Raw genomic sequence first — 144,179 nt, forward strand, 5'->3', positions numbered from 1 at the left:
TGCATGATGGAGGGCTATTTTTCAGCAGGAACAAGCAGGAACTTAGTTCATTAATTTTGACTAAATATCCTGGGCCAAAATGTATTTTCCATAAGATAAGTTTCATTTTACAGGCCCTTTTGAGTACCTTCTTTTCTATATATATATATATATATATATATATATATATAATACAGGTAAAAGATGAAAGGCACTCAGAGAGTTAATAATCCAAACGACTACAGCATGGTAGTATAGTCAACGTTTCGGAGCAACCTCCTTTATCAAGACCATGTAAAAAATGCAAGAACAGACATACAATAAATAACTTACTTACCACCCTCGTGACATGTGCAAACGATACCGGCTCCTGACTGAGTCTTGCTGACGTCATTAACGCGACTCCCAGGCAGCCGGGGACTCCCTGATGGGGAGTGGTTAACAGTGAATGACGTGAAGGTCCATCACCCGGGCAACTATAATAAACATATCAGCCGTGCGTCTAAGCGCATGGCAATGTGAAACAGAGAGAAGGAGAATCATATACAGAATAGCTAGCCACATATATAAATAGGTAGCGACTACTAAACATATGGGGAATGAGAATGTACATCTAGATCACACATAATGCAAAAAAGTAACAGAGAAACGGTGGAACAAACCAAACTGTCACAGCTTATAACATAGATGAGGCAGAAAAAGTGAAACAAATTCTCTGAATGGCCACATCGCTTAAGTAGTAACAACCTCAGAATGTAGGGGAAATAAACAGTGACATATGAACCAGGGACAAAATGAATCTAAAGAACAGCTCAATCAAGCCGAGATATCACAGTCTGTAAAGCTGTAACGATGACTGTTAGTGTGTCAAAAAGAGCCAACAATCTGTATAACGGCCGGTCCAAATACAACAAAACAAGGGTACAACAAAACACGAGAATGAAAGAGTTTCATTTAGGCCCCTAGGTTGTATAGTTTGCAATCGGTGGATCCAATAGGACTCTTTTTGCAATAAAGTACGATCACGATCACCTCCCCTCTGGTTGGGGGGCACCCAATCAATCATTTTATACCTGATGGTGGATAAATTGTGTTGAAATTCTTTGAAGTGTCGGGGCACCGGTTGGTCCACATGTTTGCCCTCTAGGGCAGCTCTAGTGCTGGATCTGTGGAGCGCCATGCGCTCTTTCATTTGACTAGATGTTTTCCCTATGAAGAATAATCCACAGGGACATCTAACGAAATAAATGACAAACCGACTAGAACAAGTCAGCGCATACTTAATCTTAAAAATTTTGCCAGATCTGGGATGAGCAAATGTTTCACCAGTTTCCAGGAAGCTGCAAGTCGTGCAGCCCGTACATTTGTAATACATATATATATTTTATTTTTTTTCATTGTTTTTCTAAAGCTCCACCCCCTGTAGCTCCACTCACAGTTCCTGAACCTATTTTTCCAAAAACATCGTCCTGGCTGCATGCATTAGCATAATAATGTTAATCGCAACATTGTGGGCACAAGTCGTGACACTTTGAAACTAGGGATGTGCAGGCTCGGATAGGTTCGAGTTTGCACGTGGAGTTCGGATTTTTCCCTCCAAAAAAACGGAACTCAGAACGAGGCAAAACGTCATCTTACATGGACGAACATCATCATTCCTGGTCTTTTGTCCAGGAATGATGATGTTCGTCCATGTAAGATGACGTTTTGCCTCGTTCTGAGTTCCGTTTTTTTGGAGGGAAAAATCCGAACTCCACGTGCAAACTCGAACCTATCCGAGCCTGCACATCCCTATTTGAAACAGGAGGCGTAGCATTAGTGAAATGCATCGTCACAGCCCCGTCTAGTTCCATGCAGAAGTGGACAGGACACGGAAGAGTTGTCTACGTCTCCCGGACATTCCGGAGAGTAGGCAAGTACTGTATTACTTGAAATGTACTGGCCAGTAGCCTGTATCAAAGTAAGGTACATATTATATTAGAGACAAATTATTTACATTTTTTTTCATAATATACAGTGTTATAAAATACTAGTAAAGAGACTCGGTGTGCTGCTCCGCTCCGCCCGGTTCCTGCCGGTGGCTGCATAGTTACCTGTTTGAGACAGGCCCCCCTCCTCTCTGGTTGGGCTAACGTTTGTGTATGCAGTTGCAGACAGCTGCGTTGTCTCAGTACTGTATAAGTACCGGCCGCTGTAGCATTAGCAATGCATATTTTCACACCTACACAAAAATTGCAGATGCTAGATCATTAGCTTACAACTTTGAGTCAGGCCTTGTATTAGTATAGCTTCTTAATCACTACAGAAAATACTAACGGTACATACTGCACAAAAGGACAAGTTTAACTACCGGCTCTTTTGCCATATAAACATTTGGTTCACAGTCGTAATAATCTCACATCTGTACAGGAAAACATGTCTGAATACAGAAATACAGTATCCCGAACAGTTTCTTTTAAGCCAAATTTCTTTATTGCCATTTTTCTTCTAAATATCACTACAAATATGTAATCATTAGGTTGGAAACTACATTTTTCTCACAGAAATGCATACAAAGAAAAACATATCAAAGAACAGCAAATAGGTGCGCTCCACCTGCAGATAAATCACAGGTTTGCTAGATTTGCATCACTATACATTTTAACTGCAGCGGGAGGGCAAAGAAAAACACATTTAAGGCCAGAAATGCCATGGAAACATATTCTCTGTGCTTTCTGCACACTTTTATTAGGGCAGTACAATGAGTGTGAAGTTTGAGGCGAGAGACCAGCTGGTGATGAGGTGGAGTTGTTCGCTGCAGGACAATCCACAGTTGGTGAAATAAAGGATTCTGCATTACAGAATACAGGTTTATATTACTAATTTACCGCACAAACTTTCTCTCATGTAATGCGGTTCAGAGTTTGAGAAACAAATAACAACTGGATGTTTACAAGCCAGATAATGATTAATCAAATCCTAAATTTTTCCTTATAGCATGGCTATCAGTTATCCCTGATTTCCAAGTTTCCATCACTGAATGCATTGCCAGTGCAGGGTATGTGGCTTACCAGGGTCCACTTACATTCCTCTTGTTCTTCCTGCCGACCGGGTTACATAAACCATTGAACTACTACCAAAACTACAGGGCTAGGGAAGTACTGCTATCCTTGTCTGCTATAGGTATAACTAACTGGGTCTATTTACTAAGCAGTGTTAGGAGACAGACTGAAAAGTGATAAGGTGCCAGCCAATCAGCTCCTAACTGCCATCTCACAGGCTGTGTTTGAAAAATGACAGTTGGGAGCTGATTGGCTGGCACCTTATCACTTTTCACTCTGTCTCCTAACACTGCTTAGTAAATAGACCACTAAGAGGTCTAATTATCAAGCAGTGAAAAGTGTGGAGAAGTGGACCAGTGGAGAAGTTGCCCATAGCAACCAATCAGCTTTCAAGTAGCATTTATTAAGTACAGTCTAGAAAATAATAGGTAGAAGCTGATTGGTTGCTATGGGCAACTTCACATTTTTCACTATTTGAGAAATAGACCCCTAAGGGCCGATTTTTATGCAGATTGTGCTGTTTTTGCCATTGAGCTCGCTTGTCAGCTGCACTGCATGCACGTATCGATTGTTTTGCAATTATGCCCTAACTGAAGATCCATTTGTGGTAGATACTTTTGTGAGTTCTAGCATCATAATGTTACACAGAATAGTTTTTTTTTTTTACCCCATATACAATACATGAATGATGCAAATTCATGTAAAATATTCTATGTCCCTCCTCGGGATCTACAAGCTCAGGGGGATGCGGTGGCATCTTCAGGGTCCTGCCCTTTAGCTGTGCAATGCTGCAAATCATGGCTTCACACAACGGTGGTGGTGTGGCTTGAAAACACTGCAAATCACGTTACCAATCCCCTCAACTAGGGACTGCAGGCCCTGGTTGCTTGGACATGCTGGTGCTTGCAGATCCACAAGAACCAGCATGCACTGACAGCCGTGGGTACAGTATGATGGTGCTTGTAATTCTTCAAGCTCCAGCATATATACAATTTGGGCATGAAAGGGCTTGCTGCAATCGATAGTTCACCATAAAATAATCACTTTATTGTATTTTTTGTTACCCTACACCCACAGCAACACTGATGTAACTAGATATTGCCCTACCTAAGGTTAGCCCTGTGCTGAACAGATAGCCTCATTTATCAACGAGTTTCTAACTCAAAACTAGTGATAAATATCACTTTTTATGATAAATGGTGCTCAGCCAATCAGCTCCCAACTGTCAACTGTTAGAAAAATGACAGTTGGGAGCTGATTGGCTGGAGCACCATTTATCATAAAAAGTGATATTTATCACTAGTTTTGAGTGATAAACTCATTGATAAATGAGGCTGCGATGGAGAAGAATATACTAGGGGTATCCCAACTATAGTGTCCCAGGCCTACAATAGTCTGAAGCCTAGTGCTGGTAGATGCTTTTGTGGGTCGCCCCATGCTATTTATCTGCTCAATTTTACTGCTGCCAACCTAGGTTATGAGCACTCTTACTAGTTAAACTGGGTACACACTTACCCAATGAAACGGCCAACCATCCATCGCACCGGCCAAGCAGCAGATTTGGTAAGCTGACCTGATATGTCTGCGAACTACGTTGTTCACAATTATATCGGGTTTACACACCCGCCAATCTGCTACCAATATATTGTTCGTTGTTCGATCTAACAATATATCTACTAGTGTGTACCCATCTTGTGAGATATATCTGCTATTGTTTATTTAGCTTTACAGTTTTTTGGATGGGGGGGGAATACAATTTTTTAAAATTTGCAATAAAAAACCCATGAGAAGTTGCTGTACTGCAATTATGGGCGATGTGCGCAACCGTACATCGCAAAAGCACTATGATGATAGTTGAAAACCCTTCATAAATAGATTTGTGTGCGTTCCACGTCAGTAATGTAAATTAAATAATTTTGTGTTTATTCTGATATTGAAAAAATTACAGAGGATGTGAGTTTCTGTCTATATGGGTGGTGGGAAAGTATTTCAAGAGTCAACATCCAAAAAGTTCACTGAGTGGAAAGGCTGATCCAAAACAGTGCGGGAAAATATCTACTGTACCACTGCAAAGTGACAAGGAGAGGAGGTGCTTCATCTATTCCCACATTATGTTTTGCTGGTATGTGCTGTCAGATCCCAGATGGGTCACCATGGTCTGTAATGGGAATATTACATTACTAATGAATGGAAATTTTTTGTAGTACAATGTGAAACTTCTGCCACAGACTTATATGAGTGAATTCACGATTTTTATTGGCATTATAATACTATAATATTTGTTTCAATGCTCATTTGCAAACATTTATTATAAGAGATAACATAATTCTACTGTATTTTCTGTGTTTCCTTAGCAGTATAAACGAACAAAAGGAAATCACTTCGCCTCTGACTCCCTCAATTCAAAACTTTATCGTGTCCAAATTAGGGATAAGCACAGGGACGTATTAAGAAAGGAGGGGGCCTGTGTGCATTTCCCATCCGGGGGCCCTCTCCTCTCTCCCCGGTGGCTGCCGGCGAACTGACAGCAGCAGTAGACTCCGGGCACTACTGCACATTTTCCCAGCAATTTCCCTACTGCGCATCAGTGGCGTAACTAGGGCAGGGCGAGCGGGGAATGTGCCCTGGGCTCTGTGGGACCGGCGGCGTGGGGGGGCGCCACCAGCCAAGGTGCTGGCCCGTCCTAGTTTGCCAGTGTATTGCCGACTGCAGTGAGTGCGGTCAGCACTACACATTTACACAGGACCGGCGTTAGGCTTCCCAGCGCCGGTCTTGTGCTGCACAGCTGAACCCTTTCCCTCCCCCTGAGCACTTACCCAATAGCGCCAGGAGGAGGGTGGCAGGCGGGCTCATCCTGTGCATTCTAACACACACAAGCCTCCAGCGCGGCGGCGATGTGTGTGTTAATCAGCAGCCAATGAGAGTCAGACAGACTCTCATTGGCTCTTGCTTCTGTACACACATCGCCGCCAGCGTTGGTAGCGATGTGTGTCTGAAACAGCAAATGAGAGACTCTCATTGACTGCTGCAGCGCCAACGGCAAGAGCCGGCACCCTTCCGGCTCCTGAAGTGGGTATTGATGTCATGACGTCTCTCCCATAATGTAGAGCGCACCAGCCCGGGAGGACTGACGTGCGGACGGCGGCGGGAGCAGGAGCGTGGATTCAGGTATTTTTCTTCTATTTATTGTTTCATTTTCAGGGTGTATTTGTCGGGGGGACCTATACTGGGGGCACTTATACTGCGAGCACTTATACTGGAGGCACTAATGGAGGGGACCTATACTGCGGGCACTTATACTGGGGGCACTAATGGAGGGGACCTATACTGCGGGCACTTATACTGGGAGCACTAATGGAGGGGACCTATACTGCGGGCACTTATACTGGGGGCACTAATGGAGGGGACCTATACTGGGGCACTTTTACTGGGGGCACTAATGGAGGGAACCTATACTGCTGGCACTAATGGAGGGGACCTATACTGGGGGCACTAATGGAGGGGACCTCTACTGGGGACACTAATGGGGGGAACCTCTACTGGGGCACTAATGGGGGGACCTCTACTGAAGGCACAAATGGGGGGAACTACTACGGGGGGCACCACTGGGGGAAACCACTACTGGGAATACTGAACAGGGGGGCTACTACTGGGGGGCACTGAACAGGGGGGCTACTACTGGGGGGAACTGCATAGGGGGGGACTGCTACTGGGAGCACTAATTAAGGGGCACTGCATAGGGGGACCACTACTGGGGCACTGCATAGGGGGGTCTACTACTGGGGGCACTATATAAGGGGCTTACTACTGGAGGCACAATGGACACCGCCCTGGGAGCACTGAATAGGGAAGACCACTACAGGGGGCACTGGATAGGGGGGACCACTACTGGGGGCCTGTATAAGGGGGACCACTACTGGGGGCACTGTATAAGGGGCCCTATTGGGGCACTGCCTAAGGTGGACCACTACATGGGGCACTGCATAAGGGGGATTAGTACTGGGGGCACTGTATAAGGGACACTACTGGGGGCCTGCATAAGGGGGACCACTACTGGGGGTACTGTACAAGGGGCACTACTGGGGGCCTGCATAAGAGGGACCACTACTGGGGACATTGCATACTGAGGGTACTGTACAAGGGGCACTGCTGGGGGCCTGCATAAGAGGGACCACTACTGGGGACATTGCATACTGGGGGTACTGTATAAGAGGCACTACTGGGGGCCTGCATAAGAGGGACCACTACTGGGAGCACTGCATAGGGGGGACTGTATAAGGGGCACTACTGGGGTTAAGGTGCATATGGAATGGAAAGGAATGTTCAGAGTGACGAGAAAGGGGTATGTGTGTCATGTTGACAAGCCCCATTTTAAAGTGACCATGCCCCTTTTGACCACACCCCTTTTTCACTGCACATAGGAGGGGCTCCATTTTTACATTTGCCCTGGGCTCCAAATACCCTAGTTACGCCATGGCTGCATATGCCCAAGATGCTGGGAAAATGGCCGCGGCGGCCATTTAATAGACGTTTTGTGTAGCACTGCTTCGCCCAACATGGGACTTCGGAGAGGTAAGCATAAAAAAGTATGGGTGCAGGGTGTGCTACCGCCAACGCGGGACTCCGGAGAGAGAAGTATTGAATACATGGGTGCAGGGTGTGCTGTGTGGGCCCCCTGGACCAAGTGGCCCGTGTGCACCAAATATCCTTGAACCATTATAGATACGCCCCTGGATAAGTGGTTCGGTTTTGGCTCGGATGTTCCGGCCAAGTTCGGATTGCAGAATGAGCCAAAACATCATCTTTCACTCGCGCCTGTGCCAAGTTGTCCATGAAAGATGACGTTTTGCCTTATTCTGAGATCTGAACTTGGCTGAAAAATTCAAGCCAAACTGAACCGCTGATCTCTAGTCCAGACAATGGCACTGGCTATGCCTTTAATGCGAAGCAGATTTTCCACACTCCCAAAGTGAAATTAATCTTTAGTGGAGCAACTTTACAGAATCAGAAGGAACTGCTCCTCTAAAGATTAGTAACTTTAGGGATAGATCATATCCAGAATATCTCCTCAAAAATGCACTAAAAGATGTAAATAATTTAGATCAATGAGAACTTATATCCACGGATTCTAAAACAACAGAGAAACAAAAAACCCCTTAGGATGAATCGTTGCTCTTTGTATCAAAATTTAACAACTGCTCTAGGGAGATAAAAAACATTATAAGAAAAAAATTATTCCATTCTTAGATGTAACCCATTATTACACTACTGTATAGCACCAGAACCAACTATTATTTACAAAAAGAATATCAACTTGAGAAATATTTTAGCACCAAGTCATATCAAACTTATAAGTCTGAGAGTACCCCTAAAAAATCTTGGTTACCATTAACCTCAAAAGGCTTTTTCAAATGTGGAAAACAACAATGCATCACTTGTAATCAAGTACAGAATGGCAAAAAGAGCATTAAGGTGCCTAATACAGATACAGAAATTGAAATAAAGCAATTCATAAATTGTGATACTAAATTCGTAGTTTATCTACTGTCATGTAGTTGTCCCTGTTTTTACGTAGGTAGAACCACACGCCCACTTAAAAAGAGGTTCTTGGAGCACAGATGAAACATCACCAATAAGGTGATGAATCACAGTGTACCCAGACACTTCTTAGAAGTACATCAACGTAATCCCTCAACTTTGAAAATCTTGGGTGTTGAACCTTTTCAAAGTACTAACAGAGGTGGGGACAGATATCTACACCTCTGTCAACAAAAACTTTACTGGATGTTCACACTCAATACCATTTTTCCAGATGGTTTAAACGAAACAGTCGAGCTTAATTCCATTAGGTAACATACAGGAGGGATGATATATAGTTGAATCTAGGGGCTGTCAGGCCCCACCATCCACTTTATCTCACCCCTTGTATGCTACTTTCACAGTCTATTATCCCTCATATTTCAATATCTTCCTTTAAACAAGGCCATTGGTTTTTAAGCATATATAAGCTTATTCCATCTCCATTGGCACCACATCTATATCCCTTGATTCTATTTGGCATAAATGAGCTTACTACTTTGTAGACCTTTCTAAGGATCATTATATTTAATTCCATATCCAAGACTCACTTAGTATTAGTTGGTATTATATCTGTATCCCTTGAATTTATGTGGTATATATAAATGAGTGTTATTACACTGTGGATTCCCTGAAGGATTATTGGATCTCTACCTCGACTTAGTGTCAGATATATAATATTAAGGGTTTTTTTTATAAATTTATGTCATGTCTATATATTAAGGACATACAAATTCCTACACAATTTTATGCTGACTAAATATTGAACATTAGAATGAAACATTGAAGAATAATAAAAAATATACTATAGTTCGCACAACAGGTTTTAATTTTAAGATGTTAAACCAGACTTGTAGAATCATTTTATTATATGTGCCTTACAGCCTCTCCGATTCATTTTAAAAAAAACATGTTTTAAACTTTTAACTTCATTTTAAAAACAATGGTAACTGAATAAATAAACTGATACCATGTTATCATACTGCCAGCCAGTGAGTGTGCACGGGGAACACACATCGACAAGCCGCAATAGGGTATTGCAGGTCATGGGGTATAAACAAAACACACGATCCAAAATATCCAGCAAGTTCCGAGAGGCGCCCACGTGATACTACACATCAGGTAATATTCTGATTGGTGGCAGCCTCTCACGTGACTTATTCGTCACTTGCTGTCATGAAAACCCAGACACTAGCATTAGTAGTTTTTCTTTGTGAATAAGTTTGAATAATTGGAGCGGCTCTAAGTATAGATGTCTTCGGAGATCAGATATATATGGGCACTTTTATATGGACATTGTTAAACACTAAATTTCCATGCACACGGTAGATGTATATATATTTATTGCTATGTAATAAGCACTAACCAATCCCCTTACAATTTAACCAGCTGTAGTTAATTGAGACTACTCAGGAGGGTATTTGACACAGAAAGAAAGGTGACAGGGTCACTAAGCCTCTGACGAAGCTGTGGATATAGAGAAACGCATTGGAAAGACCCAGTGCACAGATCCCAGACTTTTTGCACGAGAATTCACTGGCTTATTGGGACTTATTCCGAGCAAGCTCATCTTCCGGTCCTCACGACTTCCACCCCTTAACCAAGCACAGGACTATAGGAATACCCCAGTGGACTGCACTGAGCTGTACAGAAGAGTCGGACACACCGGGGAATACCACCTGTGAAAGGGCATTGAATGTGGCATTCGGACACAGTAAACAGCATTACACCTACCTGCAGGTTTGGACCACCCAATGCAATATTATTAATATTCCAGTGATGTGCAATCATTCATCTTCAGTACCAGGACTTGTGTACACAATACCTTTATACATATATTTTTTGAATACATTTTATTGATAACCATATTGGATTTTTTACCCATCTAGTATCGGGATTTTGGTTTATTGTATTTTTTCTTTTTTTATATAAATCTCTCCATTGAAAGTTTCTTCACCAAACAGTGAAGTTTGTGTTCTTATCATGTGAATAAATTTTTATTTTATTATATACATCTACCTTGTGCAAGAACCTATTTTATATCCATAACTAAATAGAGAAACAAAAAGATTGGGCGCTAATCAATGAATAGAATATTATAAATAATATCAGCAAATTCACCCAATGGGCTTGTGTCTGCCCACTACTAATATAGAGATACCACAAAACAATGGTGATGCGCTAATAAACAAATAAATAATATACTATGTAGTTCCTGAAGTGGCAGAAAAAATTCTCAGGACACCACCTATATAATATTAATAATCTTTATACAAATGGAATATGTCAGTACAGTACATATAATCACATTTACACTTATAAATAATCACATTTATCCGATATAGAAAGACTCAAATGCACTCCTGAGAATTTAAATATATAAAGTATACTGCTTCTAATAGAAATGAATCACTGGAACTTTGATGCCTGGAGCAGTCTCTTGTCAAATTAATGACATGTGGAAAATCCAATAATAAATATATAAAGCTCTTTCTGTATGATATAAGGGCCTGATTCAGAGGCACTCGCTATTTGCGAGCGCACGCTCAGAATCAGGGCGGGGAGGAAATTTTTATTTTTTTTCCTGTCCGCACGCAAAGCTGTGGGTGCCCACCCACAGTTAGTGCGAGCAGGCAGGAGATGGTCATGATTATCGCGACCATCGGGCTTGCGAGGAGACCCTGTGGTAGGGTCTCAGGTCTCGCAAGCCCGAGTGGACTTCCTGCTCTAATAGAGCAGGAAGTCCACTACTGACATCATGAGTGATGTCAGTAGGGCCACCCACAAATGGCAGGCGTTCCTTCGGGAACACCGCCGTTTGTTCAGCCACCCCCCATCCCTGCCTACAAAACGGGGCGAGCTGTCGATCAACATCGACAGCTGCCCCGTTGTGTTGCTAGCCCCGGAGTGAGTGATTTCTCACTCGCTACTGGGCTTGCGCACACCGCGCGTGCGCACTGGGACACCATCGACCCGCTTGCGAGCGCAATGCGCTTTTGAGTGGGTCTGAATCAGGCCCTAAGGTGCCAGCCTATCAACTCCCAATTGTCATTTTTCAAACACAGCCTGTGAGATGACAGTTGGAAGCTGATTGGCTGGCACCTTATCACTTTCTTATCACTTTTCACTCTGTCTCCTAACACTGCTTAGTAAATAGACCCCTAAGTCTATTAGGCTTCCACAGCACAAGATCCCAGTTTCAGTAGCGTGGCAGCAAAGTTACTGTAATGTATAATCACTGGCAGGTAAATCTCTGTCCGGGACGCCCTTATATACCTGCTTCTTCAATCAATTATTTAGCTTGCCAATCAACATATCATCCACACGTGTTGACCTAGGTGTGCTCAGATCAGCATTTCTCTTAATTGTCTTTTCGTGTCTAAATGCTGCAGACGAAAAAATCTCATAAAGTTATAAATATAAACATGCATGATTCATATACATAATATATATACTAGGGGTGTGCACCGGCCACTTTTCGTGTTTTGTGTTTTGGTTTTGGATCTGGATCTTTCTTCGTGTTTTGGATCTGGATTGGTTTTGCCAAAACCACCCTTCGGTGTTTTGGGTTCTGGGTTTTGTGTTTTGGATCTGTATTTTTTTTTAAAAAAGCATAAAAACAGCTAAAATCACAGAATGTGTTGATTTTTCTGCTCCTATGCTATTATTAACCTCAAAAACCTTAATTTCCACTCATTTCCAGTCTATTCTGAACACCTCACACCTCACAATAGTGTTTTTATGTCCAAAAGGTTGCACCGAGGTAGATGGATGACTATGCTAAGAGATACTAGTGGGCGGCACAAACACGTGGCCCATCTAGGAGTGACACTGCAGTGGCAGACAAGATGGCAGTTTGAAAAACTAGGCCCCAAACAGTACATAATTCAAAGAAAAAAAAGAGGTGCAAGATGGAATTGTCCTTGGGCCCTCCCACCCACCCTTATGTTGTATAAACAGGACATGCACACTTTAACAAACCAATCATTTCAGCGCCAGGGTCTGCCACACGACTGTGGCTGAAATTATTGGTTCGTTTGGGCCCCCACAAAACAAGCTGGCAATTAATCTGTCCCTGCACAAACTGGCTCTACGGAGGCAAGATGTCGTCCTCATCCTCATCCACCGATTCCTCACCCTCTTCAGTGTTGTGTACATCCTCATCCTCACAGAGTATTAACTCGTCCCCGCTGGAATCCACCACCACAGGTCCCTCTGTACGTTCTGGAGGCTGGTCTCCCTGGAAGAGTTGATAATTCATTTTTATGAACATCATCTTCTCCACATTTTGTGGAAGCAACCTCCTACGCCTTTCGCTGACAAGGTTCCCAGCTGCACTAAACACTCTTTCGGAGTACACACTGGAGGGGGGGGGCAACTCAGGTAAAATAGAGCCAGTTTGTACAGGGGCCTCCAAATTGCCTCTTTTTCCTGCCAGTACAGGTACGGACTGTCTGACATGCCTACTTGGATGCTGTCACCAATGTAATCCTCCACCATTCTGTCAATGGTGACAGTATCATATGCAGTGACAGTAGACATGTCAGAAATTGTTGCCAGGTCCTTCAGTCCGGACCAGATGTCCAAACTTGGTCCTGTCTTCCCTGCATCACCGCCAGCGGGTTGCTTAGGATACCTAAGTTTTTTCCTGGCAGCCCCAGTTGCGGGAGAAAATGAAGAAGGAGCTGTTGACGTGTCACGTTCCGCTTCAGCTGACAGTGTTTTCACCAGCAGGTCTTTGCACCTCTGCAGGCTTGTGTCGGCCGGAAAGAGAGACACCACATAGGCTTTAAACCTAGGATCGAGCACGGTGGCCAAAATGTAGTGGTCTGATCAACAGATTGACCATCCTGGAATCCTGGCAAAGCGAAAGAAGGGCTTCATCCACAAGTCCCACATGCTGAGCGGAATCGCTCTGTCTTAGCTCCTCCTTCTCTTTCTCCAGCTGCTTCTGCAAAAGCCTGATGAGGGGAATGACCTGACTCAAGCTGGCAGTGTCTGAACTGACTTCACGTGTGGCAAGTTCGAAAGGCTGAAGAACCTTGCACAATACGGAAATCATTCTCCACTGTGCTTGAGTCAGGTGCATACCCCCTCCTTTGCCTATGTCATAGGTGGATGTATAGGCTTGAATGGCCTTTTGCTGCTCCTCCATCCTCTGAAGCATATAGAGGGTTGAGTTCCACCGCGTCACAACCTCTTGCTTCAGATGATGGCGGGGCAGGTTCAAGAATGTTTGCTGGCGCTCCAGTCTTTGGCACGCAGTTGCTGAATGGCGAAAGTGGCCAGAAATTTTTCGGGCCACCCAAAGCGTCTCCTGCACGTCCTTGTCGCTTTTCAGAAAATTCTGCACCACCAAGTTTATTGTGTGAGCAAAACATGGGACGTGCTGGAATTTGCCCAGATGTAATGCCCGCACAATATTGGTGGCGTTGTCAGATATCACAAATCCCCAGGAGAGTCTAAGTGGGGTAAGCCACTGGGCGATGATTTCCCTCAGTTTCTCTAAGAGGTTGTCGGCGGTGTGCCTCTTACTGAAACCGGTGATACACAGCGTAGCCTGCCTTGGAACGAGCTGGCGTTTCTGAGATGCTGCTACTGGTGACGCTGCTGCTGTTGCTGCGTAAGGTGATACAACTACCCAGTGGGCTGTCACAGTCATATAGTCCTTAGTCTGCCCTGTTCCACTTGTCCACATGTCCGTGGTTAAGTGGACATTGGGTACAATGGCATTTTTCAGGACACTGAGGACACTTTTGTTGACGTTTCTGTACAGTCTCGGTATCGCCTGCCTAGTGAAGTGGAATCTAGACGGGATTTGGAACCAGGGACACACTACCTCCATCAATTGTCTAAATCCCACTGCACTAATGGCGGATACCGGACGCACGTCTAACACCAACATAGCAGTCAAGGCCTCAGTTATACGTTTTGCTTCAGGATGACTGCTGTCGTACTTAAAGGACTGTTGGAGGGTCAATTGTTTAGTAAAAATTGTGGTGTTCCTACTTCCTCTCTGGGATGATGAACGACTCCCAGCAGCAGCAACAGCAGCAGCGGCAGCAGGAGGCGTAGCAATGCAGGATCCTCCGGAGGAATCCCGGATAGGAGAGTCAGTCATGCCAGTGACATGGCCTGCAGGACTACTTCCGATCCTGACTAAGGAGGAAATTGACGAGGAGGGAGTTGACGGTGTGGTTTGCAGGCGCTTGGATACAACAGGACAACGGGATTTAGGTGTCTCTGGACTGCTTACGGTCTTAGCCAAAGTTTCTGAACTTGACAGTAACTTATTATGAACATGCTGCAGGTGCCGTATAAGGGAGGATGTTCCTAGGTGGTTAACATCCCTACCCCTACTTATTCCACGTTTACATATGGTACATATGGCAAGACAGTTGTTGTCCGGATTTGGATAGAAATATTGCCAGACCAAAGAGGTGGAATGTTTGGTCTTCTGCCCAGGCATGACCGTGATGGGCTTTTTCATCCCACGGACAACAACTGTCTCCCCCGGAGCCTGATTTAAACAAACCACATCACCATCAGAATCCTCCTCGCCAACTTCCTCCTCAGCACCAGCTACACCAGTATCCTCATCCTGTTGTACTTCAACAGTGACATCTTCAATTTGCATATCAGCAAGTGGACTGTGGGTGCTCCTTTCAGCACTTGCAGGGGGCGTGCAAATGGTGGAAAGAGCCACCTCTTCCTGTCCAGTGCTGGGAAGGTCAGGCATCGCAACCACCACCACACTTGGACTCTCCTTGGGGATTTGTGATATCTTCTTAGAAAGCACAGTTCTTCGCTGTGCTTTTGCCAGCTTAACTCTTTTGATTTTTTTAGTGGGAGGAGGGCTTCCATCGTCATGTGAAGCTGAACCACTAGTCATGAACATACTAGGGATTGACCTTAGCCGTTCCTTGCCACTCCGAGTCATAAATGGCATATTGGCAAGTTTACGTTTCTCTTCAGATGATTTAAATGTTTTTTTCAAGGTCATTTTCCTGAACTTTGTCATTTGGGATTGTATGTGCCCTCTACTATGACATTGGGCATCGGCCTTGGCAGACGACGTTGATGGCATGTTATCGTCTATGTCATGACTAGTGGCAGCAGCTTCAGCACTAGGAGGAAGTGGTTCTTGATCTTTCTCTATTTTATTTTTATCGGAGAAAGTTTGGTCCTCCATTTATGTTATATCGATTTGATATATACATGCGGCTAAACACAGAAAATATTTTTTTATTTTTGCTGGAGAGTAGTGCACGTTGTGGGTTACACCACCCTTTAAGAAATGAGCCAGCCGGCTCTTTACTTATGGGACACAGGCGCACGCTTGGCGCTGCTCCTTTGTTGATGCACGTGCGGCTACTGCGCACACTATTCACAAACACAGAAAAAATATATTTTTTTGGTTTTGACTGGAGTGTACTTTGGGGGTTACAGCACCCTTTAACGGTCAAGCCAGCCGGCCCTTTACTTATGACACAGGCGCACGCTTGGCACTACTTTGTTGATGCACGTGCGGCTACTGCGCACACAATTCACAAACACAGAAAAAATATTTTGTTTTGGTTTGGACTGGAGTGTACTTTGGGGGTTACAGCACCCTTTAACGGTCAAGCCAGCCGGCCCTTTACTTATGACACAGGCGCACGCTTGGCACTACTTTGTTGATGCACGTGCGGCTACTGCGCACACAATTCACAAACACAGAAAAAATATTTTGTTTTGGTTTGGACTGGAGTGTACTTTGGGGGTTACAGCACCCTTTAACGGTCAAGCCAGCCGGCCCTTTACTTATGACACAGGCGCACGCTTGGCACTACTTTGTTGATGCACGTGCGGCTACTGCGCACACAATTCACAAACACAGAAAATATATATTTTTTTGGTTTTGACTGGAGTGTACTTTGGGGGTTACAGCACCCTTTAACGGTGAAGCCAGCCGGCCCTTTACTTATGACACAGGCGCACGCTTGGCACTACTTTGTTGATGCACGTGCGGCTACTGCGCACACAATTCACAAACACAGAAAATATTTTTTTGGGGGGTTTGGACTGGAGTGTACTTTGGGGGTTACAGCACCCTTTAACGGTCAAGCCAGCCGGCTCTTTACTTATGACACAGGCGCTCGCTTGGCACTACTTTTTTGATGCACGTGCGGCTACTGCGCACACAATTCACAAACACAGAAAATATTTTTTTTTTTATGGTTTGGACTGGAGTGTACTTTGGGGGTTACAGCACCCTTTAACGGCCAAGCCAGCCGGCCCTTTTCTTATGACACAGGCGCACGCTTGGCACTACTCTGTTGATGCACGTGCAGCTACTGCGCACACAATTCACAAACACAGAAAATATATATTTTTTTGGTTTGGACTGGAGTGTACTTTGGGGGTTACAGCACCCTTTAACGGTCAAGCCAGCCGGCCCTTTACTTATGACACAGGCGCACGCTTGGCACTACTTTGTTGATGCACGTGCGGCTACTGCGCACACAATTCACAAACACACAAAAAATATTATTTTTTTAGCACTTGGGGGGAGCACCCCTGATGGACAGAGCACCCCGTGGACAACACTACAGCACCCCTTTAGGACTGGGACACTGCACAGGACTTTGGAGTGGACACAGCCCCTATGGAGAACTGACTGCACAACACAGTCCAGCCAGCCCCTATGGACTTTGAAGTAGTGGACACAGCCCCTATTAACAACAGCAGCACAGCACAACACAGCCAGCCCCTATGGACTTTGAAGTAGTGGACAACAGCAGCACAGCGCAGCACAGCACAGCACAACACTACTCTGCACTACACTACACTACACTACACAGCCCAGCCAGCCCTAACTCCCACCCTCCCTCTTCACTGTCCACAGCCGAGTGAGAAAATGGCGCCGACGCGGGTACCTTATATAGGTTCCAAAACCCGCGAGATTCGGAAGGCGGGATGATGACGTTTTGCCTCGATTTCAGATCCGAGTCAGGCGGGAAAAGTCGAGCCTGACTCGGATCTGCCTCGGATCGGGGGGGCTCGGGGTGGTTCGGATTTCAGAAATCCGAACCCGCTCACCCCTAATATATACTATTCAATAAAACATCATTGTTACATTTAAAAATTCTACCTAAAAATTAATGGTGTCTTGATTTAAACATTCAAAACAATTGGATATTTAAACATTCTGATAATCCCTATTTAATTAAAAATACAAAATAATCTCAGAATCCCATACTGTGATTCAGACAACAGTCTCTCCATATATAAGGCAGAGTATTTACCACTGCAACACCAGGGTATTACAATAATCAAACATAGTTTTCCATATACTATGTTACTTTGGTACTTGTGTACTTTACAGACTCATTGCAGAGATTACCTAAGTGTCCTACACTCATTATTTCTGTCAATCATTGTAGTGTCTAAATCCCCTTCACAGAGAGGACCCTGACGTCATCAACCAGTGTCCAGCATCATTCCCAGTGTCCCATTAAGGATTGGATCCTGTTGTAATATAGTAAACATTTTTCATTAGTGTCTTGTTGTAGTATCTCTATCTCTATATCTACACAACTACACTGTATATATATTTTTGCATTCATTTGATTGATTTATTTTTATGTATTGTGTTATTGCGCTGTCACTTCCACATTTGTTTAAACCGCATTCTCACCCCACAAATGATCAGGCAGCTTCTAGACGGGATCGGTATGAGTTTCCGCCGGACACACGTCCGGCGATTCAAATCCTGACGCCGGAAGACCGGCACTAGAGAAGATCCTGACAGCAGCTAAGGTAAGTATAAAGTAACCTAACCCGCCCCTAACCCTCCCTTAGTGGTGCCTAATCCTAACCTCCCCCCAAGTGCCTATCCCTACCCCCCCTCTAAGTGCTAAACAGGCTAAACCTAAGTCTCCCAGGGGGGATGCCTAGCCCTAACCTCCTCCCGGGGGTGCCTTACCCTACCCCCCCTTCCCGTAGCCTAACCCTCCCATTGGGGTGCCTAACCCTAAGTCCCCCCCGGGAGCCCCTGACCTAACCCTCCCCCCCGCAGCTGTCCGCGCCCGGCTTATTACCTTCGATCGGGATGCCGGGTCTAGGCATCGGGATTTTGATGCCTGTCATTAGACCCTTGCCAGGATTAGACAGTTGGGAAGCCGACTGCATACCCTTCTAGACAGCTCCATCAGGACGCTGCCCTAATGGGACAAGTCCAGGTAAGGTTCATGGCCAATTTAACAAACCTTGAAGTCAGCAATATAGACATTATGATCTATATTTGTCCATTCAATGCATTCGAGAACAATTACAGTTTACAGTCAGGTGTTATCAGACTAATATAAAAAGATATGGGTCTTTAAATACTACTGATATCAAGGAAAAAGATTTATTTTTACTAACAAGAGGCTGTATTGAATACCTCTAAAAGGACTGTATTTGAATTTTAATGCTTTAGAGCTGAAAAGGCCACCGGTGCCCAGAAACCCTTAATTCAAGTCAGCAGGGAACCTATGTGCATGTTCTGTCTAAGCCACTAATGGACTTTCTACCATAGACTCCCCCCCCCCCCCCCCCCCCAATGTGAGATGGTTTATTTAACACATAGTCTGCCTGAAAATGGGCCATTTCCAGCTCTGAGGAGGTTAAGAAAAAACTTTAAAACTGGGCTGGAATGAATTAAGAATCATGAAAAATATGCAACTGATATTCTCCAGTGTCCAAAGCAATCCCATACATGTTCATGTAAATAAACCTCACTATTTATAGTATGAAAAGGCTTTTTTTATTTGCAAACACAAAAAAATAGAATACACCCCCTCTATGGGAAACAGCCTGATCTTTCATAGGGAATATGCGTTTGTAAACACAGATTTCTTAGTCCAAATATTTCCCACAGCAAAAAAAAAGTAGAGTTTACAAGATCCCAGCTCTAAGAAAAATAATAGAATGTTGAGTGTATTTTAGTAATAATAATAATAATTTTATTTATACACAATAGTAGATAAATATATCTTGTATCCGGTCAGAACGTCAACAGGTTTTGAATGTTGACAGTCAGAATGTCAACATGGACATAAGGATGATGAGAAAAATGTTGACAATCACAAATATCGACATAGTTAAACATGTCAACATCAGATTGTCAACAGTAATTTTTTGTGATAATTTTAGGGTTAAGTTAGTGTTAGGTTTAGAGTTAGGTTAGGGTTAGAGTTAGGTTAGAGTTAGGTTAAGGTTAGGTTTAGGGTTAAGTTAGTGTTAGGTTTAGGCTTAGGTTAGGGTTAAGTTAGGTTTAGAGTTAGGTTAGAGTTAGGTTAGGGTTAAGTTTAAGGTTAAGTTAGTGTTAGGTTTAGGGTTAGGTTTAGGGTTAGGTTTAGGGTTAGGTTTAGAGTTAGGTTTAGAGTTAGGTTTAGGGTTAGGTTTAGAGTTAGAGTTAGGTTTAAGGTTAGGTTTAGAGTTAGGATTAGGTTTAGAGTTAGGTTTAGATATAGGGTTAGGTTTATGGTTAAGTTTAGGGTTAGGCTAAAAGATGCAAAAACTGTACGTCCACATTCTGGTGTCAACATGTTAATTGTCAACATTATATCCATGTCGACATTTGTGAATGTCGACCTATTGCTTACTGACCTAATTTTCATATCGACATTCTGACTGTCAACATACTGAACCTGTCGTCACTCTGGTGTCGACGTTCCGAACGTCGACATTTAAAATTTTGACTGGATTCGACTTTTCAAATGACACCAATGTGTCTTTGACCAATGACGCCTAAAGAATACATTTGTTATCTCTATCGTCATTGCATTATTGGGCGGTGTCAAAGTAGCTTTTCACCGTACGACACATTTAAAGTGCAGAAGGCTTGATTCCGAGTCAGACACAAGTGCAAATGTGCTCGGATCCCACGTTTATATCTGCAAACCATGCATGCACGCAGACAGAGATTGGATGTGCGGCTGGATTGCTCCGTCCATCATAGCAGCACTGTTTTCGCGAAATGGGCGCTTGCGGGAGGCAACTGAGCAGCGAGCAAGTAGTTGAACGAAACTGATCTATCTCATGATAGTGTCATAGGAGCATAGTTAGCGTTTAGGCTACTTATTCGCAGCGTGCAGATGGAGATGGGACGCCTGTTGCAGACAGATCTTTGACACCCAGCATGGAGTAGGTGTAAGTGCTGGGGCTGTGGACAGAAATACAGCAGGCGAGCCGGCCATCCACATAGCGGACAAATATTCAGCATAGACAGGTGCATACTTGCATTAGTAATAGTATAAGTTATCAAGTAGGCAGCCGCGGCTGGATGGCAGAGGGGCTGCAGATCTGTTGACTCATAATCGTGCCCAGAATGTAATCATTCTAAATGTAAATAATATATTTCCATAAATAAAAGAAAGGAGATGTCCCATATGCACTTTAGACTGGTTACCCACTGGTTTTATATGCTAAGCCTGACTTGCATTTCGAATCAACTACAAAGCATTCAGCTACATGTTCAAATAAAACTTCTGCTGAACCTTCAACTAAACATTTGCGTTCACATGTCACGTCTGCATGCGGTTATGGTGAAGCACTTTATTAGGACGCTGCTTGTTCCTTTTACAATCATTATATCAAAGCACTTGAAGAATTCCATTGATCTGTGTGTGAATGCATTGTGTACGTATCCACTAGAGCTTTAACCAGCTTTGTGCTTATTTTTTGCAATTGATTTCAATGGTCTGTTCTCTACTATAGCCAATACGTTTCAATGAACAGGCGCTACAAGTCCACTGAAATGTATAAACCACAGACATCACTGCAGGTGAACAGCAACAGTAAATGCTTTTCTCCCACATCCATAGAGGAACGGCTTGTGATTGGCTGAGTGGTCAAGCGGATTGCCAGGTAATTGAGCTATTTTCTTTCTGCTGCAGGGCTGTGAATGGAGCAGTTTGCATAGGATGTAGTTATGAGACCGGCTGCCGCAATTCCGCCAGTCTAAATCCCAATGGGGGAAGCCCGACAAGGGACTTAAAATAGGCGTTGAAATACCGACGCCTATCTTAATCCGGATGCCGGAATCCAGAAGGCCGCCAGCCAGAATGAGGTAAGCCCAGGGTGCCCTTAGCTGTTAGCTGCAGGGGGAGGGATAGGTTTAGGTAGCATAGCGGGGTTAGCGTTAGGTTTTTTGAGGGGTTAGGGTTAGGCACCCCTAGGGTGGAGGGTTAGGTTTAGGCACCACTGGGGGAGTTAAGGTTAGGCACTAAGGGGGATACTTACATTTAGGCTCTAACAGGGAGGGTTAGGCAGTGGTGTAACTAGGCTATTTGGAGCCCAGGGCAAATTTGAAAAGGGAGCCCCTCCATGTGCGCACGTCGTAGGCGCGCGCGGCAAAAAAAAATGGGCGTGGTCACTTAAAAATGGGGCGTGTCAACATGACACACCCCTTTATTTTCAAACTGTACATTCCTATCCATATGCACCTTAACCCCAGTAGTACCCCTTATACAGTACCCCCAGTATGCAGTTGTGGTCCCTCTCATGCAGGCCCATAGTAGAGCCCCTTATACAGTATCCCCAGTAGTGGTCCCTCTTATACAGCCCCAAATTAGTTCCCCTTACTCAGTACCCCCAGTAGTGGCCCCCCAAATGCAGTGCCCCACGTAGTGTTCCCCCTTATGCAGTGCCCCCAGTAGCAGTCCCCACAATGCAGTGCGCCCAGTAGCGGTATCCCCTTATGCAGTGCCCTTTATATGGTGCCCCCAGTAGTAGTCCCCCCCTATGCAGTGCCCTTTTATATAGTGCCCCCAGCAGTAGTCCACCCCATGCAGTTTTCCCAGTAGTGGTCCCCTTATGCAGGCACCCTGTAGTGATCCCCCCTATCTAGTGCCCCCTGTAGTGGTCCCCACAGTGCCCCTAGCAGTAAGCCCCTTATATAGTGCCCCCAGCAGTAGTGTCCCCCCTCCCATGCAGTGCCCCCAGTAGTGGTCCCCCTGATGCAGGCTCCCAGTAGTGACCCCCCCTATCCAGTGGTCCCTGTAGTGGCCCTTCCTATTATTGCCCCCAGTAGTGGTCCCCCGAGTGCAGTGCCTCTAGTAATAGGCCCCTTTTAGAATGCCCCCAGTGGTAGTCCCCCCCCAAGTAGTAGTCCCCAGTAGAGTAGCCCCCCCCAGTAGTAGCCACACCTCCCCCAGTAGAGGTCCCCCCAGTAGTAGCCAACCCCTCCCCCGTTGTGCAGATAGGTTAAAAAATAAATAAATATATATAAAAATATACTTACCTGATTCCAGGCTGCTCCTGCTCCTGTCCGCGATGCCACTCCCACCCGCCAGTCCACCCGGGCTGCCGCGCTCAGCATTATGGGACTGACATCATGACGTCATGACGTCAGTCCCATTACCCACTGCAGGAGCCGGACAGAAGTATGGCTCTTGCAGTGGGTGCTGCAGCACTGGCGGCGATGCGTGTGTTATGCACAGCCTGAGCCCGCCTCCTAGCGCTATTGGGCAAGTGCTCAGGGGGAGGGAACGGGCTCAGGCGTGCAGCACAGGACCGGCGCTGGAAGCCTAGCGCCGGTCCTGTGCAAATGTGTAGCGCTGACCGCACTCATTGTGGTCAGCGCTACACTAGCTATCTAGGGCGGGCGAGCCGGTACCGTGGCCGGCGGCGCCCCCCCGCACCGCCGGTCCAACGGCGCCCAGGGCACGAACCCGCTCACCCTGCCCTAGTTACGCCACTGGGGTTAGGGTTAGGTTACAAGAAGGGAGGGATAGGGGGAGAAGGGGGACGGTAAGTATACAACCATCGGGATGCCACTGTCTGTATTTTGACAGTAGGCATCCCGACAGCCGGCATTACAAACCGATTCCATTTGCTTTGTCTTGTACCTTTTTTTATTTTATTTTATTATCATTATTTTTATTACTATCATTTCCTGTGGTTTAGATTAAGATTTTCCTGTGGGATATTCTTGGATTTAAAAAAAAATTGATTAAAACATGCAAGAGTGACATTCAATTAAAACTTCAAAAATGTTCAATGGCTTGTGGCAATGTAATAAAGCAGTCACCAAGGGTATCGGGGAGTGTTTTATTTTAATTAGATTTTATTTTTAAAATATATTTATTTTGCTTGTTTACCTTTTTTTACACTACATTTGTACATTGGGCATTTTAATATTATTCTAAGGCCTCCTGTCCTTTATTAAGAAAGCTATTTGGCTCATATATACAATGGAACACTTCATGAGTATTGTCAACAATAAAGCAGACTATTTTGTGCCCATTTGCCATCCTTGCTAAATTATCATAATGCATCTTCTCCACTGTCCTTTAAGGTTGTAACTTGGTATATTACATCGACTCTGAAAGTGGATGCAACATCTTGCCGATGTATATTACCTTGAAGAGGTGATGATACAGGTTTAAAATGGATTTACCTCTCTAGTGGATTAATCTTCTCACTTTTTCCTTCAGCATACAACTATTAACTCAGACCACACTGCAGCATAGAGGCAAGGGTTCCCCAACCAAACACAGAAAAAACGTACTCAGTATTTTTATATAATTATTTTATTTCACTAATGATCCCAGGTGGGAACTGAAATGGGTCACTTGGATTAGAGAAGTGAATGGCAAGGATTTCACAAATAACAGTGCAGAATAAACAAAGGCAATATCACATCTACATATATAATCTCTTCACTACCACTAAATAAAATCTTGCTGAATCTGCACAAATAAATATTATACAGCAATAACCCTACAAATCTATAACCAATAGAAATGAAATCTATAACCAATAGAAATGATTGTTATAATAAATTAAGGTTTCTTTAGTTAACTAAAATGTTCAAAATACTCTATAAATTATAAATACTCTTTAGATAGCTTGAATGGTGGTCACCCAGGTGGCATTTTGGGTCTTTATGAGCATAGTTGGAGCCCTTAACACATGTAAAACTGTATAAAATATTTCCTTAACAGACAGTGTTGCAGCACTGATATATGTGAATAAATAAAAATGTCCCCTCACTAGTTGGATGCTTGTGTGCATATAAACAATTGGTTATCTCTCACCTCATCTATACAGGGACACAGCTTCCCCTCTAGAAAGATAGGTACAGCATACACTCCAGTAGCACTCTCTGTATAACTCTATCAATAGAACCACAAGTTTCAATAGTCTCCCTTGCTGCAGCTCAACTCTGTAGCCTGCCTTAGGGTTTCACATACAGCTAGTAAGTCTCTGGGTTTCCGCCATATACACCAGCCATTCTCAGTCACCTGACACAGGTTGCCTGCCCTGATCCTAATTCTACAGCACCGCTCTAATGGTATCTCCCCGTTCCTTAATGCACTGCACCAACTGCCTTCTACTCCCCGGTCTCACTATCTGGCATTTTCTCTCTATTTCTTAGTGGCTTCCTCTACACTTCCAACAGCTTCACCTTTACTTGCGTCTCTCCTCCAAATTACTCTCCTGTCCTCTCTTAAACTGGCGTTTATCATTAATTTTTCTGAACTCATGCAATGCATCCTGGGATGCATAGTTTCTGTACCTGTAGCTCCCTGCAGCCTGAATGGTCATCAGTGAAAATGTTACCTCACAAAGAGAAAGATGTCCTAAGGCTTGGAGAGTGGAGAGTGGTAAAGTACCAACCAAACAGCTCCTAACTGTCATTTTTCAAACACAACATGTAAACTGACAGTTATAAGCTAATTGTTTGGTACTCCCCCCGGGTTATACCACTAAATTTGAGAGCACCTTGTCATTCAGTAACATTAACCTTTATTTGAAATGACACATTTCTTAGCAGTCATACTTAGGACTTGAGCCCAGCACAAGTCGCATTGACATGCACCTTCAGTTACAAACTCTTCTATTTAACACACACATTTCTCGATACTGTCATAACCGAGACTCGAACCCATCACCTCTCACATTGCAGTCAGACACCTTACACATAGAGCTAGTCGCTCCTGCAATGGACACCCGCATATTTTAAATATATGAAGCTACTTGTAATTGTTAGTTTAAAACCTTTGCAACTATGTAGTGTGCAGCCACACATCCAATCCACTGCAGCCACACACTACATACTGTACGTAGATCTGCTCAGCTGCAATGCTGATTATTATTTATAAATGTGACTGCAGGAGAGGTGGCCAGATGGAGAGGGATCGGGGAGGAGATTGGGGCTGCCATGAGATGCCGGCGTTCAAAGAAGAGGAAGCTACAAGTGAGATTGACTATAAACAGAAAATTGACAGGCGCAGCCAAACAGCGTCCCCTACCCTGCAGTCCCCTGTGTCATGATACATGTAGCACTGCCCTAGTTACAGCCCTGCCCCTCACTCCTGTGGAAGGAGTTTTTCTGTGTTTTTTCAATTATTGCTAAGAGATTGGTTTAGTTCCATGGTGTAGAAAGCCATCCACCAAGGGTTTAAGATTGTTTTAAAAAAAAAAACCCTCTCACTAAAATACATTTAATTTAAAGCTGTGAAATTGAAAAGTGCTTTTTGCTTCTTTAACGGCGATGATAACATTATAACAATTAGGCATTAGCATTTCTGAAGCTGAGAGAGCGCTAGCGTTGCAAAGTGTCTGTGTAACACCAACCATAGGTGTATCTTACATCCGCTGCTTCTGTTACTGCTTCAACAAATGAGCGTTGAAAACACTTAAATCGTTTCAGACTCCCCATGAAGAAAATTAACTAATTTTGGACTACAGCTTATAAATAGTTTATTTGTAGCACAAATATTAATCAAGTAATTATGTTTTTTTTATCTTATTAAGAACAACATATATTCAATGCACTGTAAAATACATTTTAGATTATATCATGTGCTCAGTGCTTAAATGATTGTGTGCTAGACAGTGTGTACTGTGGAGGAGTGAAACTGGCATGATGATGTTCTGAGAAACCACTATGGCCAAAAACTTGTCTGTTTAGTTTGTCTCAATGTATACCACCCCAACAAATCCCAGATGGCTCTACAATGAATGGTAGTGGTATCAGATGTTGATAGTCGTAAAGATGACATTCACCATATCTACATTCATCACATTGACAATGATGAAATGATGACATGATAGAGTATTAACATATTGTCCCTGGTGGCCCAGCGCTGACTTACCTGCTTGTGGCATTCCAGTGAGTACACTGGGCCTATCCCTAACCCTACTCCAATCCTCTTTCTAATGCCTAACCCTAACCTCTTTCCCCATAGTCTAACCCTAAACCTTCCCCTAGTGCCAAATCTTAACCCTCTCATCCCGCATCCTAACCCTAATGTCCCAAAGCCTAACCCTTCTCCTAATGCCTAACCCTAATGTCCCATAGTCTAACCCTTCCCCTAGTGCCTAATCCTTCCCCTAGTGCCTAACCTTAACCATTCCCATAGTACCTAACCCTCCCATCCTTCAGCCTAAACCTACTGTCCCATAGCTTAATCCTTCCCCTAGTGCCTAACCCTAACCATTCCCCTAGTGCCTAACCCTAACCATTCCCCTAGTACCTAACCCTCCCATCCCTCAGCCTAAACCTACTGTCCCATAGCTTAATCCTTCCCCTAGTGCCTAACCCTAACCATTCCCCTAGTACCTAACCCTCCCATCCCTCAGCCTAAACCTAATGTCCCATAGCTTAACCCTTCCCCTAGTGCCTAACCCTCCTATTCCGCAGCCTAACTCTAATTTCCCATGGCCTAACCCTCCCATCCTGCAGCCTAACCCTAATGTCCCATTGCCTAATCCTTCCCCTAGTGCCTAGCCCTCTCAACCCGCAGGCAAACCCTAATGTCAACATTCTCAGAATGTCTGGATTTCAAATGTCTACAGTCCAGATTTTGACAATGTGAACATGTCAATATTTTTATAGTCAACATAAACTCTGCATCCCTTTGGCAGCCTTTTAGGTTATTTAGTACTAAAGTGACCACAAGCAGTGTGCATCGTATCAAAATGGCCAGCAGTCCTGATCAACTTCAGATGGGGATCTTCATATAGGTCAGTTGAGACATCTGGACAATAACCACGTCTGACCTTGTATTTGGTTCTCATATGAATGAAGGGATTAACCTTTCGGCCCAGTTGGGATTCTTCAGCTTTGGCCACATAAATGTGTAGGCAACCTTGGCAAATCAACTGTCCTCTTGCAGCTAAGTTTCAGTGCCCAGATCTGCCAGTGTGTGAGAGCTTTTAAAGATGATAAGGGAAAATTTGTCTCAGCAGAACAGTTGGGCTCATCCCTGGCTCTTGACACCTAACAACATTTTTTAAAAGTAACTTTACTCTTCCAACAAGAATGAACAGTGTTTATTAACCCGAGAGTCTCTCAAAGAGTATTTGTGGATTGAACAGAAATATATTTTGGAAAACATGCAGTAAGGAAGAAAATCTTCTCTTGAAACATAGACTGACCTTTATAAGGAAGGTAGGTTAATATAATAATAATGATTCTCAGTGTTTTCTACCTGCTAAAAATTCAATCTACCTTCCGTGCCCCTAACCATTACCAAACACATCTATTCAAGCAGAAGCTGATAGAAAGGCTGAATAGAAAATGTGTAAATAATAAATACTATTTTAGTTGGATGTGAGACTTATAACTGTTATCGGGAACTGATATACTTTTCTTGTTTTCTTTTACAAAAAAATAGCAGATATGTTTTTTGTCTACTGGACGATTCCAAGGAACCTTCTCTGTACATGGCTTAGCAAAGCTTACAGAAACCTAGCAACATTTGCTACCATTTTGTAAACGGGATGTATAGAAAGTTAATGGATACTAGTCCACAGTGGTTCTCATATATTGATTCTTTTGGCATCACTTTTTAGCAGAATTGCGCATTTCGTTCTGTATTTGTTCAATCAGATTCTGCAGAATTTATAGTCTATTTATACAGCTTGGCTGATGACGGTCAACTTGTTCTGCGCTGCGGTGCGGTAAGGGCAGGACTGGCAAAAATTTCAACAGAAAAACTTGCAACATAATTTGCACATTTCGCTCTATCAAACCACATCTTTGTGAAAGGTGGATATTGAACTAAAAAACACGTTTTACAAGTTGGAAAGTTGAAATCGAATGGCTTCGGCAAAGCAACACAACATGTCTCGGCTTTTACATTGTAAAAGTTGTTTATTTAATGCATTCAGGGATTGATGTTCTTTTAATCGCATTGTTTCGGTCCCATTGTGAAATATTTTATTAGTTCGATTACACTGCACTTACTCTAGTGGTTCTTGCAAAACATCCCAATCAGTTAAAGGGGTTGTTTATCTACGGACAGCTGAACTCCAATACATAGGCCAGACACAGTTGGCTGCAGCATTTTAGGTTCGAACAGTGAGAACTGAAAAAAGAAACCTGGAGGACTGGAGACACAGGAAAAATAGATCTATCTTTGTCAATGAAGATGTGTCCTGGAGATGGCACCTCATGGTTTACAGACTCCTACCTGACTATCGCACCAGGATGGAAGACGGAGGGTACAGGCGCAATCTAGGGAATGTCGAATATCAACATCTCTTTTAAATGACTTTTTGTCTCAGTTAACTTGTAAATGCAAACCCTACTGGTAATTCTGGATTATTGCAATGTAAGCAGATCTGACAATATGGTAGATGAAAGCTGAATAGGCTTAAGAATAGATAAGAATACTGGGTATTTTGCTGATTGGCTGTTTGATGACAGCCTTGTTGCTGGGCAGTTAGTTGGTTCTGTCTGGTCAGCTGGTTGTTGGAGCCAATGGTATGCTTGAGGGAGTGGGCAGATGAATGTTATATATTGGCTCGTTTGCATAAAGTCAGCCTCTTTTTGCTGGATCTTTGCAACGGATCAGACTGAGTATTACTGCACCTTTTTGCTTTCTGTCTTGCTGCATATACCCATATTCAATTGTGCCCCATCCGCGCCGATCTGCCCCCCCCACCCCCAGCCGGCTGGCTGAGTTTTCACACCCGCTGCGTGTGGCTCCTGCCTGCGTGGCTGCTTCCCCCTCTCCTTCCACAGTGTCCCCGAAGCTTGTGGATCTCCTACCTGTGCTGGCCCCGGTGGTAGCGATGTCTTCCATGGCTCTCGTGGTCACTCTGCACCAGCTCCGATTCCCCCTCCGGTGGTTAGCACTGTCACGGTGTCCCCGGAGTGCGCGGGCACAGGCTCAATGGTGGTGGGTGGTCACGGAGGCCTTGCTATTGTAGTGGGCCCAGCGGCCATCTTAACACCAGTTGCCATTTTGTGGAGTGCTTCTCCAGCGCTTTATAGCCAAGACAGTTAGGCTGCCATCTCTTTGCTTCCCTATGGGTCCCCTGCATCTTGGCACCCTGCCCACAGTGTCAGTGGGCCTAGCGGTTTTCTACACACTGCTCCTCAACAGGTCCTTTGATACCCTGCTGTTAGCACACCATCTTCCATGTATAATTCTGTGCAGATGGTTGCTATGGCTGGCCCTTCCTGGGGTCAAACATCCTGGAGCTCTGGGGCGGCACCCCCAGTTTACCCATCTACATCTGTGGTCTCTTCCTCTCCCTGTTATCAGACTTTGTCTTCTCCTTCTTTTGTTCCTTACTCCCTCCATGTTATCCAACCATGCTGCATTACCCCTATATGCCACCTTGGCAATTGCCCCCCCACCCCCTGCAGCTGCCATACCCCCACAGCTTCCACCTCTGCATTACCCGATTGGTCCCCTTCACCCTACGGCCCCCCATTATCTCTGGGGTCACACTTGGTTCGCCTGCACGTTCACAGACTTACCTTCCACCTCTGCCACCCATTCCCCACCCACCCCTCCTGCTCCCGAAGCGACGCCTCACCCATCTCCAGTAGTTGCAGGTTCCATGGTAGCAGGAGCTGTTGTAGGAGAAGACCTGCTGGCTCGTGCGGCTGCTGATCCTGTGCGCGTTGAAGCAGCTCTGGCGGTCGAGCTGGCGGTTCCTCCACATGAAAGCATTGAAGAGGAGGTTCCGGGACCCTCTGGTTCTGGTGAGTTTGGATTGTCTCACTCGTCTTTCTTTGACTCTAGTTCTTCTTCTCATTCTTCTGGTTCCCCTGCATGCCCGTGTAAGATTGCCAAGATGGTTGCGCAGCGTTTCACCACAAAGTCAGGCGGTGCTGCTAGGAAGGTTGGTGACGCAGGGCATAGGGATAAGGAAACAGGTGCTGACATGGTTCATTGTGCGAATACTGCAGTGCTGCACGGTTTACACAAAAGTATGCGAGTTAGGATCCACAGGGGGAAATTTGTGGATTTGTTCTCGTTCACGGGCGAGATGAAAAAAGGTTTCACTCAGGCTAAGAATGCCAGTGGTATGGGTGAGGAAGCCTTTGTAGCTATAACAATTGGTTGAAAGGCATGCTTATCTTTGCCGCTTGCTATTTGGAGATGCGGGCTGAGGAGCATGGGAACATTATTAAGTATATCTTTTTTGTGCATGACATGTTTGTCAGGTCCAGAAATTTAGCATGGCGTGAATATGATGCCCAGTTCAGGCGGAAGCATGATGGCAGGCTGGGGATGCCTTTTGGGGTTAAAGATGTCGAGGTGTGGTTAGAGGTGTCACAGCAGCATCGACCCCCCTTGGATGTTGTACCACCTCGCAGAACCTCTTCTGCTGGTAAGCTTGGGATGCCGGATGTGTGCTAGTTAAGGTGCCCCGGAACTTGCGTTCTGCAAGGGATTATCCTGCGGTGTTACGGGCCAATGTGGGGGCGGAGGTGCTGCTGGGGCGGATGGAGGGTCCTTTCTGTCATCCTCCCTTGCAGGATCTCTGTAATTCTCCCATGGATGTATTTCCCAAAAAGGTGCCAGGTAAGTTTCGCTCAATCCAGCATTTGTCCTATCCTCCAGGGAGTTCCGTTAATGATGCCATCCCTGAGGAGTACTGTAGTGTAGCTTATCAATCTTTTGACAAGGCTTTGGGGTTAGTCCACAGTTTTCATCACAGTGCCTTGATGGCTAAACTTGATATTGAGTTGGCTTTTCATTTGTTGCCCTTACACCTGGAGGCTATGCAGTTCATGGATTTTTAGTTGGATTCAGGTTATTTTGTAGATAAATGTTTGCCCATGGGCTGTGCGGTTTCCTGTGCCTACTTTGAGAAATTCAGTTCCTTTTAACATTGGTGTGTTCATGCCGCCACTGGACAGGCGGGTGTGGCACATTATTTGGATGACTTTCTCTTTATACAGTAGGTCCAGGAGGGAGTGATGTCTGTTCGGAGCTCCTCTTTTCCGCACAGGCCCTTTTCCGTGTGTTAGGGGTTATCTTATTTGGGGACACGATTGCAGGTAATTGTCGGTTGCTGCGTGACAAGGTTTGTAAGTTGCTTGAGCAAATTGCGGGTTGCTTGGTGGTTGACACAGTTAGATTGCACGTGGTTCAGTCGCCGCTAGGTTCATTTAACTTTGCCTACGGTATAATTCCCATGAGTCGAGTTTTCTGCAGGAAGTTAGAGAGGGCCACTGCCGGATCAAGCCGGCCTCATCATCATGTTTGTTTGTCAGCGGAGATTAAAGATGATCTCCGTATTTGGGCCAGGTTTTTGGTTAAAATTACTGGCGAACACATTTGGTCTTTGCCTCCAGTGACAAATGAGTTGTTACAGCTTTTCACTGATGCTGCTGGCTCGTCGGGCTTTGGTGCCTATTTTGATGCGGAATGGTGCGCTGCACCATGGCCCTCAGTTTGGCGCGATGAGGGTCTTATGAATAATTTGTTGTTGTTGGAACTGTTCCTGATTGTCGTGGCAGTGGAACTCTGGTCAGTGCGATTGAGTAATAGTCATCTTATTTTCTAGTGCGACAATCTGGGTGTAGTTCACGCCATCAACAATCAAAGAACGTCTTCACCTTTGGTGTTGCGTTTACTGTGTCATTTAATTCTGCACTGTTTAGAAGCAAATATTAGATTTCGAGCTCTTCATGTCCCTGGGGTTATTAACGAGATTGCAGATGCCTTGTCTCGTTTTCAATTTGCGCGTTTCAGATTGCTTGCTCCGTCAGCTTCTGTTGTTGGTATGATTTGCCCCCTCGTTTGTGTGACAGATTATCAGGCCGTTTTAGAAAGTTTGGCGCTGCGGTCACTGGCTCCAGTGACTCTATGGACATACTCGTCTGCCTGGCGTGATTGGCGAGCTTATTGTGCTCAGCCATCTATGGAGGGTAAGTCTCCGAAGGATTTGTTTTCCTCCTTTGTTTGGTATTGGAATCAGCAGGGGTAGTCCAAAGCCTCCGTGGGGGCAGCGCTAGCGGGGGTCTCATTCTTTTGTAAACTTAAATGTCTCCGTGACTCAACCAAGTTGTTTATTTTAGCTAAAGCTCTTAAAGGTTGGGCGAAGGTGTCCCCCGCTCGCGCCGACTCCCGGCGGCCCATTGACGTGCAGCTTTTGTTGCCGTTGCTTGCTGTTATGGGGAAGGTGGCTTCCAACACGTTTGAGGCCTCTCTTTCCGTTTGGCCTTTTCTGCTGCATTTTTTGGAGCATTTAGGGTGAGCGAGTTAGTGGCTGCTAATAAAACATCTTCATCCTCAGGGCTTTTGTTTAAGGACATTGTCTTTAGGGATGCGGTGGTGCTTTGCAAACTGCGGTTCATTAAAATGGACAAAACGGCTAGGAGTAGATGGGTTACCCTTTCTCAGCATCAGGATGTCTCTATTTATCCGGTACGCCTGGTGGCACATTATATGGGTTTGCCCCGGTTGGGGGGCTCAATGGTTGTTGCATAGTGATCTTACATCGCTTACTAAATTTCAGTTTGCTGCTGTATTTAAATGGGGTTTGGTGGAGTTAGGTCTTGATGCTTCAGCTTATGGTATCCAATTGTTTCGAATTGGGGTGGCTACTTTCGCTGCAATTGCGGGGGCATCTCCCGCATCCATACAGAGGGTAGGGCACTGGAAGTCAGCTGTTTATAAGACATATATACGTTGCGCACCTTGCGTCAACCTGAAAACATTGTTTACCCGCCAATCGTTGAACAACTATGGTTCAACAATTGGGGGTGTGAAGGGATTTTTTAATTTTTCCTCCTGGGAGCATTGATACAGTATGACCCAATTTGGTTCACGGGTAGGGTTTTTAGTTTTTCTTCTTTACTCGGGTTCCTTGTTTCCCCTCTCATGCATCCCTGCCAGTTAGTTGCTATGTTTTTTTCATAAGCTGTATTCTTTGGTTTGGGTTTGGTGCGGTTCTCACGGTTAGGATTTTTCCTTTTTTCACAGTGCTTGCAGTGGAAGACGGTCAGGTTTGGCTTGTGGGCCACTTATATATTTTGGGTGGAATGGCATGGTTTGGTTAAGCGTACTGGTGTGTCACTTGGTGGGCAAAAGGTGCATTGGATTGGTGTGCATGGTTTGCGCGTTGTGGTCGTCCTGGCTCTGGTTGTGTCCTCTGTGGCTAACTGGGGTGTGCCTGAATGGTTAGTTTTGCATGTTGGTGGCAATGACATGGGCAATTTGAAAGGTGTGGAGCTGATTGTTCGTTTACGAGAGGTTTTTGATGAGGTGAGGTTGCGATGGCCGGATGTGAGGATTGTGTGGTCTGAGATGGTGCCTCGTTTGACTTGGAGAGGGGCGCGTAAGCATGGTGCTTTGGACAGGGAACGGAAGAAGGTGAATGTGGCAGTGGCTCGGCCTGTTGCGTCGATATCTGGCTTGGTTGTTAGTCATGGCTTGTTTGTTGGTGATTTGCTTCGGTTTTTCTGTCCGGACAGGGTGCATCTGAACGGCCTGGGTCCTGGTTTGTTCTTTAAGGATTTGTTGTCCTTTTTGGGCTAGTTTGTTTTGGGTGGCGGGCCAGTTTCCTTGAGGCCTGGCTTTGGCGGGAGTGCGCTGCAGCTCGGTGGCTCAATTTTTTTTCTAAGATAACTTTGTGGGGGCACTTGCCCTCGATGTCCATGGCGAATTTGTCCTTCTCCATGTGGGGGGGACCCAGGAACTTTTGTACGGAAGCGCCTTGGATTGGTCCAGGAGGGAAGTGAGACCCTCGCAGCGTTAGTGCGTCTAGAGGGGGGACGTTTTAGTCGTTCCACAAGGATTGAATGAGGTGAAAGCTAGAACTGAGCCTGCAGCGTCTCTTTGCCACCCTGGTTATCTTAATTAATTAATTTGATTGTAAATAAAAAGCTGTGACCTTTTAGCCAAGCTCTGGTTGTCTGTGTCGTTATTTATTATTATAAGTTAAGTAAGCTATACAAGGTTGTTAAGGGTTGGAAGCAATATACCAATGTATATCTTAACATTTCCAAACTTTTATTTACATGTTAAGTGCTGTCTCTTGGGAGAAAAAAAAACGCTTTTACAAATGGTTCTGACATTATGGGAAAATACTACATTAAATGGAAGCATGTTACATATTTCCCTTACACCTCCCCTCACCTTATAAGTTTACTGTATATTTTCCCATGAAGACCCGGGGTGGCTGCTGATTTGTATGACTGTAAGCAGATGTTATATGTGGACAACTGTGTGTTTCACAAACCTCATTAACGTGGGTTTTTTTATTTTTTTAAATGCAGTTTTCAAGTTTACCAGATTATTTAAAACACATTTTTATCTACAATACACTATTAAGTATAATGTATTTGTATTTTGTGGTCTTACAAAATTCATGTTAGACAAATTGTACTTTCTTATATTTACATAATGGGAAAAATACCTTTCCTGTTATTATATAACAAAATAAATAAGCAAAAAAAGAAAAACTGCAGGAATCCAAGGGTCTAAGCCCTGTTATTTTGCACAGTGTAAAACAATATAGTGATTTTTGTTGCTGTGACTTACAAAGTTTTTCGAGATACCTTCTATGTTTATCTTATTATCAGGTATGGTGACAAATATATATATGTGCAAGGAAACCACGGTGTAAAAGTAAAAACGAACCATCAACACACCCACGCCCCATATATATATATATATATATTAGGGGTGTACACCGGCCACTTTTCGTGTTTTGTGTTTTGGTTTTGGATCTGGATCTTTCTTCGTGTTTTGGATCTGGATTGGTTTTGCCAAAACCACCCTTCCGTGTTTTGGGTTCTGGGTTTTGTGTTTTGGATCTGTATTTTTTTTTTAAAAAGCATAAAAACAGCTAAAATCACAGAATTTGTTGGTTTCTCTGCTCCTATGCTATTATTAACCTCAATAACCTTAATTTCCACTCATTTCCAGTCTATTCTGAACACCTCACACCTCACAATAGTGTTTTTATGTCCAAAAGGTTGCACCGAGGTAGCTGGATGACTATGCTAAGCGACACGAGTGGGCGGCACAAACACGTGACCCATCTAGGAGTGACACTGCAGTGGCAGACAGGATGGCAGTTAGAAAAACTAGGCCCCAAACTGTACATAATGCAAAGAAAAAAAAGAAGTGCAAGATGGAATTGTCCTTGGGCCCTCCCACCCACCCTTATGTTGTATAAACAGGACATGCACACTTTAACAAATCAATCATTTCAGCGCCAGGGTCTGCCACACAACTGTGGCTGAAATGATTGGTTCGTTTGGGCCCCCACAAAACAAGCTGGCAATTAATGTGTCCCTGCACAAACTGGCTCTACGGAGGCAAGATGTCATCCTCATCCTCCTCATCCACCGATTCCTCACCCTCTTCAGTGTGTACATCCTCATCCTCACAAAGTATTAACTCGTCCCCACTTGAATCCACCACCACAGGTCCCTCTGTACCTTCTGGAGGCTGGTCTCCCTGGAAGAGCTGATAATTCATTTTGATGAACATCATCTTCTCCACATTCTGTGGAAGCAACCTCCTACGCCTTTTGCTGACAAGGTTCCCGGCTGCACTAAACACTCTTTCGGAGTACACACTGGAGGGGGGGCAACTCAGGTAAAATAGAGCCAGCTTGTACAGGGGCCTCCAAATTGCCTCTTTTTCCTGCCAGTACAGGTATGGACTGTCTGACATGCCTACTTGGATGCTGTCACCGATGTAATCCTCCACCATTCTGTCAATGGTGACAGTATCATATGCAGTGACAGTAGACATGTCAGAAATTGTTGCCAGGTCCTTCAGTCCGGACCAGATGTCCAAACTTGGTCCTGCCTGCCCTGCATCACCGCCAGCGGGTTGCTTAGAATACCTAAGTTTTTTCCTGGCAGCCCCAGTTGCGGGAGAAAATGAAGAAGGAGCCGTTGACGTGTCACGTTCCGCTTCAGCTGACAGTGTGTTCACCAGCAGGTCTTTGCACCTCTGCAGGCTTGTGTCGGCCGGAAAGAGAGACACCACATAGGCTTTAAACCTAGGATCAAGCACGGTGGCCAAAATGTAGTGGTCTGATTTCAACAGATTGACCACCCTGGAATCCTGGCAAAGCGAATGAAGGGCTTCATCCACAAGTCCCACATGCCGAGCGGAATCGCTCCGTCTTAGCTCCTCCTTCACTTTCTCCAGCTGCTTCTGCAAAAGCCTGATGAGGGGAATGACCTGACTCAAGCTGGCAGTGTCTGAACTGACTTCACGTGTGGCAAGTTCGAAGGGCTGGAGAACCTTGCACAACACGGAAATCATTCTCCACTGCGCTTGAGTCAGGTGCATACCCCCTCCTTTGCCTATGTCATAGGTGGATGTATAGGCTTGTATGGCCTTTTGCTGCTCCTCCATCCTCTGAAGCATATAGAGGGTTGAGTTCCACCGCGTCACAACCTCTTGCTTCAGGTGATGGCGGGGCAGGTTCAAGAGTGTTTGCTGGCGCTCCAGTCTTCGGCACGCAGTCGCTGAATGGCGAAAGAGGCCAGAAATTTTTCGGGCCACCCAAAGCGTCTCCTGCACGCCCCTGTCGCTTTTCAGAAAATTCTGCACCACCAAGTTTATTGTGTGAGCAAAACATGGGACGTGCTGGAATTTGCCCAGATGTAATGCCCGCACAATATTGGTGGCGTTGTCAGATATCACAAATCCCCAGGAGAGTCTAAGTGGGGTAAGCCACTGGGCGATGATTTCCCTCAGTTTCTCTAAGAGGTTGTCGGCGGTGTGCCTCTTACTGAAACCGGTGATACACAGCGTAGCCTGCCTTGGAACGAGCTGGCGTTTCTGAGATGCTGCTACTGGTGACGCTGCTGCTGTTGCTGCGTAAGGTGATACATCTACCCAGTGGGCTGTCACAGTCATATAGTCCTTAGTCTGCCCTGTTCCACTTGTCCACATGTCCGTGGTTAAGTGGACATTGTGTACAACGGCATTTTTCAGGACACTGAGTACACTTTTTCTGACGTTTCTGTACAGTCTCGGTATCGCCTGCCTAGTGAAGTGGAATCTAGATGGGATTTGGAACCGGGGACACACTACCTCCATCAATTGTCTAAATCCCACTGCACTAATGGCGGATACCGGATGCACGTCTAACACCAACATAGCAGTCAAGGCCTCAGTTATATGTTTTGCTTCAGGATGACTGCTGTCGTACTTCATCCTCCTCGCTAAGGACTGTTGGAGGGTCAATTGTTTAGTAAAAGTAGTGGTAGCAGTAGGCGTAGCAATGCAGGATCCTCCAGAGGAATCCCGGATAGGAGAGTCAGTCATGCCAGTGACATGGCCTGCAGGACTACTTCCGATCCTGACTAAGGAGGAAATTGACGAGGAGGGAGTTGACGGTGTGGTTTGCAGGCGCTTGGATACAACAGGACAACGGGATTTAGGTGTCCCTGGACTGCTTACGGTCTTAGCCAAAGTTTCTGAACTTGACAGTAACTTTTTATGAACGCGCTGCAGGTGCCGTATAAGGGAGGATGTTCCTAGGTGGTTGACGTCCCTAGCCCTACTTATTTCACCTTTACATATGGTACATATGGCAAGACAGTTGTTGTCCGGATTTGGATAGAAATATTGCCAGACCAAAGAGGTGGAATGTTTGGTCTTCTGCCCAGGCATGACCGTGATGGGCTTTTTCATCCCACGGACAACAACTGTCTCCCCCGGAGCCTGATTTAAACAAACCACATCACCATCAGAATCCTCCTCGCCAACTTCCTCCTCAGCGCCAGCTACACCAGTATCCTCATCCTGTTGTACTTCAACAGTGACATCTTCAATTTGCATATCAGCAAGTGGACTGTGGGTGCTCCTTTCAGCACTTGCAGGGGGCGTGCAAATGGTGGAAAGAGCCACCTCTTCCCGTCCAGTGCTGGGAAGGTCAGGCATCGCAACCACCACCACACTTGGACTCTCCTTGGGGATTTGTGATATCTTCTTAGAAAGCACAGTTCTTCGCTGTGCTTTTGCCAGCTTAACTCTTTTGATTTTTTTAGTGGGAGGAGGGCTTCCATCGTCATGTGAAGCTGAACCACTAGTCATGAACATACTAGGGATCGACCTTAGCCGTTCCTTGCCACTCCGTGTCGTAAATGGCATATTGGCAAGTTTACGTTTCTCTTCAGCTGATTTAAATGTCTTTTTCAAGGTCATTTTCCTGAACTTTGCCATTTGGGATTGTATGTGCCCTCTACTATGACATTGGGCATCGGCCTTGGCAGACGACGTTGATGGCATGTTATCGTCTATGTCATGACTAGTGGCAGCAGCTTCAGCACTAGGAGGAAGTGGTTCTTGATCTTTCTCTATTTTATTTTTATCGGAGAAAGTTTGGTCCTCCATTTATGTTATATCGATTTGATATATACGTGCGGCTAAACACAGAAAATAATTTTTTTTTTGGTTTGGACTGGAGTGTACTTTGTGGGTTACAGCACCCTTTAACCTTCAAGCCAGCCGGCCCTTTACTTATGACACAGGCGCACGCTTGGCACTACTTTGTTGATGCACGTGCGGCTACTGCGCACACAATTCACAAACACAGAAAATAATTTTTTTTTTGGTTTGGACTGGAGTGTACTTTGGGGGTTACAGCACCCTTTAACGGTCAAGCCAGCCGGCCCTTTACTTATGACACAGGTGCACGCTTGGCACTACTTTGTTGATGCACGTGCGGCTACTGCGCACACAATTCACAAACACAGAAAATAATTTTTTTTTTGGTTTGGACTGGAGTGTACTTTCGGGGGTTACAGCACCCTTAACGGTCAAGCCAGCCGGCCCTTTACTTATGACACAGGCGCATGCTTGGCACTACTTTGTTGATGCACGTGCGGCTACTGCGCACACAATTCACAAACACAGAAAATTATTTTTTTTTTGGTTTGGACTGGAGTGTACTTTGGGGGTTACAGCACCCTTTAACGGTCAAGCCAGCCGGCCCTTTACTTATGACACAGGCGCACGCTTGGCACTACTTTGTTGATGCACGTGCGGCTACTGCGCACACAATTCACAAACACAGAAAATAATTTTTTTTTTGGTTTGGACTGGAGTGTACTTTGGGGGTTACAGCACCCTTTAACGGTCAAGCCAGCCGGCCCTTTACTTATGACCCAGGCGCACGCTTGGCACTACTTTGTTGATGCACGTGCGGCTACTGCGCACACAATTCACAAACACAGAAAATAATTTTTTTTTTGGTTTGGACTGGAGTGTACTTTCGGGGGTTACAGCACCCTTAACGGTCAAGCCAGCCGGCCCTTTACTTATGACACAGGCGCACGCTTGGCACTACTTTGTTGATGCACGTGCGGCTACTGCGCACACAATTCACAAACACAGAAAATAATTTTTTTTTGGTTTGGACTGGAGTGTACTTTCGGGGGTTACAGCACCCTTTAACGGTCAAGCCAGCCGGCCCTTTACTTATGACACAGGCGCACGCTTGGCACTACTTTGTTGATGCACGTGCGGCTACTGCGCACACAATTCACAAACACAGAAAATAATTTTTTTTTTGGTTTGGACTGGAGTGTACTTTGGGGGTTACAGCACCCTTTAACGGTCAAGCCAGCCGGCCCTTTACTTATGACACAGGCGCACGCTTGGCACTACTTTGTTGATGCACGTGCGGCTACTGCGCACACAATTCACAAACACAGAAAATAATTTTTTTTTTGGTTTGGACTGGAGTGTACTTTGGGGGTTACAGCACCCTTTAACGGTCAAGCCAGCCGGCCCTTTACTTATGACACAGGCGCACGCTTGGCACTACTTTGTTGATGCACGTGCGGCTACTGCGCACACAATTCACAAACACAGAAAATAATTTTTTTATTGGTTTGGACTGGAGTGTACTTTGGGGGTTACAGCACCCTTTAACGGTCAAGCCAGCCGGCCCTTTACTTATGACACAGGCGCACGCTTGGCACTACTTTGTTGATGCACGTGCGGCTACTGCGCACACAATTCACAAACACAGAAAATAATTTTTTTTTTGGTTTGGACTTGAGTGTACTTTGGGGGTTACAGCACCCTTTAACGGTCAAGCCAGCCGGCCCTTTACTTATGACACAGGCGCACGCTTGGCACTACTTTGTTGATGCACGTGCGGCTACTGCGCACACAATTCACAAACACAGAAAATTATTTTTTTTTTTGGTTTGGACTGGAGTGTACTTTCGGGGGTTACAGCACCCTTTAACGGTCAAGCCAGCCGGCCCTTTACTTATGACACAGGCGCACGCTTGGCACTACTTTGTTGATGCACGTGCGGCTACTGCGCACACAATTCACAAACACAGAAAATAATTTTTTTTTTGGTTTGGACTTGAGTGTACTTTGGGGGTTACAGCACCCTTTAACGGTCAAGCCAGCTGGCCCTTTACTTATGACACAGGCGCACGCTTGGCACTACTTTGTTGATGCACGTGCGGCTACTGCGCACACAATTCACAAACACAGAAAATAATTTTTTTTTTGGTTTGGACTGGAGTGTACTTTGGGGGTTACAGCACCCTTTAACGGTCAAGCCAGCCGGCCCTTTACTTATGACACAGGCGCACGCTTGGCACTACTTTGTTGATGCACGTGCGGCTACTGCGCACACAATTCACAAACACAGAAAATAATTTTTTTTTTGGTTTGGACTGGAGTGTACTTTCGGGGGTTACAGCACCCTTAACGGTCAAGCCAGCAGGCCCTTTACTTATGACACAGGCGCATGCTTGGCACTACTTTGTTGATGCACGTGCGGCTACTGCGCACACAATTCACAAACACAGAAAATTATTTTTTTTTTGGTTTGGACTGGAGTGTACTTTGGGGGTTACAGCACCCTTTAACGGTCAAGCCAGCCGGCCCTTTACTTATGACACAGGCGCACGCTTGGCACTACTTTGTTGATGCACGTGCGGCTACTGCGCACACAATTCACAAACACAGAAAATAATTTTTTTTTTGGTTTGGACTGGAGTGTACTTTGGGGGTTACAGCACCCTTTAACGGTCAAGCCAGCCGGCCCTTTACTTATGACACAGGCGCACGCTTGGCACTACTTTGTTGATGCACGTGCGGCTACTGCGCACACAATTCACAAACACAGAAAATAATTTTTTTTTGGTTTGGACTGGAGTGTACTTTGGGGGTTACAGCACCCTTTAACGGTCAAGCCAGCCGGCCCTTTACTTATGACACAGGCGCACGCTTGGCACTACTTTGTTGATGCACGTGCGGCTACTGCGCACACAATTCACAAACACAGAAAATAATTTTTTTATTGGTTTGGACTGGAGTGTACTTTGGGGGTTACAGCACCCTTTAACGGTCAAGCCAGCCGGCCCTTTACTTATGACACAGGCGCACGCTTAGCACTACTTTGTTGATGCACGTGCGGCTACTGCGCACACAATTCACAAACACAGAAAATAATTTTTTTTTTGGTTTGGACTTGAGTGTACTTTGGGGGTTACAGCACCCTTTAACGGTCAAGCCAGCCGGCCCTTTACTTATGACACAGGCGCACGCTTGGCACTACTTTGTTGATGCACGTGCGGCTACTGCGCACACAATTCACAAACACAGAAAATAATTTTTTTTTGGTTTGGACTGGAGTGTACTTTCGGGGGTTACAGCACCCTTTAACGGTCAAGCCAGCCGGCCCTTTACTTATGACACAGGCGCACGCTTGGCACTACTTTGTTGATGCACGTGCGGCTACTGCGCACACAATTCACAAACACAGAAAATAATTTTTTTTTTGGTTTGGACTGGAGTGTACTTTCGGGGGTTACAGCACCCTTAACGGTCAAGCCAGCCGGCCCTTTACTTATGACACAGGCGCACGCTTGGCACTACTTTGTTGATGCACGTGCGGCTACTGCGCACACAATTCACAAACACAGAAAACAATTTTTTTTTGGTTTGGACTGGAGTGTACTTTCGGGGGTTACAGCACCCTTTAACGGTCAAGCCAGCCGGCCCTTTACTTATGACACAGGCGCACGCTTGGCACTACTTTGTTGATGCACGTGTGGCTACTGTGCACACAATTCACAAACACAGAAAATAATTTTTTTTTTGGTTTGGACTTGAGTGTACTTTGCGGGTTACAGCACCCTTTAACGGTCAAGCCAGCCGGCCCTTTACTTATGACACAGGCGCACGCTTGGCACTACTTTGTTGATGCACGTGCGGCTACTGCGCACACAATTCACAAACACAGAAAATAATTTTTTTTTTGGTTTGGACTGGAGTGTACTTTGGGGGTTACAGCACCCTTTAACGGTCAAGCCAGCCGGCCCTTTACTTATGACACAGGCGCACGCTTGGCACTACTTTGTTGATGCACGTGCGGCTACTGCGCACACAATTCACAAACACAGAAAATAATTTTTTTTTTGGTTTGGACTGGAGTGTACTTTCGGGGGTTACAGCACCCTTAACGGTCAAGCCAGCAGGCCCTTTACTTATGACACAGGCGCATGCTTGGCACTACTTTGTTGATGCACGTGCGGCTACTGCGCACACAATTCACAAACACAGAAAATTATTTTTTTTTTGGTTTGGACTGGAGTGTACTTTGGGGGTTACAGCACCCTTTAACGGTCAAGCCGGCCGGCCCTTTACTTATGACACAGGCGCACGCTTGGCACTACTTTGTTGATGCACGTGCGGCTACTGCGCACACAATTCACAAACACAGAAAATAATTTTTTTTTTGGTTTGGACTGGAGTGTACTTTGGGGGTTACAGCACCCTTTAACGGTCAAGCCAGCCGGCCCTTTACTTATGACCCAGGCGCACGCTTGGCACTACTTTGTTGATGCACGTGCGGCTACTGCGCACACAATTCACAAACACAGAAAATAATTTTTTTTTTGGTTTGGACTGGAGTGTACTTTCGGGGGTTACAGCACCCTTAACGGTCAAGCCAGCCGGCCCTTTACTTATGACACAGGCGCACGCTTGGCACTACTTTGTTGATGCACGTGCGGCTACTGCGCACACAATTCACAAACACAGAAAATAATTTTTTTTTGGTTTGGACTGGAGTGTACTTTCGGGGGTTACAGCACCCTTTAACGGTCAAGCCAGCCGGCCCTTTACTTATGACACAGGCGCACGCTTGGCACTACTTTGTTGATGCACGTGCGGCTACTGCGCACACAATTCACAAACACAGAAAATAATTTTTTTTTTGGTTTGGACTGGAGTGTACTTTGGGGGTTACAGCACCCTTTAACGGTCAAGCCAGCCGGCCCTTTACTTATGACACAGGCGCACGCTTGGCACTACTTTGTTGATGCACGTGCGGCTACTGCGCACACAATTCACAAACACAGAAAATAATTTTTTTTTTGGTTTGGACTGGAGTGTACTTTGGGGGTTACAGCACCCTTTAACGGTCAAGCCAGCCGGCCCTTTACTTATGACACAGGCGCACGCTTGGCACTACTTTGTTGATGCACGTGCGGCTACTGCGCACACAATTCACAAACACAGAAAATAATTTTTTTATTGGTTTGGACTGGAGTGTACTTTGGGGGTTACAGCACCCTTTAACGGTCAAGCCAGCCGGCCCTTTACTTATGACACAGGCGCACGCTTAGCACTACTTTGTTGATGCACGTGCGGCTACTGCGCACACAATTCACAAACACAGAAAATAATTTTTTTTTTGGTTTGGACTTGAGTGTACTTTGGGGGTTACAGCACCCTTTAACGGTCAAGCCAGCCGGCCCTTTACTTATGACACAGGCGCACGCTTGGCACTACTTTGTTGATGCACGTGCGGCTACTGCGCACACAATTCACAAACACAGAAAATAATTTTTTTTTGGTTTGGACTGGAGTGTACTTTCGGGGGTTACAGCACCCTTTAACGGTCAAGCCAGCCGGCCCTTTACTTATGACACAGGCGCACGCTTGGCACTACTTTGTTGATGCACGTGCGGCTACTGCGCACACAATTCACAAACACAGAAAATAATTTTTTTTTTGGTTTGGACTGGAGTCTACTTTCGGGGGTTACAGCACCCTTAACGGTCAAGCCAGCCGGCCCTTTACTTATGACACAGGCGCACGCTTGGCACTACTTTGTTGATGCACGTGCGGCTACTGCGCACACAATTCACAAACACAGAAAATAATTTTTTTTTTGGTTTGGACTGGAGTGTACTTTCGGGGGTTATAGCACCCTTAACGGTCAAGCCAGCCGGCCCTTTACTTATGACACAGGCGCACGCTTGGCACTACTTTGTTGATGCACGTGCGGCTACTGCGCACACAATTCACAAACACAGAAAATAATTTTTTTTTGGTTTGGACTGGAGTGTACTTTCGGGGGTTACAGCACCCTTTAACGGTCAAGCCAGCCGGCCCTTTACTTATGACACAGTCGCACGCTTGGCACTACTTTGTTGATGCACGTGCGGCTACTGCGCACACAATTCACAAACACAGAAAATATATTATTTTTTTAGCACTTGGGGGGAGCACCCCTGATGGACAGAGCACCCCCTGGACAACACTACAGCACTCCTTTAGGACTGGGACACTGCACAGGACTTTGGAGTGGACACAGCCCCTATGGAGAACTGACTGCACAACACAGTCCAGCCAGCCCCTATGGACTTTGAAGTAGTGGACACAGCCCCTATTAACAACAGCAGCACAGCACAACACAGCCAGCCCCTATGGACTTTGAAGTAGTGGACAACAGCAGCACTACACTACACTACACTACACAGCCCTAACTCCCACCCTCCCTCTTCACTGTCCACAGCCGAGTGAGAAAATGGCGCCGACGCGGGTACCTTATATAGGATCCAAAACCCGCGAGACTCGGAAGGCGGGATGATGACGTTTTGCCTCGATTTCAGATCCGAGTCAGGCGGGAAAAGTCGAGCCTGACTCGGATCGGACTCGGATCGGGGGGGCTCGGGGGGGTTCGGTTTTCAGAAATCCGAACCCGCTCACCCCTAATATATATATATATATATATATATACGAACCATCAACACACCCACGCCCCCCCTTGCACAACGTTCTAGATTTCATGCTGTGTACAGGGGGCTAGAAAGCCATTTGACAGAGTTCACACCCATTGCCATTGCACAAAGACCAGTGACTGTCAGTAAAATTCAACTGAATTTAATTGTGCTGCCTGGTACCTGGTATGTAATTGTGCTGCCGTCTGGTACCTGGTATGTAATTGTGCTGCCGTCTGGTACCTGGTATGTAATTGTGCTGCCGCCTGGTACCTGGTATGTAATTGTGCTGCCGCCTGGTACCTGGTATGTAATTGTGCTGCCTGGTATACCTGGTATGTAATTGTGCTGACTGGTACCTGGTATGTTATTGTTCTGCCTGGTACTTGGTATGTAACTGTGGTACCCCACTAGGACTCCTTTATGACCCCATGGACCTCTTAGGGTCATCAGCTGTGACAATCCTTCCTTTACAAGTCCTAGAGCTGCATGGGTTAATGATTCCCCTTACTTAATGACGTCAGCAGGGAACACCAGGAGCAATAGGACCCAGAGGATGCGAGTCGCAATGCTAGGAGAGCACACTGCAAGGAGTCCGGTGGTTGGCTGGTCCTGGTGGTCTGCGGGGTGGAGTCTTGAGAGCGGTCAGTTGAGTGGCCCGCCCACCAAGTGTGTGGTAAACAGAACGGTACGTGGGGAGAACGTGATGTTGAGGGAATACATGGAGTGCTCGGTGTGGATGGACAGTGCTGAGCAGCCGCATGGACTAGCCGCTCCACCCATCAGCACCTGGGGAGGAGCCGAGGACCGGAGAAAGCAGCAGCGGGAGCAGCCACAGTGAAGTCAACCCCGGTGAGACTGACAGAGGAAGAGCGTGGCACAGTATGGCAAGGAGACAGGCGGGGCGGAGTGCAGGAGTGCAGAGCCGTAACTAGACTTTTTGGTGCTCTGTGCCAGAGAGAGCATTGGCGCCCCCTCCCCATTTTTTATACAGGGACATAAGATAGTGCACCCGAATAAGGGCCATGGCCTCAAGGGGAAGGGCCAGGGAAGAGATGGGGAGGCCAGGAGATGCTGGGGATAAAATAAGAGGGAGCTACAAGTGAGAATGATAATAAACAGGAAAATTGACAGGCCCAAACAGCGCCCCCTGCCCTGCGGTGCCCTGTGCCATGGCACAAGTTTCACCATCCTAGTTATGGCCCTGCAGGAGTGGGCAGCCCTCCGATACCTCAAGAGAGAGAGAGAGGGAGAGAAAGGCAAGTGACTGAGGTGACACGGGAGCTACAGGAGGGGAGCAGTGGAGATACAGGCCCTGATTCAGAGCAGGATGCTCTGACAGAGTGCTCACTCTGAATCAGGGCCGGCCTTCTTGTTTTTTAGAGTGGCCTCCTGGCCGCTCGCATAGCTGTGGGTGACCACCCACAGCTATAGCGAGCGGCCAGGAAGATGGTCGCGATGGTCTATCAGAGCCGAGAACACTCCCACTGACATCACTTGTGATGTCAGTGGGGCCGGCCCCAGACGTTAGGCGTTCCCATGGGAACGCCTCTGTCTGGGCAGCCACGCCCCCGGCATGCCCACCAAAGGGGGTGTGCTGTCACTCACCATCGACAGCACGCCCCCTTTGGTACGAGACCCGGAGCGATGGCTTGCCCGCCGCTATCCAGGTCTCGCTCATGCGCACGATGGAGCCGGCTCCGTCGTGCGCATGCGCACTGGGCCAACATCGACCATTTGCGAGCGCTCGTGAGCGGGTCTGAATCAGGCCCAGAGATCCTAGTCCGATTGAGAAACAGATAGGAACTGAATGAACAATTGTGCTACCATCTTACCTTCAGCCCAGGGGCAGAACTATGGGAGACAATGGAGGCACCTGCCGCCGGGCTCCAGCACTGAAGGGGCACCTCCTCCTGTGCAGCAGAGTCCTGAGTGGCTGGGGCACCAACGACTTAGACTGGGGGCAGATCTTTGGTGGAGCAACTTCCCAGCATGTAATGCAGTTGGCAGTAGACTGGGCATTTTGTGATTTGTAGTCCCACCACAGTAGCAGTCTTACAGTATTTTTACTTAAGCTCGGTCCTCAAAGCCACCACTCAGGTACCTTTCACCTCCATCAGGAGGACTCTGAGCCTCATGCTAATTGAACCATACAGGTCACTATCTTATCTGTGACATCTATCCTCCATGCGACACATAACACATGAGCGCAGAGTGACTCTGTAGTGCCGAGTACGGACCTGGCGACCGTCGCTAGCGACCACGGGAGTGCGCAATCGCCGGTACACACTTAACGATGTAGGCGATATATCATTACGAAAAGCCATATCGGCCTGGCATCGCTCCAGTGTGTACCCGGCTTAAAAAAAACTAACCCTAACCTGAGCCTAACCCAATTGCAGCCTAACCCTTGCCCTAATAACACGTGTCTACTATGTTACTGTCGGCATTCACTATGTCGATATTTTAAACATGTTGTCATGCTGGAGTTGACATTTTGATTGTCAACATGACATTCTGAATGTCTACATTTTAACTAGAACCCCATATAACTGTGTCATACACTATTTCTATTAATATGACTGCAGGTTATATAATAGGTTAGAGTAGACCTGTGTTCAAGCAGAGATTTTTGTTTTGAACTTTGTAAAACACATGAAGTTGATGACAGGGTGCCAATTTGCAGCATCACTCCCTAACACCTCCGTCATCTCCCCCGAGTGAACGTCAAAATAGTCATTAAGTAGGATTCATTTTTATGTATTGCCAGAACTACGTCAGAATATCCTAGTCACGTTGTGACTTGTAGTTCTACAACTGCTGAGGGGCTACCGTTTGGCAACAACGGATCTATCGATGTACATGTTTTTGCAATTTACAATATTCTCCACACAATAAATGATCTCCAGTATATTACAATGCCTTATCGTAGTGTTGTCACTTTCCTGTCAAGGACATAATAATTCTGGTGCTTTATGAAGAGAGAACTATAACATTACCAGATGTGCTCATGCTATGCAGAAAATAGTATAGGCTGCTAGAGACTTTTTCACACAAGAAATTTCTCACATTTCAGTGCACAGGGCAGAACGCTTTTATTAGTACATTGCTGCAGCTTGTGAAGTTGTGACTGACAGAAGGTGGAAGTTGGATTTACGGCTGCATGTAGTGTTACAGCTGTGACATCAGCAGGCCCCTGAGCACTTCCATATGTAGGTTAAGTGTGTATTTCCCTGGCCTGCAGAGTGTGAGCCACATGGCTAGATCACATGCTGATGGCGTGGGAACCAGGAAGTGACTCTGGGAAACACAAGCTCTAGTATAAGACAAAGTATTAGCGGGTAACAGAGGAATGCCAGCAGCAGTGACAAGGGAATGCCTCTGAGTGTTATTATTTCTGCACTGCTTAACCACATAGGCCCAGATGTGTATTAATAATAAAGAGCAACAATATTTATTTTTAGAAGTAAATGTCTTCCCTTATCAAGTATTGTTTAGTTTTTTCATATGTCATATTCTCAGCTCTAAATTTATCAACATGATCAAAATATATATATATATATATATATATATATATATATATATATAATTATATATATATATATATATATATATATATTTTAGAGATGAGCGGTTCCCCATCTGACTCTGATCCCCCTTCGAGGCCGAGAGAATCCGACGTCAGGGAACCACTAATGTAGGGCAGAACGCATTGATAGCGGTCTTCCCTACACAGAAACAAACACACAGCAGCCAGTGGCAGCTGTGTGTTTATAGCAGCCAATGAGAGTCAGACAGACTGGCTGGCTCTATCCGCAGCGCGTGATAGAGCAGAGCAGACGGCGGCAGGAGCGGGGAATCAGGTACGTCTTTTTTTCTTTTTTCTGTGTGTGTGTGTAAGGGGACACTACTGTGGGCATACTACTGGGAGCACTGCTAATGGGGGCACTACTAATGGGGGCATACTACTGGGGGCACTACAAATGGGGACACTGCTAATGGGGTCATACTACTGGGGGGCATACTAATGGGGCACTGCTAATGGGGGCAAACTACTGGGGGCACTGCTAATGGGGGTATACTATTAGGGGCACTACCACTGGGGCATTACTACAGGGGACATAACTATTGGGGGCACTACTACAAGATGCATTACTACTGGGGGCATTACTACTGGGGGCACTGCATAGGGGGCCCTACTACTAAGGGCACTGCATATGGGGCACCACTACTTGGGGCATTGTGTAAGGGACACCACTGCTGTAGGCATTGTATAAGTGGCACTACTACTGTGGGCATTGTATAAGGGGCATTACTACTGTGGGCATTGTGTAAAAAGGTCACTACTGTGGGCATTGTGTAAAAGGGTCACTACTGTGGGCATTGTGTAAAAGGGGCACTACTGTGGGCATTGTGTAAAAGGGGCACTAATGTGTGTCGTACCATAAATAATAGACACTACTTTATGGTATAATGTGAATCAGGGGCACTATGTGCAGTGTAATGTGAATAAGCTCACTTTTTAAACAAGTACTGTGATTATGCTGGCTGTACCCCACTGGGTGGGTGGGAGGGCCCAAGGACCAGAGCCGGCCCTAGGCATAGGCATTCTAGGCAAATGCCTAGGGCATTTGGAATGCCTAAGAGGTATCCAGCGGCTCAGTACTGTTAGCGGTGCTATGCAATGGGTCCCGCAGCAATGAAGGGGCCTGCAGCCGGCAGTACTGAGAATGAGTCACACACTGACTCATGATTACAGTACTCTGCGCTGCGGCTGGCCTCGGGCAGGCTGACTGTGGCTCCTTCTTATCCTCGCTCTGACCAGGCTGTCACTATGCCTGAGACCATCCCCTCCCCCCGAGTCCCCATCCCTGCCTGTCTATACTACATACATTCCCACTCGTTTCCCTGCCTGAGACCACGCCCCCTAACCTGGGGTCTCCGCCCCCTGTGTATACTACATGCATACTGCTTTCCCTACTAGAGACCCCGCCCCCTAACCCCAGGTCCCCGCCCCTTCCTCTCCTGTCTCTTCACTGTCATCATCTCACAGGCTCTTCTATTTCCTCTCCTATCCTGTGCCATGGAGCCCAGCCTCAGCAGGGACCACACAACTTCTTCCGGGACAGGTAAGTGCCAGTATCATCTAGGGGGGTGGTCATGGTGTATTAATGTAGTGTGTGTGTGTGGGGGGGTATTCATTTTATGTGTATGTGTGTAAGAGGTGTGTTTATATTATCTGTGTTATATGTGGGTCACTGATCACTGTTCTGTGTTTTATGGTGCTCACTGCTGCCCACTCTACATTATATGACCCTCACTGTGACGCACTCTGCATTATATTTCCTCACTGTGATGATCTCTGCATTATATGTCCTCACTGTGACGCACTCTGCATTATATGTCCCTCACTGTGAAGCACTCTGCATTATATTTCCTCACTGTGATGCTCTCTGCATTACATGTCCCTCACTGTGACACACTCTGCATTATATGTCCTCACTGTGACGCACTTTGCATTATATGAATGAGGGGTGCTGACAGCTGGATAAGGGGTGCATAATGAGGCCAGGGGAGCTATTCTGGATGTGGGGTGCTGGATGAGGCCAGGGGTGCTGTGAGATGGGCAGCAACTGGATCAGTGTGTGTGCTGTATGCGTGTACATGTAGCTATATATGTATCTGCAGAGAGAGAGAGAGAGATGTAATAGATACATAAAATGGGGGCAAATGAATCACCTTTAATTCACCAGACCTCTTGGCAGATGAGGCCTCTTTGGATGTGGTCCATGCTCTGAAGATATATGTGGACCATACTACTTCCATCAGGAAATCGGACTCCATCTTTGTCCTATTTGGATTCCACAAGAAGGGATACCAGCTAACAAACAGACTCTGGCCAGATGGATTCGCATGGCTATCTCACAGGCTTATATGGAGACTGGCCTTCCTGTGCCGACTACTGTATCTGCTCATTTTAATCACTTTGTGGGTCCCTCGCGAGCATCCCAGCACGGCGCCTCAGCTGAACAGCTATGCAAGGCGGACATCTGGTCTTTTGTCCACACCTTTCTAAGGTTTTGCCTCTCACAATGCTTCCTTTGGGTGTAAGGTTCTCCTGTCAGTTCAGGAGCGTTCCAGCCCTTGAACAACTTTTTTGGACATCCCCATTGTCTGCCTGTTGAGCCCTATGGACCCTGAAAAAGAAAACGAGAGTTATGGTAAAACTTACCTTGGTTAACTCTCTTTCTTTGAAATCTACAAAGGTTCACAGGGCACACGCCCTGATGCTCCTAGCTTCTATTGGTTTCTTCTACTCATCACTTGTTTCCTTCTCTGTGTGAGAGTGTGATTCCTCAGTGTACCAGTCTTCCTTCTCTCCATCCTGCTCCTGCCTAGTGCTTGTTAACAAAACTGAAGTGCCCTCAAGCTGTGGGCGGGGTATAGGGGGAAAGATGAGAGCATCCTGGGATTGAAAAGATTGCTATTGGTGTCCAAACCTCTAGGTCTCACCTACACCCCATTGTCTCCCTGTGGATCCTATGGACTTTGAAGAAGGAGAGTTAATCAAGGTAAGTTTTACCATAACTCTAGTTTTTCACACCACATATACACTATCAACCTGGCACCCACTGGCCAAGGGTACCTGGTGATAGCCCAGGGCTATCAGACCAGGCCTGGGGAGCCCTGGAGAAGGGGACCCTTTTATTGAGGGGTCCCCAGCTTCCCAGGGATTCCCGGCCTGGGCTGACTAGCAGTCAGGTTTAATGCTTTGGCCAGAGAATCCAGTGAAAGGGCTCCTCTGGCTGTGGCATTACTCTCCCGCTAGAAAGAGTCCGGTGCTGGTTATGGAAATTATAGGGGACCCCTACTCATTTTGTCCCCTGTATTTCCACAACCAGGACTGGCTCAGCAAAGCCCTGTGCTGGTACTTAGAATACAAGGGACCACTACGCATTTTGTCCCCTGTATTTTTAGAACCAGGGCAGGCTTTACATAGCCCTGTGCTGGTTCTTAAAATACAGGACCACCCCTATGCATTTTGTCCCAGTAATTTAAAAACCAGCACATGCTGTACACAGCCCGGTGCTGGTTATGCTTCTGGGGGAGGGGCACGTAATTATTTATTTTTTTTGTTAAATGTGTCACTTCTTTTTTTTTTTTTAACAGACAGAAGCCTTCACAGATCTCACTGATCTGTGAAAGCTTCTGTATAACTCGCACCTTTTAATGCTAGTTGCATTAAAAGGTGTGCGTTTACATAGGGAAATACTTGCACAGATTTGCATAGTGTAGTAGCCTTGAACTCAAAAGTTTGCAGGCTATTACATTTGCGAGTCCCAGCACCAACTCGCACTTTTAAAAAATGCGAGAACTTATGTTGGATTTTATCTAAAACTCGAACCCTATTACATTTGGCCCCAAGTCTTAATTCATCCTCTACCTTGAGTTATGCCTTCCCAAAAATCCCCCATAGACTAAAGCAGAAAAGTGGTCCTAACTGCAATTGTCAGAAAAACCTGACAGTTGGAACTTTAGATTACTCCCAAATCCTCATTTTTAATTTTTTTTGTCCTGAAATTTGACTTGAGCCACAGTTCTACCCTTCCATGCCAAATTTCAGCTCAGTATGTCCAATAGCTTTTGAGGTGCCCACCCCCTCAGGAATTCTCTATGGGAGACTTCCGTTTTTTTATTTAGTCAGCCTTAATACAGTATAAGGGCTTTGCAAGGTGCTGGATTAGATGACACAGGGGAGTATTGTGTAAATATCATTAAGTGAGACTGGAAGAGCAGCTTTGTCCTGACTTTGCAGAAGTTTTGCAGGCTTAGTCTAGTCCCTTGTGAGTATATTTATTAAAGTGCGTGTTTTTAAAAATACATATGTTGATCATAGTAACCAATCACACGGTACCTGTTAACTTCTAGAAGGTGCTAGATAAATGATAAGTAGATTGTAATTGGTTACTATAGGCAACATCTCCAATTTAAAAAAATGCAACTTAGTAAATAACCCCTTTAGTATCTCACAGACGTGATATTAGTTGCATCAAACAACACCAGCTACTCGGGTACATCAGCAGGCACTCCAGCAACATTCCTGAAGTAAGATGACGACAACAGCATAATTTTGAAGATTTTAATAACAGGATCCAGCAAATTATCATCTGTGAAGAAGGGTCTTTAGTTTGTTAAGATGTTGAAAGCTGTCAAAATAAAAATAAATGAAACATTAAAAAACACAATTTTCTTGAACTATGCATTATTACAATATATTTGAACGAACATAGTGGAACAGGTTATTCAAATTTTTTTTTTTTTTTTATTATTATTATTATATTGTTTTTAAGTTTGCTACACCATGCATTTGTGTATAAACTTTGCATTGGTGGGATACCTGTCTATTATGTTTTTTCAATGTCGTCTTGACAAGACTAAATGGTCCAACAATTGCCTCCCTCCTGGTATAAATTATTTAAAATATAACGTGTTTTTTAAGAATAGTTATCCTAAATTGTAATTCTAATACATTTTTTGGATTTCAAATTGCTAATCTTGAACACATTTTTACACAACCCTTCTAAACCGGATGTAGTTAATTTGCCCACTTTCGGGATGCCGCCCATCAAAATCCCGACTTCTGAATCCCGAACCATGGCTAACCACAAATGCCAGTATCCTGGTATGAGTTGCCGACGCCTGAATCCTGACAGCCGACATCCTCAACGATGTTACAGTGTGAAAGAATAGTTTTATGCTGCAGGGGGGGCAGTTTAGATTTAGGCACCATGGGGTGTTAGGGTTAGGTACTCGAGAGGAGGGTTCGTTTCACACACTAAGGGGGGAGGAATTAGGTTTAGGCACTAATGGGGAGGGCTAGGGGGTAAAGGAGGAAGGACTAGTGCACTTTTGGAGCCCCCCTCAGCATGCTGATGTTTGGGATGCCATTGTCGGTCTTTTGAACGGAGGTATGCCGTCTCACACCCCCTACACGTACACTTGAAAACAGACAAGAAAAACAGAACAATAATGGAAACAGACACAAGTACTCATCACAATGTACTTGCCGTCTGCTCTGTGCCATTACTGCTCTATGCCAGCTTACCATGTTCTTTCTCGTAGACCGGACCCTTTAAATTAGGCTGGACCACAAACTCCTGGCTGTCCTGCAACAGGACCTGAAAGATGAAAAGATGACAAAAAAAAGAAATTTAGACCTACAAACATATTCACCTCAACACAAACTCCCAGGCCCTAGCTCCATTCCATTTGGCCCCTGTTCCTACAAGTACACTGGAAAAAAGACAAGAAAAACAGAATAATACAAACACACACAAGCACTCATCACAATGTACTTGCCATCTGCTCTGCGCCAGTATTGCTCTATGCCGGCCTACCATGTTCTTTTTCGTAGACCAGACCCTTTCAATCCCGCCATTAGGCTGGACCGCAAGCTCTTGGCTGTCCTGCAACAGCCCCTGCCAGGTGAAAAGATGACAAAGAACAGAAATTTAGACCTACAAACATATTCAACTCATCACAAACTCCGAGACCCTAGCTCCATTTCATTTGGCCCCTGTTCCTACAAGTACACTGGAGAAGAGACAAGAAAAACAGAACAATATAAAAACATCACAAGAACTCATCACAATGTACTTGCCATCTGCTCTGCACCAGTACTGCTCTATGCCAGCCTACCAACTTTTTTTTCGTAGACCGGACCCTTTAAATCCCGCCGTTACGCTGGACCGCAAGCTCTTGGCTGTCCAGCAACAGCTCCTGCCAGGTGAAAAGATGACAAAGAACAAATATTTAGACCTACAAACATATTCAATTTACTACAAACTCCCAGGCCCTAGCTCCATTCCATTTGGCCCCTGTTCCTACAAGTACACTGGAAAAAAGACAAGAAAAACAGAACAATATACAAACATACACAAGAACTTATCACAATGTACTTACCATCTGCTCTGTGCCAGTATTGCTCTATGCCGGCCTACCATTTTTTTTTTCATAGACCGGACCCTTTAAATTCCACCATTAGGCTGGACCGTGAGCTCTTGGCTGTCCAGCAACAGCTCCTGCCAGGTGAAAAGATGACAAAGAACAAATATTTAGACCTACAAACATATTCAATTTACTACAAACTCCCAGGCCCTAGCTCCATTCCATTTGGCCCCTGTTCCTACAAGTACACTGGAAAAAAGACAAGAAAAACAGAATAATACAAACACAGACAAGAACTCATCACAATGTACTTGCCATCTGCTCTGCGCCAGTGTTGCTCTATGCCGGCCTAACATGTTCTTTTTCATAGACCGGACCCTTTAAATTCCGCCATTAGGCTGGACCGCGAGCTCTTGGCTGTCCTGCAACAGCTCCTGTCAGGTGAAAAGATGACAAAGAACAGAAATTTAGACCTACAAACATATTCAATTTACTACAAACTCCCAGGCCCTAGCTCCATTCCATTTGGCCCCTGTTCCTACAAGTACACTGGAAAAAGACAAGAAAAACAGAATAATACAAACACAGACAAGAACTCATCACAATGTACTTGCCATCTGCTCTGCGCCAGTGTTGCTCTATGCCGGCCTAACATGTTCTTTTTCATAGACCGGACCCTTTAAATTCCGCCATTAGGCTGGACCGCGAGCTCTTGGCTGTCCTGCAACAGCTCCTGCCAGGTGAAAAGATGACAAAGAACAGAAATTTAGACCTACAAACATATTCAACTCATCACAAACTCCGAGGCCCAGGCTCCATTTCATTTGGCCCCTGTTCCTACAAGTACACTGGAGAAGAGACAAGAAAAACAGAACAATATAAAAACATCACAAGAACTCATCACAATGTACTTGCCATCTGCTCTGCGCCAGTACTGCTCTATTCCGGCCTACCAACTTTTTTTTCGTAGACCGGATCCTTTAAATCCCGCCATTAGGCTGGACCACAAGCTCCTGGCTGTCATGCAACAGCTCCTGCCAGGTGAAAAGATGACAAAGAACAAATATTTAGACCTACAAACATTATTCAATTTCCTACAAACTCCCAGGCCCTAGCTCCATTCCATTTGGCCCCTGTTCCTACAAGTACACTGGAAAAAAGACAAGAAAAACAGAACAATATACAAACATACACAAGAACTTATCACAATGTACTTACCATCTGCTCTGTGCCAGTATTGCTCTATGCCGGCCTACCATTTTTTTTTTCATAGACCGGACCCTTTAAATTCCACCATTAGGCTGGACCGCGAGCTCTTGGCTGTCCTGCTACAGCTCCTGCCAGGTGAAAAGATGACAAAGAACAGAAATTTAGACCTACAAACATATTCCATTTACTACAAACTCCCAGGCCCTAGCTCCATTCCATTTGGCCCCTATTCCTACAAGTACACTGGAAAAAAGACAAGAAAAACAGAATAATGCAAACACACACAAGCACTCATCACAATGTACTTGCCATCTGCTATAAGCCAGTATTGATCTATGCCGGCCTACCATGTTCTTCTTCGTAGACCGGACCCTTCCAAGCCCGCCATTAAGCTGGACTGCGAGCTCCTGGCTGTCCAGCAACAGCTCCTGCCAGGTGAAAAGATGACAAAGAACAAATATTTAGACCTACAAACATATTCAATTTACTACAAACTCCCAGGCCCTAGCTCCATTCCATTTGGCCCCTGTTCCTACAAGTACACTGGAAAAAAGACAAGAAAAACAGAACAATATACAAACATACACAAGAACTTATCACAATGTACTTACCATCTGCTCTGTGCCAGTATTGCTCTATGCCGGCCTACCATTTTTTTTTTCATAGACCGGACCCTTTAAATTCCACCATTAGGCTGGACCGCGAGCTCTTGGCTGTCCTGCAACAGCTCCTGCCAGGTGAAAAGATGACAAAGAACAGAAATTTAGACCTACAAACATATTCCATTTACTACAATCTCCCAGGCCCTAGCTCCATTCCATTTGGCCCCTATTCCTACAAGTACACTGGAAAAAAGACAAGAAAAACAGAATAATGCAAACACACACAAGCACTCATCACAATGTACTTGCCATCTGCTATGAGCCAGTATTGATCTATGCCGGCCTACCATGTTCTTCTTCGTAGACCGGACCCTTCCAATCCCGCCATTAAGCTGGACTGCCAGCTCCTGGCTGTCCAGCAACAGCTCCTGCCAGGTGAAAAGATGACAAAGAACAAAAATTTAAACCTACAAACATGTTCAATTTACTACAAACTCCCAGGCCCTAGCTCCATTCCATTTGGCCCCTATTCCTACAAGTACACTGGAAAAAAGACAAGAAAAACAGAATAATACAAACACACACAAGCACTCATCACAATGTACTTGCCATCTGCTATGAGCCAGTATTGATCTATGCCGGCCTACCATGTTCTTCTTCGTAGACCGGACCCTTCCAAGCCCGCCATTAAGCTGGACCGCGAGCTCCTGGCTGTCCAGCAACAGCTCCTGCCAGGTGAAAAGATGACAAAGAACAAAAATTTAAACCTACAAACATGTTCAATTTATTACAAACTCCCAGGCCCTAGCTCCATTCCATTTGGCCCCTGTTCCTACAAGTACACTGGAAAAAAGAGAAGAAAAACAGAACAATAGAAAAACATACACAAGAACTCATCACAATGTACTTGCCATCTGCTCTGCTCCAGTATTGCTCTATGCCGGCCTACCATGTTCTTTTTCGTAGACCGGACCCTTTAAATCCCACCATTAGGCTGGACCGCGAGCTCTTGGCTGTCCTGCAACAACTCCTGCCAGGTAAAAACCAATAAGTTCAATACAAAACACTTCAATAAAATATAATAGAGGTAGAAATATCTGATGCTCTGTATGGGGGCCCTTCTTTCACTGAGCTATGCACTGCATGGGGGCCCTTCTGTCACTGAGTTATACACTGTATGGGGGCTTTTCTTTCACTGAGTTATACACTGCATGGAGGCCCCTCTATCACTGACCTACACTATATGGGAGCCCCTCTGTTACTGACCTACACTGAATGGGGCCCCCTCTGTCACTGACCTACACTGTATGGGGGCCCCCTCTCTTACTCTGTTACTGACCTACACTGTATGGGAGCCCATCTATCACTGACCTACACTGTATGGGGGCCCCTCTATCACTGACCTTCACTGTATGGGGGCCCCTCTGTCACTCACCTACACTGTATGGGCGCCCCTCTTTCACTAACCTACACTGTGTGGGGGCCCCTCTGTCACTAACCTACACTGTATTGGGGCCCCTCTGTCACTGACGTAGGATCTGTACTGTGCATGTACCGATCTGTGTCTGTGACGGCAGTCGCAGTGACCTCCAAGCCGCAGCATGTCAATCATGTTGAGGGTGGGGAAAGTGCAGCGACAGCCAGCATCCCAGAATATGGGTGTGTGATGTTCCTGTTTTCTGGGCGTGCAGAGGCCAGTGCCTGCATCTTCCTAAGCAGCTTCACTGGACCCGAAGTGTAAATTTCAAGGCCAACGATGAATGGACCATCCCGTCATCACGACTTTGGATTTCCCTGACCACTGCTCCACTGAGCAGCCACCAGGTATACGCTGTGGGGCTGAGGGCTGCAGCATTTACATTTCCCCGGTGGCTGCTCCTCTCTGCAGCCACCGGGTAGGGGGTCCTGCTTTGCTGCCTAATCGGTAGTGATCGGCAGCACAGCGTACATTGCGGAAGGGTGCAGAGATGCAGGGGGACTGAGAGGTCCATCTACCAATAGTGGCTGCTGGAATATTATCTTCCGGCAGCCGCCCAGTGTGTGTTGCTGACTGGTGTCGCAAATGATGAGACCACGCTAGGCATGTGGTTAAAGGAAGGGGAAAACCAGGGGAGCGACTGAGCAGCACATGACGTTGGCATATGGAGAAGTGGCCCACAGGGCATGACCCATATTTGAGTGAGAGTCCCTGGAGAGTCATGCTAAGAGTCAGAGGAGGCAGCCAGTGTCTGGAAGTCTGGTGTATGCTTAATAGCAAATTCACTTGTGCCGTCAGCTGGGTCGTCCCATCTGATGTGCTGCACGTCAAATGGACTGACCATGCTATCAATGGCATGCAGGTGAATGTGGTATGGAAGCATATATTGTGCACTTGTATACCAGATCATGCAGTGTGTATGGCCACCCGATATATCCTTCCATTTTGTGTCAGGTCGGCTGAGATACACATTGTTCCGACTATTATGTAACATAAATCCTATATGCTATACTGTATGTCACATACGGAGTATGACAGATACTCGTCTTCTGGTTACATTTATCACACTCACATAATTGTGAATAAACTCTATGGAGGAATGTAAATGAAATGTGATTTATTGGGCCAATTTATTACCTGCCAGATGTACTAAAGGCAAAACCCGTGATTACATTAAGTGCCGACGATCTCCACGGCCAAAGCCATTTCCTGGCAGTTTCTTGTCTCAAATTAGGCTCTCATATCAGTTGGAAATCACTGCACACCGACAGCAAATTGCACTTTAACGGGCTTATGTGAAAGCGTCAGAGTTTTCAATTGCAGCCCGGCTATGGATTTAAAGCGGCAATAAAGGCAGTTTGTGCTCGGGAAATTCACACTGATTGGATTTTTCGCTCAATGGTGGCTCCAATTAGTATTTCATGTTATATTTACTATGATCGAAATAATATTTCCCATCCGTCCTCCTTGTGTCGTCTGCGATTCACCGCTGATATTCACCAGGGTAGTGGGACTTGTTTTGTGAGATACTAGGGGGTATATTTACTAAAGAGTGGGACTTTAGAAGTGGAGATGATGCCCATAGCAACCAGATTCAACTTAACTTCTAGCACCTTCTAGAAAATAATAGCTATAATCTGATTGGTTGCTATGGGCAACATCTCCATTTCCACTTTTAAAAACCTGCACTTCAGTAAATATACCCACTAGGTCTGATTACTTCTTATTAGAGATGAGTGGTTCAGATTCTGTGGAATCCAAACGGCTCCGAACATAGGGGATCCGAGTCCACCCGAATGTTGTTCAGGTGTTCCCCGCCTGACCCGAACGGCGTCCCCCTGATGTCGGATTCTCGTGATAGCGGTCTGCCCTACACAGATCAAACACACAGCCGCCAGCGGCAGCTGTGTGTTTGTAATAGCAGCCAATGAGAGTCACACAGACTCTCATTGGCTGCTGCCCGGAGGGAGCTGGTTGGAGCTCACTCATGAGCTCCGTCTTCCGGCTCCCTCCTCTGCAGGTGATGGGAGAGATGTCATGACGTCTCTCCCGTAGTGCAGAGAGGAGCGGACGGCTGCGGTCACAAGCAGGAGCAGGGATTCAGGTAATTTTTTTTTTTTCCTGTGTAAGGCGGCACTACTGGGGGCATACTACAAGGGGCACAACTACTGGGGGCACTTGTAATGGGGGCTTACTACAAGGGGCATAACTAATGGGCGCACAACTACTGGGGGCAGTTGTAATGGGGGCATACTACAAGGGGCACAACTACTGGCGGCACTTGTAATGGGGCACAACTACTGGGGGCACTTGTAATGGGGCATACTACAAGGGGCACTTGTAATGGGGGCATACTACAAGGGGCACAACTACTGGGGGCACTTCTAATGGGGGCATTCTACAAGGGGCACTTGTAATGGAGGCATACTACTGGGGATACTACTAGTGGAGGCATACTACTGGGGGCACAACTACTGGAGGCATACTACTAGGGGCATACTACAAGGGGCACAACTACTGGGGGTACTTCTAATGGGCACATACTACTAGGGGCACTTGAAATGGGGGCATAATACTAGGGGCATACTACTGGGGGTACTTCTAATGGGGGCATACTACAAGGGGCACAACTGCTGGGGCACTTGTAATGGGGGCATACTACTAGGGGCACTTGTAATGGGGCATACTACTGGGGACATACTACTAGGAGCACTACTATTGGGGGCATACTACTAGGGACACTACTGGGGGCATACAACTAGGCACTACTAATGGGGGCATAGTACTGAGGGGCACTGCATAGGGGGCACTACTACTGAGGGCATTGTGTAAGGGACACCACTGCTGGGGGCATTGTATAAGGGACACTATTGCTGTGGACATTGTATAAGGGGCATTACTACTGTGGGCTTTGTGTATAAGGGTCACTAATGTGGACATTGTGTAAAAGGGGCACTACTGTGGGCATTGTGTAAAAGGGGCACTACTGTGGACATTGTGTAAAAGGGGCACAACTGTGTGTCGTAACATAAATAACAGACACTACTTTATGGTGTAATGTGAATAAGATTGTGCACTGTGACTCCTTGGGCCATAGCCACCTGTGTATACAAGTACTGTGACTCTGCTGGCCTTACCCCACTGGGTGGGTGCACTACCTTTCATTTCTGCCATTGCTACGTGGCAATGTAAAATAGATGTGCTTTAAACTATGGTCAATAATGGTGAAAACTATACTTTAAACTAGGGGTGAGCGGGTTCGGTTTTACTCGGTTTTACTCGGTTCTTATCGCCACTTTACCGCAAATTCGGCTTGATTTTATTCGCTATCCAAAACACGTGTTCGGCGATAGCCAATAAAAAGATCCGAGTAAAACCGAGTAAAACCGAACCCGCTCACCCCTACTTTAAACTGTTTTAAATTGACTGTAAATGACTGGAAATTAATGTTATTGAGGTTAATAATATTCTAGGAAGAAAAAAAAAGACCAATTTATGTGATTTTAGCTTTTTTTGTCAATTTTTGTAAAAAAAATCCAAATCCAAATCCAAAGCCAGTCACCGCAGTTTGGCAAATCCAAATCCAAATCCAAAGCCGGACGACAAATTAGAACCAAATCCGGCAAAATGGTCCGGCGCACATCCCTACTTCTCATGTATGAATGTCATAATAAAATAATATAAGTTTACAGTTATATGTACCATGGAAAGATCTGATTATACCAACAAAAGTAATATATTGCTAGTTATAGAAATTTGAGGATGATATAACTGATAGTAAAGAAGTGAAATCCTGTTACCGGAATTTTGTATGAATGACAGACTTATAGCAGTTCTAACCAAACATGGCAGCTAATTTCTCATTGGTCAGAGCATGGGAAAAGTCACTATGATTGGTTAGAAGTGGCAAAACATGTGGGGTGCAGAGTGATGGTCGTTCCTAGGCAGTGACTTGGAGGCGGCCTCTCGGGGTAGTGCCTATCATTCAAATCGTCCAGTTTCTGGCTCCTGCAAATGACCAAAGGATGGTCGATGCACGGGCGCGAATGGTCATTATAGACCATCATCCGTCCCATGGGAAAGCCAGCATACATGGTCGATTTTAACCATGTTAGCCTGTTTACTATAGAGACCTGTGATCGTTAATTGTGGGTCGTTATATGTTAATGCATGTGTTGGATGTTCGATAACGATCATCTAATACATGCAGAATGATCAGATAATGATCGTAATCGTTATCTGATCATCGTGCAGTCATCCCATGTGTACGCACTTTTACTCTAACCTCCTCTGCCCGCAGCCTAAACTAGCAATCCCTGGTCGGTGTCTAACCCTAACCCACCCCGGGAGATCCCGAAACCTAACCCCCCCATCCCCGGCCTAACCCTAAAGCTAACCCACCTACTAACCTTTGGGATGCCGGCGGTCAGGATACCGGCATCGGTATCTTGAACTCTTCAAAATAGCGGCGTCGCCATTCTGATGAGTGTCGGGATTCCAGCGTCAGTATATTGATGTTCAGGATTCCGTCCACCGGCATCATGACTGCATCCCATACATTCCAATGGGATCATTATTAGTATAATTTCCCTGCATTAGGTATAAGGCACAATGATCCCTATGGCTACATGTATTGTCTGAAAAGTATCAGTGTGTTTTCATCAACAGGTAGTTCTTACTAACTGCTTTGGGGCTCATTTACATTTGGATGTAAGTCAGCTTTATGACACGCCTCTCAGATGTAGCAGTACACGCCCACTTTACCACAGTGCTCATAGGTGCTGCTTTCACACTCTGGGCTCTATTTATTATCATTATTTTCACTAAAATAAAGTTAAAAAGGATGTTTTCACACCCTTTTCACATTACTTTAGTTTCACCTAAAGTTACTACTGGGCAATTGGAGTAGAATTCATAAAATTCTACTCCAACCCCTAAGTATCACTTATTTTTAATAAGCAAATCGGATTTCCCATAATTGTAATGGGAAATGCGATCTGTGTGCAAGTTACTAAAAATAAATGATGAAAAAAATATCTGGGGAGGCCCTGTGATAACGCTACCTAGAGGTGGAATTATCCAGGGTCTGCCCCGGTTACCGGACTCCTGCTCCGCTATAACGGGCAGAGCAGAGCCCGGAGCCTGCCCCAGTGATCAGCTGTGTGGTCTAAAAACACCACACGCTGATACACTGCAAAAAAAAAAAGTAAAAAAAAAAATGAACTTACCTGAGTCCAGGGAGTGAAGTTCGGGGCTCCGGTGATGTCCTCCCTCCGGTCAGGTGGTCTCCAATACTGCACTGCGGCATGGTCATCAGGTGACCGGGTCCCAGTGCAGTATGGGATGTCAGCTGACCGGAGTCATGGAGGACATCACCGGAGCCTGGATCATCCAGGTAACTGCAATTAAGGGAGAGGGGGTCAAGGGGGGTCCGTGATTGCGGGGGTGGGGTTTAGCACCAGGGCTAGAAGCGGCGCCTGGTCGACTCATGCGCGGGCACATGTCACGGTATTTTTTTCTAAAATACTGTGATAAGGCCAGGCCCGCTGAGAGCGGGCCCGGGTAATAGGGAACGTGCCTAATCGCGGGAGGCGTGGCCATGCCCCCTTCCCAAAAAAAAAGATTTGCAGCGCGCGAAGCATCACTGCGCTGGGGAGGGGGGCGCTCTGGGCCCCCTCAGCCCTGCTCAAAGCCAGGGGGGGCACGATCAGTGTGATCGCTCCCCCCCCACAGGCATAGGAGAGTGCTGTGGCTGCTGCTCAGAAGCCACGAGCAGTCTCCACTGCAGCTCAGCACACGCTGTGTGCTGGGCTGCTGTGAGGGAGGGGGAGCGGCGCCGGACCTGGGCCCCTGCCGGGCCCCTCAGGAAGCCCTGGCCCCGGTAATCTGTACCCGCTCCCCCCCCTCTCGGCGCCCCTGGATAAGGCTGCGGAGGGGATTCGCAGGGACAGAGCTTTATCGCAAGCTCTGTCCCTGCAAGGGATTTTTAGTAAATCCCTGTGATATTGCCTGAATTTGCAATGTGAATTCAGTCAGTAATATCACACTACAATCTGCATTCCCAATGCGAATTGTAGTAAATAGAGCCCTCTGTCTGAAAAGTTTTTTCTAAAGTGGGTAAGTGTGCCTAAGATTAACATGGTTGCTACCTGTCTGAGAGAAAAAGATAATCTATCTAAATTATATTCTCCAAAGTGCTAGTATCCCCAGCTCATTGGTATCAGAAGTGTAGTCAGATGATGTAAATGTGGTTTTCTTACTATAGTTTGCAGAAAGAGGTAGATTTAGAACCACCAGTATAATGGCATACACACACAGAGAGGGGCAGCTGGTCGCTCATATCCCCTGGGTGCTCAGGTACCACAGGTCTGTCTTCAGGAAAGGAGAAATTACTGATCTTAGTTTTTTTACCATGTGAATATTACACTCATTTGCAGGTATTACACATTTGCTGTTATATTTGTATCTTCTGTATGTAGTATTGCATATTATATACCATATATTTATATACTATACCTCCCTTCTTTCTAACCCCCAGCTCCTCTAAACACATGACCGAGTGTATAGGGGGGTTGTGATTTATTCCTATTATTTTACTTACAATTATAAAACTTGCAAAAAACCTTCACTGTGTCTTACCTTCACTTGTTGGCAAGTCCGCGTATCACGGCAATGAGCGGGTCCTAATGTATGAAGGTTTTCAGAGCGGTAATATGCCTCGCTAGTGCCTTGGGATCTGCGGATGCGGTCGGAGCTTTTGCTGCTTGGCATAGCATTGCCTTTAGAAGGTGTCTGTCAGCTAGGGTACGGTAAATGGCCTGTATGTGTTCACTGTCCCTACACTCGCTGCCCTCTTCCAGTATGATGGCCTTGCAGCCAAGATGGGTCAAGCACTGGATGAGGCAGACCACGGCGGCCGATACCACGTCTGAGTTAGTACTGTTCATATTTACCATCAGTGACAGGCAATGCTCCTTAACTAGTCTGGTGACAGGACTAAATGGAAATACTCTGCAGCGCTGAACTAGCTCCCCAAACAGCTTGGTTACATGGCATTGGAGCATGTGGTTTGCATTAGTTAGATGTCTTGCAGTGTAGTGGAGGATTTTATTATACTTGCACCAAGTCTTCTCTCCATGCATTTGAACAATGGTCAACAAAGTTCTTAGGATGACGGGAAGCGAGGCCGGATCTTCTTTCTTCATCTCCCGCAGAAGTGTCTTCATTAATGCATTCCTGAATTTCATAGCCATGTTTGGTAAGGCCTTTGTGAAATGTTCAGTGCACTCTATGACCTTGAGGTGAGTATTGTTATCGAGTTCATCCATCATGGGCAATATGTTGTTAACAAATGCATTAGGTAGGTCACCAGAGACACAATCAGGATATGCCATAAGACCCGCACAAATTGTAACACTGGCAACTTTGGTTTGTAAATATGTGATCTATATAGTGGCCTAAGAAGACCCAGAATCTCTCTCCAGTCTCCGGTCTGGACAATAGTTTTAACAAAGTTGTCAGCATCATCGTATTCATTACATGCCCTGTCAGATACAACGGTCTTATATATCACTTCAGGGCCAAAATTTGTTAGTGGTTTTGGTGTTACCTCCTGGTTTGTGCTGCTCACATGACTTCTGCAGGGTGTAAATCTGCTGCAATGGCCGGCCAGCAAGGAATTCACTTGGTGTATGGTGGTAATGAGGATCCTTTTATCCTCAGTGCTGTTCCCGTTTTGTATTTTCCAGCTGGTGAGTATATCGCAGGCCTTTGTAAATAACAGCTTAATATTCGGCTCTTGTATAGCAGGACTCCCAAAGGCCACAGCAGCATTATTAATGAAGATGGAAAGAATGATCCGGGTGCAGGGATCAGTTACAGTCTTCATATGTTGACATATCAGAGATAATAGATACACCTTCTGAGTGAAGGGCACGGTGGTGTAAGACATTATAGCTGCCAGTGTGGTAAATGCAGACAGTGGAGGGGAGTACCCATGTACCTGAATAGTAGTCACCAGCTCCACAATGGTGGTCTCCATGTAGTCCTTGGCCAGGTAGAATAGAACTTTGCTTGCTGGTAGCCACTTGCACTCAGTGTTACAGCGCTCTGACGCTGTCATTGCTTTTGTAATAACAAGGATCATATTTTTAAATAAGCCACTTACATCCCTCCTCACCTCCAAGACGTGGCACAGAAAATCATAGATCATATTCACCTCAGTAATGGGCAGCTGCTCCTTGCTGAGGACATCATTTATCATGTTCACCCAACACACAGTTTTTACCAGTGGCATATTGGCAGTCTTCTTCTTTTTGTTGTTCATCTCAATAATGGCCAACTTCTCCATCTCCTTTGTGAGGACATCATTGATCACGTTAATCCTGCGCACAAGGTTTTCCAGTGGCATAACGGCAATGATTTCAGGCAAACAGCCCCGTAGCACCGGAGAGTAGAGGAGCTTGATGTTATGGAGGATCGCCTTGGTGTTATCGGTAACCTCCCCGGGGGGCAGCATGGCCGGTAATTTTTTGTTACCCTCTCCTCCCTTATGCAGCATCACATCAGATGAATCGCTGTCCATCGTGTGGAAATTAGATACTGCAGATACCAGGGAGGGAGGTGTCTGAGGGGGGTAAGTGTGACAGGCCAAATGTCGTTTTTTCATCCTTACCCAAAAGATGATCTTCAGTCTTTTTTGAGTCCTTATTCAAAGATGACAATCAGGACCTTATCGGAAGATGTTAATCAGGACTCATCAGAAGATGTTAATCCAAGGTCCTTAATCAATATTCTTTTTCCAAAGTCGCCTAACTAAAATAATGAGGAATTACTCAGTGAGTAGCAATGTGAGACGGAATGTCACCACAAAGTGGCTGCCAGTAGCTGGGCATCCCTTATATAGGGCTGTGGCCTGGATTGTGACATCACAATGCCTGCAGGCAGCAGTTAGAGATGGCTGCCACTTAGATCAGCTCTGTGCCCTACCTGCCACGTTTATATAGCATCAGTACATGTTTGTGTAGGCCCATAAACAGCAAGAATACCATTTCCCATATATATATATATATCAGGTGTCCCTCAAACCTCTTAGAATAGAGCTTACACTCAATGGATTGTCATTTGCTTAGGTCATGATCCTATCAGTGTACAGCGCTGTGTAGGATGTCAGCACTTTATGGGCCTAATTTATTAACGAGTTTTATCACCAAAATTAGTGATAAATGTCACTCTGTATGATAATGGTGCTCCAGCCAATCAGCTCCCAACTGTCAACTGTTAGAAAAATGACAGTTGGTAGCTGATTGGCTGGAGCACCATTATCATACACAGTGACATTTATCACTAATTTTAGTGATAAAACTCGTTAATAAATGGGGCCTACATATGAGATAATAATAATAACCTGTGTATCGGATTAATGGACATATAAAGGTAGGGACTCTGATGTGATATAAGGGACTCTGTAGCCTGATAGCAGGAGCTATGCGGCACACCCAGAAACTGACCCCTCCTGAGAACTGATAGATGTACTGAGCTTCCCCAGGGTCCTCCTGCTTGGTGTGTGCTTACCATTCAATGCTTCCCAAAATGTGAGCAGGGCTGAACCAGGATAACGGCTACTAATATTCTAAGGGGCTTATTGATTAATCAATTCTACCCTTAAAATATACAGAAACTGCTGTTTCCACATGTTTAAGGGCAGAATTACGTGTCCCTTATCCTGCCGCAGACACTATAGTTTTATTTGGTGACGGTATTTAACAAGATCCGCAAAGCTTTGCTATCTTGCATAGGTGGGCTGATGCCATCTTCAGATGACAGTAACCTATTGAATGCAATCTTGTGATCCCTCTACACCTACTCAGGAAAAGAGAATGAGCCTAGGCTAATACAGAGAATGAGACCTTTTTGGGACACTTTTATTTATGTAGTTGTATAATTTGCTAATTAAAACATATTTTCTTTCACTTTATTTAAAATATAATATTATCCAGACTATTTTAAACTATTATGGGAGTCCACACGGTGTATTCTCTGTGAGTTGGGGTACGTGCTATACCCTCTTCAGATATCTATACGTGTGAATCTGTGTCCTCCTCATCATATGGTTGAATGTTTTACATATCAGTGACACTTTCCATGTTTTCCTTTTTTATATATATATATAAACTTCACGGATGGAAAGGTTTGAAATTCAGAAGGAAGAATTTAACAAAGAAAAAAGCACATGGAGTACTCCCTAAGGGACGTATATACACCTGTTATAGTGATTACTTGTATTTTAAACTATTAGTCTGCCCAAGAAAAATAACAGAACAAATACTCAAAAATTAGAGCGTCAAAAATGCAATTAATTTCAAAACTTTGTCTAGCGGCAAAAATAATTAACAATCATATACTCTAATAATAATTAGAGATGAGCAGGAACCGGACCCACCCGAATTTCAGGGATCCGGGGGGATACGAGACACAGCTCGGATCTCCTTAATCGAGGCAAAACCTTGCGATCCAGCTGTCGGAACTTGAGGTTTTGCTTCAAGCGGCCATTTTAGAAAGTCCCATTAAATTCAATGGGCTTAACGCTTATTGGCTGAGAGAGCCATCTGTCACATCTCTCAGCCAATCAGGGTTAAGTCCATTGAATTCAATGGGCACAGGAAGTTACGAAGATGCCACCCATCCCCCTTGCTTGACATCGCCGGGCATCCCATGCTGCCAACCCTCACTGGTGGCACCTCACGCTGCTGACACCCCTGCTGCCAACACTGCTGGCACCCTGCATTGAGGACACCACTGGCACCCATGCACTGCTGACACTGTCAGCACATGTGCACTGTGGACACCGCTGGCACCCTCACTTTGCCGACAACGCCGGCACCCTACACTGAGGACACTGCCAGCACCCCTGCACTCCCCACATACTGAGGACACTGTCAGCAACCCCACACTGCCGACACTGCTGGCACTCCCACACTGAGGACACCACCGGTACCCCTGCACTGCTGTCCCACGTATTGAGGATGCCATCAGCAACCCCACACTGCCGTCACTGCCGCCACTCCAACACCAAGGGCACCCCCGCACTGCCAACACTGTCAGCACCCATGCACTGAGGACATCGCTGACACCCCCGCTCTGCTGACACTTCAAGAACCCCCGTACTCCCCACGTACTGAGAGCACCATCAGCAACCCCACACTGCCAACATTGCCGGCACTCCCACACTGAGGACACCACCGTCACCCCTGCACTGCTGATACTGTCAGCACATGTGCACTGAGGACACCGCTGGTACCTCCGTTTTGCCGACACCGCCAGCACTGAGGAGGACACTGCCAGCACCCCCGAACTGCTGCCCCACGCATTGAGAATGCCGTCAGCAACCCTGCACTGCCGCTACTGCCGCACCTCCCACACCGAGGGCACCCCCACACTGCCAACACCCGCACTCTGCCAACACCGCCACACTGCCAACACCGCCGGCACTTCCGCATTGAGGACACAACTGGCACTCTCATGTTGAGGACACGGCTAGCACCCCGCACTGCCAACACTGCTGTCGCAGTAAGTGCACTATTGGTGTATCCAACCCACACTGTATAACACACTCTATCCGACCCGCATTGTATGCAACCAACACTGTATCCGACCTGCACTATACCAGACTCGTACTGTATCCAACCTGCACTATAAACTGCACTGTATCTGACCCGCACTGTATGCGACCCGTACTGTATCCAACGTGCACTGTATCCAACGTGCACTGTTTCTGACTCGCAGGTACGGAGCACTGCTTTTAATGGTTGGGGAGATTTTGGGGAACTGCTCAACAAAAAGGCTGATTGATCGGGGCTTTACATGGGCCAGTCATCGGTGGCCCAGCTCCCCCAGGAGGAAAGTACAGATTGGGCAGTGAGAATAGGTATGTGCTGGGGGCATGTGCACTTGTATAGGGGGCATTCATGTCTGCTGCTGCTATTTACACATGGTTTAGGGTTTTTTGTTTGCTGCTTGTTAACTACGTTTAATTGTTTTGAGCAAGGATATTCCATGTACGATTTTTAGTAAATTTCTGTGTTGTATTGTTTTCTATTGAACGTACTTGTGAGTTGGTTTGGCCTATGTTGGTGAACAATATTGTGTGAGGTGGTCAAAATTGACTGAAGACGAGTGGTAATTAATGTTAATGATGTTATTACTGTAGGAACAAACAAAAGCCCAAATTATGTGATTTTAGCTGTTTTTATAATTTTGTGATAGAAAATACAGATCCAAAACCAAAAACAAAACATGCAAGGGGCGGTATTGCAAAACCAAATCCAAATCTAAAACCAAAACAAGGGTCGGGACACATCTCTAATGTATATGTCCCGGCCTGGATTACGCTCTGTGGGGGCGCCTGGGCAACAAACATGTGGGAGCCCCTATCAATAAAAGTTTTTATATATATATATTGTGACACAGTCGGGATAGGGGTCCCTCTCCTGGGGTAGACGGACTCCCTCTTTACACACACAGCAGCTGTAGAAACAGGACACAAGTCTGGGGTTCTTGTACAAACTGTTCGGCACCAGTCTTTATTGTGCCAAATGAATATAACAAATCATAAACCAAAACCCTAGCCCGTCTGGGCAATAACTAAACAGTAGGTACCCTCACTACCAGGATGGTAGGGACTACTGCCCACACCGTCAACAACAGCAAATGTACAGTACTTACAGGGTTGTCATAACAGTGTCTCTGGACATGCTAGCCTGCATGCCTACTTCCCCAGGTGTGAGACACCTGGGGAAGTAGGCATGGAGTGGCCTGTGGATGGAGCCCTCCATCTCCTCACATCCACACCCCCAGGACCCAAACCGGCTTTTCCAAAAGCCGATACTCTGGTCTGTTTACAAAACAGACTTCTCCCGGGGTTTTTTAGAAAACATAGGCCAAAAACCTAGGACAAATGTACCTGCCATTGACCACTTTACCAGTGTTTCTATCACAATATATATATATTTATATATATATATATATATATACAGTATATATATACATTATATATATATATATATTTACACATACGCATGCATATATATATATATATATATATATATATACACATATGGTAGTTGTGCCCCTTTTCCAATGCCACCAGTAGTTGTGACCCCTGCAATGCCTCCAGTAGTTGTGCCCCTTCTGCAATGCCCGAGTAGTTGTGACTCTTTTTCAATGCCCCCTGTAGTAGTGCCCCTTCTCTAATGCCCCCTGTAGTTGTGCCCCTTCTCTGATGCCCCCAGTAGTTGTGACCCCTGCAATGCCCCCAATAGTTGTGCCTCTTCTACAATGCCCCCTGTAGTCGTGCACCCTAAAATAGTGCCCCCAGTACTAGCACCTCCTCCCTGCCCTGTGAAAAAACTTACCTGTCTTCTCTCCACACTGTCAGGGCTCCCGGGTCCCGCCATTGCTGCTTCTGCCCACTGCCTGCTGGATCTAACTGGATCCAGTAAAGGTGCACAGGCTCCTCTCATCGCGGGTGACATCATGACATCACCCGCGCAATGCATCACTGGGAACGCTGGCCTCTGGAGCGATCAGAGGATTCAGAGGCCAGCGTTCCCAGTTACCTTCCAGTAAGTTGGTCGTGAGCTGCATGCAGGAGCTCTGCGAGCTTCTAGTAGGTCACAACCAACCTTTTTAGCTGGACCTGACCTGGGGCATGTGGCCAGGGGTCTGGGACAGTGTGTGGGGGCCCCCTATGTGTAGGTGCCCCAGGATGACCGCCCCTCTCGCCCTGCCTTTAATCCGGCCCTGTATATGTCAAAATTAGCGTACGGCAGCCAGGCTATAACCAGACCCTAAAATGTCACCACATTCTAAAGATACAATAGTGAAACTAAAAAAGGTGGAAGACTCAATTCAAGGTGCTCAAACTAATTTAAATAAATCAATATAATTATATGACAGAAGATGCAATACTTCTCCTGTGACAGATGTGAACAATCACTTGTAGTTCTCTTGTTAATGTCATTCAGATATGATTCTCTCCCTCAGGGATGCATGTGCAACAAATAAACAGAAAAAAACAGTGTATAGTATGTTTCATTCTGTATGGATATGGGATCCCGGCAGTCAGGATGCCGCCAGTCAGAATCCCAACATCCATCAGGTAAGTACCCTAATGCTAACCCTTACACTAGCGCATGTAGGGGGGGTTTGTGAGTACCCAGACACCCCCCTACCCCCAGGGCCAGCAACAGAAATCACGGGGCCTGGTACACACATTTATTTAGGGATCTCCCCCATCCTTGAGTGAGAGAGAATAAATTGGGAGTAAACTGATAGTAAGGAACTCACCTTTCACCAGTCCTTGTGCAGGAGACGCTGTTACATCAGGTTACTTCTCCTGGGTGCAGTAGGGCGAAGCCAGAGCCCTAGTGTACACAGGCCACCTCTCAACTAGTGTTTGCTTTGGGGCCGGTCACTAGAGTGTGACGTCAGGACCCCGGCAACTGCAGTCTAGGAGAGGAGAAGAAGGTAAGAGGAGGAAAGGGGAGGAGGAGGGTCGGATCACCTCCTCCTTCTTTACTACGGCCCGCGGCACTGCGCCAGTGCACTGTATACATCAGTCTGACTCATTACAATTAGGATTGTCTGTGGGCCCCTCCGGTACTGCTGTGCCCCTAGTCACCCCTGTCACCGGGCCTGCTGCCCCCTGACCAACCAAATCTTTTTTTTAGAGATGGAGACAGCCTTGTCTCCATCTCTGCACAATCAGCCGGGCGTTGCCTGTTCAGCTGTCAATGCTTCTACGTCAGGAGGCTTTCATGCCACCTCATGCTGAAGTGCTGGCAGCTGAACCGGCAGTCGCTGCGCAATGATCACAGCCCTCTCAGAGGGAGCTAGAAAGAAGGAGGATCACAGCCATGGGCGCCGAGAGGGGGGAGAGCAGGTACAGTTTACCTGGGCCCGGGCTTGCTAGAGGGGCCCGGCGGGGGCCCTGGTCCGGCGTCGCCCCCCCTCCCTCACAGCAGCTCAGCACACAGCTTGTGGTGGGCTGCTGTGTGAGACTGCTCCGGCTGCTGCAGCAGCCGGAGCAGTCTCCTATGGCTGTGGGGGGGAGCAATCACACTGATCGCACCCCCCTCCTGCTTAGCACTGGGCTGGGGGGCTTACAGTGCCCCCCTCCCCGGTGCGCAGATGTTTACTTATTTATTTTTTCATGGGGGCGTGGCCATGCCTCCCATGATTAGGCCATGCCCCCTCCATTACCCGGGCCCGGCCAGGCTCTCAACGGCCCTGATCACAGCCGCCCAGCAGCGTGTGTAAGTACATACCTCCCAACTGTCCCGCATCCAGTGGGACAGTGGCATTTTTCAGGGACTGTCCCACCGTGGGCTGCAGTGTCCCACAGTGGGAGGGAAGTTGGAGGGAGCAGGAGGAGAACAGATGCCATGCACATGCGCATAAGTTCACTTGTGTACGGAGAGCCTGGGGGCTGCCCAGCATCTTGCATCCAAAGTGATGTAAATGGGGAAAGCTGTGAGGCTCCACCCCATTTTCCATAGACTCCACCCCTTTTACAGAAGCCACGTCCCCTTTTCTGTCCCTCCACAGGATTCCTAAATGTTGGGAGGTATGTAAGTATGCTATGTGTATGTATGGTGTCTGCGTTTGTGTTTGTACATATGCTGTGTGTATCTCACATGTGTGTGTATGTATATATATCCATAGATTTTGGAAATGCTCTAGAAATGATTTTTGAGATGCTATCTAAACCTAGCAATAAAAATAAAATAAAAAATTAGACCACAGATGCTTTACAAATCATGTTCCCTTTATTAATGAAATTTCTCCTGCAGCCTCCAAAATTGATGAAAACACACATCCCATAATGGCTACACTAAGGCTTGGGATCCAGGAAGCCATCCAGTAGACGATCTATGCGTTCCAAACAGAGGATGACATCATCTGACATCCACCAACAATATGGCCACCAAACCCTCACGCATGTGCTAAGGAGAGGAACAGGACTGCCGGGAAAGGAATGTCCACGAGACCCACATCCGGCAACGCGAAGCCAGATGGATATGCACGGGAGCCGGACCGGAAATGATTTGTAGCGGACACATAGGTGAAAACGCCGGGAGAAACCAGAAGATTGACCTCACCGGAAGTGACGCGAGGTGGACAGACCCGCACCTACCGGAAGTGGGGCAGCGCTTAAGAAATTATTCATACTCTGCTCCCACCATAACTTATATACACAGCTATCTGGCTTAAATATTTTAACATAACTAAAGACTCCTGTATGAAATCTAATGTTAATTAATGATCTAGCCCACTATTTTCCTGAACAAACCGGAAGTGATGTCACAGGAAGTGACATCATACTCTGCAAAGTGCGGGACTTTCATCCCCCTAACAGAGTATAAATAGCTGATCACACATAAGGCACACTATCTCCTTGAAGAAGTCCATTAGGAGACGAAACGCGTTGGTTGCCTGTACCTCACTGATTTACTCCTCCAAAAAATAAGATATTTTTTTTCAGTACCCATTTCATATTCTTTTATGTTCTTATCCATGCTTTTATTATTTTCTTGTCTGATTTTGGTATTCGTTTTTACATTGTCTGTATGGTATTTATGTCCCAATTTTCTTCATTAAATTGTATATTTGTACCTTCACCTACTTGTCTGTTTACAAACAGGTCATTTACCATATATGTTGATTTTATCATCGCTATTTATGTTTATATGTAATACAGTCTTTTGAATAGATCGTTTACCATATATGTACTATTTGCACCTGCACTTTATTGTATGGCACTTTAGGCACTCTGATCCAGTTCTATTATTTTTCTGTTGTTTCTTAAGGGGCCAACCACCCCTTGCCTATAACTGGATTGAGCTGACACCCCATTTAATCTGGGGGGTGCCCCTCTACTTGTTTCATTGTGCATACACATATACAGTTGTATCTATATGCATCTGTTTCTGACATAGATGAACCACTGATCACGTTATTTTATACACTTATTTATATTTACGGGTAACCACATTTCCAGGCGCTCCAAGAGTCCACTAGCCACACACACACACACACATATATATATATATATATATATATATGAGCAAGGTGCAAAGTCACTAAACGTGACAAACACACAGCGTCACTCCAGGATTTGGAAAATATATTTATTGCAAATACAACGTTTCAAGGCCTTCTGGCCCCGTCGTCAGGTATACAAAACATGTTTTGTATACCTGACGACGGGGCCAGAAGGCCTTGAAACGTTGTATTTGCAATAAATATATTTTCCAAATCCTGGAGTGACGCTGTGTGTTTGTCACGTTTAGTGACTTTGCACCTTGCTCATATATACTTCATTCTTCAGCGAGCACCCAGGTCCATTACACCAGATTTATAGTGAGTGCCGAGCCGTTTGGACTATATATATATATATATATATATATATATATTAGGGGTGAGCGGGTTCGGATTTCTGAAATCCGAACCCCCCCGAGCCCCCCCGATCCGAGGCCGATCCGAGTCAGGCTCGACTTTTCCCGCCTGACTCGGATCTGAAATCGAGGCAAAACTTCATCATCCCGCCATCCGGGTCTCGCGGGTTTTGGATTCTATATAAGGTACCCGCGTCTGCGCCATTTTCTCACTCGGCTGTGGACAGTGAAGAGGGAGGGTGGGAGTTAGGGCTGGCTGGGCTGTGAACTGTAGTGTAGTGTAGTGTTGTGCTGCGCTGTGCTGCTGTTGTCCATAGGGGCTGTGTCCACTCCTCCAAAGTCCATAGGGGCTGGCTGTGTTGTGCTGTGCTGCTGTTGTCCATAGGGGCTGTGTCCACTCCTCCAAAGTCCATAGGGGCTGGCTGGACTGTGTTGTGCAGTTAGTTGTCTATAGGGGCTGTGTCCACTCCAAAGTCCTGTGCAGTGTCCCAGTCCTAAAGGGGTGCTGTAGTGTTGTCCAGGGGGTGCTCTGCCCATCAGGGGTGCTCCCCCCAAGTGCAAAACAAAAATTTTTTTTTCTGTGTTTGTGAATTGTGTGCGCAGTAGCTGCACGTGCATCAACAAAGTAGCACCAAGCGTGCGCCTGTGTCATAATTAAAGGGCCGGCTGGCTCATCCGTTAAAGGGTGCTGTAACCCCCAAAGTGTACTCCAAAAAATATTATTTTTTTTCTGTGTTTGTGAATTGTGTGCACTGTACGTGCATCCTCAAAGCAGCAGCGCCAAGAGTGCGTCTGTCTGTTAAAGGGTGGTGTAACCCCCAAAGTGCGCTCCACAAACAATAAACAATTCTTCTTTTTTCTGTCTTTGTGAAATGTGTGCACTGTAGCCGCACGTGCATCAACAAAGTAGCGTCAAGCGTGCGCCTGTGTCATAAGTAAAGGGCCGGCTGGCTTGACCGTTAAAGGGTGCTGTAACCCCCAAAGTGCACTCCAAACAAAATAAAAAATTATTTTCTGTGTTTGTGAATTGTGTGCACTGTGGCCGCACGGTTATCAACAAAGTAGCGCCAAGCGTGCGCCTGTGTCATACGTAAAGGGCCGGCTGGCTTGACCGTTAAAGGGTGCTGTAACCCCCAAAGTGCACTCCAAACAAAATAAAAATAATTTTCTGTGTTTGTGAATTGTGTGCACAGTAGCCGCACGTGCATCAACAAAGTAGCGCCAAGCGTGCGCCTGTGTCATAAGTAAAGGGCAGGCTGGCTCATCTGTTAAAGGGTGGTGTAACCCCCTAAGTGCACTCCAAACAAAATTAAAAAAAAATTCTGTGTTTTTGACTTGTGTGCGCTGTAGCTGCACGTGCATCAACACAGTAGCAGCGCCAAGCGTGCACCTGTGTCATAAGTCAAGGGCCAGTTTGGACATCTGGTCCGGACTGAAGGACGTGCCAACAATTTCTGACATGTCTACTGTCACTGCATATGATACTGTCACCACTGACAGAATGGTGGAGGATTACATTGGTGACAGCATCCAAGTAGGGATGTCAGACAGTCCATACCTGTACCGGCAGGAAAAAAAGGCAATTTGGAGGCCTCTGTACAAACTGGCTCTATTTTACTTGAGTTGCCCCCCCTCCAGTGTGTACTCCGAAAGAGTGTTTAGTGCACTTAGTGCACCTTGTCAGCAAAAGGTGTAGGAGGTTGCTTCCACAAAATGTGGAGAAGATGATGTTCACAAAAATGAATTATCAACTCTTCCAGGGAGACCAGCCTCCAGAACGTACAGAGGGACCTGTGGTGGTGGATTCCAGCGGGGACGAAATAATACTCTGTGAGGGTGAGGATGTACATAACACTGAAAAGGGTGAAGAATCGGTGGATGAGGACGACATCTTGCCTCCGTAGAGCCAGCTTGTGCAGGGAGCAATTAATTGCCAGCTTGTTTTGTGGGGGCCCAAACGAACCAATTATTTCAGCCACAGTCGTGTGGCAGACCCTGGTGCTGAAATGATTGGTTAGTTAAAGTGTGCATGTCCTGTTTATACAACATAAGGGTCCTGTTTATACAACATAAGGGTGGGTGGGAGGGCCCCAGGACAATTCCATCTTGCACCTCTTTTTTTTCTTTGCATTATGTACTGTTTGTGGCCTAGTTTTTCAAACTGCCATCCTGTCTGCCACTGCAGTGTCACTCCTAGATGGGCCACGTGTTTGTGCCGCCCACTCGTGTCGCTTAGCATAGTCATCCAGCTACCCCGGTGCAACGTTTTGGACTAAAAACAATATTGTGAGGTGTGAGGTGTTCAGAATAGACTGGAAATGAGTGGAAATTAATGTTATTGAGGTTAATAATAGCATAGGAGCAGAAAAACCAACACATTCTGTGGTTTTAGCTGTTTTTATGCTTTTTAAAAAAAAATACAGATCCAAAACACAAAACCCAGAACCCAAAACACGGAAGGGTGGTTTTAGCAAAACCAATCCAGATCCAAAACACGAAGAAAGATCCAGATCCAAAACCAAAACACAAAACACGAAAAGTGGCCGGTGCACACCCCTAATATATATATATATATATATATATATATATATACATATATATATATATATATATATATTAGGGGTGTGCACCGGCCACTTTTCGTGTTTTGTGTTTTGGTTTTGGATCTGGATCTTTCTTCGTGTTTTGGATCTGGATTGGTTTTGCCAAAACCACCCTTCCGTGTTTTGGGTTCTGGGTTTTGTGTTTTGGATCTGTATTTTTTTGAAAAAAAGCATAAAAACAGCTAAAATCACAGAATTTGTAGGTTTTTCTGCTCCTATGCTATTATTAACCTCAATAACCTTAATTTCCACTCATTTCCAGTCTATTCTGAACACCTCACACCTCACAATAGTGTTTTTATGTCCAAAAGGTTGCACCGAGGTAGCTGGATGACTATGCTAAGCGACACGAGTGGGCGGCACAAACACGTGACCCATCTAGGAGTGACACTGCAGTGGCAGACAGGATGGCAGTTAGAAAAACTAGGCCCCAAACTGTACATAATGCAAAGAAAAAAAGAGGTGCAAGATGGAATTGTCCTTGGGCCCTCCCACCCACCCTTATGTTGTATAAACAGGACATGCACACTTTAACAAAGCAATCATTTCAGCGCCAGGGTCTGCCACACAACTGTGGCTGAAATGATTGGTTCGTTTGGGCCCCCACAAAACAAGCTGGCAATTAATGTGTCCCTGCACAAACTGGCTCTACGGAGGCAAGATGTCATCCTCATCCTCCTCATCCACCGATTCCTCACCCTCTTCAGTGTGTACATCCTCATCCTCACAAAGTATTAACTCGTCCCCACTTGAATCCACCACCACAGGTCCCTCTGTACCTTCTGGAGGCTGGTCTCCCTGGAAGAGCTGATAATTCATTTTGATGAACATCATCTTCTCCACATTCTGTGGAAGCAACCTCCTACGCCTTTCGCTGACAAGGTTCCCGGCTGCACTAAACACTCTTTCGGAGTACACACTGGAGGGGGGGCAACTCAGGTAAAATAGAGCCAGTTTGTACAGGGGCCTCCAAATTGCCTCTTTTTCCTGCAAGTACAGGTATGGACTGTCTGACATGCCTACTTGGATGCTGTCACCGATGTAATCCTCCACCATTCTGTCAATGGTGACAGTATCATATGCAGTGACAGTAGACATGTCAGAAATTGTTGCCAGGTCCTTCAGTCCGGACCAGATGTCCAAACTTGGTCCTGCCTGCCCTGCATCACCGCCAGCGGGTTGCTTAGGATACCTAAGTTTTTTCCTGGCAGCCCCAGTTGCGGGAAAAAATGAAGAAGGAGCCGTTGACGTGTCACGTTCCGCTTCAGCTGACAGTGTGTTCACCAGCAGGTCTTTGCACCTCTGCAGGCTTGTGTCGGCCGGAAAGAGAGACACCACATAGGCTTTAAACCTAGGATCGAGCACGGTGGCCAAAATGTAGTGGTCTGATTTCAACAGATTGACCACCCTGGAATCCTGGCAAAGCGAATGAAGGGCTTCATCCACAAGTCCCACATGCCGAGCGGAATCGCTCCGTCTTAGCTCCTCCTTCACTTTCTCCAGCTGCTTCTGCAAAAGCCTGATGAGGGGAATGACCTGACTCAAGCTGGCAGTGTCTGAACTGACTTCACGTGTGGCAAGTTCGAAGGGCTGAAGAACCTTGCACAACACGGAAATCATTCTCCACTGCGCTTGAGTCAGGTGCATACCCCCTCCTTTGCCTATGTCATAGGTGGATGTATAGGCTTGTATGGCCTTTTGCTGCTCCTCCATCCTCTGAAGCATATAGAGGGTTGAGTTCCACCGCATCACAACCTCTTGCTTCAGGTGATGGCGGGGCAGGTTCAAGAGTGTTTGCTGGCGCTCCAGTCTTCGGCACGCAGTCGCTGAATGGCGAAAGTGGCCAGAAATTTTTCGGGCCACCCAAAGCGTCTCCTGCACGCCCCTGTCGCTTTTCAGAAAATTCTGCACCACGAAGTTTATTGTGTGAGCAAAACATGGGACGTGCTGGAATTTGCCCAGATGTAATGCCCGCACAATATTGGTGGCGTTGTCAGATATCACAAATCCCCAGGAGAGTCTAAGTGGGGTAAGCCACTGGGCGATGATTTCCCTCAGTTTCTCTAAGAGGTTGTCGGCGGTGTGCCTCTTACTGAAACCGGTGATACACAGCGTAGCCTGCCTTGTAACGAGCTGGCGTTTCTGAGATGCTGCTACTGGTGACGCTGCTGCTGTTGCTGCGTAAGGTGATACATCTACCCAGTGGGCTGTCACAGTCATATAGTCCTTAGTCTGCCCTGTTCCACTTGTCCACATGTCCGTGGTTAAGTGGACATTGTGTACAACGGCATTTTTCAGGACACTGAGGACACTTTTTCTGACGTTTCTGTACAGTCTCGGTATCGCCTGCCTAGTGAAGTGGAATCTAGACGGGATTTGGAACCGGGGACACACTACCTCCATCAATTGTCTAAATCCCACTGCACTAATGGCGGATACCGGACGCACGTCTAACACCAACATAGCAGTCAAGGCCTCAGTTATACGTTTTGCTTCAGGATGACTGCTGTCGTACTTCATCCTCCTCGCTAAGGACTGTTGGAGGGTCAATTGTTTAGTAAAAGTAGTGGTGTTCCTACTTCCTCTCTGGGATGATGAACGACTCCCAGCAGCAGCAGCAACAGCAGCAGCGGCAGCAGTAGGCGTAGCAATGCAGGATCCTCCGGAGGAATCCCGGATAGGAGAGTCAGTCATGCCAGTGATATGGCCTGCAGGACTACTTCCGATCCTGACTAAGGAGGAAATTGACGAGGAGGGAGTTGACGGTGTGGTTTGCAGGCGCTTGGATACAACAGGACAACGGGATTTAGGTGTCCCTGGACTGCTTACGGTCTGAGCCAAAGTTTCTGAACTTGACAGTAACTTTTTATGAACGCGCTGCAGGTGCCGTATAAGGGAGGATGTTCCTAGGTGGTTGATGTCCCTACCCCTACTTATTTCACCTTTACATATGGTACATATGGCAAGACAGTTGTTGTCCGGATTTGGATAGAAATATTGCCAGACCAAAGAGGTGGAATGTTTGGTCTTCTGCCCAGGCATGACCGTGATGGGCTTTTTCATCCCACGGACAACAACTGTCTCCCCCGGAGCCTGATTTAAACAAACCACATCACCATCAGAATCCTCCTCGCCAACTTCCTCCTCAGCGCCAGCTACACCAGTATCCTCATCCTGTTGTACTTCAACAGTGACATCTTCAATTTGCATATCAGCAAGTGGACTGTGGGTGCTCCTTTCAGCACTTGCAGGGGGCGTGCAAATGGTGGAAAGAGCCACCTCTTCCCGTCCAGTGCTGGGAAGGTCAGGCATCGCAACCACCACCACACTTGGACTCTCCTTGGGGATTTGTGATATCTTCTTAGAAAGCACAGTTCTTCGCTGTGCTTTTGCCAGCTTAACTCTTTTGATTTTTTTAGTGGGAGGAGTGCTTCCATCGTCATGTGAAGCTGAACCACTAGTCATGAACATACTAGGGATCGACCTTAGCCGTTCCTTGCCACTCCGTGTCGTAAATGGCATATTGGCAAGTTTACGTTTCTCTTCAGCTGATTTAAATGTCTTTTTCAAGGTCATTTTCCTGAACTTTGCCATTTGGGATTGTATGTGCCCTCTACTATGACATTGGGCATCGGCCTTGGCAGACGACGTTGATGGCATGTTATCGTCTATGTCATGACTAGTGGCAGCAGCTTCAGCACTAGGAGGAAGTGGTTCTTGATCTTTCTCTATTTTATTTTTATCGGAGAAAGTTTGGTCCTCCATTTATGTTATATCGATTTGATATATACGTGCGGCTAAACACAGAAAATAATTTTTTTTTTGGTTTGGACTGGAGTGTACTTTGTGGGTTACAGCACCCTTTAACGGTCAAGCCAGCCGGCCCTTTACTTATGACACAGGCGCACTCTTGGCACTACTTTGTTGATGCACGTGCGGCTACTGCGCACACAATTCACAAACACAGAAAATAATGTATTTTTTTGGTTTGGACTGGAGTGTACTTTGGGGGTTACAGCACCCTTTAACGGTCAAGCCAGCCGGCCCTTTACTTATGACACAGGCGCACGCTTGGCACTACTTTGTTGATGCACGTGCGGCTACTGCGCACACAATTCACAAACACAGAAAATTATTTTTTTTTGGTTTGGACTGGAGTGTACTTTCGGGGGTTACAGCACCCTTTAACGGTCAAGCCAGCCGGCCCTTTACTTATGACACAGGCGCACTCTTGGCACTACTTTGTTGATGCACGTGCGGCTACTGCGCGCACAATTCACAAACACAGAAAATAATTTTTTTTTAGGTTTGGACTGGAGTGTACTTTCGGGGGTTACAGCACCCTTAACGGTCAAGCCAGCCGGCCCTTTACTTATGACACAGGCGCACGCTTGGCACTACTTTGTTGATGCACGTGCGGCTACTGCGCACACAATTCACAAACACAGAAAATAATTTTTTTTTTGGTTTGGACTGGAGTGTACTTTCGGGGGTTACAGCACCCTTAACGGTCAAGCCAGCCGGCCCTTTACTTATGACACAGGCGCACGTTTGGCACTACTTTGTTGATGCACGTGCGGCTACTGCGCACACAATTCACAAACACAGAAAATAATTTTTTTTTTGGTTTGGACTGGAGTGTACTTTCGGGGGTTACAGCACCCTTAGCGGTCAAGCCAGCCGGCCCTTTACTTATGACACAGGCGCACGCTTGGCACTACTTTGTTGATGCACGTGCGGCTACTGCGCACGACAATTCACAAACACAGAAAATAATTTTTTTGGGGGTTTGGACTGGAGTGTACTTTCGGGGGTTACAGCACCCTTAACGGTCAAGCCAGCCGGCCCTTTACTTATGACACAGGCGCACGCTTGGCACTACTTTGTTGATGCACGTGCGGCTACTGCGCACACAATTCACAAACACAGAAAATAATTTTTTTTTGGTTTGGACTGGAGTGTACTTTCGGGGGTTACAGCACCCTTTAACGGTCAAGCCAGCCGGCCCTTTACTTATGACACAGGCGCACGCTTGGCACTACTTTGTTGATGCACGTGCGGCTACTGCGCACACAATTCACAAACACAGAAAATATATTATTTTTTTAGCACTTGGGGGGAGCACCCCTGATGGACAGAGCACCCCCTGGACAACACTACAGCACCCCTTTAGGACTGGGACACTGCACAGGACTTTGGAGTGGACACAGCCCCTATGGAGAACTGACTGCACAACACAGTCCAGCCAGCCCCTATGGACTTTGAAGTAGTGGACACAGCCCCTATTAACAACAGCAGCACAGCACAACACAGCCAGCCCCTATGGACTTTGAAGTAGTGGACAACAGCAGCACTACACTACACTACACTACACAGCACTAACTCCCACCCTCCCTCTTCACTGTCCACAGCCGAGTGAGAAAATGGCGCCGACGCGGGTACCTTATATAGGATCCAAAACCCGCGAGACTCGGAAGGCGGGATGATGACGTTTTGCCTCGATGTCAGATCCGAGTCAGGCGGGAAAAGTCGAGCCTGACTCGGATCGGACTCGGATCGGGGGGGCTCGGGGGGGTTCGGATTTCAGAAATCCGAACCCGCTCACCCCTAATATATATATATATATATATACAGTGGTCGAAGTGGAAATTTTGAAGTGGGGGTATGGAAACCCAGTGTGTGTGCGCGCCGAAGGCCCAGGCAAAAAAATGGGCGTGGCTGTGCAACACAAGGGGAGTGGCTACATGTCATGAGGGGTGTGGTCGCACATAGACTTTGCATGAAAAAAAATGCACATATTGGGGGCAATTCAATTAAACCTGATGTGAATAGCATCGGGAAGGAGTTCCTGGAGCTATTTAATTTTATCCCCCTCCCCGCGCCCAGAAGTCGGGAGATGCCGGTTAGCTCGCTTTAAGCCAGGTGTATAGGCACGCTACCTGGCATTTTTCAACTAAAGTGTTAGTTGCAATGCTTTCAGCACCGCACTAAACTGAAAGACAGCATCGTGGCCGGCACTTACGTTGGATTTCTGCTTGCCCCCTAAGGAGAATGTAAGCACAAATTCTTTAATTGGACTAACTGTGGGGCCACTTGATTAGCTCTCTGAACCCCTTCCCAGCGCTATTCAACTACACACTAAATTGAATAGACCCTAATAGCACCAATAGGAACACACACAGCGGCTTATTTAGAGATGGACACATCAGATCTGTGTGCACATGCTAATGCCGCAGATGGCGCCATTTGTAAAAAGACACTCACTCCTGCCTTCTCAGAACGATTGGTTGCGTCTGCAGACATGGATCCACAGCGTGAACATCACCGGCCCAACAGATATCTAAGTAACCCTACATGTGCAGAAAAGCCACGCTGCCGGGGCCATTGAAACTGCATCCGAGGACACAGCCACTGGCTTTGGCACACCCAGGAAATGGGATCGACACGCCAGAAGCATGTCAATCATACTGTGGCTTACGGTGCACAGCGACTGACGTCTTTGCTGTATGGAGGCACATGCGCAGTCCTCCAATCGCCTGCAAACTGCGAAAATATCAACAGTGACCACCTCTGAATCAGCCCCACAGTACTAACACATTTCCCTCATGCCTCTCAGATCTCTCCATGTTCCATCAGATACACATATACATAAAATAGAAAGAAATAACAAAATTAATGTAAATAATATAAAATTAGAAAAAGTCCAAATAAATTATTAACAAAATAAAGTGTGCTTACTTGCTATCTGTATGTTCAGTTTTGTGGTGTTGTAAATGGTCTTTCCATCGTTCGTCCATACTATTTTAATTGGCAGCCAACAGCTTGTGTCTGTGTGTGGCGGGGGGTGTCAGGGTCAGAGATGAGAAATATGAGGGAGGGTTACAACTAGATCCCCTTCCATAGATGTACCCTGACATCATCAGCTACTGTCCAACGTCATTCCCTACCATCCACGTGGGCATAGAGGGGGAATATAATCTTGTGGCGAGCGAAGCAAGCCACCGAGCCTGAAGCATGGCGAGCCTGCAAGGAGACAACTTTCCTCTTTTGGTGGACAGTATGGGCAGAAAACTGCACTTCCACCCTCACGTCACTACCAGGTACCAAATCTGAAGGGAACATATGAGGGAGGGTCAGAGGCACACTTGGGGAGGGGGGCAGAGGCACTTTTGGGTAGAGGGGAGCAGTGGAACATCGTTGGAGGGGAGAGGATGGCAGAGGCACTACTTTGGAGGGGGGGCAGTGGGAAGGGAGTTGAGCAGAGGCACTTTTGGAGGGGGGGTCAGTGGGAAGGGAGCTGGGCAGAGACACTCCTATAGAAGGAGGGGGCAGCATGCAGCAGTATGGCAGGGAGCAATGGAGGAGAACTAAGCAGGTGTGAGGAGGAAAATCTGGAAAAAGCAGAGTTGGGGGCGGGGAATAGGAGGAGCTAACAGCCGGCCAGGCCACTGCCACCCTGCTATGAATGGGGGTCCAGTGAATGCTAATCCAGTGCTACAGGCAGTTCGGAGGTGGGATCAATGTTGTGCTGCAGGACCCCCTTATGGCAGCTCTGCCCGGACCGGGAGGGGGGGGGTGCAGGTGGTAGATGCACATCCGGCACACACGGGCGGGGATTCGGAGGCACAATGCTGGACTTTGCAGCTTGCTGCAGAGAGCTTCCAGCAGGGGCGGGGTACAGCTCCTGAGTGCTGTTACACACTCGCGATTTGGCCGGCAGTGGCACACTGAGTCAGCCGTGCGCTGTCACTGAATCCAGCGAGGGACGGGGGGGGCGGCTGGGGCTCAATGTCTCTGCATCATGTAATGGATCTGCTGCAGAGACATTCAGGACGGGCACACGCGTGCGGGTGGGCATTAGGAGGCACTATCATGCTGGAGTCTTGACCACCGGCGGGGGCGGGGACGGCTCCCAGTGCACATTCACGATTGGGCGGGCAGGGGCACACTGAGCCACCTGCATAAACACACAATAGGGCTGGCTTTAGGGACTCTGCGCCAGTGACAGCCTGTGGGCAGTGTCAGTCACTGACTCTAGCGGGCTGAGCATGTAGCTTGGACCGCTTAGCCCTCTGTCCTTACAACTAAGAGAAAAAAAAAAGTTTATTGCTCGAAGTGCCGGTGTGCTATACCGTTGCATACTTCGAGCACTGTATATATATACATATATATATATATATATATATATATATATAATCAGCTCACTGCAACCTTTGGCCAATAATGGTGATAACAATATTATAAGCTGTGAGGTGGTCTAAATTGACTGTAAATGACTGTAAATTAATGTTATAGAGGTTAATAATACTCTAGGAACAAAAAATTTTTAGCTATTTTTGTAAAAAATCCAAATCAAAAGCCAATCACGGCAAGTTTGGCAAATCCAAATCCAAAACCGGATGGCAAATCAGAGCCAAATTCAAATCCAGCAAAAATGGACCAGGGCACATCCCTGATATAAATGTCCTGATACATTATGATACAACTTGGGGCCAAATGTAATAGGGTGTCTGTTTTGGTAAGTTGCGAGTTTGGTGCTAAACTCGCAATTTTTCACAAGTCTCCAATGTTATAGGGTGTCCAATGTTACTAAAACTCTCCATTCTCAAACTCGCATCCAGATGTTTTCACATTGAAAACAATCAACTCGCCCAATGTAATAGAGTGTCTGTTTCAGACTTGCAAAAAAAAGATTACCAAAAGTCCCCAAATATTATACCTGCTTCAGGCTAGCGAGTATATCCTGAGCAGGTCAGATTAACACAGAAACATGCACATATCCAGGAGATATGTTTATGTTTCTGTGTGTACTTATGTAAAATGTTTTTAAATTTAAAAAAAATTACGTGGACCCCCTCCCCAAAAGCATAACCAGCCCCGGGCTTTTTAAAACCTGTTCTGGTTCTAAAAATACATGGGCAAAAATGCGTAGGGGGCCCCTGTATATTAAGAACCAGCACAGGGCTTTGTTGAGCTGTTCCTGGTTCTTGAAAATCAGGGGACAAAATGAGTAGGGGTCCCCTGAAAATTCCAGAACCAGCACCGAACTCTTTCTAGCGGGGGGATAATGCCACAGCCAGGGAAAACCTTTCACCGATTTTCCCGGCCAAAGCATTATCCCTGACCGCTAGTCAGTCCAGGCCGGGGGTCCCTGGGGAGTTGGGGACCCCTACAATAAAGGGGCCCCCCTCTCCAGGGCACCCCAGGCCTAGACTGATAGCCCGGGGCTATCCCCGGCACCCTATGGCCGGGGATGGCCATAGGGTGCCGGATGTTAGTGTAAAGTGTAAAAATAAAGTTTCCATATTGTCTTTAGTTGTAGAACCACAAGTACCAGCAAGCCTCCCCTGCATGCTGGTATTTGGAGAACCACAAATACCAGCATTCGGGGCATTACGGGCCCGCTGGCACTTGTAGTTACACAACTAAAGAAATACGTAAATAAACAAGCATACTCCGTGAAAGTAAAATTTTAATAAAACACACATGCACACTCACACATACTCACCTAGTATCCGAAGTAATCCATAGGGGTACCTAAAAAAAAAAATGCGGACCCTTCTTTTTGCATTTTATTTATTTATTTTATATACTACAATATTTGTATGCATGTATATTAGGACTTTTTGGTGGTAGTGATTCAATACTTTATAATTGTGCAAATTGTATTTTTTCTCCAGAACGCTTAGACTTGATTTGTTTATTTGGTTTCCTTGGTGATGGGAGCACATCAGCGTCATCCCTCGGGTGCTTGATGATGTATGCATACATCGCCGCCCACCAGGGGAGTGGTCCCGACTCCTGGAATAATTCTATGTTTATTTTTTAACTTTCTTGGACACTCTAAGGAAACTGTTTTCTATTGGATAAGCGCTAATTTGCACATGAACTTAAAATCTGCTACTATTGTGACGCTGCTATACTTGTGATTTGCACATACAAAGTTTGCACACAAGCACTGTAAGCACCTTGTTCCATTATGGCTGATAATACAAATGAGGACACAATAAGTGGTTTTTATCAACCTTCATATACTATTGGTGAGACTTTCAGTTATTCAGAGTCGTAAGCTGCGGCCATTTCGTTCAATGTACAATTATCGGATCAACTTGACACTCTACCATTGGATGTTATTTATCGTGATCTGTTAAAGCTTAAAAAGAGAAAAATAGACTTTTTTTATCACGGTTTGACTCTTAGTGAATACTATAGAGCTATGAAGATTCCAAGGGGTTTACGAGTGAATAACAGTCCCATAATTGGTAGACATGATCCCACCTTCTGCAGACGTTGGGTCTCCATTTTAAATAAATGCTCCTTTGATTTGACCCTTCTCATTATTGAACAATAGACTAAGGAGTTGAATATCACTAAAGAGAAGATAGTTGCCTTTGAATTGTCACACAAATTCACTTTGGAAAGTGATCCTAATGTCAAATGGCTGGAGAAATTAGAGAGCCAATTATCCTCTTACAAAACTGATTTAATTAAGTTTAAAAAAGAAAAAAGGATAACGGTAGACATGGACTATGACTCAAATACGGTATATCAATTTACGAGCTCCGGCAGACGTCCTGATAACAGATATAAAAACATATTTTTCGGAGGAATCGCAGTAACAATGTGGAGACTGAGGACCCCATTCAGAGGCAGTCGTTAGATGCAAGCGGTCGCCCTGAATCAGGGCGGCCGCTTACATCCTGAACGGCCGCCTCCTTGTCGATCATTAAGCCTTGGGTTACCACCCACAGCTTAACGACCGACCATGTTGATGGTCACGATGGTGATCACCATCGCGACCATCTGGGCTTATGACCAGACCCTAAGGTTGGGTCTGGGCACTCGTAAGCCCCGGGGAGCTTTCTGCTCTGATGGAGCAGGAAGCTCCCCACTGACATCACTGATGATGTCAGTGCGGCCGCCCACAAAACGGTAGGCGTTCATAAAGGAATGCCTCCATTTTGGAAACCACCCCCCCGGCCCACCTACCAAACGGGGGCAGCTGTCGATCAAGATCGACAGCCGCCGCTTTGGTAGCAAGCTCCTCTGATAGTCAGAGCTTCTCTGTCACTCCGGGGCTTGCGCACGCGCAGTGCGGCTGCTGCACATGCGCAGGCTTAACCATCGAGTCGGTTACGAGCGCATCGGCGCTCGCGACCGACTCTGAATGAGGTTGTGAGTCCTCTAATGACCAGTTCTCTTCAGCTAGTGACAATGACAGTGCATCAGCTCGCACCGGTAAAAGAACTATGGCTCTCCCTTTAGGGATGTTTACACGAGCCCAAGGATCAGTAGGAGGAGAGCTTACACCAGACGGGGTGGGCAGAATCACAGGCAAAGGACGTGGCAGAAAGCCCCCGCTGCCGCACAAAGTCTAGTGGTGAATTTATCATCCTATCCACTTACAGATGTTGAGTTACGAGTGTTGGATAAAGGACTCTCTTTTGTACCTTCAGTGCCTTTCAACCCCCTACAGTGGCAAATTGAACAGTATAATCTGCAGCGGCAATTAAAACTCAAAGAGTTTTTTGCTAAGACCAGGGCCGTATTAAGGGCCTGATTCCGACCCGCTCGCGAACGCAGGACGCTCGCAAGCGGGTCGATGGTGTCCTACAGCGCATGCGCACGATGGAGGGAGCTCCGTCGTGTGCATGAGCGAGACCCGGCTAGCGACGGGGTAGCCGTCGCTCCAGGTCTCGCACCAAAGGGGGCGTGCTGTCGATGTTGATTGACAGCACGCCCCCTTTGGTGGGCGTGCCGGGGGCGTGGCTGCCAGACAGAGGCGTTCCCATGGGAACGCCTACCGTCTGAAGCCGGCCCCACTGACATCAGTAGTGATGTCAGTGGGAGTGATTTTGGCTCTGATAGAGCCAAAATCACTCCAGGTCTTGCGGTAGAGAGACCCTACCGCAGGGTCTCCGTCGCAAGCCCGATGGTCGCGATGGTCTTTACCATCGTGACCATCATCATGGACGCTCGCTATAGCTGTGGGTGGTCACACTCCATTTTCATGTAGGAGGTCCCTGATTCAGAGCGAGCACTCTGGTCAGGGCGTCCGGCTCTGAATCAGGCCCTAAGGTCTGTGGGGGCCACTGGGCAACAAACGTGTGGGGGCCCCCATCAATAAGTCATATATATATAATATATATATATATATATATATATATATACCAAACAAAAGATAGGCACTCACCATTCAGTAGACAGTTGATATTTTACTCACAAAATTTCCATAACCAAGTCAACGTTTCGGACCACGAAGGTCCTTTGTCAAGACAATACAACCATGGCAAGGCTACCACCAACAGCACCCATAGATATACACATATATATATATATACACAAACACATACACACCCTGGTCTATCTGCCTGATGTCCAATGCCCCCTGTAGTTGTGCCCCTGGCCCCTGTAGTTGTGCCCCTTCTGCAATGCCCCCAGCAGTTGTGCTCCTTCTGCAATGCCCCCTGTAGTTGGGTCCCTTCAATGCCCCCTGTAGTTGTGCCCCTTCTTTAATGCCCCCAGTAATTGTGCCCCTTCTGCAATGCCCCAAGTATTTGTGCCTTTCCTCCAATGCCCCCATTATTTGTGCCCCTTCTTTTATGCTCTTTGTAGTTGAGCACCTACTCCAATGCTTCCAGTAGTTGTGCCTCTTCTTAAATACCCCCAGTAGTTGAGCCCCTTGCAATGCCCCCAGTAGTTGTGCCTCTTCTTAAATACCCCCAGTAGTTGTGCCCCTTGCAATGCCCCTAGTAGTTGTGCCTCTTCTTAAATACCCCCAGTAGTTGTGCCCCTTACAATGCCCCCAGTAGTTGTGCCTCTTCTTAAATACCCCCAGTAGTTGTGCCCCTTGCAATGCCCCAGTAGTTGTGCCTCTTCTTAAATGCTCCCAGTAGTTGTGCCCCTTGCAATGCCCCCAGTAGTTGTGCCTCTTCTTAAATGCCCCCTGTAGATGTGCTCCGTAAAGTAGTGCCCCCAGTAGCTCTCCCTCCCCTCCCACACCCCTGTTAAAAATACTTACCTGTCTTCGCTCCACGCTGTCACGGCTCCCGAGTCCCTCCATCACTGCTACCACTGCTGCTGCTGTCTGCTGGATCTAACTGGATCCAGTAGAGGTGCGCAGGCTTCTCTCCTCTGCAGTGCACGGGTGACATCATGACGTCACCCGCACACTGCAGAGGAGAGGAGCCTGCACGCAATGCATTACTGGCAACGATGGCCTCTGAAGCGATCATTATTCAGAGGCCAACGTTCCCACTTACCTTAGTTGATCGTGATCTACGGGCAGGAGCTCCACGAGCTTCCAGTAGATCGCGATCAACCTTTTCGCCGGGCAAGTAGCCAGGGGTCGGGGACAGTGTGTGGGGGCCCCCTATGTGTGGGGGCCCCTGGACGACCGCCCCTGTCGCCCTGCCCTTAATCCGGCCCTGGCTAAGACTAAACTAGAGCCAAATGCCACTTCCTCCGACATTCTGGCTCAACTTATTAAACTATTGCCTCGGTCAACTTTTGAGCCTCAGTCCTTCAACCCGACTATAAGAATACATATGAGACGTCTTAATTCAGAAATCTCCATTGAGGTTCCAAAGCTCCCTAAATTGAGACAAAACTTAAGTAAACAAGACAAAATTGCATTACAACTTTTGGCTGACAACCCTGAACTAATATTCTGCCCGGCAGACAAATGGGGTGCCCTAGTCTTACAGGACCTGACTGACTATAAAACTCAAGTTTCCAAGCAGCTGGACGATCAGTCCACTTATAAATGTTTGCTATCTGATCCTACAAATGGGTTCAAGGATGAATTGAAAACTGTTCTAATGGATGCTGTTAACAATAATATAATTTTGATGAAATTACAAGATGCATTATTGCCGCAACACCCGATAGTGCATGTATTTTACACGATCCCTAAGATCCATAAGTCTATGGAGAACCCCCCTGGTCACCCTATTATAGCAGACAGGGGGTCGCTTTTTCAACCTTCCTCAGTTTACTTGGATTCTTTAATGCAGCCATGCATCAGATCGCACCCACGTTACCTCCTTTATACTTCTACACTGTTGAGGAAACTCAATGAATTACCCATCTTTGATGAAGTTATTTGGTTGTGCAGTATTGATGCGTGCAGTCTGTACGCCATCATTCCTCATGAGGAGGGTATGGCCGTTACCATGAACTACCTTAATCAACACCCGGACTATGGGCCTGATTCAGAGCTGCTCGTAAGCGGCCGGTCGTTCGCTCTGAGCGATGTTCGCACAACTGCGCATGCGTATGGGTTGTAATGCGCATGCGCCAAAAAGTCAGTGCGATCGGAAATCAAGCGCTCGCCAAATAGCGAGTGCCTGCTAATTTGAGTGACAGGATGAGGCGTTTGTGGGTGGTAACAGGGGAAGGTGCTTGAAAACGGGGAGTGGAGATCCGAATGCAGGTGTGCCAAACGGTCAAAAGGGGTGTGCATAATTAACAAAGCAGCGTCATCGACCACGTCACTTGGTTGTCTCTTAGCCTGAACTGTTCGCATGATTGCGGTAGGATAAACCTACCACAAGCACTGCGAGCAGTTCAGATGCCTTTCGATGTACTCGATTAATCAAATAAATAGCGGAGATGACGTATGATGCGAGCGGCCAGGGGGCGTCTTTACAAAATAGCGAGCGCATGTTTCGTTCGCTCGCTCAGACATAGAGGCGTCAACAGACCGCAAAGAGCAAGCGCTCAATTTAAATAGCCAGCCCCTTTTTCTGACCGAGCGAGCGCAAATAGCGTCCGGCTCTGAATCAGGCCCTATGTTGGCCCCGATCTACAACTTGTTATGAATTTGTTGAGACTCATTCTTACTAAAAATGTCTTCTTATATGATGGCGATTTCTTTTTGCAGATGGTTGGTTGTGCGATGGGGTCGAATGTGGCCCCATCGTACGCCAACATCTATATGTTCACTATTGAGAATGAAATCTTTTTTTCTTGCCCTGAGGTTGTGTCCAGTATAGCGTTTTACACTCTCTATATTGACAACCTCCTGATATATTGGAGGGGACCTAAAGATGATTTAATAGAAATTATATTGATTAGCATAATATAAATCAGTCCCCGATTAAATTTACCTAAAATATTAGTGAATCGCAGATTAATTACTTGGATGTGCTCATTTCCATCAATTCAGGTAAAGTTGTGACCAGTCTCTATATTAAATCTACAGACAGAAATAACGAGAGTTGTCATCCATTGCCACTTAAGAGAGGCTTACCGTATTCACAATTATTACGCGTCAAGCGCATTACATCTGATCCAATCTTAGCAGAGCAACAGATGAATCAGATTATTTTGAAGTTTATAGAAAGGGGTTACCATCCAAAAGACCTGGAATGTAGTAAACAGAAGGTGATGGGCTTGAACAGAGCTGATTTGTTAGATGGGAAGGCCAAATTTATTAAGCCTCCAGCATTGATTTGGACAAATCATTTTAGTAATGCAAGCACTAAAATCAATAGAGCCTCCAAAAATCTTTGGCCCATGGTACAATCAGATAAAGATTTACAACTAACAAACACTAGACTCATGCCCTGCTATACACGCGGGCACAGTCTTTGGGACATTTCGGTGAAAACCGATATTACTCCAGCTAACAAGCTACTACGTCAGCCCACTATAGGTAAAAAGTTTGGTTGTTTCCGTTGTACGTGTTCTACCATCCACATTCAGGAAGGGCATATTACATTAGGTTTACACTGACCTGCAATTCGACATATGTAGTGTAACAAATTTTGTGCCCATGTGGTCTATCATACATTTGGAAGACTGAAAGGTCCTTCAAAGAACGCATGGCACTCCACCATTCGGCCATTCGGTCTGCTCTCAACACAGGTACCAGCGAGCAACCCATGGCAAGGCACTTTGCCTCGGCCTCGCATACCACTGCTTCCTTCCGTTACCGTATGATTGACAACATTCCATTGTCAATCAGAGGGGGAAACCGTTCCCTTAAGCTATTACAACGTGAGACCCAATGGATCCATACGTTGGGGACCCTTGCTCAACGAACAACATGGACTCAATTGTTTCATTTAAAGGTCCATCTTTTTAGCGCCGGTCTCTATTACTATAGCATATACTGTAGCTATTAACATTATTGGGTATTTGATTAGGTAGTAGAGATGTGGGTAGACTTGTAGTTGAACAATTCAATAATATGTACCTATTGTAACTTCTAAAGTATTAGCACCACGTTTGTGTACATGTAATTACCATCTCTTGGAATTAATTTGGGGACTATAGGGTTATGTATTTCTTCTAGCAGTTCTATGTTGTTGCATCTATGTTTAATTTATTTAATTAGTGTGGCTTGGTTTAGTTACTGTATTAGTCTATACTTCAATATTTGTATGCATGTATATTAGGTCCTTTTGGTGGTAGTGATTCAACACTTTATAATTGTGCAAATTGTATTTTTTCTCCAGAACGCTTAGACTTGATTTGTTTATTTGGTTTCCTTGGTGATGGGAGCACATCAACATCATCCCTCGACGCATTACATGTGACCGGGTGCTTGATGACGTATGCATACAGCGCCGCCCGCCAGGGGAGTGGTCCCGACACGGGCTCAGCGGTTTCACTGGGTGTTGGTATAGTTATAAGGTAAGACCTTTTTATTGTTATGTTAGTCCTGATGAAAAATCTTAATTAAAGGCTTTGAAACATTGATCTAAAGTTCTAAACGCTGTGTACCAGCCGCTGTTTGTACCAAGAGTGTCGCTACAACTGTAAGACTATATATGTATATATATATATATATATACACACATATCCTTTGCAGTATATATATATATATATATATATACATATATAAGACAAAAGAGCCCCATTTAGTAGCAACGAACCTTAATACCATATTTATTTTAGTATTGAAGTGATACTTACAAATGTGCCGGTGATGTATAACATGACTTACCCCACCGGTGAGGTCCAGCGACATCGTCCTCCTTGGCGGCATCCTCCACACTGTTACTGACAGCATACCACTGCCAGCGACGGACTGCTGTGTCATGCGCGACGGCCAGTCTGCACATGACACTTTCACCCGGCGGGGACACAGTAAAGCCTGGAAGGTGTCACTGAAGCCGAAAAGGCTGTTGCTGGGTCCCCATTGGTGGCAATGGGGACCGTATCACTTTCGTCATCTATTGTAGTGACAAACAGCAGTAATCTTAGTTTAAAGATGTTTGTTAAACACTGCATATATTACATAACCCCTTTAGCAAGTGCTAGAGGCAGTGGCAAACGCAGGATTTCTAGAGGGGGCTTCTAAATGCTTGATTTTAGAGTGAGTGTGGCCAGTCCATGAAGAGGGCATACTTAGCACTTATCCAGCTTTAATATGTGTCATACAAAGTGTATTGTGTGTCATAATTCCAGCATAAATAGGACCAGTGATCACAGTAAGCCATTAGATGCGGCAGTAAGGCCATCCTGCCTGAGCTGAATGTATTTATTTTAGATGTGAGCACCATCTCAGAGCATTGGAGCAAGTCCGGGAGTCTGGGGGAGCAGCAGAAGAACCTAGCACTGCCCTGGACATATATGTACTTATGGGATGTAGTCAGGATGCCGGCGGTCGGAATCCCGACACTAAAAGGCCGTCATGGGACTAAAGATAGGTGTCTAAATCTTGACATCTATCATTATGCCCAAGCCGAAATCACGACGCCCGGCATACCGAACGTAGGTAAGCCGGGCATCGTGAGCTGTTAGCCACAGGGGGGGAGGGTTAGGCACCCCCGGGGGACTTAGGGTTAGACACCCCCTCGGGAGGGTTAGGGTTAGGCTAGGGAAGGGGGGTTAGGGTCAGGCACCACTGGGGGAGAATTTAGGGTTAGACACCCTCCCGGCATAGGTTTAGGGAGCGGGAAGGGGGGGGTTAGGGTTAGGCACCCCTAAGGGTGGGTTAGGGGGGATAGGGGAGGGTTAACTATACTTACCAGCCGGTGTCGGGATTTTCTGCTGTCGGGTTTCCAGGGTCAGGATTTGAACCAGCGGCTTTTAAGCCATCGGTATTTCATACCCAACCCGTACATATTGGTCTCCTATGCACTGGATAGTGCATATGGAGACCATATTATACAGTATTAATACTTAAATATGCTATTGACTATATTGATGGTCTATAGCAGTGCATGTTTTCCAATTCTCCTAGTTGGTGCACAGGTGTATTTATTACTGGTTGACACGTTAAAAGATCCACAGGTGGTGCTGACTATTTAATTTGTGATCCTGAGAAGAACAGGCAGCACTAGTAATATTCTATTATATTACAATTTCTATTGTGGTCACGGTGTAGGATGGGGCCCCTCCCCCTGGTTTCCAGGCAACCGGAATCCCCCTTGCGTTTGCCTATGAAAGGGGTTATGTCTTGTTGTTAAATGGGGCTCAAAGTCTGTCACGCGTCAGACATGCACAGTGGGGGCACCTGTACATACTCAACGGCTCCTCCCTGCTACATTTCCCTCCAGCGTTACATATGCGGTGCTGGAGAGAATGGCATGATGCCACATGGGCAAATGATGGGCAACCTTTCTGCCCCCTCATATTTGCGAGCTAGACAGCGACAGTAATTGCACCACCCTTGGTGCAGCCCTGGTTTAATCCCTGATTTATATACAGTATTTGGCACTTTGAGCAAGATCCATTTAAAATATGTCAGCTCCCTTCAAGGCAAACATTGACCAATAATATACTGTACAGAATAAGTTTTTTACATGTGGTTAATGAACTATCTCTTTGGGTTTAAGGCCCTTTTTTTTAAGTATTAAATAGGGTATATATCTCACTTACCCAAACAATAAGAAGACAAAACAAATCAGTATTAATGTAAATGCGGTATTTGCTCTGAATTAGCAGAGACTGAACTGTGACAAATATTTTTCTCTCTTTTTCTCCTCTGCTGCGTAGCACAAAGTTTATCAAATTAAGAACCTCAATGATTTCATTTGTTCTCATTAATACATACACAGACTGGAGAATTTAGTACATTTACATACACTAATATGTGTGTGGCTTTCTGCCAATAATCGTACAAAAGCAAATACTGTATATTCATATTGTATTCAATTCACTCTTGCTTAGAGAAAGGGTTTCTTGAAATATAAAGTAGCAAGTTGCTATTTAAAATATTTTTAGTTACTTGTTTATAGTTTTAAGTTAACCAGTGCTGGTTAAGGCTGCAGGCCTTCCGTGTATGCACAGCGGTTCGGCTTTAGAGCAGATCTCTGAAGGTTCTGTAAATGAGATCTCTGTACCTTACAAGGAGTCCAGTAGATGACAAGGACATTGTGGATGTACAGTATAAAGCTAATTCCACATCACCTCCCCCCAATTGCCTCTATCAGCAGGGGGCTTTTATAACTAGATAAAAGCACAAGATTCTGCAAAAATCCTAGTGCCTAACCCCTAATGCTATCCCTCCCCCCCATAACCCACAACTTACCTTCAGGATTCCGGTGCTCAGGACGCCGGTGCCGGAATTCTAACATGTGTTGGTATTCCGGGGCCGGCGTTCTGAGCACTGGAATTCCCACGGTCGGGATATTGACCACATCCCCATAGGGCATCTCAGAAAAAATTGCGATACAGAGTTACCCATAATAGGCATACAAACACCATGGTGCTTTTCTAGTGGAACATCATTCAATTGCCCCATTATTAGCTGATTTAAAGCTGACAAAAAAAAATGCACCCTTGCACAACCATGTAGCACTGTAGGCGGGGCAGAATCCAAATGTGACCATGTGAATGCTACGATATTGCCAGTTTATTGGGACACAGACCTACTTTGTGCAGATAGAAAGGAGAGTGTGGATTCTGGTACTGAGTAAGGCAAATTGTGGCATGTATGGTTTAACCAGGGGTGTGACCACCTGTGTCTGGGTGTGTGCCCAAATGCGTCACATGCTGTGTTGTTGATCAGTATGTGCAGTGGAGTATGGGAAATGTTTCAGAATCACAGAGGTCACATTATTTTATTTCTCCCACAGATGTAGGATTAGTTTTGGCATGATTCAATGTAAGTATAGGGAAGTATAAGAAGTGTGAGTGTCTAGAAGGGGATGGGGCTGAGGGCCTGATTCAGAATCAGGGCAGATTTAAAAAAAATCAAAAATCCGCCTCCAGGCCGCTCGCATCAAAAATTCGCCTCCAGGCCGCCGCTTGTGCGGGCGGCCTGGCGATGGTCGAGATTATCGCGACCATCGGGCTTGCGACGAGACCCTCGTCCACCGCAAGCCCCAGTGAACTTCCTGCTCTAATAGAGTAGGAAGTTCACTACTGACATCACGTGTAGGGCCTCCATTTGTGCAGCCACCCCCCCGACCTGCCCTCAAAACGGGGCGAGCTGTCGATCAACATCGATAGCCGTCCCGTTTTGCTGCAAGCCCCGAGCAAGTGAAGTTCTCTCTCGCTCAGGGGCATGCGCACTGCCCGTCTGAATCAGGCCCTTAGTTTGCACTGCACGCTCTCTTACAGAGTAAGGTTGGCATGAAATAAATGCCACACCATCAGTGGCGTAACTACTGCCCCCGCAGCCCCCGCGGTGGCTTGGAGGCGCTGGGTAGCTTGGGGGCGACGGGGGCAGTAGTAGTAACTACGGAGAGTGCAGGGGGTGCCCTCCATCTGCCGGGCACCCGCTGAGTGTGTTACCAGCGGGCGCCCGGCTCCTATTTAAACCCCCGGCGGCAGCCGGAGGACGGAGCTCCCTCCGTCTTCCGGGTCCCGCAGGGCACTATGAGAGTGACGTAATGACATCACTCCCATAGTGCTGAGGAGTGGACGCCGGGGACAGAGCTCAGGAGTGAGCTCCGTCTTCCGGGTCCCGCAGAGCACTATGGGAGTGACGTAATGACGTCACTCCCATAGTGCCGAGGAGCGGACGCCGGGATATGGACGGCAGCAGTGGAGCGGGGATAAAGGTGGCTAACTACAGGGGGCTAACTACTAGAAGGGGCACTACAGGGGGCTAACTACTAGAAGGGGCACTACAGGGGGCCCTGCATAATGGGCACTACTACAGGGGGCACTACTTTAATGGGCACTACTACAGGGGGCCCTGCATAATGGGCACTACTACAGGGGGCCCTGCATAATGGGCACTACTACAGGGGGCCCTGCATAATGGGCACACTACAGGGGGCATTGCATAAGGGGCACAACTACAGGGGGCATTGCATAAGGGGCACTACTACAGGGGGCATTGCATAAGGGGCACTACTACAGGGGGCATTGCATAAGGGGCACTACTACAGGGGACATTGCATAATGGGCACTACTACAGGGGACATTGCATAAGAGTCACTACTACAGGGTGCATTGCATAATGGGCACTACTACAGGGGACATTGCATAATGGGCACTACTTCAGGGGACATTGCAAAAGGGGCACTACTACAGGGGGCATTGCATAAGGGGCACTACTACAGGGGACATTGCATAATGGGCACTAGTATAGGGGGCATTGCATTTTGGGGCACAACTACAGGGGGCACTGTATAAGGGGCACTAATTTGATACACAATTTACAGGTTATAAACTATGTTCCCAATAATCTGGTTCTACACGGACATAAAAATTGTGCAACCTGTCTTGAGCTGAGGTGATGGACTGGCAGGAGCAGAAAGGAGGGTTGGTGAAGTAGATCTGTCAGGGTGGGATGTAATGGGCATTACTGTTTGGCATAATGTGTATTTGGCATTACTGTGTGCACAATGTGCTATTAGGGGCATTACTGTGTGGCATAATGTGTAAGGGGCATTACTGTGTGGCATAATGTGTTGTATGTGGCATTACAGTGTGGCATAATGTGAAATAGGGGCATTACAGCATGGCATAAATTTGTTATAAGCGCTTTACTGCATGTCATTATGTGTTATATGTGGCATTATTGTGTGGGATGTGTAAGGGGCATTGCTGTGTGGCATAATGTGTTGTAAGGGGCACTCCGGTGTGGCATAATGTGTTGTAAGGGGCATTCCGGTGTGGCACACTGTGTTATAAGTGGCATTACTTAGTGTGTCATAATGTGTAAGGCACGTTGCTGTATCATGTAACCACACACCTTAAACGTAGGCTTTGGGTGTGTTTGATCTTTGGGCTATCTGTTGGTGCTATCATTACTCTAGCACCCCCACTATGTGCTGCCCACAGTCATGCCTAAAAAAAGTTGTCTCCTATGGACAGAACCACCTGTAGGCATCTCTTGCTGAAGTAATTCTTCTCTCTGCTTGCTGCAGAAGCACTGGTCAGTCAGCCCTGGAATTGAAATTGCTGTCTGGACAAATCAAAATATACGGCTTTGCTTCATCATTGGAAGTGGCAGATTAATAAGAACCCGGAAAAACAAGGCCACCGGTCTAGATAAAACAACCTGTGGTCTACCTCGGGATGATTGTGACATCCCTGCAATTTAAAAGAAACTGTCAGTGATATAAACCTTGCAATTTCACTGTCTGAAAAAAATAACATCAGAGTATATAAATCTCTAATACTCAAGAATTTGGATTGGTTGCTTTTTTTTTTCTCATGACCTTCTCTCCCAGTTTCCATCTGCTGAAGTGAAGAGAAAACCGTGAGAACCAAAAAAAAAGGTTGTATAAGAGCGAAATCAGGGAAACAAGATAATGAGGGGAAATAAATAAGTTGGGAACATACTGACTAAAAATAAAAGAACTTGAAGAAAGTAAAATAAGTATGTGTTTACTTTAAACATGATGATGTACTGTGTATTGTGATGTACACGTGATGTATTGTGCTTATAAAAGTTAATAATAATACAGTACACATAAACCTTCTATCGGATGAGGTCAAGTGTGCAAACCACTTACCCTTAAACGAAAGTAAATAAAGACACCGAGACGTAGATTTGGCAGATAACTTAATAGCTATTTATTGGAGCAATAATTATTTATTATTTATTTAAGGATGTATGGTGGCAAAGAAAGGACGTCAAGAAATCAGCCAATTCTGCAATGCCCACACACAAACAACACCAGGCATAGCAGGCGTATATAACCCAGAGTGCATGAACATAACAATATAAACCATATAAGCAACAAAAAGGTATCACTCATCCTCTTCTTTGATACTGCCCCCCATTCGGTTGGTACAGCCAACTACCAGTCAACGAAAGGAGCGCACCTCAACTAAATAATTGCACCCGGACTGGTGACCTGCCATTCTTTCCTGCCCCCTAAGGCCAATTCCAAAACATAAACAACCAAAAAAGAGGGAGGAGGGTGGGAAACCTGGAAACAAAGAGGCTTTGGCCCACACTTCTAGCCCCTTAAATAATATCCCTAAAAACCCGCCCCCGCTTGCTATAGGCTACCTAACCAAGTGATTTGCATACATGCCAGCCCCCATCCTAGAGATTTAGAACACCTCTTTTCTTATACTAATCATTCAGTTTCTCTTCTATGCAATGTTTACTATGGATAGTCACATGACACTAAAACATGACAGCTGCACAGAAATATGCACTGACCCGGCCACCCAGGGTAACCAACTCACCTCTTTAATTACTGATGAGTACATTAGCTGGGTACTGTAGCTGATTGGAGTCACTGACTTCAAGATGGATTTGAGCTCAAAATTTAAAGCAGCACTAATATTAAGTGTAATATTCAGTGCCCGGCGTGTGTGGCACTTAATATTAGTGCCGCTTTAAATAAAGAGTGGCAGCTTATAAAATATACCTTATAGTTTTAAGAAGATGAAACCTTCTATAAGTTAGATGGATCAATATTTGATAGCATGCGTCATTGACATTGTTCCTCCAGTAGTCCACTGTGGCCATGCGCAAGTCAACCACTTTTGACCCCAAATTTTTTTTTTTTTATTATTAAATTGTATTACTTTATGATGCATACAGTATGCTTTGACTTTTGACCTTGACAATTCACAACATACAGTACACTAATGGAAGTGGATAGATCCCCTTCAGTTCCTGTACCCTGATGTCATCTGCTACTGTCCATCATCAATCTCTACCATCCACGTGGGCAAATAAACTTGTGGCAAGAGAAGCGAGCCACTGATCCCGAAGTGTGGCAAGCAAAGCGAGCCCTCGAGGGGACAAGTTTCTTTTCTGGTGGACTGTACGGGCAGGGAACCGTACTTCCACCCTCACTGCATGTCAATTCCATGTACAGAAACTGAATGGGAAATATACCTTTCTGTACACTAAATTGTTCTTGCATATTGTCTACCACCGAGGAAAATATATTACTAACATGCCCCTTACCCATAGCGGGAGTTCATCCAGACTTCCGTGAGCGAAGATCTTACTCCGAGATCCCCACCACTTCCCCACCAAAGTAGGAATATGATAATGCAGTACAAAATAAATGGTGTCATCGAAGACACCCTCCTCGCTGCGTGGTGCTGTGATTTGCTGGATTTTGCAGGAGAGGTGGATCCTCGTGGCCCCACACTTGCCTGCTGGGCCTCCCTCTGAGAGATTCCGATGGGAGTAATGAAAAGTAAGCACGTTTTTCAACATCTTTGTTTAAAGGGCCTTAGTGCTGGAGAGACGCAAATAATAATAAGAATAAGAATAAAATAAAAATATATTTTTCCAAACCATATTTTTATCAAATGACAATTACAATAAAAATAAATAAATAATTTAGAAGAGTGAAAGTTTTTATAGTTATTCTGTATCTGGTTACAAGTAATGCACACCTGTCATTTGATTTGTGGATCCGTAGTAAACTTTATTCAGAGGGAAATAAATATAAATGATAAAAAATAATTAACATTTTGCAAGAATTAATAACATGATGCTGCTCACTATTATATATATGGGAGGTATGTGCCTATAACCTTTTTTCCTATGATGTAAATTGTTGACCAGACTGACACAGTACACGCCTGAGTATGAGGCTTCTACATGTGTGTCAGAGTAAGTTCTGCATGTCTGTATGTATTTAAACAGCTACTACATTTTTAATGTCACAGTCGACAGCTGTCTGACAAGCCGTGAAATTGCGACACTGTTGTCAGGATCTGTTGTGGCAATGCTGAGAATTAGCTGCAGACACGAGAAACATTGCTGTTTTGAATTAAAGGTGGAGAACTATAGCGTTACTGTGTAACTGTGTAACTGTAGTTTCAGAGCCAAACCAAAATTAGTTTAATTTCACAGTAATGTAATATCATCACCATTATGCCAGACATTACTGTATACACAGAAAGACTTGAATATGTTTTTGGGGCATCAGGAAGCAGCTTTAAAGTGGTGGTATAAGGGCAGTCATCAGAAATCATGGGTCCCAGTACAAATGAAACAGTCAGGTGCCCCACAATATCCTCAACCCGGCTCAAAAATAAACTGATCTAATGGATGCAGGGGTGCAACATGGAGCCCTGGTGGTGCCCAAAGCAAGCACATGCTAGTTGCTCCTCAGGCCTCACCACACATCACCAGACATATCTGTCCATGCCTCTAAGACCATCCCATAACTCTAAGACCATCCCATGTGTCTCTACATAAGGCTCTGACAAACCCAAAAATCACTCAGATCACATACCACAACAAGTGCCCTTCCTACTTCCTACCATGTGATACTGTGATCCACATGCCACAACATATGCCACTCCTACTTCCTTCCATGCCACACTGACCTCCTCACGTGCCACAACATATGCCACTCCTACTTCGTCCCATGTCACACTGACCTCCCTACATGCCACAGCAAATGCCGCTCCTACTTCCTCCCATGTCACACTGACCTCCCTACATGCCACAATAAATGCCCCTCCTACTTTTCCCATGGCACACTGAACCTCCCCAGATGCCACAACAAATGCCGCACCTGCTTCCTCCCATGTCACACTGACTTCCCTACATGCCACAACAAATGCTGCTCCAACTTTCTCCCATGTCACACTCACCTACCTACATGCCACAACAAATGCCCCTCCTACTTCCTCCAATTTCTCCTCATACCCTCATCACTGTCTTCATCACTATTTTGCATAAGCTGATTAAAAATAGCAAATTGTATACAGCTAACAAATGTTGCTCCTACTTCCTCCCATGTCACGCTGACCTCCCTACATGCCACAACAAATGCCCCTCCTACTTCCTCCCATGTCACACTGAACCTCCCCAGATGCCACAACAAATGCCCGCTCCTACTTCCTCCCATATCACACTGATCTCCCTACATGCCACAACAAATGCCCCTCCTACTTCCTCCCATGTCACACTGACCTCCTTACATGCCACAACAAATGGCCCTCCATTTTCCTCCCATGTCACACTGACCTCCCTACATGCCACAACAAATGCCCCTCCTACTTCCTCCCACGTCACACTGACCTCCCCACATGCCACAACAAATGCCGCTCCTACTTCCTCCCATGTCACACTGACCTCCCAACATGCCACAACAAATGCTGCTCCTACTTCCTCCCATGTCACACTGACCTCCCCAGATGCCACAACAAATGCCGCTCCTACTTCCTCCCATGTCACACTGACCTCCCTACATGCCACAACAAATGCCCCTCCTACTTCCTCCCAAGTCACACTGACCTCCCCACATGCCACAACAAATGCCGCTCCTACTTCCTCCCATGTCACACTGACCTCGCCACATGCCACAACAAATGCTGCTCCTACTTCCTCCCATGTCACACTGACCTCCCTACATGCCACAACAAATGCTGCTCCTACTTCCTCCCATGTCACACTGACCTCTCTACATGCCACAACAAATGCTGCTCCAACTTCCTCCCATGTTACACTGACCTCCCCACATGCCACAACAAATGCCGCTCCTACTTCCTCCCATGTCACACTGACCTCCCCACATGCCACACCAAATGCCGCTCCTCCTTCCTCCATGTCACACTGACCTCCCCAGATGCCACAACAAATGCTGCTCCTACTTCCTCCCATGTCACACTGACCTCCCCACATGCCACAACAAATGCTGCTCCTACTTCCTCCCATGTCACACTGACCTCCCCAGATGCCACAACAAATGCCGCTTCTACTTCCTCCCATGTCACACTGACCTCCCTACATGCCACAACAAATTCTGCTCCAACTTCCACCCATGTTACACTGACCTCACTACATGCCACAACAAATGCTGCTCCTACTTCCTCCCATGTCACACTGACCTCCCTACATGCCACAACAAATGCTGCTCCAACTTCCTCCCATGTTACACTGACCTCCCCACATGCCACAACAAATGCCGCTCCTACTTCCTCCCATGTCACACTGACCTCCCCACATGCCACAACAAATGCTGCTCCTACTTCCTCCCATGTCACACTGACCTCCCCAGATGCCACAACAAATGCCGCTCCTACTTCCTCCCATGTCACACTGACCTCCCTTCATGCCACAACAAATGCCCCTCCTACTTCCTCCCATGTCACACTGACCTCCCCACATGCCACAACAAATGCCGCTCCTACTTCCTCCCATGTCACACTGACCTCCCCACATGCCACAACAAATGCTGCTCCTACTTCCTCCCATGTCACACTGACCTACACAGATGCCACAACAAATTCCGCTCCTACTTCCTCCCATGTCACACTGACCTCCCTACATGCCACAACAAATGCTGCTCCAACTTCCTCCCATGTTACACTGACCTCCCTACATTCCACAACAAATGCTGCTCCAATTTCCTCCCATGTCACACTGACCTCCCTACATGCCACAACAAATGCTGCTCCTACTTCCTCCCATGTCACACTGACCTCCCTACATGCCCCAACAAATGCCGCTCCTACTTCCTCCCATGTCACACTGACCTCCCCACATGCCACAACAAATGCCCCTCCTAACCTCCCATGTCACAATGACCTCCCCACATGCCACAACAAATGACGCTCCTACATCTTCCCATGTCACACTGACCTCGCAACATGCCACAATAAATGCCGCTCCTACTTCCTCCCATGTCACACTGACCTCCCTACATGCCACAACAAATGCCGCTCCTACCCTCCCATGTCACACTGACCTCCCCACATGCCACAACAAATGCCACTCCTACTTCTTCCCATGTCACACTGACCTCCCAACATGCCACAACAAATGCCCCTCCTAACCTCCCATGTCACACTGACCTCCCCACATGCCACAACAAATGCCGCTCCTACTTCCTCCCATGTCACACTGACCTCCCTAAATGCCACAACAAAAGCCCCTCCTACGCTCCCATGTCACACTGACCTCCCCACATGCCACAACAAATGCCACTCCTACTTCCTCCCATGTCACACTGACCTCCCCACATGCCACAATAAATGCTGCTCCTACTTCCTCCCATGTCACACTGACCTCCCTACATGCCACAACAAATGCCCCTCCTACCCTCCCATGTCACACTGTCCTCCCCACATGCCACAACAAATGCCCCTCCTACTTCCTCCCATGTCACACTGACCTCCCCACATGGCACAAAACAAATGCTGCGGCTCCTACTTCCTCCCATGTCACACTGACCTCCCCAGATGCCACAAAAAATGCAGCTCCTACTTCCTCCCATGTCACACTGACCTCCCTACATGCCAAAACAAATGTTGCCCAAACATCCTCCCATGTCACACTGACCTCCCTACATGCCACAACAAATGCCCCTCCTACCCTCCCATGTCACACTGACCTCGCCACATGACACAATAAATGCCACTCCTACTTCTTCCCATGTCACACTGACCTCCCCACATGCCACAACAAATGCCCCTCCTATCATCCCATGTCACACTGACCTCCCCACATGCCACAACAAATGCCTCTCCTACTTCCTCCCATGTCACACTGACCTCGCCACATGCCACAACAAATGCTGCTCCTACTTCCTCCCATGTCACACTGACCTCCCTACATGCCACAACAAATGCTGCTCCAACTTCCTCCCATGTCACACTGACCTCCCCACGTGCCACAACAAATGCCACTCCTACTTCTTCCTATGTCACACTGACCTCCCAACATGCCACAATAAATGCCGCTCCTACTTCCTCCCATGTCACACTGACCTCCCTACATGCCACAACAAATACTGCTCCAACTTCCTCCCAAGTCACACTGACCTCCCTACATGCCACAACAAATGCTGCTCCAACTTCCTCCCATGTCACACTGACCTCCCTGCATGCCCCAACAGATGCCCCTCCTACTTCCTTCCATGTCACACTGACCTCCCCACATGCCACAACAAATGCCGCTCCTACTTCCTCCCATGTCACACTGACCTCCCCACATGCCACAACAAATGCTGCTCCTACTTCCTCCCATGTCACACTGACCTCCCCAGATGCCACAACAAATGCCGCTCCTACTACCTCCCATGTCACACTGACCTCCCTAGATGCCACAACACATGCTGCCCCAACTTTCTCACATGTTACACTGACCTCTATTCATTCCACAACAAATGCTGCTCCAATTTCCTCCCATGTCACACTGACCTCCCTACATGCCACAACAAATGCCGCTCCTACTTCCTCCCATGTCACACTGACCTCCCTACATGCCACAACAAATGCCCCTCCTACCCTCCAATGTCACACTGACCTCCCCACATGCCACAACAAATGCCACTCCTACTTCTTCCCATGTCACACTGACCTCCCAACATGCCACAACAAATGCCCCTCCTACCCTCCCATGTCACACTGACCTCCCCACATGCCACAAAAAATGCCGCTCCTACTTCCTCCCATGTCACACTGACCTCCCTACATGCCACAACAAAAGCCCCTCCTACACTCCCATGTCACACTGACCTCCCCACATGCCACAACAAATACCACTCCTACTTCCTCCCATGTCACACTGACCTCCCCAAATGCCACAATAAATGCTGCTCCTACTTCCTCCCATGTCACACTGACCTCCCTACATGCCACAACAAATGCTGCTCCATCTTCCTCCCATGTCACACTGACCTCCCCATGTGCCACAACAAATGCCACTCCTTCTTCTTCCCATGTCACACTGACCTCCCAACATGCCACAATAAATGCCGCTCCTACTTCCTCCCATGTCACACTGACCTCCCTTCATGCCACAACAAATGCTGCTCCAACTTCCATGTCACACTGACCTCCCTACATGCCACAACAAATGCTGCTCCAACTTCCTCCCATGTCACACTGACCTCCCTGCATGCCACACCAAATGCCCCTCCTACTTCCTCCCATGTCACACTGACCTCCCTACATGCCACAACAAATGCCCCTCCTACTTCCTCCCATGTCACACTGACCTCCCTACATGCCACAACAAATGCCGCTCCTACTTCCTCCCATATCACACTGACCTCCCTACATGCCACAACAAATACCCCTCCTACCCTCCCATGTCACACTGACCTCCCCACATGCCACAACAAATGCCCCTCCTACTTCCTCCCATGTCACACTGACCTCCCCACATGCCACAACAATTGCTGCTCCTACTTCCTCCCATATCACACTGACCTCCCCACATGCCACAACAAATGCCGCTCCTACTTCCTCCCATGTCACACTGACCTCCCTACATGCCAAAACAAATGTTGCTCCAACTTCCTCCCATGTCACACTGACCTCCCTACATGCCACAACAAATGCTGCTCCAACTTCCTCCCATGTCACACTGACCTCCCTACATGCCACAACAAATGCTGCTTCTACTTCCTCCCTTGTCACACTGACCTCCCTACATGCCACACAAATGTCACTCCTATTTCTTCCCATGTCACACTGACCTCCCAACATGCCACAATAAATGCCGCTCCTAGTTCCTCCCATGTCACACTGACCTCCCTACATGCCACAATAAATGCCCCTCCTGCTTTTTCCCATGGCACACTGAACTCCCCAGATGCCACAACAAATGCCCCTCCTACTTCTTCCCATGTCACACTGACCTCCCTACATGTCACAACAAATGCCCCTCCTACTTCCTCCCATGTCACACTGACCTCCCTACATGGCACAACAAATGCCCCTCCTACTTCTTCCCATGTCACACTGAACCTCCCCAGATGCCACAACAAATGCCGCTCCTGCTTCCTCCCATGTCACACTGACTTCCCTACATGCCACAACAAATGCCCCTCCTACTTCTTCCCATGTCACACTGACTTCCCTACATGCCACAACAAATGCCCCTCCTACTTCTTCCCATGTCACACTGAACCTTCCCAGATGCCACAACAAATGCCGCTCCTACTTCCTCCCATGTCACACTCACCTACCTACATGCCACAACAAATGCCCCTCCTACTTCCTCCAATGTCTCCTCATACCCACATCACTGTCTTCATCACTATTTTGCATAAGCTGATTAATAATAGCAAATTGCATACAGCCATCCTCATCTCCCAGAGACTTTTCAGGGATCATGTATTTGCTGGGGCTGTGCTGCTGATGTCTGAGCTGTGAGCAGTTCGTTTCGTGCTCCTCCTCCAGTGTCAAGATCCTGCTGCAGAGTACTGCAATGTACTGCCACCTTCTTCCCAATGAGATGTGCGGTACACGGCCAGTGTCTACACACTGAGCCTGAGCAAAGAAGTCCTTTATGTTCGGGGTGGATGGGGGGGCGAAGTGGCATGGCAACGTTTGCAAACTCTGCGACCAGTCAGAAAAACCCACCGGGCGGCTGCCGAAGGATAATCTTCCAGCAAATGCCAATTGCAGAGGGACCTACCAGCCCTTCTGCATACCTGCATACTCCCCCAGTGTCTGCCGTGCTGCTAATCACTGCTGATCGGGCCGCCCAGCAGTACCCTCACCCTGGCGGCTGCAGATAGGAGCAGCCGCCGGGAAATTGTAAATGTAGCAGCCTTCAGCCCCCTCAGTGTATACCTGGTGGCTGCAGAAAAGAGCAGCCGCCAGGGAAATGTAGTCACAATGTCGCAATGTTCCGATGATTGTTATTCTGATATATCGACAGTCGATATTTTTTAAAAAATACAATATTAATGTTGTGTTTCAAAAAAAAAAAGGTTATTAATAAAATTGTGTTGGGTAAGTTTTAGATATTATTGACCTAATTCAATCCCCAAAAAAACGCCGACAGTTTCTTAGCGGTTGATGAGGAAAAAAAATGCCCGTTAAGTGGTTAAAACACTCTCTGGATATGGTTTGTCTTTACATTTTGATTAGGACACATAAAACCCCCACAATGGTACTTGGAATGGAAAAAGCAGCTGCCCCTGCACTGTACCACTTCGTTTATACATTCAGACTCAGGCACACACGTGTTGCATATCTTATTAATAAGTGCAGTGTTGTTAAGTAGATTTGTTACATTGTGATTCAACTAAAGGCGCATACACACTACAGTAGACAATGTGTGTATTGAGCGATATCGGCAGCGGGGGTGCCGCCATCAGTAAGTGCATACACACTACAGTAGACAATGTGTGTATTGAGCGATATCGGCAGCGGCGGGCCCGGCGGGGGTGCCGGCATCAGTAAGTTCATACACACTTGCCGATGCCGGCAACGATGAACGACGGCGGGGGGGGCAGGACCATGCTTCATTCGGCAGCATGCCATCGTTAACGGTATCCCCAGATTGAGCTGCATGTACAGAAGACTGGGGATATCGTTAATGACCCACAGGAGCGCGCATCATTCATCGCTTAGTGCAGGGGTCTTCAACCTTGGCCATCCAGCTGCTGCGGAACTACACATCCCATCATGCACTACCAAAGTTTTAGCATGCTGTTATATCAAAAAGGTGGCAGTGCATGCTGGGATGTGTAGTTCCACAGCAGCTGGAAGGCCAAGGTTGAAGACCCATGGCTTAGTGCATACACACTGGACGATTTGAGCGATATATCGTTCAAAGATGTCGTTATTGTTCAAATTGTTCATACATATGTGTACAGTGTGTATGCGCCTTCAGATGTACATTCTAGCGAGACACAGAAAAAAGACGACTGGCACAAGCCGAGTCACGCGGAACCCATCGCATCAATACTGCGCATAAATGCTGTATGAGGACACATCGGTATGTACAGTCACGCTTATGCTGCAAAATATCTGAAATAAACTGCAATGTCTTTCAAAGTTTATTGAATTTACAGTAATCTTCTTTTCCCAAGTTCACTTTATCATCTTGTCATAGAAGTCATAATTGATCACTGAGTTTGCATGTACCTGGAGCTAGCAGAAGACAGTGTGCCAATCACTCCCTTTATAATCTATCACCGGAGTCAGAGTTACAAGTAACCAACTGTGACAACGTAAGTGCTGCAATCCTCTATCCTATTTCTCATTTTCATCCTATTCTATGTTTTTGCAAAAATAAGTCAGACTTTTTAGCTAACACTTGTCATAACAAGCAGCAAGGATGGTGTAGCGGTTAGCATTACTGCCTGATAGCACTGAGTTCATGAGTTCAATTCCCAGTCATGGCACATCTGTGTGGAGTTAGCATGTTCTCACTGTGGCTCACATGTGGAATTCTTTTGGGTGCTATAGTTTCCTCCAACACGCAAAAAAAAATACACTGATAGGTTAATTGGCTTCTGACAAAAATGAACTCTATTGTGTCCAATTAATAGGGATCATAGGGCCTGATTCAGAGCCGGTAGCTATTTGCGCTCGCTCGTCCAAAAAATAGGGGTGGCTATTCAAATGAACCGTTCGCTGTTTACGGTCTGTTCACGCCTCTAGGTCTGAACGAGCGAACAAAACTTGCGGTCGTTTTTTGGGAAACTACGCCCCCTGGCCGCTCGCATCCTACGTCATGTCCGCTATTTATTAGATTAATCGAGTACATCGAACAGGGTATGAGCTGCTCGCTATTCTTGTGGTTGGTATTTGCTACCACAATTTTGCGAGCAGTTCTGGCTAAAAAATAACCCAGTGACGTGGTCAATGACGCTGCTGTTTTAATTATGCACACCCATAAAACGCCCGTTTTGACCTTTAAGAACGCCTGCGATCGGATCTCCACTCCCCGTTTTCAAGCACCTTCCCCTGTTACCACCCACATACGCCTCATCCTGTCACTCCAATTATCAGGCATTCGCTATTTTGCAAGCACATGAATTTCAGCCGCACTGACTGGTTCGCGCATGCGTATAACGATCCGTACGCATGCGCAGTTGGGCAAACATCGCTCGAAGCGAACGAGCAGCCACTTGCGTCCGGCTCTGAATCAGGCCCATAGATTGTAAGCTCCACTGGGGCAGGGACTGATGTGAACAGTCCTGTAGCTGGGCTCCTGAGTGCCCTATGCCTGCCCCAACCCACAAGTGCATGAGATCATGATGTTACACAGAGTGGGCGGGGCCTGGGGCACTGTGACGTGCCTGGAGCATCCCGAGGACCAAAAGTCCAAAGGACGCTTCGGGCGGCACTGCTCCAGGAGCAAGAGCTCTGGGACAGCGACGGTGCCACCCTCTGGTTGTGAGTAAGCAAAGCACTGTGTAATATGAGTGTGCTATAAATAACTGAATAAGGGGTCTATTTACTAAGCAGGGTTAGGAGAAGTGAAAAGTGAAAAATGATAAGGTGTCAGCCAATCAGCTCCCAACTGTCATCTCACAGGCTGTGTTTGAAAAATGACAGTTGGGAGCTGATTGGCTGGCACCTTATCACTTTTCACTCTTCACTTCTCCTAACACTGCTTAGTAAATAGACCCCTAAATATATAATAATGCATTCTAAGATCGCATTTGACTGAATTACTTGTCTTTATATTTTATAAGCAGCTATATGCCCGTCTTCCCACTTCCATATAATACACAGTTAATGATCTAACTTGACATATACAGTATCTTGTATTTGAACACAACCTCAATCACACAAAAGCAAACTAATACAGACATTCCCATTTTGACTATTTTGAGACTGTGCCTGATGCTCGTCACGGAGCACTGAGCTGAGGGGTAATTAAGGGTGAAGGCGAGGAAATCCATCCACAGCCACTGACTATTGCAATTAATAAAGCCGCAGTCCCGTCCTGATTTATAGAGAACTAAATCAAAGTAGTGACAAATGAAATTTCTTCCCTGTTCTGACATGTTATTTTTAATCTTTCAGCGTTCTGTAATGAACACAGTGAAGATGCTGGACGTGAAATTTATGTGATCACGAGGGCAATACATGTCTTGGTAACTAAGCAGAAGACGCAACAAAACAGGGCGCCCCTCTGCTTGTTGGAGCAGGAAGAGCGCAGTGTTATAAAACTCAACTTACAATTATGAGTTGATGTTCTGTATTCATTTTCTGCCAATATAAATGACCTGCTACTGTATCTTTACCATTTGTTCACAGCATGAAATCTCCAAGCAGCTAACACTGGTGCAAAATGTAACACAGCAATAAAGCAATTTAGACAGTTAAAGCGTTGCAGAATATGAGTGCGTAATATATTATTATTATTATTATTGTTTATTTATATGGCGCCACAAGTGTTCCGCAGCGCCTTAAAAAGTACATAAACAAATAGATTGATTTACAGTACAGTATAATCCAATACAATACATTACAGGACATGGATAATATACATTGCTACATTCGCGACCATTACACTCAGATAAGCAACACTCAGATAAGCAACAATGCAAAGCAACCAAGTGTTAGGTGCCTGGTAGAGAGTAAGAAGTAGATGAAGGTAGAGTAAGGAGAAGCACGAGAGGGTAGAGGGCCCTGCTCATAGGAGCTTACATTCTAAGGGGGAGGGACAGACAAACAGGGGTGACACAGATGGGTAGGCAGGGAGGAAATAATAGTGTTATACTGTAGTATTGCGATGCAATAGAGTAACTTGGTTTGATGCCGTGCAAAAGAGTAACTTTGTGACTCACTGGCTGTCAATTTAACAGTAACTACATCTGTAGGGATATTTATACAGTAAGTGCTCCAGAATGTCTTTTACATATGATCTGAGCACCGCGATATACTATACACATTCTACAACAATATTGGGAACACACATTTCATTTTCCAGCACACTTTGGTGCATGTTACCTGTCACATCCTGCAGCAGAACAGCCCTTACACTGAACAAATGGATCTCCCATTAGTTTGTATAAATTCCCCACAGGTTTAGAACAGACAAGTGTTTGGTTCTCCTCACCTTGGGAGCAGGAATAATTGGTGGCACAGATAGTGAAAATGGTATTTATTATTAGACTTCTGCCATCTAATGACACCATATCACATTGAGCTGACTGCTGTTAATCTTTCCAGTTGAACTTCGGTTCTGAAATCACAATGGAAGGAAGACTTAAACTTTCCACAACAATTGTAATGATATGTAATAAAAAAAAGGCTGACTTAAATTTTCAACTATAATACTTACCTATCGTTTGCTTGTACGGAAAGGCAGCGAGGGTTTTCGCCAGAAGTAGTGAGATTTGTAGAGAAGAATTAAGTGCCTAGATAGGTCAGTACTGTATGGCCCTAAAATTGTAGCATCTACTTCTAGTTACATAATAATCCCTTGTGTGACCAACCTATGCCAAATTAGCTGGAGGTTGCTGGGTATGTTCTTTGAAGAAGGGAAACATGTTAAATTTATAAATACTTTACATACAAATAATCCCATGAGAGTATTATTTATATTGTACGCTAACTGTTGCCTGTGGCTTTGTCCACGATGAAATCACTTCTGCCAATTTTTTTTTTATTTGAGGTGTTCTAGTTGTACTGCTATACAGGGCCCTGTTGCGGGAGTGACCCGCATGACCAGCAGCACTATACAGACTGGTGGCTGCAGCACCTTCACCCACCACTCACACCAATGTCACTGTGTGCCCTGTGCACAGGCTGCTATGTAGTCTATCCTATTCACCCATCACTCACACCAATGTCACTGTGTGCCCTGTGCACAGGCTGCTATGCAGCCTATCCTATTCACCCACCACTCACACCAATGTCACTGTGTGCCCTGTGCACAGACTGCTATGTAACCTATCCTATTCACTCACCACTCACACCAATGTCACTGTGTGCCCTGTGCACAGACTGCTATGTAGCCTATCCTATTCACCCACCACTCACACCAATGTCACTGTGTGCCCTGTGCACAGACTGCTATGTAGCCTATGCTATTCACCCACCACTCACACCAATGTCACTGTGTGCCCTGTGCACAGACTGCTATGTAGCCTATACTGCTATGTAGCCTATCCTATTCACCTACCACTCACACCAATGTCACTGTGTGCCCTGTGCACAGACTGCTATGTAGCCTATCCTATTCACTCACCACTCACACCAATGTCACTGTGTGCCCTGTGCACAGACTGCTATGTAACCTATCCTATTCACCCACCACTCACACCAATGTCACTGTGTGCCCTGTGCACAGGTTGCTATGCAGCCTATCCTATTCACCCATCACTCACAACAATGTCACTGTGTGCCCTGTGCACAGGCTGCTATGCAACCTATCCTATTCACCCACCACTCACACCAATGTCACTGTGTGCCCTGTGCACAGGTTGCTATGCAGCCTATCCTATTCACCCACCACTCACAACAATGTCACTGTGTGCCCTGTGCACAGGCTGCTATGTAACCTATCCTATTCACCCACCACTCACACCAATGTCACTGTGTGCCCTGTGCAGAGACTGCTATGTAACCTATTCTATTCACCCACCACTCACACCAATGTCACTGTGTGCCCTGTGCACAGACTGCTATGTAGCCTCCTATTCACCCACCACTCACACCAATGTCACTGTGTGCCCTGTGCATAGACTGAAATGTAACTGATCCTATTCACCCATCACTCACACCAATGTCACTGTGTGCCCTGTGCACAGACTGCTATGTAGCCTATCCTATTCACTCACCACTCACACCAATGTCACTGTGTGCCCTGTGCACAGACTGCTATGTAACCTATCCTATTCACCCACCACTCACACCAATGTCACTGTGTGCCCTGTGCACAGGTTGCTATGCAGCCTATCCTATTCACCCATCACTCACAACAATGTCACTGTGTGCCCTGTGCACAGGCTGCTATGTAACCTATCCTATTCACCCACCACTCACACCAATGTCACTGTGTGCCCTGTGCACAGGTTGCTATGCAGCCTATCCTATTCACCCACCACTCACACCAATGTCACTGTGTGCCCTGTGCATAGACTGAAATGTAACTGATCCTATTCACCCATCACTCACACCAATGTCACTGTGTGCCCTGTGCACAGAATGCTATGTAGCCTATCCTATTCACCCATCACTCACACCAATGTCACTGTGTGCCCTGTGCACAGGCTGCTATGTAGCCTATCCTATTCACCCACCACTCACACCAATGTCACTGTGTGCCCTGTGCACAGACTGCTTTGTAGCCTATCCTATTCACCCACCACTCACACCAATGTCACTGTGTGCCCTGTGCACAGACTGCTATGTAGCCTATCCTATTCACCCACCACTCACACCAATGTCACTGTGTGCCCTGTGCACAGACTGCTATGTAGCCTCCTATTCACCCACCACTCACACCAATGTCACTGTGTGCCCTGTGCATAGACTGAAATGTAACTGATCCTATTCACCCATCACTCACACCAATGTCACTGTGTGCCCTGTGCACAGACTGCTATGTAGCCTATCCTATTCACCCACCACTCACACCAATGTCACTGTGTTTGCACAGAATGCTATGTAGCCTATCCTATTCACCCATCACTCACACCAATGTCACTGTGTGCCCTGTGCACAGGCTGCTATGTAGCATATCCTATTCACCCACCACTCACACCAATGTCACTGTGTGCCCTGTGCACAGGCTGCTATGCAGCCTATCCTATTCCAGTGACCGCAGGCCCAAAGCACCTCTTCCCTTTACCAGCTGCGTGCATGGTGCCACACGGGTTGGGTATGATATGCCGGTGTATGAGATGCCAGCGGTTGAAATACCAACACTGGTGTCTCGATCGTGCAGAATCTCGACAAAGTCAGGTGAGTACACTAACCCTCCCCATCTCCCTCCCAAACTCTAACCCTCCTTTGGTGGTGCCTAACCCTAACGTCTCCCTTGTGGTACCTAACCCTTACCTCCCCCGATGGTGCCTAACCCTAACACCCCTTCCCGCAACCTAAACCTAATCCTCCCTGGGGGGTGCCTAACCCTAACCTCCCCCGATGGTGTCTTACCCTAATCCTCCCACCATGCAGCGTAACCGTTTCCTGGGGGTGCCTAACCCTAACCCACCCAGGTAGGTTCCTAAATCTAACCCCCATCCCTGGGCTAAGTGTAATACTTACCCACAGCCTTACATTCAGGATGCCACGCGGTCGGGATGCCGGACTTCGGTATCCTGCTATGTTCGGCATTGTGGCGTCGGCATTATGTAGGCGTCGGGATTCCGGCGTGTGTACTGTATATCGACTTCCTGGAACCCATCCACCAGCAACTTAAACGTATCCCGTGCCACACCTATCTCTTGCATTGATGATGTCAAAAAATTTTGTTTTTGTTATTTCTCAGCTTTAACACGACGGATCGAGATGAAAGAAAGTGCAGGTTATTTCTAGGAGGTTCCACTACACATTGATACAGTTTTCATTAAAATGGGTTTAGTAGTTTTTGCGCCAACTTGGAACAAACAGACACAGCGTTCTTATTATATTAGTATTGATGGCAGGCCTGAAGTTGGATGAAAGTCCGTTTTCAGCACGCAATTCGCATTTTGCACCATGCCACTATTTGGCCATATTTCTAGTTAGGCACAATGGGCTAGAATGGAGGAAGTCATGGTCAGGTGTGTGTTAGTAATTAAAAAATGACATTACATTGGCCAATAAGTAAACACAGCATGAGAGGTAAGGAATTGTGCCCACCCTGCTTCATCATAATGTAACAGTAAAGGGAGCTGTGGAGTAGCAGAGCAGAAGTAGGACAGAACTTGGAGGAAGCAGGGCTGAGAATAATTGGAGGAATCCAGGGGAACAGGAACAGTAGGACTCCGACACAGCAAGGGGAGGTGAACGACCTATAGAATAAAACATATAGGGTGGGATGCAGCAAGGGGAGAAATGTGGTCAAACCACAATATGCGGGTTTGACTGCATTGCTCATATGCACCAAGTCCCAGAATGCGATGCACTCCGGGGCTTGGATGCGGTGGGTAATGCCATCTTCTGATGGCGTTACCCTATAGAAGCCTATGGGCTTATCTCCGGAGAGTGCTGTGAGAGGGATCCAATCAGATCCCTCCCAGCAGTCCCCGCAGCGCGTACATCCTTCTGCTCATGCCCAGAAGGACGCCAGAAGGACTTCTGGGTCATAGACACGAAAGTCCCTCATTCGCAAATGACTGCTCTTACCGAGAGAGCTGTCCTTTGTGATTTTCTTCAGGCATGCCGGTGTTGAAGTTTAAATCAGTATTAACGCCCAGCACTGAGTTTTAATACAGAATGCAGAGATTAGTGAAAGAGGATAGAGGTTTGGCAACATGGGTCTTACTGGTCCAGAGAGTCAGGAAGTTATGATGATTGTGGGTGTCTGTAGGTGGACTATCTGCTACGAATGGTGGTGGGTGCATTTGGTGGAGATCTTTGTCTACGGCAAGACTACAATCACTATGTTAGATTTTTGTGCCTTGGTTTAGCATTATGATATCCCTTTAAAAAGCCTCCAATCTGTTTTCCTCTAATGAGGTCCCCTCTCTACTCTTCGGTATATCCCTGGTCGCTTCTGACCTTAGCAAAATCCATTTGATTAACAAGCAGCAGAGAATTGGGATGAAAATAGGGAATCTTTTAGATCAAATATCAATTGACCTCTCTGGGGAGCTAGCGAATAGCCAATAAAACAGCGCAAGCTCATACAGTAATGATTACGCAGTTTTCAACATGTTGAGCCATTTATTTCTTGAAATAACATTCTTGTGCAAAACACTCTGGGCCTTATTTATCAACAAGTTTTATCACTCACAAGTGATAAAACTCGCTGCATATGATTAATGGTGCTCCAGCCAATCAGCTCATAACTATGATTTTTCAGTTGAGAGTGATAAAACTCATTGATAAATGAGGCCCCCTGTATGGTCAGTGTATACTGTATATATATATAGATATAATATATATGTGGATGATGGCAACTCGTATGGCACTATCAACACTTATATCGCGTGAATAATGACCTCAGTGCCAACCAGTACAGTCAATGTTTCAGGGTACCAACCCTTTTATGAAGACTTCTTGATAAAACGGTTGGTACTCTGAAACGTTGACTATACTGGCTGGTACTGAGGTCATTATTCACGCGATATAAGTCTTGAGAGTGCCGTCCGAGTTGCCATCATCTATACATGTTGTTTGTGGAAGGGCACCAAAGCAGCTGCATATTACTAGGAGTGTCGGACTTTGGGGCTATTTTTATATATAACTATATATATATATATATTAGGGATTAGCCCCGAGCCCCCCCGATCCGAGTCGTATCCGAGTCAGGCTCGACTTTTCCCGCCTACTGTACCTCGGATCTGAAATCGAGGCAAAACGTCATCATCCCGCCTTCCGGATCTCGCGGGTTTTGGATTCTATAAAAGGTCCCAGCGTCGGCGCCATTTCTCACTCCGGCTGTCTACCGTGAAGAGGTAGGGTGGGAGCTAGGGCTGGCTGGGCTGTGTTGTGCTGCTGTTGTCTATAGGGGCTGTGTCCACTCAGTCCATAGGGGCTGACTGGGCTGTGTTGTGCTGTTGTTGTCCATAGGGGCTGGCTGGGGTGTGTTGTGCTGCTGTCATAGGGGCTGGCTGGGCTGTGTTGTGCAGTCAGTTGTCCATAGGGGCTGTGTCCACTCCAAAGTCTATAGGGGCTGGCTGGACTATGTTATGCAGTGTCCCATAAAGGCTGCAGTCCTAGAGGGGTGCTGTAGTGTTGTCCAGGGTTTGATCTGTGCATCACGGGTGCTCCCCCAAAGTGCACTCCAAAAAAAATGTTTTTTTTTCTGTGTTTGTGAATTGTGTGCGCAGTAGCCGCATGTGCATCAACAAAGTAGCGCCAAGCATGCGCCGGTGTCATAAATCATGGGCCAGCTGGCTTGTCCGTTAAAGGGTGCTGTAACCCCCAAAGTGCACTCCAAAAAAATAATAAAAAATGTTGTTCTGTTTGTGAATTGTGTGTGCAGTAGCCACACGTGCATCAACAAAGTAACGCCAGTCGTGCGCCTGTGTCATAAGTAAAGGGCTGGCTGGCTTGACCATTAAAGGGTGCTGTAACCCCCAAAGTGCACTCCAAACAAAATAAAAAAATATTTTCTGTGTTTGTGAATTGTGTGCACTGTGGGCCTGATTCAGAGCCGGACGCTATTTGGCGCCTGCGTTCAGATCTCCACTCCCCGTTTTCAAGCACCTTCCCCTGTTACTACCCACAAACACCTCATCCTGGCACTCAAATTAGCAGGCACTCGCTATTTTGCGAACACACGATTTCCGACCGCAATGACTGGTTGGCGCATGCGCATTACGACCCATACGCATGCGCAGATGTGCGAACATCGCTCGGAGCGAACGAGCAGCCGCTTACGAGCGGCTCTGAATCAGGCCCTGTGGCCGCACGTGCATCAACAAAGTAGCGCCAAGTGTGTGCCTGTGTCATAAGTAAAGGGCCGGCTGGCTCGTCTGTTAAAGGGTGGTGTAAACCCCAAAGTGCACTCCAAACAAAATAAAAAATTATTTTCTGTATTTGTGAATTGTGTGCACTGTGGCTGCACGTGCATCAACAAAGGAGCAGCGCCAAGCGTGCGCCTGTGTCCCATAAGTAAAGAGCCGGCTGGCTCATCTCTTAAAGGGTGGTGTAAGCCCCCAAAGTGCAGTCCAACAAAAAAAAACATTTTCTTCTGTGTTTGTGAATTGTGTGCACTGTACGTGCATCCTCAAATCAGCAGCGACAAGAGTGCGTCTGTCTGTTAAAGGGTGGTGTAACCCCCAAAGTGCGCTCCAACAAAAATAAAATAATCTTCTTTTTTTCTGTGTTTGTGTGTGTCTGTCTGTTAAAGGGTGGTGTAACCCCCAAAGTGCGCTCCAACCAAAATAAAATAATCTTCTTTTTTTCTGTGTTTGTGTGTGAAATGTATGCGCAGTAGCCGCACCTGCATCCTCAAAGCAGCAGCGACAAGCGTGCGCCTGTCTGTTAAAGGGTGGTGTAACCCCCAAATTGAGCTCCAGCAAAAATAAAATAATCTTTTTTTCTGTGTTTGTGTGTGAAATGTATGCGCAGTAGCTGCACCTGCATCCTCAAAGCAACAGCGCCAAGCGTGCATCTGTCTGTTAAAGGGTGGTGTTACCCCCAAAGTGCACTCCAACAAAAATAAAACATTCTCTTCTGTGTTTGTTGATGCATGTACAGTGCACACAATTCACAAAGGAGCAGCACCAAGCGTGCTCCTGTGTCCCTTAAGTCTGTTAAAGTGCGGTGTAACCCCCAAAGTGCACTCCACAAAAAATAAACAATTCTTTTTTTTCTGTTTGTGTGCGAAATCTATGCGCAGTAGCTGTACGTGCATCAACACAGCAGCAGCGCAAACCGTGCGCCTGTGTCATAAGTCAAGGGCCGGTTTGGACATCTGGTCCGGACTGAAGGAAGTGGCAACAATTTCTGACATGTCTACTGTTACTGCATATGATACTGTCACCACTGACAGAATGGTGGAGGATTACATTGGTGACAGCATCCAAGTAGGCATGTCAGACAGTCCGTTCCTGTACTGGCAAGAAAAAGAGGCAATTTGGAGGCCCCTGTACAAACTGGCTCTATTTTACCTGAGTTGCCCCCCCCCCTCCAGTGTGTACTCCGAAAGAGTGTTTAGTGCAGCCAGGAACCTTGTCAGCGAAAGACGTAGGCAGGGCCGTCTCTTCCATTGGCCTTTTTGGGCAGCTGCCCAAGGGCCCGAAGCTTCAAGGGGTCTGCCAGCCCCTATGCAGCCGCGGCCAGTTGTTAAATGTTTTTTTTTTAAATCATTGTGGTTCGATCCGCCTGACCCACAAAGCTCCCTCCCCCCCGACCTTCCGGGAGCACTTACTTGGCTGTGACAGCTGCAACCTCCCCTGCCCGCTTCCTCAAATGAAATGGCTATCTGCAGATGACGCGCAGCCTGCGCGGCGCAGGTGACATGACGATGTCACGCTGTGTATGACTTGAGTGCCCAAGAAGAGTGGAGGAGCCGGAGCTGCACGCAATCAACAGGACGCCGAATCTCCTCAGTGAGTGATTTATGTAGAAAGAACTTTGTAATGCGGGGAAATTATTTAGTTTGATCGACTGAGTTCTTGTTCCGGGGGTCGGGGGGGGGAAGGGTGGGGTGTTATGTGTATACTGTGTGTGTATAAGTTATGTGTATACTGTGTGTATATGTTATGTGTATACTGTGTGTGTATATGTTATGTCTATACTGTGTGTATATGTTATGTGTATACTGTGTGTGTGTATATGTTATGTGTATAATGTGTGTTTATGTTATGTGTATACTGTGTGTGTATAAGTTACGTGTAAACTGTGTGTATATGTTATGTGTATACTGTGTGTGTATATGTTATGTGTATACTGTGTGTATATGTTATGTGTATACTGTGTGTGTATAAGTTATGTGTATACTGTGTGTATATGTTATGTGTATACTGTGTGTGTATATGTTATGTGTATACTGTGTGTATATGTTATGTGTATGTTATGTGTATAATGTGTGTTTATGTTATGTGTATACTGTGTGTGTATAAGTTACGTGTAAACTGTGTGTATACTGTGTGTGTATGTTATGTGTATACTGTGTGTGTATGTTATGTGTATATGTTATGTGTATGTTATGTGTATAATGTGCGTGTGTGTTATGTGTATACTGTGTGTTTATGTTATGTGTATACTGTGTGTATATGATATGTGTATACTGTGTGTGTATAAGTTACGTGTAAACTGTGTGTATACTGTGTGTGTATGTTATGTGTATACTGTGTGTGTATGTTATGTGTATATGTTATGTGTATGTTATGCGTATAATGTGCGTGTGTGTTATGTGTATACTGTGTGTATGTTATGTGTATACTGTGTGTGTATGTTATGTGTATATGTTATGTGTATAATGTGTGTATTAGGGGTGTGCACCGGCCACTTTTCGTGTTTTGTGTTTTGGTTTTGGATCTGGATCTTTCTTCGTGTTTTGGATCTGGATTGGTTTTGCCAAAACCACCCTTCCGTGTTTTGGGTTCTGGGTTTTGTGTTTTGGATCTGTATTTTTTTGAAAAAAAGCATAAAAACAGCTAAAATCACAGAATTTGTAGGTTTTTCTGCTCCTATGCTATTATTAACCTCAATAACCTTAATTTCCACTCATTTCCAGTCTATTCTGAACACCTCACACCTCACAATAGTGTTTTTATGTCCAAAAAGTTGCACCGAGGTAGCTGGATGACTATGCTAAGCGACACGAGTGGGCGGCACAAACACGTGACCCATCTAGGCGTGAAACTGCAGTGGCAGACAGAATGGCAGTTTGAAAAACTAGGCCCCAAACTGTACATAATGCAAAGAAAAAAAAGAGGTGCAAGATGGAATTGTCCTTGGGCCCTCCCACCCACCCTTATGTTGTATAAACAGGACATGCACACTTTAACAAACCAATCATTTCAGCGCCAGGCTCTGCCACACAACTGTGGCTGAAATGATTGGTTCGTTTGGGCCCCCACAAAACAAGCTGGCAATTAATCTGTCCCTGCACAAACTGGCTCTACGGAGGCAAGATGTCATCCTCATCCTCCTCATCCACCGATTCCTCACCCTCTTCAGTGTGTACATCCTCATCCTCACAGAGTATTAATTCGTCCCCGCTGGAACCACAGGTCCCTCTGTACGTTCTGGAGGCTGGTCTCCCTGGAAGAGTTGATAATTCATTTTATGAACATCATCTTCTCCACATTTTGTGGAAGCAACCTCCTACGCATTTTGCTGACAAGGTTCCCGGCTGCACTAAACACTCTTTCGGAGTACACACTGGAGGGGGGGCAACTCAGGTAAAATAGAGCCAGTTTGTACAAGGACCTCCAAATTGCTTCTTTTTCCTGCCAGTACAGGTACGGACTGTCTGACATGCCTACTTGGATGCTGTCACCGATGTAATTCTTTAACAGACAGACGCACGCTTGTCGCTGCTGCTTTGAGGATGCAAGTGCGGCTACAGCCCACACAATTCACAAAGACAGAAAAAAAAAAAAGAATATTTTTATTGTTTGTGGAGCGCACTTTGAGGGTTACACAACCCTTAAACAGACAGACGCACGGTTGTCGCTGCTGCTTTGAGGATGCAAGTGCAGCTACAGCCCACACAATTCACAAAGACAGAAAAAAGAAGAAGAATATTTTTATTGTTTGTGTAGCACACTTTGAGGGTGTCACCACCCTTTAACAGACAGACGCACGCTTGTCGCTGCTGCTTTAAGGATGCAGGTGCGGCTACAGCCCACACATTTCACAAAGACAGAAAAAAAAAGAACAATATTTTAATTGTTTGTGTAGCACACTTTGTGGGTGTCACCACCCTTTAACAGACAGACGCACGCTTGTCGCTGCTGCTTTGAGGATGCAGGTGGAATCTAGACGGGATTTGGAATCGAGGACACACTACCTCCATCAATTGTCTAAATCCCACTGCACTAATGTCGGATACCGGACGCACGTCTAACACCAACATAGCAGTCAAGGCCTCAGTTATACGTTTTGCTTCAGGATGACTGCTGTCGTACTTCATCCTCATCGCTAGGGACTGTTGGAGGGTCAATTGTTTAGTAAAAGTAGTGATGTTCCTACTTCCTCTCTGGGATGATGAACAACTCCCAGCAGCAGCAACAGCACTAGTAGGAAGTGGTTCTTGATCTTTCCCTATTTTATTTTTATCAGAGAAAGTTTGGTCCTCCATTTATGTTATATTGATATATATACGTGCGGCTAAAGCGCACACAAACACAGAAAATATTTTTTTATTTTTGCTGGAGAGTAGTGCACTTTGTGGGTTACACCACCCTTTAAGAAATGAGCCAGCCGGCTCTTTACTTATGGGACACAGGCGCACGCTTGGCGCTGCTCCTTTGTTGATGCACGTGCAGCCGCAGTGCACACAAGTCACAAACACGGAAAATATATATTTTTTTGGTTTGGAGTGTACTTTGGGGGTTACAGAACCCTTTAACGGTCAAGCCAGCCGGCCCTTTACTTATGACACAGGCGCACGCTTGGCACTACTTTGTTGATGCACGTGCGGCTACTGCGCACACAATTCACAAACACAGAAAATAATTTTTTTTTTGGTTTGGACTGGAGTGTACTTTCGGGGGTTACAGCACCCTTTAACGGTCAAGCCAGCCGGCCCTTTACTTATGACACAGGCGCACGCTTGGCACTACTTTGTTGATGCACGTGCGGCTACTGCGCACACAATTCACAAACACAGAAAATAAAATTTTTTTTGGTTTGGACTGGAGTGTACTTTGGGGGTTACAGCACCCTTTAACGGTCAAGCCAGCTGGCCCTTTACTTATGACACAGGCGCACGCTTGGCACTACTTTGTTGATGCACGTGCGGCTACTGCGCACACAATTCACAAACACAGAAAATATTTTTTTTTTTGGTTTGGACTGGAGTGTACTTTGGGGGTTACAGCACCCTTTAACGGTCAAGCCAGCCGGCCCTTTACTTATGACACAGGCGCACGCTTGGCACTACTTTGTTGATGCACGTGCGGCTACTGCGCACACAATTCACAAACACAGAAAATAATTTTTTTTTTGGTTTGGACTGGAGTGTACTTTCGGGGGTTACAGCACCCTTAACGGTCAAGCCAGCCGGCCCTTTACTTATGACACAGGCGCACGCTTGGCACTACTTTGTTGATGCACGTGCGGCTACTGCGCACACAATTCACAAACACAGAAAATAATTTTTTTTTTGGTTTGGACTGGAGTGTACTTTCGGGGGTTACAGCACCCTTAACGGTCAAGCCAGCCGGCCCTTTACTTATGACACAGGCGCACGCTTGGCACTACTTTGTTGATGCACGTGCGGCTACTGCGCACACAATTCACAAACACAGAAAATAATTTTTTTTTTGGTTTGGACTGGAGTGTACTTTCGGGGGTTACAGCACCCTTAACGGTCAAGCCAGCCGGCCCCTTTACTTATGACACAGGCGCACGCTTGGCACTACTTTGTTGATGCACGTGCGGCTACTGCGCACACAATTCACAAACACAGAAAATAATTTTTTTTTGGTTTGGACTGGAGTGTACTTTCGGGGGTTACAGCACCCTTTAACGGTCAAGCCAGCCGGCCCTTTACTTATGACACAGGCGCACGCTTGGCACTACTTTGTTGATGCACGTGCGGCTACTGCGCACACAATTCACAAACACAGAAAATATATTATTTTTTTAGCACTTGGGGGGAGCACCCCCTGATGGACAGAGCACCCCCTGGACAACACTACAGCACCTCTTTAGGACTGGGACACTGCACAGGACTTTGGAGTGGACACAGCCCCTATGGAGAACTGACTGCACAACACAGTCCAGCCAGCCCCTATGGACTTTGAAGTAGTGGACACAGCCCCTATTAACAACAGCAGCACAGCACAACACAGCCAGCCCCTATGGACTTTGAAGTAGTGGACAACAGCAGCACTACACTACACTACACTACACAGCCCTAACTCCCACCCTCCCTCTTCACTGTCCACAGCCGAGTGAGAAAATGGCGCCGACGTGGGTACCTTATATAGGATCCAAAACCCGCGAGGCTCGGAAGGCGGGATGATGACGTTTTGCCTCGATTTCAGATCCGAGTCAGGCGGGAAAAGTCGAGCCTGATTCGGATCGGACTCGGATCGGGGGGGCTCGGGGGGATTCGGATTTCAGAAATCCGAACCCGCTCACCCCTAGTGTGTATATGTTATATGTTTACTGCATGTATGTTATGTGTATACTGCGTGTATGCTATCTCTATACTGTGTGTATATGTTATGTGTATACTGTGTGTGTGCATGTTATGTGTATACTGTGTGTGTATGTTATGTTTATACTGTGTGTATATGTTATGTGTATAATGTGTGTATGTTATGTGTTTACTGCGTGTATGTTATGTGTATACTGCGTGTGTGTTATGTGTATACTGTGTGTATGTTATCTCTATACTGTGTGTATATGTTATGTGTATACTGTGTGTGTATGTTATGTGTATATGTTATGTGTATGTTATGTGTATACTTTGTGTATATGTTATGTGTATTCTGTGTGTGTTTATGTTATGTGTATACTGTGTGTGTGTGTGTGTGTGTGTGTGTGTGTTATGTGTATACTGTGTGTGTGTGTGTGTGTGTGTGTGTGTGTGTGTGTGTGTGTGTGTGTGTGTGTGTGTGTGTGTGTGTGTAAGTTATGTGTATACTGTGTGTATGTTATGTGTATACTTTGTGTATATGTTACGTGTATACTGTGTGTGTATACTGTGTGTGTGTTCTGTGTATACTGTGTGTGTGTGTTTGTGTGTGTTTTCAGACTGTCCCTAAAGGAGAGCAGAGGGGGCACTGCTCAAAACTAATATCAGTAAACGGACAGTCAAGATTTAAAAAAAAGAGATGGGGTTGGGGGGTATGGTACTGCATAGCATATGGGGGATGATTCAGAGATGGACGCAGTTACAGTAGCATCTGCGACTTTTGTCACAGCTGCTACTGCGTCTTTATTTTAATGCCGTGGCCATTGGGCAATCTATTGAGACACCCACCAGCAGCAACGTGAATCCGCCGATATGCGAACAATAATGCACTATCAGCAGACCAATGGCATCACCAACAGATATTGCAGCTGCCTATGACAGGTGCAGAATATCCGAGGGGATGGCAGGGACCGGCGGTCACTTCACAGGATACTGCAGTGAGTGAGAGAGGGTACTCATCACAGCGCACCTATTACACCTGTCAGAGAGAATTTTGCAGTATGCAGCAGCAGTCCAGCCAGCCCACACCGCTCCCCAGCACCCATGGTTCCACCAGCCATCCCCCTGAGGGGGGCCCTGTCTATTTTGTCAGTGCCGGGCCCCACAATTTCTGATGGCAGCCCTGCTGAGGAGTCAGGAGACTCCTCTGCCAGGCGAACCACTGCCTCCCGACCAGGCAGGTAAGAGCCTGTTTTCCACGACAGGGTCTGACTGGGCATTTGTTATACTTTGCGTCCTTCAATACGGCTTGGGAATGGATGTTACATGATCTCCTACAAGAAGCTCTCTTCTGTACTATATGGTGGCTGTGTCATATTATTGTTCTGGACAGCATATACACAGTACTGTAGGTAGTAGTACTGCACATAATTATTGTGTCATACTGAATACTATATATCTCCTATTACTATATACTGAGTGTATGAGAGCTGCTCTTACAGTGCATTGAGGAGAGACCCTCACACATTACTGTGCATTATTTTGACTGCAACTCCACTCCTCTGGTTATTTCATACTGTACGGTTTGCCAATTATTTAAATTTTTTTAATATATATATTTAAACTGATTTTGTTGAAAGTACTTCTAACTCTAAAGGTGTAATTTTGTTGACCATTTACATTTTGTTCCCGTGAACGGGTGGGTAGGGGCCCCAGAGCATTGCTTTGCCCAGGGCCCTCATTGCTGTTAAGACGGCCCTGGGCGTAGGAGGTTGCTTCCACAAATTGTGGAGAAGATGATGTTCATAAAAATGAATTATCAGCTCTTCCAGGGAGACCAGCCTCCAGAACGTACAGAGGGACCTGTGGTGGTGGATTCAAGCGGGGACAAATTAATACTCTGTGAGGATGAGGATGTACACAACACTGAAGAGGGTGAGGAATCGGTGAATGAGGAGGATGAGGACGACATCTTGCCTCCGTAGAGCCAGTTTGTGCACGGACAGATTAATTGCCAGCTTGTTTTGTGGGGGCCCAAACGAACCAATCATTTCAGCCACAGTCGTGTGGCAGATCCTGGCACTGAAATGATTGGTTTATTAAAGTGTGCATGTCCTGTTTATACAACATAAGGGTGGGTGGGAGGGCCCAAGGACAATTCCATCTTGCACCTTTTTTTTCTTTGCATTATGTACAGTTTGGGGCCTAGGTTTTCAAACTGCCATCCTGTCTGCCACTGCAGTGTCACTCCTAGATGGGCCATGTGTTTGTGCCGCCCACACGTGCCGCTTAGCATAGTCATCCAGTTACCTCAGTGCAACCTTTTGGACATAAAAACACTATTGTGAGGTGTTCAGAATAGACTGGAAATGAGTGGAAATTAAGGCTATTGAAGTTAATAATAGCATAGGAGCAGAAAACCCCACAAATTCTGTGATTTTAGCTGTTTTTATGCTTTTTTTTTAAAAAAAATACAGATCTAAAACACAAAACCCAGAACCCAAAACACGGAAGGGTGGTTTTGGCAAAACTAATGCAGATCCAAAACACGAAGAAAGATCCAGATCCAAAACCAAAACACGAAAAGTGGCCGGTGCACACCCCTAATATATATATATACATGGAATGTATGACCGACGGACGTGAGGCCGGTGGTTGAAATCCCGACGACGGCAGCCCAATGGGTGAAGATCCCGACAGCAGAAGTAGGCTATCCCTACCCCTTTCCGTCCCCTAACCCTAGCCCTCCCTTAGGAGTGCCTAAACCTTCCCCCCCCTCCCCGCACCCTAAACCTAACCCTATCCTCCCCCTTCCCCTAAGCCTAACAACCCTCCTGGGAGGAGTGCCTAACCCTAAGTCCCCCCGGGAGTCCCTAAACCTAACCCGGGGGGCCAATTAGAATCAGACAGACTCTCATTGGCTGCTGCATCCACAGAGGGAGCCAGCTGGAGCTCACTCATGAGCTCTTCCTTCCGGCTCCCCCCGCTGTGGGTGATGGGAGAGATGTCATGACGTCTCTCCCATAGTGCAGAGAGGAGCGGACGGCTGCAGTCACGGCAGGAGCGGGGATTCAGGTAAGTTTTTTTTTTCTTTGTGTGTAAGGGGGCGCTACTGGGGGCATACTGCTAGGGGCACAACTAATTGGGCACAACTACTTGAGGCGCAACTACTGGGGGCACTTCTAATGGAGGCATAGTACTAGGGGCACTACTAATGGGGGTACAACTACTAGGGGCATTTTTAATGGGGGCATACTACTGGGGGCATACTATTATGGGCACTACTATTGGTGGCATACTACTAGGGACACAACTACTGGGGGCACTACTAATGGAGGCACTTCTAATGGGGTCATACTACCGGGGGCATCCTACTAGGGGCACTACTAATGGGGGCACAAGTACTAGGGGCACTTGTAATGGGGGCATATTACTAGGAACACTACTACTGGGGCATACTACTGGGGGCACTACTAATGGCATACTACTGGGGGCACTACTAATGGCATACTACTGGGGGCACTACTAATGGGGGCATACTACAGGGGGCATACTACTAGGGGCACTACTAATAGGGCATACTACTGGGGACACTACTAATGGGGGCATACTACTAGGGATACAGCTACTGGGGGCATTACTACTGAGGGCACTGCATAGGGGGCACTACTACTGAGGGCATAGGGTAAGGGACACCACTGCTGGGGGCACTGTGTAAGGGACACTATTGCTGTGGGCATTGTATAAGGGGCACTACTACTGTGGGCATTGTATAAGGGGCATTACTACTGTGGGCTTTGTGTAAAAGGGTCACTAATGTGGACATTGTGTAAAAGGGGCACTACTGCCCGCTCGCATAGTAGTGGGTGACCACCCACAGCTACAGCAAGCGGCCATGATGATGGTTGCGATGGTCAAGACCATCGCGTCCATCGGGCTTGTGACGAGACCCTTGTGGTAAGGTCTCGTGGCCGCAAGCCCCAGAGAGCTTTTGGCTCTAACAGAGCCGGAAGCTCTCCACTGACATCACTTGTAATGTCAGTGGGGCCGCCCCCAAATGATAGGCGTTCTCATGGGAACGTCTCCGTTTGGGCAGCCACCCCCCCGGCCCGCCCACCAAAGGGGATGAGCTGTTACTCAACAGCGACGGCTCGCCCCCTTTGTTGCGATACCTGGAGCGACGGAGTGCCCGTCGCTATCCGGGTCTCGCGCATGCGCTCTGGGCCACCATCGACCCGGTTGCGAGCGCTCAGCGCTTCCGACCGGGTCTGAATCAGGCCCTATGTGCGGTGTAATGTGAATAAGATTGTGCACTGTGACTCCTTGGGCCGTAGCCCACTGTGGAAACAAGTACTGTGACTCTGATGGCTGTATCCCACTGGGTGGGTGGGAGGGCCCAAGGACAATTCCATCTTGCACTACCTCTCATTTCTGCCACTGCTGTGTGCCAATGTTTCATAGATGTGCATTAAACTGTGGTGTCTGTGCCGCTGCTCTGTCGCTTAGTAACCAGTCAGCTTACTGCAGCATTTGTCCAATAATGGTGAAAACAATATTATAAGCTGTGAGGTTGTCTAAATTGCCTGTAAATGACTGTTATTGAGGTTAATAATACTCTAGGGGGAAAAAAAAGCCCAAGTTATGTGATTTTATTTTTTTTTTGTCAATTATTGTAAAAAATCCAAATCCAAATCCGAAACCAATCACCGCAGTTTGGCAAATCCAAAGCCAAAGCCGGACGACGAATTACAACCAAATACAACTTCCGGGAAAAATGGTCCGGTGCACATCCCTAATAAATAAATATATAAGGATGAGCTAATTATATGAAATGGACCTATTCAGTAACTGTTGTTCAATAATCAGTGGCGTCACAAGGGGGGTGCGGCCTGCCGAGGGGTGACACGAAGGTGCAGGCTCCCCCTCAGTAACAGGAGGCGGGTGCTGCACTGTAACATCACGTGCAGCACTGGACTCCTGCCACAGAGATTGAGCCTGCACTGCCCGCACCTCCGGCACCCCCCATTGATAACAAAGTACCGGCGGTCTCGGAACGCGAAGCCACGCCCCTTTTCCCGAGGTCACGCCTCCTCTGGAGAGGCCACACCCCTATTCGGCAGAGCGCGCAGCTCCTCTGCGCTCAAGGCATCCCTCCCCGCACCGGGTGTCACCCCGGGGAGGGACGCCACTGGTAATAATAAACAATCACTGATACTGCACAATATAACACATAACCAGCAGGTAATGATATAGGTTTCATCATTGCTTTGCCCTTTTTGCAGACTAGTCTGTATTGTGGATTGCGCATTGCGCACACTCCCGAAGCTGAGCTTGTGCATGTACGGAAGTTTCACAGTTGAAGACAACTCAGTCGAGATCTAACTGTTTTCAGATGGGTGACTTGCACCAAGTATAGGGTTAGTGCAAGTGTACACTGATATTCATCACAGCTAGGAAACCGTGCTTACATGCATATATCAACATACAGTATGCGTGAATAGCTCCATGTCGGTCCATGCATGCAATACAGGTATAATTACAACCAACTGGGGTGCAACTGTGACTTTGGCCCACCTCATCCTCTAAGGGGGAGATCTATCAAGTCTCAGAGAGAGAAAAAGTGGAGAAAGATAAAATACCAACCAATCAGCTCCTAGCTGTCATTTTTCAAGTACAGCCTGTAAAGTGACACGTAGAAGATGTTTGGTCACTATAGTTCTCTCCACTTTCTCTAAGGCTGGATAGATCTCCTCTTTAATCAGTGAGGATGGGTCATCAAGTTCTTCTAACATAGTCATCACTATTTGTCGTTTAATCATTTTTGTCCAAATCTCAATTCATTATTTTCTTTAAACAATAGTTAGAAATTATACTTAATTTGAAGACAACGGTAAAGTGATTAAAACGAAGTTCATTATTAATGAACTCAGAGACATAATTTAAGTCTTCAACAAATTAGAACTCCCAAGTTAGAAGCTGAAGAGCAGTGAGTTTAAAATAAGCCTTTCATTAATATTTGACAGATATAAACACTACAACTTAGCCTCCTTAGGTTTTGACCTTTTAAAGGCTTCTACTTAAAAAAACAGTTGCGTCAATAAAAACGTGGTGTATAGCATAGCATTTTATGTTGAGGAAACTATCTACATTTTTTGTTGTTAAAATTTGAAATATCTTTTTATAATAAAATAGTGTTTCCATTAAAGATGTGTGTTTTATTTCTCCAGAGGTCTGAATCCAACCTAATTTTGCGTATATGGGCAGATCCGGTTTGCGGTTCTAAACTCCTGAGGAGATCCGGATAAATCCGAGTCTCAGTTCTGATCTTCCAGTGGTTCGGAGTTTGGATTTTAAATCTGAATTTGGGGTTTTGGATTGCAAAAAATTACATGATTTTAGCTGTTTTTAAAAAACTTTTTATAATTTTTTTTTCTTTTTAAATCTAGATCCAAAATCAAAACACTGGAGAGTGGTTTTGCAAAACCAAAACACGAAGATGAATACAGATTCAAAACCAAAACTCTGGGGTCAGCGCACATCTCTAGTTTCCATATGCTATAAAACCTGGAGATGTGAGTGGACCCCCATGTTTTGGTTTTGGCAAAACGATCCTCAAATGTTATGGTTTTTAATTTGGCAAAACAACCCTATGGTTCGGATTTAGTTCAAATTGATAAAAACAGCTAACAACATGTACTTTGGACCTGTTTACATGCAATCCACTAGTAGAGTGCTTGCTTTGGTTGCTTGCTCCCCTGTCACTAATTGGTGTGTTCTTCCTTAGTCGAGCAAAGATTGTGCTTTATTTTTTCTTTTTGCATAGGGGTTCTTAAGTTGTTAGCATTTCAAATGATGCATAAAAGTGAAAGTGTTCATTACACGTGATATAAATAGTTTACAACATAGGTTCAAATGGTACGTAAGCATCTGTGACATATGCCTGGTATAAGCCAGATGCAAATGTTAAGGTGCGTATCCACTAAGCGTCTGTAAAATGAGTGCACGATTACGACATTATAATCGTGCAGTCGTTTCACAGTCTGTGATGTGCTTACACTGAGCGTTCAGTCATTCAGTGTACGCGTATCAATCATCCCCGAACATGGGCAACCTGACGACGACGTCAGGTTGACCAGCATGTTCGGGAGATGATAGATGTCAAAAACGACCAGCGCGCATCGCTGGTCGTTTTTTACATTAAAGTGCCCGATTTTCAAATGATTGAATGATAACGACGCCGTTATCGTTCAAGCGCCTGGTAAAATCGTGTAGTGGATACGCTCCTTTACTGTTGTCAACCGGAACACATATGGGCAGGATTCCCCATTTTTTGCCTTTTTTGGATGAATAATTTACACCGATTTCCCTACGAACTCTGTATTAGCCGCATAGGGGGTTCAAAGTGTGGGTTAACATTGGGTACAACATGCCCAGGTCCAGACCTCCTTTAGGTGCACGGTGGTAATAAATAGGATGGGGATGGACTGGGCATCATCTGCACATCCATGACCCTATCTGAGCACAACATAGCTGTTCCATCCGATTACCAAATTGATAATGTAGCTGTCATATGGATCATTACTACCCATGGCAGCGGTTTCTACCTGTTTACATAATAATTACATTAACATCTATTTTTATTGGGAACTTGACAATAACATGTCCAAGAATTAAGGCTACCACAGTATCTCATAGAGTCATATACTTGATGAAGAATGTACTGTATATCAGGGACGTGCAGTTAGGGTAGGCAGAGCCTCCCCTGTCATACTTCTGAGATTTGATATAAAAATTATTAGAATAATACAAAGAAGATATTTATAAACATGTTCTTTGTTTACTGTAATCATTTTTGTAGTTAACACTCACCAGCTTTGTGGAGCTCCCTGGGACTGCACGAGACAAGAGAGATGAGGCAGCAACAGCTCAGCCTCGCTTCTGTATAGTCAGACACTGCTTGCAGAGGTGGAGGGAGGGCCACACCATGGGCAGTAAGCTGCACAGAAAGAGTGCTAATAGAGGCATGCCTCTGAGTATGGGGGGTGTGCCTTGAGCACTGGTGGACACCTTGGATGTGTCATGTGACCAGGAAGTGCACTGCAGTGTTTAGAGATCGGAGGTCAGTCAGCACTCAGCAGCAGCAAGAGAAGACACAGTGATGCAGGTAGGAGAATCAATGAACACTGAAACTTAGTGTAGTGAGGGGAGAGTTATGGTGAGTAGGGGGTGAGACAGGCTCCCAGCACTCAGACCTATCTCCATGTGTGCCTCCCCAGTCATTGACCTAACCACACGTCACTGCTGTATATTACATCTGAAACGTAGCACTGCTACTATATTCTTACATTTTGAGGAAGCTTCATAAGTAAAGTAATTTTTTGTATATCATCTACATTCTGATCTCAATAAATAAAATATAATAACCTAATATTCACTGAATTTATGTAAACAAACAGCAACATTTTATTTAAATAAATAAATAAATTGTAGCAAAAGACAATTTCTCTAACCAGCAGATTTTTAAACGGTGCAAAGAAAAAGAAATAATAATAATAATAAAAAAAAATACCCAGGAGGCATTTGGGTTAATTCAACATTACCTCTTAACCTATACAGAACTATTTCAATTTAGAGCCCGAGCTGAGCCAGTGTGTGAGAATGAGGCAGGGATAACAATAGGAGGGACCAGTAATTGCTGCAATTATTGAAGTTATTACATTTCCAGAATGTGTATTAACGACGCTTACACTGAGAAAAAAAGACGACGATAAATTTTGCCTGTCCCACTCTCTGCATGGCGCCACGCAGAGAAGAGCAAGGAGAGAGCAAATCAGTATTGGAAACAACACCTGCTCTAATGCACGCTCCACTTTGCTACTGTGATATAGCACACAAATCTTGGCTCATTATTAACTACACATTTATTTCAGCACACAGACAGACACCCGGAAGACAGAGAGATAATAGATTTAAAGTAATGTCTCCCTTAATAATTTTAACATCTTCACTGTTCATCATTTCTGCATTTTTCATCAAAAAAATCTTTTTTTTAAAGGCTTCAAATCACTTCCTTCTATTCTTCTGCTGTGCTGAACAGCCATGATGCTCTCTACAGGCAAAGGCCTCATGTAAAGACGTAAATAATTACCAATCCTCCTTGCCCCTTCCCCTTCCACGCTAGTTCCTGCTTCCCTCTCCCGCTGTTCTTCCCTGTGGATCGTGCCCTCGATTGTCCACTCCTGCTCCCACCAGCATGCAACTGCAGTAGGCGGCAGCAGGATGCCACAGTTTGGCCGCCAGTAATGAGATCCTCTATGGACCGACCTTGTGCCCCCTGTGATGCGAGGCCAGTTGGTCGGCTGCAGACTCACAACAGGTGGGCAGATTGGTATACACTATGTCATACAATAGGTCAGTTACACTGTATGTGGAATACAGTATTTAGCAGTGGTTTAATAAGCTATTTTGAATGCCATAGCACATGAAAACTATGGTCCCTTCCTGGGAAAGCTTAATAAAAAATCACCAGCAACAGTAGTTGGATGATAATCTGATAGATAGCATAAAGGGATTGGGTGAGAAGTCCCAAAAAAGATGGTTTTAATGAGGGGCCACTTATAGCTTTAGACAACAATGGGGATCAGTTTGCCCCTGTATATACTGTAAATTATATAGTGACATACACTTATAAAGTTGCAAAAGAAAAAAAAACTGTTATCGCCAAAATTCCCTATTGGTAGCTGCCAATTAATCCTCACAATAGAGAAAAATCTGGACCCCACATACAGTATAGAGGCTGATTCTAATATCTTCTAAGGCAGGGATGGGGAACCTCAGGCCCGGGGGCTGTATAAGGCCCTCGGAATCATTTGGTCTGGCCCTCAGAGCTTTTTTTCTGCTAGCCTCATCTAAAATGGCATCCTGCAGCCAGAATCTATGCAGTAGTGCCACCTGGAGCGTCCTTAGGACGCTTCAGACGGTCACATCGCTGCCCTTAAAGCTCCCCGAAGCATCCTCAGGATGCTCCGGGCATTTCTGCATTCAAAGGCTATTGTGACCCCGCCCCGTGTGACATCACAAAGGGGGCGTGGCCTGCAATGGGCCCGCAAATAATGTTATATATATCAAAATGGCCCTCGGCGGAAAAAAGGTTCCCCACCCCTGTTCTAAGGGGAGGGGAGCAGGACAATGTGTGCTCATCGAAGGCGCACGCAATGAAAAAGAGTCTCGGCCCACAACACTGGGGCATAGCTTCACAGTATGGGGCGTGGCCATGCATTATTCCCCCATTTTTCATCACTCTGGGGGGCATGCCCAGTGCTTTCGAGGCCGCCGAGCTACCCCCAGTTCCTCTACCCAGTGTTTGGATGCTGCTCGCATGCACATGGCTTCCATTCACTGGTACTCTGCTATGCAGAGCAGCAGATGAGAGGGACACCTCCCAACCTTTCCCATTCGCACGGGACACTGGGGCGATTAGGAGATCTGGATTCTGTCGAATGCATCAGCAGAAATGGACGCATCTAATGTATTACCGCTGACTGCTCATTCATCTAAGAACGGGGTCTGCGTATGCACAGCACGATGCACCTGCAGTATCAAGTAGTCATGTCTCCAGCAGATGGAGCCTGACATAACATGGGCGCGTCTGGGGGGTAACTATTCCAATGCACAGGACAGCTGCGTCTCGTGGGAGTGTCTTGGGCGTGTGTAGCCCGACGTTTGTGCTTGCTTGAGGCATCCGGACGCAGCTAGGATGCCTGTTTCAAAATACAATTTTGATTGCAAATTGTAATCCGCAAACTTAATAAAGAAAGAAAATAATTAATAATAATAATAAATAGCAAATTCTATTTAGTATTAATTGGCTTTTTGTACTGCAAATATGTTGGTGGCCACTATATCAGTTCAACTTTTCATTTTCAAGCATCTCTAGTGCCAAAGGCACAGAATTTGGCTCAGCAAAAATGGTCATGAAGAAAAGTATGTATAAGGAAATGGTCGCGGTGGTGACTCTAGCCTACAACCTCGGTTGCAGTGCTGGGATCGCAGATTCAGCAGGGAGTGTCATATACCTCCTGCTGCATTTGCATATTGGATGCAGTCAGGAACCCGACGGTCGAAATACCAACCGCCGGCTTCCTGACTGTCAAATTCCGGCAGGGGTCTAATGACAGGCGTCGAAATCCTGACGCCTGTCATTTTACCTACGCCGGGAGCCAGTGGCGGATCCAGGGGGGGCGATTGGAGCAATCTACCCCCCTAGCACAGTTTGTCCGACCATTATCATCTCTCTCCTCTGCATCATTAAGTTCAGAGGAGAGAGATGATAATGGCTGGGCTGTGCTGTAACTGGAGCTCCCTTCTCCCAGTTAGGGGGATGTATCAGTGACAGGCTGTCATCTGACCCGGGAGCCAGGGAGCTAGCGATCACAGCCAGCTCCACACACCCTGTGATCAGCTGTGTGGTCTAAATAGACCACACGCTGATCACTGCTTAAAAAAACCCCCCAAAAACAACTTACCTCTGTCCAAGGACCGAAGATCAGGGCTCCGGTGCTGTCCTCCCTCCAGTCAGCTGGTCTCCCGGCTTCTGCACTGTGACCCTGGTCAGCTGCTGCATTAAACAGCTGACCGGGTCACAGTATAGGTTGGGAGAGCAGCTGACCGAAGCCGGGAGGGAGAACATCACCGGAGCAGCGGAGGTAAGTGAAATTAAAGGGGGGGTTGCCGCGCAGGGGGGTTGCTGGGGGGAGTGGGGTTGCCGCGAGGGGGTTCGCGAGGCGGGAGGGGGGTTGCCGCGAGGGGGGGCGGAATTAATTAATCATTAACTCGCCCCCCCAATGCAACAGTCTAGATCCGCGCCTGCCGGGAGCCCGATAGTGTAGCTGGGCGCCGGGCACGGACTGCAATGGGGGGAGGGTTAGGGGCTCCCGGGGGGGACTTAGGGATAGGCACCCCCCAAGAGGGTTAGGGTTAGTCTAGGGAAAGGGGGGATTAGGGTTACGCACCCCCCCTGGGAGACTTAGGTTTAGGCTGTGGGAAGGGGGGGTTAGGTTTAGGCACTTACAGGGGGGGTTAGGGTTAGGCACTTGGAGGGGAGGTTACGGTTAGGGGGGGTTAGGTTCTTCACTGCCGGTCTTTCAGTGTCGGGATTTCATACCGATCCCTTGCATATTAGCAAGGATGGAATTGCAAAATGAAAAAACGAAGCCCAGATAGAGGAACTGCCCTGTCGGCTAAACTGGGAGTTGGATAAACAAAGGTGTAAATAAAGCAACACGAAAAGTGCCGCTGTCAGGGAACAAACATTGCTAGCCAGAGCCGTAGCTAGACTTTTTGGTGCCCTGTGCCAGAAAAAGCATTGGCGCCCCCCTCATTTTTCAAAGGAACATAATGCACCCAAAAAAAGGGAATGTACTCATGGGGAAGGGCCAGGGAAGAGATAGGGGAGGCCAGGAGATGCTGGGGATGAAATTAGAGGAAGGGAGAATGATAATAAACAGAAATTTGACAGGCCCAAACAACGCCCCCTGATCTGTGGTGCCCTGTGCGATGGCCCTAGCTACGGCCCTGTTGCTAGCTGTAAAAAGATACCACAAATGAAACACAGGACCCAGAGGCAAAAGATGAGGTCTGTAACCTAATGCTGGGTACACACTGGCAGAAATATTGGCTGATCAATTGATCAGCCAATATAACGTGTGCCTGTCGGCCAGTGTGTACCAGAAATATGCTGCACAGCCGATACCCAATATATCTGTCCTGGTGCCCATATGCAGTGCCCCCTGTGCCCCAGGAGAGGACCCCCTTATGCAGGCCTCCAGTAGTGCCCCCAGTAGTGATCCCCCCTATGCAGTGCCCCTTATACAGTGCCCCCAGTAGTGGTCCCCCCTGTGCAGTGACCTTTGTGCCCCCAGTAGTAAGCCCCTTATATAGTGCCCCCAGTAGTGGTTCCTCCTATGCAGTGCTCCTTATATAGTGCCCCCAGTAGCAGTCCACACCCCATGTATGCCCCCAATAGTGGTAACCCTTATGCAGTGCCCCTTAAATAGTGGCCCCAGTTGTAATCTCCCCCCTATGCAGTACCCCCAGTATTGCCCTTTTTATAGAGCCCCCAGCAGTGGTCCCTCGATGCACTGCCCCCATTGGTAGTCCCCTCCCCCCTATGTAGTGCCCCTAGTAGTAGTCCCCTCCCCCCTATGCAGTGCCCCTAGTAGTTGTCCCCTCCCCTTGTAGTGGCCATAGTAGTAGTAGTCCCCCCCTTGTAGTGCCCCAGTAGTAGTCCCCCTTGTAGTAGTAGTCCCCCCCTTGTAGTGCCCCCCGTTGTAGTCCCCAACCCTTGAAGTGCCCCCAGTTATAATCCCCAGTAGTGGTCCCCCCTTGTAGTGCCCCCAGTAGTGATCCCTCCCTCTTGTAGTGCCCCCAGTAGTGGTTCACCCTTTGTAGTGCCCCCAGTAGTAGTCCCTCCCTCTTGTAGTGCCCCCAGTAGTGGTTCCCCCTCTGTAGTCCACCCCCTTGTACTGCCCCCAGTAGTAGTAGTCCCCCCTTGTATTGCCCCCATTAGTAGTAGTCCCCCCCTTGCAGTGCCTCCAGTAGTGGTTCCCCCCTTGTGGTGCCCCCAGTAGTGGTCTCCCTCCTTGTAGTGCCAGCCACCCCCCCCCAGTAGACACACACATAGTAAAAAAAAACAAAAAACACTTACCTGAATCCCCGCTCCCGCCGTCGCCATCCGCTCCTCCGTCTCTGTCCTTCCCGGGCCGGGCCGCTCTGCATTATGGGAGAGACGTTATATGACATCATGACGTCTCTCCCATTGCCCTATGCGGGAGCCGGAAGATGGAGCGGCTACTGCAGTGGGCGCAGCAGCAGCTAATGAGAGTCTGACAGACTCTCATTGGCTGCTGATCAAAACAAACACACAGCTGCCGATGCCGGCAGCTGTGTGTTTGGCACTTGTGTAGCGCTGACCGAACTCCTTCCGGTCAGCGCTACACATGCGGTGCAGTCTGTGTCACAGTGACACAGACTGCCCGCGGCCCGCATGGCTCTGCGGCCCGGGGGGCACATGGCACCCTGCCCCCCGGCCCAGCCCGCCACTGCATATATATATATATAAATTATACATACATACATACATATATGCATACATACATACTGTGTACACACCTATAACCCTCAAACTGATAGACTGCAGTCTTTACCCGGCAGGGTTAATGCAAATTATGATTTCTACAAAGTTCCCATAATGTTTCTGTATTATGTGTATAAGTATTAATATATCATTCCTTGTCAGGGTCTGTCTGCTTCTAGATCTGTCCATCTCTTTCACGCTACCTATTTATCATTTTTAAGGATCTCTCAGTCTGCCTCAGCTTCCTTTCTACCTACAATAACTAAACATTAATCATTCCACAATATCTATGTCTTCTCCGGTGCGTCTGCCTCTCAGTCTTTCCATTGATCAATCAGAAGGATCTGCCAATCATTAAACATTAACTTGGGAATCAAACCAATATTTGTATCAATTTGGTGTCTGGCTACATCTGCTCGCTGCCTTGAGTGGTGTTTTCATGAGGGTGTCAATAACAATCCATTTGTGCTGGAGTGTGGGTGCTTGCACGTCTTACATTTAGGAACATCTGTATTGGCAAGCTGTATTTGTTGTGTCCCTTGCAGAGGGCATAACTGTATAGTCAATGAGACAATCCTTGGCTGTATCCAATTCAAAACATCGGGGATCGATTACATGTTGGTGCAACACAATAACATAACTTTTCCATACACATCTCATTTGGGAGCCTTAACCATACCTTCGGGAGCAAAGATATTACTGACCCCAAAACACTTTGGGCAGGGGCATCTTAAGAGAGGAGGGGGCCCGTGTGTACTCCCTGTGCGGGGCCCTCTCCTCTCTCCCCGGTGGCCGGCAGATGACTGATGCGGCTAGCCAGCCACCGGAGCCTTAGTAGACTCCAGGCACTAGGGTGTGCCCGGAGTCTACTGCGCATGTGCAGAACGCCGGAAAATGGCCGCGTCGGCCATTTTTCTGATGTACTGTGCATGCGCGGTAGAGTCCGGGCACACTCTAGTGCCCGGAGTCTACTGAGCATGCGCAGAACACCGGAAAAATGGCCACGGCGGCCATTTTCCGGTGTTATGAGCAGCGCAGACACCCAACGTGGGACCACGGACAGGTAAGTCTAAAATAATATGAGTGCAGGGTGTGCGGTGGGGGGCCCGTGTGTCCCGCACACACTGCACCCATTATAGATATGCCACTGACTTTGGGGGAGATGTAGCAAGCCTTGGAGAGAGATAAAGTGGAGAAGTGGCCATAGCAACCAATCAGCTTCTATCTATCATATACCTAGCACAATCTATGAATAGACAGAAGCACCAATGCAAAAACATTTGCAACTGACTTGTGTTAAACTCTACATTAGCCCCTATGTCAGGGATTCCCAAACTCCGCAATAACAGTCCATGTTTTAAGGATATCCATATCCTGATGACAATATGAAAAATATATTGAAACGTTGATGAATTCCTGCATTGTTCAGAGTCTTCTATATGCCATGAGTACCACACCATTGCTGTATATCTCTACCCCTCTGTGAGGGCACCTCCCGTTAAGTGGTACACATACTATTAATTCATTGCCTCCACCCAAGCCAATTGAATATTTGGCATAGACTCCAGGACCTGCCTGGGCAAGTCCTGAGATACACTATAATATTAATAATGTCCCGAGAGTGTAATGTGATGTTTGTCAATAAAAATTGACATGACCTGTAATATTACAGTATCAATTTCATATATTGATCAATCCATGAACCAAATCCCCATTATTTATTTATTTAGACATCATTGAGAGTGTTTAAACATGGTGAGTGCTGGGTTTTCTGTTTTTATATATATATATGTATATATATAAAACCTGTTCTTTGGTCACGTAAACCCAAGAGCTGTCAGACCCCTCAGGGAATAACATTCACTATAATCATAGTCTGAACATCTTTATGTGGTAATGTTACGATATGGCAATACATACTTTCTTTACACCCAGAAATAAAATCATACACACTTTCTATGTTTCAATCTATTCCACGTATA

Source organism: Taudactylus pleione, unplaced genomic scaffold (genome assembly GCF_031769625.1).
Source record: "Taudactylus pleione unplaced genomic scaffold, aTauple2 ptg000629l, whole genome shotgun sequence".
In the NCBI taxonomy this organism is placed as follows: Eukaryota; Metazoa; Chordata; class Amphibia; order Anura; family Myobatrachidae; genus Taudactylus; species Taudactylus pleione.